This window comes from Erigeron canadensis, chromosome 1 (genome assembly GCF_010389155.1).
Source record: "Erigeron canadensis isolate Cc75 chromosome 1, C_canadensis_v1, whole genome shotgun sequence".
In the NCBI taxonomy this organism is placed as follows: Eukaryota; Viridiplantae; Streptophyta; class Magnoliopsida; order Asterales; family Asteraceae; genus Erigeron; species Erigeron canadensis.
Window position 1 is genome coordinate 46,454,915 of NC_057761.1, and position 142,736 is coordinate 46,597,650.

Below are 142,736 nucleotides of genomic sequence, written 5' to 3' on the forward strand. Positions count from 1 at the left end.
TCTTGGGTTTTGTTTGCCTATTTGGGGATTGTGGATTGGATTTGTTTTTGGGAAGAGAAATAGGATCGGAGGCAAATCGAAAGAAGATTAATGATTAATAAGAAAGTGTCAGAGTGATACAAGATTTTTCAAGAATTTAACTTGAGTTAGGTTAGTATAAATTGGTAAATTAATTAAATGACATGAAAAGTCCACTTCTCCCTCCACGTAAGTTAGTATAAAAAACGTTTGTAATTAGTTAGTGTGTCTAACATTTCTCAATCATATAAACCCATAAGTAGAAAAATGTAAACTTATGGGCCGGTTTCGGTGTAAACACGGAAAGAAAAAACTAGTTATGCAATATTTAAAAAGGAAAATGATTATATGCCTAAATTATAAACCGAAAAAGACACCTAAAAGTATGATAATACCAATGACAAAATAAAAACAAAAACAAAAAAGAAAAGAAGAACGCATAACACATGTTAGATGATTAAGTGTATAGGTCCATATGTAGATGTAAAATCTAGGTCAATATATCATCACTCAATTACTAAAATACAAAAACTTTTGCTCTAACTTTTAGACATTTCACAAATTTAAATACAAATTTTTTTCTTCTCCGTTAAATAAGGACTGATCATGTGAATACATTAAACACTTCTAACCTCGTACGTATAGATTACTACAAGGTCACTACCAGTTACCATCGATGCTCATAGATGACTCAGACTTCAGACCAGCATAGGTTATATTTACGACATTTAGATGTGTAGTGTGACAATAGAGACATTTTTTGATCCATATAACTAGGTTAATGATTTTTAAAAAAAAATTTTTTTTCTTCTTCTTTTTTTGTATATCATTGGATTTGAACAATATAAAATAAAAATACAGATCGTTCACCAATTTTTTTTTTCGTTACTTCTCGCCATCGAATTTATAAAGTTGGGAGGAACGTAATGATTGTTTAATAGTACATTTACTTTTGGATTATAAACATCCTCAAAACCATATTCTGTGGTTGGTTATAACTTACAAGCAATAGTACCCGCGCAATGCGGCGATGAGATGGTAAATGTGATAGGTCATAGGAGGTGATAAGTCATAGAGTGTGATAGCCAATTGCCTTAGCCGTACGGCCTCCGTACTCGGATTTAAAAATTCGTCGAAAGTATATCGAATGACATCTCTGATGAAAAAACATGAAATTTTAAGAACATTCATATAATTTTTATAATTTATCGATATATGGTTTTTAAGATAAAAATTTTTGAATAAATTAGAGGAATAAAATGATTTATGAAGAAGAAAGAAAAAAATGAGTGGTTGAGATTTGATTAGAGAGAAAAAAATGAGTGGTTGAGATTTAAGGGTATTATAGGTATATTAGGTAGAGATGTTTAAATTAGTGAATAAAGAAAAAGGATAATTTAAGTTATTCAAATTATCTTTTAAAATTTTAAAAAAGAGCAAAATACTTTATAAGATACGGAGTAGCATAAATAAGTGTTTACCTACTCAACAAGTCAAAAAAGTCCTCAAATTATTCACGAATTTAAAGTTGAGTACTTAACTACTTATACTGGAAAAAAAAAGATATATTCTCAAAAAAATTAGCATAATAATTGTTCTAACAATTAGATCATAATAGTTGACAAGATCAAATAATGAAATTCAATGAGAAAATAAGTGTATTACGGTTAATTTTATAAAGATATATCATTCATTGAGAAATTATATACACACATTTAGATTCATGACACATAAGACAGAGTACATCTTTTTGCCGTTTATATGCCCCTGCAATGTAGTGACGATGTTGGTAATTAATGGCGCAAGGTGGTGGTAGTGGCGACAGATGGTGGCGGCAATAGTGGTGAATGTAAAGTAATTGTTGTTAAAGGAGGCGTGTAGTTATCTTAAGGATTTGAGGATTTATGTTGTAAATTATTTCATTAAGAGTATTGTAAATATATCTGATAGAGATGTTTTAAATTAATGAATAAAGGATAAGAGTATCTTATTAAAAGATATTAAAAAATGAGTTGCTCTATAGATATAGTTATATTTCATCCAAAAAGATATATTTGTCTATATATATATATATATATATATGGGGGATGGGAATATAAGGCTGTTAGGTAGTTAAATTTAGGTGTGGAACACTCACATATTGTTTTTTTAATCCATAAAAATCAGAGGGGCCATGTGATTTAATTAAAATTCAACAAATATTAAAAAATTAGTATGTGAGGGGTTTCACACCTAAGCTTAGATGCCGGACAGCCTTATATTCACTTTTCCCTGTATATATATAATTCTTTGAATGTGGCCTACCAAAAGCAACCCTGGAAATTTGACTAAGCGGGTATATAAATCCACGGGGAAAGCCTCGTCAGAGTTCAAAATAAACAGAGAAGTTAATTTAAGAGGAGGAGCAAAAAAGTGGTTGTACTTCAAGCAACATAAAAGGAGCCAAGCGTCGTCTAAATTACTTGTTAGAAGTAAGGTACGTTATAAAGAGCCTTGATTAATTGATTACTCAGTTGAAGATAATCTATACTATGTCACAAATTATTGAAAATCTCAAAAAGCTATGATTAAACATTTCATAAATTACGTTTGAACATCTGGGAATGTTATTAATAAACATTGACAAGAAGCTAATTAATGAAGAAAACAAGTTCAATGGTGGGGGATCAAGTAGGAAACAGGGTTGTTTTTCCAATGATCACAAATTAGTTTACAAAGTTTATGCTGTTAATCCAATTTAAAGATAAAACTATGACTTCATAATCATTTAATACCAGTAAGCATGAGTGGCTACTGCGTTAAGCCATAAAACCCAGAAATAGTAGCAAAATGTGTGGCGAGTAGGGTCCTTGAATCATGTTTCATTTGTATGGATCATACTTTTTCGGGCCGAGCAGTGATGATGATGAGCCCAATAAAATAATTAATTAGGCTACGTACTGATTTTGTTGTCATATACGAGGGTTTATTCCTCCTAAACAAAACATTGTTTAGTTTGTCACCAATTAAAAGAATCAGGCAAAATGGCTGAAAATTTTACTATTAGCGATAGAGATCAAAAGGTTTGTTAAATTAGTGGTTTTCGAGTGAGTTTTCGATAAGCTTTCAAACTTTGAGATCATGCTTTTAATAGTTGTTAGAAAGAATGTAAGGAATGGAAAGCTAACAAAGTTCATTTATATTATGTTTCAAATAAATGTTTAGGCCGAGTAATTAAAGTGCGTAGCCATAATTAGCTACGCCAAAGTTTTGAAATCTTGCTGCCTATTATACACATGTACCCGACGTTTTTATAATTATAGGGTCGGTCTATATGATACGGCTTGAAAATGTATATATAAAATTTTTGGAAAACATTTTATGTTACTCTTATGTTTAAATTATATGTTTGTTTTTTTTTTTATGGAAATCGAAACTTTGAGTTATATTATATTATTCGAAAGTGAGACTCCAATCCAGATGCATCTTTTCAAAATAAAAAACCAATAAAAAGATTACCTTATCTATACTATCTTATAATAATTATCACTTTCCCTCTCATAAAAGTGTTAGATGCAAAATTACCACTTTACCCTTGATTAATTAATTTACATCATCAATCCCTTATCTTTTAAAATATCTCCACTATATCTTTACATCAATTACTTACACCCACCACCAACAATAGTTCGTCACCACCACGACCGCCGTCACCACCACCACCAGTCGTCGTTATGATCAAACCGCCGCCGCATCGCGCGGGTACAATGCTAGTGTATATATATATATATGAGAGAGAATTAAATCACTTTTAAATCTTAACAATAAATTTTGATTTAATGGGCAAAGTGTTTTCAACTTTACCCCTCAAGTTAAAAAAAAAATTGATGGGATCCCTTCCCCTCCAAGACAAATATGAAGTCAAAGACCAATAAAAAGCTTATCTTATAAATTACATGTGTATTGTGATGGAAAAGAATAAATCCTTCTAAAAATTAATTTAAAAATCCTCCTAAAATTATTTAAATTTGTCACTTGTCTTCGTCTAATATTTAATTTTTTTAAAAAATCTCTTATTAATTCATTCATAAATATAAAAAGGAAAATGATTGATATGTCTAAAAGATCTAATATCTTGAATGTTTGATATATGTATTGTGAGTTTTTTTCCTCTTAACCTTTATTATTCATCATATTATGTGTCATTATCTTATTATTAAGTTTTTTTTTAAACATATTAAGTAGGCCTATTAATCATTATCCATATAAAAAACGAGACCGGAAACAAATGAATCTTTATAAAATCAAAAACTCAAATAAAAAACTTATCTTGTAAGCCGTACTAATCTATAGAGTCGAAACAAAAATTATTCTAGAGATTCTAATGTTATGAACAGTAATAAAAAATAAAAAATAAAGTTAAAAAAACTAATCCTAGACTCGTCCATTTAAAAGTGGGAATTTTTCTTTAAAGGTACAAATATGCCCTTTTAATTAGCATTAACTTCAATTATACTTGCACATCCGAACTCTTCTGACAAAATAAAAAAATGATCGACGAATAAATCATGTACAAAGAAATGAAATTTACATCGTATGCACTAATTAGTATGAACTATAATTTTTTGTAACTTATTTATGTGAACGATTTGTACGTGTTTATTAATATGATGAATAGATGGAAAAAAATTTACGTTTTTTCTAGCAAATTAAAATAACATGTATACAAATGGCAAATTTGTTGAAGTGTCATAATACAATCTCGAAAATACAAACACTAACGGAGCTTGGTCATATATCATAAATGCGTGGCCAGTGACGTATTGAAATACATCGATTGTGTATTGTACCATGTATAAATCACAATAACAAGTATTTCTAATTAAGAAACGTGCATCACTTTATACTATTATAATCATAAACATCGGATAAAAATAAAACTTTCATGCCATATGCCAAATATTTTAACTTGTATAATTCGATCTATTGTGTAGGTATTTGTTAAAGAAGAAGAAAGTTAAAAGAAATTAATGGAAGGATTGGATTACTTGAGTGATGAAAGGAAGAAGGCGGAGTTCGATGTGGAAGCCATGAAAGTAGCATGGGCTGGCTCTCGTCATGAATTTCAAGTTGCCGATCGCATGGCTAAACTTGTTGCTAATGATCCTGTATGTTTTTCCATCTCGATTTTCAAACTTGTTTATATCGTTCGCCAGAAAAATCTTTGTCACCACAGTTTTTAATGTGCAATTCGTAATCTATCCCAACATTATTATTGTGAAGAGGCGCACATTTTTGTGAGTGAATAGTTAATATGCAACTTTTTTGACTCCAGTATTTTTAACGATAAATTTAGATTCAGCGACACTATTCTTTATATCTTAAACTTTAGAAGAAATCTAATCATTTTCGGAAAAGGTCCTGTCTCTAATACAGTCCCATATTTGAACCTAAGGCTTAAAATCTCAAACAATTCTAAAAAAATTGCTTTTATATCATTAATTCCAAATTAACCATCAAACAAATACAACGAGATAGGGTGTAATTGTGTAAACCAAGACAATAAATTATCTCAAGAGCCATTCGAGACTGGATGTATCATATTTGATATCAACTTAATTTAAGTCAAGTCAAGCTCTAGTTAGTGAGTAATCAATGTTGTGATGTCCAATATCATTGCCCATTCTGCTCAACCCAAGACGGGCCCCTCCACACGAAATTATTATTAAACCCATTAACCAATGGCAATCATATAGTTCTGTTTTTCGATCCCAAAAAAAAAAAACCCCCACCTTTAATAGTGATTGGTTTGGCACACAATTAACACCACATATATACCTTGATATGATAGTTGGTTCATCCAATAATTGTACAAATGTTGCAAATTTTTAGTACAAATGATGGAGACAATACTAACAGACACATGACATGACTAATTTGTCACCCAACTTTGGTCTCATATAAATTGGTCCCGTCTTGTTTGGTCTCATATAATTTCGGTAAACGTATCTGCCTACATGCTTTAATTTTTCCCCCTTTATTTGGTTGCATAATCCAACTTTCACATATTTCCTTTCATCGTTATCTTTGATTTATCATTATCATTTGAAGATTAGTTTTTTTTTTTTTTTTACTTTTATCGATAGAGACTTTGCTTACTCAGTTGTATAAAATAACGATTTTATTATATACGTTATTTGCTACTTAGTTATTTTTAGCTTCATTCTTTTTTAATTATCTTCAGAAAAATAAAAAACTATATACATGAAAAAATTTCAAGAAATATCCTTTCTTCGAAAATTTCGAATGTAAAAGTTTGATCAATTCACATTTGACATGCATCAAAATTAGGTTGCGATTTCAAACCAAATAATTGTTTTGAACCAGATAATTGTTGGTTAATTGTGAGCCAAATAATTGTATACCATGAGAAATATTATTCATCATACTAGAAACGTATATGCATGATGTGAAGCAATGGATGAACTCTCAACATAAATTTAAATTCTGATATGAATTAAATCCTAAATTTTCATTGTAGTGTCCACAAAATGTGAATAGAGTAAATATCAAATAATATGGGAATTGAACAAATTATTATACAAAAAGTTAGTTATAGTGTATATTATTATATTAAATTTATTTGTTTTCTGTAAGACATGTTTGTGATTGTATTAAGAAAATAAGTTATTATATTAAAATAAATGAGTTACTTAAATAGATGAAAAGTTTATGTATTAATTGAAATATAAGCTATAAATATTAAATCTTTTGCAATTAAATTAACTTTTTCTCTAGAGATATCTCATGATATTTCATGATATTTGTAGGTCTTCGAGAAATTTAACAAGCCTATGCTTGGTCGGAAAGAATTGTTCAAGAATGCTCTTAGAAAAGTAGCTTATGCATGGAAGTTGATCAATGATCTTCGCCTATCTGGTAACCTTTATTCAAATGTACAAAAATGTATTAAAGTTGTTACATTATGTCATCTTGTGTATTATCTAACTTTCAAAGTGTCAAATATATGTATCGAACTTTCGATTTTTGCTATTGTAAGTATGGAACCTTTTTTTTTTTTAACTCAGACGAAGAGGTCAAATGGTTGCGAGAATATATCGACGAACATAATTACACTGATCTTCATTGGGTAATTTCTTATTCAATAATCAATCAAGGTAATTAAAAACTGTATCAGTAGATAAAAGCTCATATATAGCAACTATATATATATGATTTCTTAGGAAATGTTCGTCCCATCCCTGGAGGGGCAGGGCACATTGGAACAAAAAAATAAATGGTTGCCACTAGCCAAAACAATGCAAATCATTGGCACTTATGTTCAAACAGAACTTGGTCATGGTTCCAATGTTCAAGGACTTGAGACAACTGCAACATTTGATCCCCAAACCGACGAGTTTGTAATTCATAGTCCTACATTAACTTCAAGCAAAGTAAGTTACATATATGTTTATCAAGGATATCTATTTTTTCTATATACGTTGTTTGATATTCGTTATAAATGTGAAAGAATGGTGATCTTCACTGATTTTCTTTCACTCAAGTTTCTTTTGTGTTTCTTGATGTTTAATAGTGGTGGCCTGGTGGAATGGCTAAAGTGGCCACACATGGTATTGTTTATGCACGCCTCATAATCGACGGTCAATATTATGGAGTTCATGGTTAGTACTACATACGTGATACAAACTTTGTGGAGATTTTTTTTTTTTTTTTGGTTAAGTTATCCATATTTTTTTTTACCATAGTCATTTCTTTGAAGGTTTTATCGTCCAACTAAGGAGCTTGGAGGATCACTTGCCTCTTCCTGGCATTACTGTCGGTGATATCGGGCTGAAATTTGGACACGTGGCATATAACACCATGGACAATGGCGTGTTAAGATTTGATCACGTACGTATTCCAAGAAACCAAATGTTGATGAGGTACTGTTAGAGTTATATACATTGTGTTCAAGTGATTATAGTAGGCTTTAGTTTGGCTAATTACATAAAATGTAACCAAATTTGGTCCAATTATTTACATAATCGATCGACTTTAGAGTTTTTCTCTATTACATACTTAAACTATTAAAATTCTTAGTAATCGTTATTCAACTTACTATGCAAAATGATAATGTAAGACTTGTTTCTATGTTTGATCATTTGAGATTGCGTAAAGGGAGCGGTCACCTGCTTTTAAGGTTGAAGATTACCTTATCAATTTTTTAGAAGTTTACAAGCTAGAAGAAACTTGGTTAAATTTTTATAGAATTAATGTCGAAGTATTATTGGACGTTGGTCTGAATTTCCTTCGTTCATTTATACAGGGTGTCACAGGTTACAAAGGAAGGAAAATACATGAAATCTAACGTTCCTCGACAACTCAGTTACGGAACTATGGTTGGTGTTAGGCAAAAGATTGTTTTTGATGCTTCCACGGCATTGTCTCGTGCAGTTTGTATTTCTACAAGATATAGTGTTATCCGTAGACAATTTGGGTCACATAATGGCGGACCCGAAACCCAGGTTATTTACAAACAAGACATTTATTTTTATTTGTTTATATATGTATATATAGACGATTCTTATTCAAGATTGTTTTTCTTCTTCTGTTAGGTGATTGATTATAAAACTCAGCAAAATAGACTCTTTCCTTTGCTGGCTTCCGCTTATGCCTTTAGATTTGTTGGTCAATGGTTGAAATCGTTGTATATCGATGTGAAGCAAAGATTAGATGCTAATGATTTCACGACTTTACCTGAAGCCCATGCATGTACTGCAGGTTTGAAATCGTTGACGACTGCTGCAACAGCTGTGAGTGTTTAATTAATCACACACTAACACAAATTAATACATTATATGTATATAACATAAGAAAACACACAGACATGCATATATGTGTATAATACCATTTGTGTTGTATATTTTCCTTCAGGATGGAATTGAGGAATGTCGAAAACTATGTGGTGGTCATGGCTACCTTCTTAGTAGTGGGCTTCCTGATTTATATGCAGTTAACGTTCCCGCTTGTACATATGAAGGGGAAAATGTTGTCCTCCTGCTGCAGGTATGTATAATCTGATACTGTATTTTTTCTGTCAACAGAAGACGTACTAATAACTTATATTATTTGTTGGTTCAAAAATGTTAGGTTTCAAGGTTTCTAGTGAAGACAGTCTCAGAGTTGAAGTATAAACAGCCAGTTGGGACAACAGCTTACCTGGGACGTGCGACAGTTTTGATGCAAAAGAATTGTGTCGTTCAAACTTGTACGTTTAATTGTTTAAGAATAACTCAAACTTGTTGTCAAACATTTTAATTGGAAAATTTCTAATGAATAAATACTACGTATATTATGACCTTTGATGGCTTTATTATTTGTACTGAGATGCAGCTGAGGACTGGCTAAACTTTGATGAAATATTGAAAGCGTTTGAAGCAAGGGCTGCTAGAATGATTTTTGATTGTTGTCAAAGGTTAGCCAAGTTTGAAAAATCGGAAGAAGGTATGTTTCTCTAGCAGTTAATGTTTATCTAAAGAATGTTATCATAAGATATATAAATGTTGTATTTTTTTGTCAACCGACTGCAGGTTTTGCTGAACTATCACCTGATTTAGTTGAGGCATCACTTTCTCACTGCCAAGTAATTGTGGTGTCCAAGTAAGTCTGTCCATTATATTGATTGTATACATGTATACGTCATAAATAATGATGTTTAAGGAAGAGATTTCTATGGACACGACTTTTTAGTACTCGTATATTGTAATTAGTAGACCTACAAGGCTAGAAGGGCTTGTTGCTTGCGGGTGGGAGACAACATGGAAATGGTCTAAAATGAGTCAAACTGGTTGAAGGTCATCCGAAGTGTATGTTCATTGCATATAGGATTACAATCAATCATTTTGTTTTACTAAGTTTGAATACTAACGTAGTTTTTGTAATCATATTTAACTCCTTCACTACCAATTTTAAATTGGAGAAAATCCAGCCTAGACTAAAAACAATAAGATTCAGCTCGAACAATTTTTGCATTTTATCTGACGTGCTTGACCCACCCATGTTGTCACCTTCACTCTGCGACATACCATAAACACTACCTTTTTCTTTGAAGAAAAATTGTCTTGCTTGTATTTTGTCTTACATTGAGCTAATATGCAAAACATGTGTATTTTTTTGAAGGTTCATCGAGAAATTGCAACAAGATATTCCTGGAAAAGGAGTCAAACACATGTTAGAGTTGTTGTTTTACGTGTATGCATTGTTTCTTCTTCACAAGCATCGAGGAGACTTTTTGGCCACGAGGTATCTTACGCCCAAACAAGTCTCGCTTGCTAATGATCAACTTAAAGCTTTGTACTCTAAGGTGAGTAGTCAATAATCTATTCTCTTTTGTAGTACTTTGTATTTTCAAATTAAGATATTCTTTAATCTTTAATAAAAGAAAAATGATAGAATTACATAGTTATTTACTCTTAATAATACTTAATATGGGCTGATCCTGTTAATATTTGTCTTTAACGGGTTCCACTTGTAACAAGAACAAAAATAATGGGTCAATAGACATCCAAAATTTTTTTACAGAATAAAACGTTGAAATGAAAGTCATTTTCTCAAAAAATATATCTCTTTAAGTAACACATTTTATAATCATATTTGAAACACTCAATATAAAAGCGTGGGACAAAAGCGTTAAAAAAAAGTAACCAATATAATTTTAATTAGTCTCATTACCCAACCAACCTGACGCGATATTATTATATTAACTATATGATCTGTTTTTTCCTATGAAAATTGCTACATATGTATCTCATTCCGGTATGTTACATAAAATTGTCACACCAATTTTTGCTAAATCTTCTTTTTGGTTGATGTTATTCAAGGGTAATATAGATTTAATTATTTATACAGTTGATATTATTCTTTGAAGAATTTTCTCACTTGCCCGAAAAACTATAACCTTAATTAGGTACGTCCAAATGCAATAGCATTGGTGGATTCATTTAACCACTCGGATCACTACCTCAGTTCGGTTCTTGGACGTTATGATGGGAATGTGTATTCAAAACTATATGAGACCGCTATGAAAGATCCTTTTAATGACTCAGTAGTAGCTGATGGCATCCATGAATATGTCCAGCCAATTTTGAAGCAAACGCTACACTCTGCTAAGCTATAAAATGTTATTATTATGGTAAGAATAAAGTCAAGATTTGGTTTAAGGTAATCCAATAACATTTGAGTTCAAGTTGGAAGAGCACGTCGTCTTTTAACCTTTTGTAACCATTATACGAATATATGCTAAAATGCTAATGCGCGCATATATGCTGATCTCGTAATGAAACAATGGTATCATAGATTGTAAACTATAAGATTTGCTTGCATAATAGCTATGACGTTTTGATTGTTGCGTTCCTAAATGAAGTAATTGATATAACTCTGCACATTTTGAAGCAAAATGTGCCATCCTTTGTATACTTATATCTAAAAAGAATTGTGGATCTTATCTTGACAACAAGCTGCCTAATCCTTAGGGAGAGGGTGTCATTGATACACCAACGTACCTACATTAATCCATACCACCCATCAATAATAGTATGTTGCCAAGTCATTTCAATCTATCAACCCAAAAACTCATCATTTTTTATAAGATGTCATGATACAATTCATCATTTAATTTAAATTTTTCTTACATTTGTTAATAAACAATTATATAAAAAACACAACACTTCATATTAATTACGAGTATAAAAAAACAATTATAAAAAAACATAACATTTAATAATAAATAAATTAACAGAATTGTTCAACCATTAATTAAGTATTTAATCGGTGGCGGTTGAGCCGCTACGTCATCGAGGTACGACAAGTCTTGAGCCGCTCCGTGCTTCGTAAGATCATATCGGAGACGTTGAAGAATTTCTTCATCTAATAACTCTGGCAGTGCGTGTGGGTTATAAACTACCGCGACTGGCCCATCCATTATATGAACCGGTGATATTGTCCTCCCGTCATCTTTTACAATCATGTTGTGCAATATACAACATGCATAAATATACAACATGCATAAACGAGTTTGCCAATCTTTTTGACGGTATTAGGCTGGAGTGGACATTCCAAAATCTTCCATTTCCCCTTAAGAATACCAAAGGCTCGTTCGATACCATTTCTTGCCGACTCTTGTAGTTTTTTGAACTTTTTTTCCTTTGGATCAGCTGGATATGGATATGCTTGAACAAACGTTGAATACCTAGGATAGATTCCGTCGGTAAGATAGTATCTGCGTTTGTAAAATCGGCCATTGACTGTAAATGAACTGTTTGGCGCCGTTCCATTTCACTCAGTAAGATACAATGGAGACTGATTCAAAACATTAATATCGTTGTTTGAACTGGGAGGACCAAAGAACGCATGCCAAATCCACAAGTCATATGAAGCGACAACTTCAAGCATAATAGTTGGATATTGATGATCACCTCTCTTTTATTGGTCTTTCAACTCTTTTGGACAATTTTGCCAAACAAAATGTGTACAATCAATGTGTACCGTCAAGGTATTCACGTGACGTTCTTGCAGACATCAATAAATAGTCATCAAAATTATCAGGAGGTTCACCCGTTGCAAGGTGTCGAATTGCCGAAGTACATTTTTGTAGAGTCGTGAAGCTTTTTTTTTCCGTCCGTCTTCTCCCTCTTGAAACCATTCGAATGTCTCTTCAATGTCACCAAACAAGTTTTAAAAACAGAGCGCCTACTCATAATTGGCTAGGATTAAGACAATCGTAATTGGCTACGATTACCAACAAGATATTTTAGGGGTCTATGGAATTGCCTTTTAGGGTGATTATTTGATTACTGTGTTTGTAAAATATAAATAATTAAAATTACTGTTTGGCTAAAAAAATGATTATATGCGTTTAGCGAAAACAAAGTTCTAATAAAAGCATGTAAAAAATTGCTTTTTCAAAACACAATTTTTAAAATGTAAAATTTATTTTGACAACGCAACCTCAAACACCCACTTGTTAAATTTCGGGGTTCCCAAAAAGATAAATGCCTTATGCGGTTGCAACAATTGCACGCCCTCGAAGATGCCAATCCGCTTCATTTTATCTTTGAACATCTAACCACCATATTTTTTTTAGCGTCAAGTATTCAGTTTTCCATTATACAACTTTCTACTAACATCTGTCACAACTTATGAGTGAATTCATAACTAGTTGATTGATCGGAACAGTGCGCCACCGCATATTCTTTGTTAAAAATTTATTGGAAATTTATGATAGTGTTGATATTGTAAGTTAATAGTAAACGATATATTGATCCTATAAATTTATGTTATCTAACCTTAGAAACAAAAAAGTTAGATCACTCACATTAGGTCTTTCTTGTGAAAATTACAATTAATTTTGTTGATATTTTTGTGTATAAGTCTAAATTTACTACGTATTTCGACTTGATGCAAATTTATTTACAAGGTTATAAACATAAAGTGGATAATGTTTAAAAAATAAAAAATTAAAACAACATAAAGTGGACAATTGCAAAGGGCCCATAGTTATATACGGCTACAAGCCTTCAACAATTCTATTCAGTACTAAATCAACCCAATTTTAAAGCCCAATGCAAAGTTTTTCTTTTTTAAACATTTTTAAACTAGAAAGTAGAAACTCACATAAAAAATCAAAATAACTTTTAGAATGAAAAAGAAAAACTTCCTATTATAAAAAGTGTGCTGGCATACCTTGATATATTATTTTTACAATTAATGTATTACAGTAATACCTTTCTATGAAATAAAATGTAATACTTTCAATGAAATAAAATGTAAAAATTTTGTGTAAAATTTGCCTGAGTCCATCTGACGCCATTAACCCCTTGCGCATGGATCACAATGCAATGGGGTGCTTTGTGTACTGACTACCTAACTGCTTGGGATGCTCCAATGACATATCTATAAAACAAATGAGCTAACTTGAACTATGTTATCCAACATGTACATAAGAAGCTAAAAATGACAACTAAGATGGGATATTCATCATCATTGATGAAACGATGGTGCCGATTGAGATAACTTTCCACTATTGGATTGTCGATGAAGAATCTCCGACGTGATAATCAATACATGTAATATGTATGATGGTAAGCATGAAGTAAGTATTTGATTAATCATATCAAGTATTAGGTGATCTTCAATCTCTCTCGAACCTAAATGATGATCTTTTATTTCCATTATAACAATGCATTGGAGAGGGGTTTGAAGAACATTGTGGACTTGCCATTTAAGCATGGATTAAGATGACACTAAAACTTATTTTGGCCCTCAATGTTTTCGACCTTAGGGATCCACTTGGGTTCAAGTCTCACTTCTCACATTTATGGGGTGAATTAATAAGGGTTTTTCGAGAGTTGTGGGTTTCATCTCAGACATGCGTGTAATATAAAAGTAAGAATAGGAGTAGATTGATTACTCCAATTACATCTTGATATCAATTGACATAATTGTTGAGAATAGCTACATTTTTCCATTGGGGAGTTCTTGTTTCAATATCTCGATAGATGAAAGTGTTAGTCTTACGTTCATCACTAATAAATATTCAAATTTCACATTAGAGACATCCATTGAAAGGAAAAGTCTGCCGATATTTAATATTGATAATGATCATCCTTTTTACTTATAAAATAAATAAAAAAATAAAATAAAAGATAAAATTGTTGAAAAGGAAGTAATCTATCTATTATATAAATAAAGTAAAATTGTGATGACATAGGATTTTTAAAAACACATCATTTAAATTTAATTATGACATCATCATATTTTATTAATTTTAAAATCTAAAATATGTTTCCTTTTCTAATTATATATCATTAATATAAATTTTTATTAAATGTCTACTGTAAGATTTTAATCACCTTAACTATGATGTATTTTCGTGTAACGGTTTTACTTTTTTACTTTTACAAAACCGTATGTGTTTCACCGTGTGTCCACAACTATATGGTTTTACTTTTTTACCTTTACAACCGTATGTGTTTCAACGTGTGTCCACGATTACACAACTTTTGTTTCCGTTTACTTTCATTTTTTACATAAATTATCACAACTTTTCAACTTATTTAACGCTATTATAATACATTTTAATATGACAACATATTTTAAAGTTACCTATTATTCGGTTTATTAGTAAAGCGTTTATAAGTTAACACGGGTTGAACTTGAGTTGATTAATTAGTAAACTAATAATTTTCAACTAGAAAATGATAAATCATCATAACCAAATAACATAACAATCATCCTAATACATTAAAAATGTGACATGTGGTATTCACTAATTATCTTTTCTAAATACGCCCTCAATTTTTTCATGTGTCATTATTAAGAAAATTATTAGGTTATTTGGTTAGGAGGAATAATTATTTTTTTTTTCTACTTAAACCGTTTTTCACAACCTTTTCTATAATCCAATCAACACATGTTGACCTTTTTGACTTTTCTTCATTTGTGTGCTCGTGCTTGTATGTGTGGGTGTAAGTGTGAACACATAGCCCACACCGGCCACTAGTTTACAAAACGAACATGACTATTTAAAACTCGTCATCTATTCAATCATCACATTACCATTACAACCACCGATCCGCAATAAAAACAATAGATACACAAACAAATATATATTTTTTGATATAAATCAATTCAGGTAAATCACACTATATTGGTGTGAATCCCAATAATATAATATCCGATAGAAAGACTTTTATTCGGGTATATCCAGTTTTTTGTCTTTCTATATCTATCTATTTACTTTTGGTAATAATATTAATATTAATAAATTCAATAAAAACCGACCTAATTTGGATCATACATTTTTCTTCCTTCCTTATATAATACGAGTACAAGTTAACATTTTGATTATAGGAAAAAGATATAAACAAAAAAAGAGAGAAAGAAATGGATTACTTGAGTGATGAAAGGAAGAAAGCTGAATTCGATGTAGAATCAATGAAAATAGCATGGGCTGGTTCTCGTCAAGATTTTGAAGTTTCTGATCGCATGGCTAAACTTGTTGCTAATGATCCTGTATCTATCTCTCCATTTTTACATATATATCATTTTTTTTGGTTAATGTTATTATTTAACTGAAATGTTAGGGTTTTATATAATGTTTCTGTTTTTAGGAACTTTTATTTATTTATCTTGTTACTGTTGTTATATGATCCTGTATGATTTTCTAATTTTTCCTTTTAATCATTGCTAAATGTATGTTTCAATTCTTTTATTTATTGAATGAATGAAATTTAGGCTGACTTTAGCTACGGATTTTTATTATAATTTTTTTTTTATGTCATTGCTAAATTTATATATCATGAATTTTCTTATACAATTGAAGTGTGGACTTTTATTTTTCTACAAATTTGAATGCTTTTTCTGTTTTTCAAATCTTTTTTGGAAAAGTGTCCCCCCCTCCCCCTTAATGACTAGTTTCTGTTTTTTTCCCACCAATTGTAGTATGTTTACGGTTTATTATATATTGCATATTGTTGTTTGCAGGCCTTTGAGAAGTTTACGAGGCCTATGCTACCTAGGAAAGAGTTGTTGAAGAACACTCTTAGGAAATCAGCATATGCCTGGAAGCTCATCGTTGATCTTCGTCTGTCTGGTAATCTTTTAAGTTAAATCTGCACGATTACGAACCTGTTTTGACTTAGAGTCTGGTTTTTTTAGCTGTATGGTTTCATTGTTTTTAGTTGATTATGTACTTCCTTATTATTGTATTTCAGAGGAAGAGGCCAAATGGTTACGACTTTATATTGATGAACCTGCTTACACTGATCTTCATTGGGTAAGTTCATCATTTCAAAATTGTAGCCGTGTTGGCAGAACTGAATTTCCAATGACAAGTGTACTGCTTTTGTATTTCTGTTAGAGGGTGACTTTCATGTTCAGTAGTAAAAAAATTGTGTAATGAGGTGTATCATTGTTGTTCACGGACTGTTGTCTTGTGATTCCTCAGGGAATGTTCATCCCGGCTATTGAAGGACAAGGCACTGAGGAACAGCAAAAGAAATGGCTGCCATTGGCCAAAAAGATGCAAATAATTGGCTGTTATGCACAAACAGAACTTGGTCATGGTTCCAATGTGCAGGGTCTTGAAACAACTGCAACGTTTGATCCCCAAACGGATGAGTTTGTCGTGCACAGTCCTACTTTAACATCAAGCAAGGTGAGTAATTTTCTTAGTGCTAGAGTAGAAAATGCAAATGCTAGCATTAGAGGTAGCAAAAATGGGCGGGCAAAGTGGTTGAGTAGCAGGTTTGTGTCAAAATGTGTGTTTTTGGCTATGGGTCTGGTCAGTGACCGTAGAAAGATATTTTGATCTAAAGCTCTAATAAGATCTCTAAATTATTGGTTTGTCATACATGAATATACAGTATTTGCTATATTATTCCAAAAAATATTTATATTTTTTAGTGAAGCTATTTCATAGATTTAATCAATAAAAAATGCTATGTGGGTGACGGTCGACCCATTCGATCATTTCCTTATGAGTTATTGTATTATATGCTTTTGACCCGTTGGAGAATTCAGATATATCTTGAATTGGTCAATGTATAAGTAAGTAGGTCAAAATGGCCAACTCTTTTGCTATTCTGACATGTATTTGGACTTATTTTCTTAACTCAATTTCTGCTTTTGTTCTCATTGTCTTTTTGATGTTTACAGTGGTGGCCTGGTGGATTGGGTAAACTGTCAACACATGCTGTTGTCTATGCTCGCCTCATAGTAGGTGGTCAATTCCATGGAGTTCATGGTTTGTACGGAATACCATTTTATATCCTCATATTAGTTCTGTGATTTTAAAAATTTCATCATTTTCTGATAAAAGACTAAGTTATCCGTTACAACTGTAATAATTTCTTGAAGGTTTTATTGTCCAATTACGGAGCTTGGAGGATCACTCACCTCTTCCTGGTATCACTGTTGGCGATATTGGGTTGAAGTTTGGAAATGGCGCGTATAACACCATGGACAATGGTGTTTTAAGATTTAATTATGTGCGTATCCCCAGGGATCAGATGCTGATGAGGTGACATTATACTAATATATGTTATATGTTTTTTGGTTATTTATGAATCAATTTCCTCCAGTTAGAATTTCTCAAATAGTAGCACTGTAGAAGTACAGTCAAAGAGTGCCTTTCACGGCCTTTCTATTACCTGTATCTCATCTTATCATGATTGTTTTATTTCACATAATTGGCGCTGGTTATCTTATTCTTGAATTCACCCAGGGTGTCGCAAGTTACAAGGGATGGAAAGATCATGCAATCTGATGTTCCTCGACAACTCATATATGGAACCATGGTGTATGTTAGGCAGACAATTGTGGCTGATGCTTCCAAGGCTTTATCTCGTGCAGTTTGTATTGCTACAAGATACAGTGCTGTTCGCAGACAGTTTGGGTCACGTAATGGTGGACCTGAGACCCAGGTTATTTAAAAGCATGAGTTTTTTCCTTAGTGTTATATCGGTCTGTAGATCCGTTTATAGAATCATTAAATAATCATTTTGTTTCCTCTTTAGGTGATTGACTATAGAACTCAGCAAAGTCGACTCTTTCCTCTGCTGGCTTCTGCTTATGCCTTCAGGTTTGTAGGCGAATGGTTGAAATGGTTGTACATGGATGTGAAGCAAAGATTAGCAGCTAATGACTTCTCAACTTTGCCTGAGGCTCATGCATGTACTGCAGGATTGAAGTCCTTGACAACTACCGCAACAGCTGTGAGTTCTGTTTGCCGGCAAACACTAATATATAAGATGTATTTGCTAGGGTAGTGTGTTTACGTCTTTATGTATTGTAAGGTGTGTTTGGTACTTTGGTTTCAAAGTAAAAAATCTCATCTGGTTGATAGTTTTTTGGTCATACAGTTAGTAACTAGGCCTCCTTCAAGTGCCTACTCCAGTTACTGCCTGTTACTGGGCATGCTTTACCCCTTTGAATGTGATTTTGTCGTTCATTAAAAAGATGATACTTCGTACTGTTGAGAGAGGCGGTGTATGCCTGTCTATGCTATGGGTCTTTTAAAAATAAGCAGCAACATGGCATTTGATAACTGTTTAATCTTCTTTATTTGTCACTCACCTCTTAGCTTAATTTGTTTTGTGCATTTTTTTTTTTACCAGGATGGAATTGAAGAATGTCGAAAACTATGTGGTGGTCATGGCTACCTTGTTAGTAGTGGGCTTCCTGAACTCTTTGCAGTTTACATTCCTGCTTGTACATATGAAGGGGACAATGTTGTCCTGATGCTACAGGTATTTGATTTGTGTTGTGTCAAATGTGGGTCTCTACGATTCAAAGAAAGTATAAAGTGTTAGAAGGGGTAGAATCAACATAGTTTCTGATAAGGTGGGCGATCATGGAATTTTCATATATTTACCACAACCTGGTCAAATTAAAGTTTTAGCTAGAAGGGGGTTGGTTCAATTGAGCCGAGCTAGTCGAAAGCTATACTAAAAATGACTTGTTATAACCTGAATCTGTTTTGATTCATTATCTTACCCACCCATCTTGCTACTTACAGATAATGCTCTTATCAGAACCGATTTATCCATGTTATGACTCCATGCTCTTTTGAAACTTTATAGGTAGCAAGGTTTCTTGTGAAGACAGTCTCAGAATTGGGACACAAAAAACCAGTTGGTACAACAGCTTATATGGGGCGAGTGGCAGCTCTGATGCAAAATAGTTGCAGCGTTCAAACTGGTTAGTGTTCTTCTTGAAATAACTCTGAGACCTGTTTTTGACATATACATAAACCAAATAAAACGAGTATATATTAGTTGGTCGTTATTCAAACTGGTTAGTCGTCTTCTTGAAATAACTCTGTAACTTGTTTTTGATTAGTTGACACATTCATAAACTAAATAATACATATTAGTTGGTACTTATCTTCTAATTGTTGGATAATAGAGTTATGATATCTAATGGCTTAATTAATCACAATGGTGCAGCTAAGGAGTGGCTAAACCCCGATGCAATAGTGGAAGCATTTGAGGCAAGGGCTGCTAGAATGTCTGTTCGGTGCGCTCAGCAGATAGCCAAGTTTGAAAATCCAGAAGAAGGTACTTTTGACTTCGATAATTATTGTTTGCCAGAAAACTTTTTTTTTTTTTTTTGTCATACAAGTTAAGGTCTAGCTATAATGACTATAAATTCATGTCTACATGCTACTACAGGTTTTGCAGAACTAGCAGCTGATTTAGTTGAGGCAGCAGTTGCTCACTGCCAATTAATTGTTGTGTCCAAGTAAGGTTATTAAAAAATAATGATGGGGTTTGACATGGATGATGGATGTGGGTAGTTTTTGTTTGAATGGGTTTGGGATGGGTTGACCTAAAACGCTTTCTTATTCAAATACTGCGAAATTCTTGTTCAATAATCCTTTAATCTTTAACGTAAATAGATGGCTCTATATTGCCACCTCTAGTTGATGATTTGATGGTATTTGACATCAGCCATGCTTCCATTTTTGCTTTCATTTGATCAATGTGCTAAGCTTTTTTTATGTTGCAGGTTTTTTGAGAAATTGAAACAAGAGATCCATGGAAAGGGAGTCAAACAATCATTAGAGGTGCTGTGCTATGTGTATGCCTTGCATCTTCTTCACAAGCACCAGGGTGATTTCTTGTCCACCGGCTATCTTTCACCTAAACAGGCCTCTCTTGCTAATGAGCAACTCAGAACTTTGTACTCTAAGGTTAGTCATCGAAGTTCTATATTTTCTTCCCTAATATACTTGCAGTGTAAAAGTATCTTTTTACTATCTGTCTGATGATTTCATAGTGCATTTCCTTCTCGGGGAATCTTAAATTAGTTATTTATTATTTATTATTTATTAATTATTTATATATATATATATGTTAATAGTTATTCAGATAAACAAATTTTGTTTATGATTATTAAAGTCAAATCAAACATATTTGAATAGTATGTCTACTAATTTTTTCTAACGGCAAATAGTTTATCTGCTAGTTGCACAAGATTGGTTATCGGAGATGAAGTAAAGTTACATATTTGGTTATCTCATCTAACAAAATGTTTCTTTACTTTTTCTTCTTATAAATGTTGTTTTACCCCATTCTATTTATAAGTTTTTTATTTAATCAGTTACCAAGCTCTCATATCAAATATTTGATTACTTGATTATTACAACTTGAAACAACAGTAACACCTCCAAAAATTAATCTACGTTCTGTTTATCACAGTTGATTACCCAATTCTGTTTATCTGGTATCACATAATCACTTTCAAAATGCAAATTTGAAGATCCCTGTAGCAATTTCAATCTCTTTTAAGTAGGTAGACTCCTTGTTGGGATGTTTTGAAATTGTGATGTGCCTCTTTGACCAGTTACTTAGTCAAACTTGTTGGCATGTTTTATCACGTAGGTATGACAGCCAGTGTATCCATAAGGTCATTTTTACCGTCTTTACTGAAATGTATCTTAGATGTCAAACGTGGCAATTTTAAATGTGTCAAAGGAACCTCTTACTAAATATGTGGTAATATGCAATGCATTGGTTTTTTAGATCCATAATCATTGTATTTAAGATGTCTTCTTATGTTTCGCTGACTATGAAAATTACAATCCCCATTAGGTCCGTCCAAATGCCATTGCATTGGTTGATTCATTCAGCTACACGGATCATTACCTTGGTTCAATTCTTGGTCGTTATGATGGGAACGTGTATCCAAAACTCTATGAAGCTGCTTGGAAAGATCCGCTTAATGATTCAGATGTGATTGATGGCTTTCACCAGTATGTTCAACCAATGCTGAAGCAGAAGTTACACTCTGCTAAGCTATAGAAGAGCAATGGCTGAACCGCTCAGCAAGTGTTAAAAAAAGTTACAGCTTTAGGTATTAAACCGCTCTCAGCAAGTGTTAAAAAAAGTTACAGCTTTAGGTATTTTAAAAAAGGTCGCTATTATTCGGCAAGAGTAATATCGGGTGTAACCCTTATATCTATACGTGGTGAGCAATGTTGCATAATTGATCATGTATCAAAATGTCGAACGAGTAGAAACAATGGTGTTGTGGTTTATATATTATATGTTACTATTCTTAATGAATATTATTATATTTTTCCCTTAAAAGAGACCGTCTAATAATATTAATATGGGCTTTCATTTTGGATTTTATTTCCCATTGTCATTTTTATTAATGTTGGTGGTGTTGATATGTTATAGTACTGATTTTGAGCATGATTGCTAAGATAATGTCCTTGTTTTTTTTTTATTTAAAGATCTTGCGGCCGATTGATCTATACTAATGATGTCTTTTAACATGTAACATCTAATATGTAAACGACCAGAAGTCCAAATTTAGGATGTTTTACATATATTGTTATCATCTTTTGATGTTAAAAGTTCTCATGAAATTGTGTTTTTGTTATCAATTAAAACACACGTGAGACTGCGAGAGAGATTTAATCTGAGTAATTGGATTTGACCATTCCGTCCTGTTTTGACATCACCTAATTCTTGTTTAGATCCTGATTTCAACAATTTGTGTTTAGGATCCGATTTTTAAGATGTTCGGCTTTAAGGGTTCTTACATGAGGCATGCCAATATGACCAACTAAACATAAACATTGTAATCAGCATTTTAGCTGCTACTGTAATGTGCATGTTTGTGCCCAGATGAATACTATGGTCATATGGTTTGTGCCCAGATGAGTACTATGGTCATATGGTTAATTAGCAAGTTAACTACTCAAACGCTTATTGTTGCCAACTATGTAGCACCGAAACAGGTACGTCAAAGTGGTACGGGAACGATACGGGAACTAGGGAACGGCAAAACTAAAAATTTCAGGATACAGGTACGGCAATACAAAAATATAGAAATAAAAATTATATCGATTTTTTTTATAGAGAAAGACTTGAGAATTGAGAGATTATGTGTAATTGTATATATATAACTGTATAATATATGTTTGATTAGTGAGTACTCATTGAATGTTTAGTGTTTAATAATTGGTTTTGGAATAGAAGAAATTTAATGTTAATCAAATTGTATATAATATAGCCTGTTTGGGTTTGGGGAATAGAAAAAACCCATTAAAACCTTGATATTAGTTAAAAACGGTATGGAAACTTCAAAGAAACGTTTCAGTATCTATAGAAAATTCAAGGAGACGTTTCATACGTGTTTCGTATGCGGAAACGTTTCCATGGAGTTTCGGAAACAGGTACGCCTACCTGTTTGGAGTTTCGGTGAATCATAGGTTGCCAACATGCATAAATTATCTTATATTACTAAAATAACAACAATTAGAAAACATACAAAATAATAATTTACATAGGGGATGGTAATATAAGGCTGTCGAGTATCTAAGTTTCGGTGTGGAACACTCACATATTAATTTTTTTAAACCATAAAAATCAAGGGGTTTCAGACATTTATTTATTAAACAAGATATAACAAAATATTAGTATATGAGGGGTTCTACACCTAAGCTTAGGTATAGGACAACCTTATATTTCCTTTTCTCATATCTATAACTCTTATAAAACAATAGTTAACCAAACATTTTAAAGTCATCTTGCAATCTAAAACTAATTTGAAAAATTGCTACATAAGATTTTATCCTATGTGTTAACTCCATATTTTTCTTTAAATAAACTATATATTTAATTAGAAAACAAATGAACGTATATATGTTAAAATAAATATATATATATATATTGTAAGAATCTAAGATCTTCTCATTAAATAAAATGATATCTTCTCTTTAGTTTAAAAAATCACGTCTATAGCTAATGATATTTCATTATCTTTTTTATTCAACATTTATATGAGAATCTTTTCGTTTTTTTATAGTGATTATATGAAAGTTTGTTCAAGTCGTTGGTTAGTTGGAACTCTCATCGCATTAATCATTAGTGGCAATATTTAAAGTTTATAAGCTTTTTTATCACCACTAAATTATATTCATCTTATATGAGTTAAGAGCTTTGTATAATATCATAACTTTCTGAAAGAGTTATGTTAATTCTTTCGTTTATATCACTATGGAAATTATGTACAATTTTTGGTTTAATTCTTTAATCTTTTTTTGAATTTTATGATAATGGTTAATATAATCTCTTTTTTCTTTTGTTTTTTAACAATACAATTTTTCATTGTGATGATGAGAAAAATATTATGATGGTAGACGAAGATTTAGTTCAAAACAAGTGTATATAACAATTAGTTTAATGATTGGATGATGAATACGTTATTGCTAATTTAATTAAGTGAAACTAAATAGATTGTTCGTTCATATGTTTTTTATGATCATTATTGATCCATTTCATTAACTCATTTGTTTACATATTAAGTGTTTCATTAAATGTTTTTTTAAGCAAGTTTAACTCAAATCTCACTTTATTGAGCATATTTTTAAAGCACCGTACATCGTGCGGGTAAAAAAATCCTATATATATTTATGTATATATATATGTTAAATTTTAAAAAAGTAACGCAACTTAGTTTATCAATATAAAAATGTCTAATATTCTCTTTACTTTCACTATTATTATATCGTCATTATTATTTGTCAAACGTTACCAACCATCAATAGATCTTGAAACTAACACAACTTCATTTTTAATTTTCTTAGAAAATAGAAGGAGTTTTTCACTTTTTCATCTTTAAGAAATAAAAATAAAAATTTTAAAAACGCATTCAAAACTTAAAAATACTATTATGTATTTTACATACTAACAAATATATTCTAATATACTTAATTAAATATAAGTTGGGGCGAGGTGGAGATGGAGATGGCAGGGACAAGAACAAGGGCATAAGGGAAAAGTTAATATAAATTGATGTTTTTTAAAATTTAATGAAAAATGAAACAATAAAAAAAAAAAAAAGTGTTTTTTAACTTCTCGGTGAAAAATAATGTTTTTTATTTTTATTTTATTTTTATGAAAACTATGATTAGATTTTTTTTTTTCATGTTTTTTTTTTTAAAATCAATAATAAAAATCAAAGGGTGGTTTTCTTCATTAAACGTTCGAAAGTTTTTGGTTTGAATTTTGTTGTGATTAATTGAAATACTAACAAAACAGAGTTTTTTTTGAAAAAAATGGATTTCTTCTAAATCATTGGAATTAAATATGTAAAAGGAATCAAATTATTTAATGTTAAAAAATATAATATATATTTGACAAATGTTATAATAACCGAAATAAAACAACAAATTAAACCTCAAATCGATTTACACGAAGTTTTCTTCAACATATTCACACATACATACAAGTCCAAAATATTGTTCATTGTCACGTACAAAAAAAATTTATAAAAAAGAAAAATTTCTTGCCACATAGCATGGTTTTTCCATATATTTTATCCCATCCAAATATTATGAGTCGGTTACGTTAAAAATACGAATATTTTATGGAACCACACTCATCACAATCACAAGATCCACGGTTATAACAACACGTACTGACTACACACACACACTTCTTCAATCTTCTTTCATCCCCGTCCCCGCCATTTAAATCTTCAAAATCCCCCCTTCACTCTTTCTCTCCTCTTTTTCTCCCCTAAATAACTGGAATCCTCCACCAACATATACATACACACTTTCTATCTCTATAATTTCTTCTACTACTATACTTCACAAAAAATGATTTCTCATACTTACGCAACAGACGCGCAATCAAAATCCGCCGACCTCGCCGCCACCATCGCCGCCGCTTCAACGCCGGAACTAATCGCCGCCGCGTGCGACGATATCGAATCCTTCCTTCTCAAACACTCGCCCGACCAGTCCCGATGGTTCTTCTCCGTCACGTTTCCAACCCTAATTTGTAAAATATTCGGTTTCGATGAACAAAAACCTCAATTTCAAAACCCTAACGGTAACGGTAACGGCTGGATTGATATTGTAGCTTCCGTCAACGGTTCTGATATCTCTAGTAAGATTTTCAAACTTTTAGCTCCTGATAGTGTGTTAATGAATTCTATTACTGCTGTTGATAGGTTATCTCTTGTTAAATATGTTTTTCCGAGTGAACGCTTACCGGAATGGTTTCGGATTACGTTACAGAATAGTAGACAGTGTGTTGTGTTGTCTGATTTATGTCCTTTGTTTAAAGGTAGATTAAGTGATGAAGTTCCCTACCAAATTCAGTTAAATATATTGGAATATTATTTATTTTGGTTTGCTTATTATCCGGTTTCCAAAAGTCGTTATGATAGTAATGTCGCGGATAGTAACAATGTTAGTGTTAGTAAACGTTTTAGGTTGGAAAGTTGGGCTTATAAGTCGATTCCTGTGTTTGGTAGTGCTGGTAAAAGAGGTGGAAATGAGCGCAAGGATGGTGAGGCTGGTGGTTTGTATGTTAGGCTATTGCGTGCTTACCTTGTTTTTTTTGTGCCGTTGAGTGACTTGAATGCTCAGTCGCCTTACAGGAGTTCGTTGTTGCATTACTCTTCCAGTTATGATAGTTTGGTTCTTGAGAATGCAGAGTTTTTTGTTAACACGCTTATACATTTTTGGATAGTGGAAAATGATTTCTCCCCTTTACCTGTTAAGTTGTGTAAGTCGTTTGGTGTTGTGCTTCCTCTAAGATCGGTTTTAGCTGAAGTGCCACCGGCGGCAGGGTTGGGTGAGTTTGTCAATGTGTTTGTGAAGTATTTCCATTCATGTTTGGTTCCGAGTAGTGTTGAGGGGAGTGATCAGGTGGAACTTGGTAAAGCTACTATGTGGAGGGGGACGGGTTCTGTTGATATGAAGTATAGGGATATGTTTTCTGGTTTGGGATCGATTGCCTATTGGAACTCTTGTATCCAGAGGCCACTTTATAGATATATCTTGAGAGCGTTTTTGTTTTGCCCAGTGGAAGCTTCTGTGAAGAATGTTTCTCAGGTGTTCTCCCTTTGGGTTAACTATATGGAACCATGGGTTAATAGTTTGGATGGGTTTTCAGAGCTTGATACGAACACAAATAGTTTGAAGAGAGATTCTATGAAGGCGGTTGAGACATCTCAACCGCGGGAATATTCATCCTCTTGGTCAGGCTTTGTGTTATCAAACTACCTTTTCTACAGTTCTTTGGTTATGCACTTTATCGGGTTTGCTCATAAATTCATTCACACTGATCCAGAAGTTATAGTGCAGATGGTATCCAAGGTTTGTCGACTTCTCATTATTCTGCCATTATAATTATTGCATGTTGTTTTGTGAAACTGCTGAATTCTTGTGAATTTATTAATAAACTAGTTTAGCTATTTGTTATCTTTTGAATTAATTTCCTTATATGGATGAAATGAAGTTCCTGTTTGGCTGTTTGTTACTTTGTTTAAGGCTCGAAATAATACTTTTGATTTATGATATTTAGGTTCTATTTATTTGAAGATTTATATCGACAAAATACATGTTCAGTGGTAACTTAGTACTTTTGATCTGGTTTGAAGAAAGAGTTCTTTAATTACATATTGCCTGGTCAGTTTTTGATTAGTCTATATCGTAGCATGACTTTCCAATTAGTAGTAGCTACAACCTTGAGTAAAAATTGACGAAGTTGAACTATTCGTGGCAAATGCATAAGCCATGGTTTTGTCAATGAACTGATGAAGAAGGTTAAAACTTCATGGAGTAATATGTTTTAGGGTAATAATTCTATATAAACATATGCAATAAGTATGACGGCGATAAGTTCTTTATTCCAAACTATATGTTAAATCAACATTTTTATACTTTTTGAAGTACTCAATTTGTAACCTTGGTCTCTTTGTGCATTCTATTGAGTTCGCCGTTACGGGATGGAAGTTATATGAAAATATTATGCATGATTAGGAAATGTATGGTAACTGATATGCACAGCTAAGATTCAAAGTTAAACATAATTTTAATTTCAGCAAATATCTGTTTTGGGCTGCCCTCTGCAGGTAGTAAACGTATTAACATCGTCCAAGGAACTTGTGGACCTGATAAGAAACGTAGACACTGTATTTCATTCCACTCCAGCAGGGTCATCCAAGTCAACCCTCAATTCATTATACAGATTTGTACCTTCTATTCGTGAACAGTTGCAGGTAAATTTATATTACAAATTCACTTGTTCAAAAAGCTATTGAGTAGACTTGCTGAATTAAAGCTAGCTTTATGCAATTCTAGTTACTTAGCGATTCGTGCTTAACAACTATATAAATTTAGTTTAATATAATTTGTGTGTATATGTATATATATTCTCTTATCAGTTTAAAGTGTTCCACCAACCTATAATTTGTGGCTTCAAGTTCTATTTGGTGGATTTCTTTTTTTCTAATTGTCAGTCGTTTATTCGTTTTAGCACATGAAGTTTTGTGTAGAATCATACGGGCTTTTTTTTTTGGTACAGTAGATGGCTTATAAGGCTCTTGACTTCATGTAGTATCATTTATTTAAGTGACCTTGACTTTTTGATGTGCTACTAGGACTGGGAGGATGGCTTATCTGAAACCAATGCTGATGGATCATTCTTGCAAGAGAACTGGAATAAAGATTTGAAACTATTCAGCACAAGTGAAGATGGTGGGCAGCAACTTCTTCAGGTATTTTGACTTTCCCCTGTTCTTGCTACATTGTTCATATAATACATTAATAATGGGTATCAACACAATAACACCTAATGTGTTTTGCTTGAGAATTGAGATGGGATTGTAACTTTTGAAAAGAAAGAAATGGGGAAAAGGTCTTGTTAAGTTCAGTTTTTAGGTCTTCATTTTTGTTGCATTTACACTGCAGCTTCTTGCTCTGCGTGCCGAGTCTGAGCTTCAAGTTATCTCACATGACAACCTTACTAACAACCTAATACTTTTAAGTTCCCTAAAGGCCCAGATGGGATGTTTATTTGGCGGCAGTTTCATAAGATCTTCAAGCATTTCAGAGGGAAGCAAACAATTCGGAATATCACATCATGATGTATTCAGTCCTAGAACTGCTGCGAACCGCCCTAGAAGAGACATAAGGTACAAGGGTGATTGGATGAAGAGACCAATTTCGCATGATGAGGTGGCTTGGCTGGCCAATCTACTTGTAAAATTATCTGGGTGGCTAAATGATATTCTCGGGCTGAATCCACGGGAAAATGGTCATGTGGGTCCCACTACATGGTCCTATGTAGAGGTTTCTGGTGATGCAGATACCAGTGTTGATGGACCTAAGGATACCTTGAGGTTGGTATTGGGTGCTCTTCGCTCGTGTCTGATCACATTTTGGTCATGGCTGATCTCATTGTGTAGGGAGTGTCTGAAGTTCATGCGAGAACATGGTATGAGGGTGAATTTGAGAGCGTTGGCTTCGAAGAAAATATTGACGGTGGTACTTATTGCCATTGCATTTAGTGCGCTCAAGAGAATGTTTTCCAAGTTCCATTTGGTCTGACTGAGGGATGGTCTCACCTTTTCAGGTTGTCTAACTCAAAATGTTATTTCGGTGCGAAAGTCACATAGTTCATTTGTTTTTTTCAAGAATAGAAATGTGCAGTTTGTTTTTCAAGTCTTTGAATCTGATACGTGTTTGAAAGGGGAGATTTTCGGGTTTAGCATCCTCTGTAAATTTCTACTTTGTCGTTAAATATTTTTATATATTTGAGATACGATATTTCTAATCAAGAATAATCAAACTATGATATGGCTCGACTGGATTCTTTTCATTCACTGTGAAGGAAGTGCAAACTAGACTAGATTAGTTAACAATCCTGCCGTTTCCAGAAAAATGAGATTAGCTAACAATAAATGCTATATGTTCCCAAGTGTTCAGGTAGAAAACTGTAATGGGTATTTGAAATAGACATTTTAAATTCGAGGGAGCTCTCTAGCGCGAACCCGGTTAAGACAACGTATGCTAGACTTTTTGCTGTCGAATCGCGACACGAAGTTTCAAGCGAAATTCACTTTTCAAAAAAAGAAAACTGTAATGGGCCTGGGCTAGTGCTGTCCTAAGTCCTAACCATTTTTATCACTGATCAGGTTTAGCCAATTCTGTCTAGATTTCCTCAGCATGTACAACCTTGTCATAAGTAAATGCACCAGCAGCTCAGCTGGTCTCGCTGCCCAGCTTGCATTGATCACAGTCTCATTTCATCACCTTTTACTCTTTTAGCTTTGTTTTTATAGTTATAGTTCTACCAGATAAATACTCCGTAACTTGTTTGATCCGAACTAGAATATACCTTTTTTTTTTGTTGAAGACTCCTATTTCTAAATTACGAGAATAATTGGAAATGGAACTTAGGTGTCTCGAGATACCTCCCCAATAATTTCATTAATCGTGGGGAAAATGAATTTAATTTCTTCTTGGTGTTTATGTTGGACGGAGTGTTCGTGAAATAAAGGGTGTTGCTGTCAGGTGACATACTTCTTTAAAAAACTTTAGTTTGAATTCTCTTTTACTAAAGACGAAAGATAAAAATGGAAGGCACAAGGTAACACCATCAGACAAAAGTCAACTCGACCAAGGTATTTGCGGCGACGTCGCCGCTAATACTCTGACACTGACAGGGCCCCCGCTTTTTTCTCTGCCAGATTTACCATTAAGGACATGGGGGCCCGCAGTATTAGCGGCGACATCGCCGCTAATACTACCTGGTTGAGGTTTGACTTTTTTTAGCCTGGTGAGCTTACGCTCCTCGTAAAAATGTTGATGTCGATTTAACTTTATTAAAATTAATAAATAAAAAGTATATGCTAAATTACATGACATTACAACATACATCAATATTAAGGCATACTATAGTAGATCATGATCATTCAAACTTGGTTGTGGAAATTGCCTTTGACTAGTCTTAGGGTCTATTTGGCAAGAGAATTTTATAGGTTTTTAAAGGCTTAAAAGTTCTTAGCTTTTAAAAATAAGCTATTTTGAAAATTATAGCCCTGTTTGGTAATACATAATAATTTAAAAACCCAACATCGAAAAATTCCTAAAAGCCTCAAAAAGTCTTTAAAGTAAAAGCTCGTAGGAAAAAAGTTGAAAAAAAAGCCCCAGCCCCTATATTCAACCAATATGTTTAGACAATAATATAAAGGGGGAAGTGAAGGTGAAACTGTTATGCACTTAACTTGAGTGAAATCACTATCACATGTTGTTGGTTAATTTTTTGGCTGCAATCAATCATTCCATTAGGGATAAGGGTGCAGAGCCAAACATTGACAAATTGGCTTGTTTTTGGCTCTTTTCTAGCCAATCGTATATCGCCACGTATATTTGCCAAAAGCTAGTCAATTCTTGCCAAAAAGTAGTTAAAAGTGGTGGTGTAGTGCAACAAAACTAGCCAAAACTTACCAAAATGCCAATGCCGGAAAATATATAAAAGTGACCGGACAATATATAAAAGTGACAAGGTTAACGGAAAATGTATAAAAGTGACCGGTTTTTTTTTTATATAAAATATAGACTTGGGCTCAGAGTTTGGGGGTCAGGAATTCGGAAGTCGAAGACGTCATGGCTGCCAACCCAAAGGTTTACCCCACCAAGATATTCCCTGGATCATCCGAGTCTCATTTTTTACGAGCATTTTGTATCATCATCACCCATCTAACGTAACACCGACAACCTAACTGTTCAACGATATCATCATCGGCATAATACTACTTTTCTGGCTATCTATTGATTTAATGGAACAAAAGATGGTAACACTACTAAGGAAAAATCCGGCAATGTTGCCGCTAAATTAACACTACCAAGCTAATCACAAACATGCAATTAACGGCAATGTAAATAAGATAAATATACATATAAGCAAGCATAAGCAGTAGTAGTTAACTGGAAAACCCAAAAAAGGTCTCGCCGGAATACCGTACAAACCGGAAACCCCAAAAAGGAGTCACGGGAAAACCGAAATAACACCGCCAGAAACCCCAAAAAGGAGCCACCGGATCACATGCAACAAACGATTAAACCAAAAACCTCAAAAATTAATCACCAGAAAACCGATTAAACCAGAATCCTCAAAAAAGGAGTCACCGGAAAACCGATTAAACCAAAACCCCCAAAAAAAGGGTCACCGAAAAAGTAGCCAAAAAGCCAATGGAATTTGTCAAGTGCACCCTTGCCAAATCCAAACAACTTTTTGGCCGGCTGTAACATCTCAAACTTTTTATTTAACGGTTGACTTGAGTCGCTAACTCAACGTATCCGTTACGTCCATGTTAAATTTAAAGCTTATATGTAGTTAATGTGTTGTGCGTGTGAGACTTGAATGTCTTATTGATTGACGTAGTAATGTGTTTAAGATGTAGTTATATGCCTTTAGAGGTGTTCAAAGTGTTTATTGAGTTGTATATAGTTCATATAGGTGTTTAGGGCTAATAATGTGACGTTTGGAAGCTTAGGGACGAGTTTTGACATAGGGTGAAAGTCAAATACGGGATTAGGGTCAAAGAGCAAGTCTTTAGCTTCTAATCATTCATAATATCCTTTTCTCTTTGAGCCCTAACCATTCCCCATTGCCATAATCAATTCCTTGTTCGATTTCATTTTCGTTTGGTTGATTCGAGAGTGTTTTGATCAAGTTTTTGAATTCTCTTTGTAATCTCCAGGTATCCCAGGTATAATAACATTGATTTTATGTTATTTCAATCATATAATCAGATCCATAACTGATTTAGGTCATTAGATGATCAATTGATGTCTTAAACGTTGATTCGTTGACCTAAAGCGTTTAATTATGTGATGCAAATCAAGTAAGAATTAATCAATGATTTCATTGCATCATTATGGTCTTAAAATGGTGAATTTTGAGGTACAAAAGTCGTTCATAAGGTTATGGGTCGTTTGGGGTGTGTTTGGTTAAGTTTTGGAGGTTAAACAATAAGGTTTGTGCAGATTCGGGGATAGCTGCACCGCAACTACTAAGCTGCTGCGCAACTAGAAAACAGTGACCTTTAGTTGCGACGCAACTTGGTGGTTGCGACGCTGTTAAGTTGCGTCGCAACAGCGATAGAATTTTCAAATGGCCATAACTTTTGAACCGTAACTCCGTTTTTAACAAATAAGCTATCCACGGAATCGTAAGAGAGTCTACTTTCTAATGGTTATGTTTTTAAAAGATGATTGTGATGTCAAGTTTCCAGAAAGGTTAATTTAGTGAGTGAATGTCGAGTTTCGTCGAGTTATGTAAGCTTTAAAGTATTAATCGAATGTCCGATGCATCAAGCCTTGTCATGAGTCATGTTTATAGATACTTAGGCTTGATTCATGAACAAAAGTAAGTAGGTACTTGTTTAGCTTATTATATCGTTTAATGATTATAGGTAGTCGGGAATATTTGCAAAGCTCGGTAACTTACGTTATCTTTTTGTGCTCTTCTACGAGGTAAGATACACTACTTTGACACGCTGAGGGTTCAACAAAAACATAGTTTTCATATAATAACTTCCCCAAATGGTATCTTGTTTGCTTATGTGTACTCGGGATTATACGGGAGGTGATATGGGCTATGTAGATGCATATTGAAGCCTGAAATGCTACCCCAATGATATGTACTAATATGAGATGCTATGTATGCTTAATAGATGAAGTGAAATATGATATGAGATAATAGGTGTTTTGCAACGATATATGACATGAGATGATAGATGATATGAAATGATGTACGATCTATGATGATAAATGATATGCAATGTTGTAATGATATACGATATGCATGATGTACGTTATGTAACAATGCATGCGATATAATGATATGCTATGAAATGCTATGAAATGCTATGTAATGTCTTGAGATGAAGTGAAATGTGTTATATGTTGATGATATGTAAAGTGTGCATGACTACATGGCTTATTCATCTAGTTCACTAGACTTGTTAAGTTGCCATGACATGTGCACGTTTAAGGGCCCAAACATAAAAAGATGATATGTGATGATGTTTAGGTAACGTGGACACCTAAACTATATGTGATGTAAACCGAGCTCGTATATGATATGAAAGTGTTAAGCTTAACCCGTACTTGCCCTTGCCCGGCGGGTGCGTATATGGTTGCTTGGGTGGCTCCTTGCAACATAATTACGTGGTTTGAGTATCTCCAGGTGGCGTGATTAACCACCAATGTCTTTGAACATACGGACTACTCCTGGATTGGCTTGCCATTCCTTAACGACATTGATGGACCGCCGTAAGGCTTATCCATCTAGTCGGGTGTGAGGTTCCCTGTTAGGTCTTATGACCGCCTACACACAAATTTACACCTTATATGTGATGAGTGACTTATGTCACGCCTAATGTAAGTGACTTATGTCACACTATGCGATGATGCTTATATGTTATATGTAAAGTAAAAGATGATTAGGCACAATTAGGTGATTCAACCTATGATGATGATGTTTGATGCGATGATATGTTATGGATGATGTGATGCATCGATGTGATATGTGACTTGACGATGTAATTATGACTTTTATATAATGTTTTAAATGGACAAACGTTTTATAAACTATGTGTTATCTTACTTAGCTAATTCGTTAGCTAACACTTGCTCTTTTAAAATGTGTTGTGCCTTCAGGTCCAACAATAGTGAGCAGGTAGATGTGAGAAGATGTGAGGCATGGGTAGATGATCTTGAAGTTGGTTGTAGTTTACCCATAGTGGCTGCTCGCATTAGACATTCATTTATGTTTAGATATTTATGATTTGTAATTACTATAATGTCGGTTGTTTAATGTTGGGCAACCAATGGATTTCCATTTAAACTTGTTTTGATGATATGGCTAATAACACCATTTTATGAATAAACTAAACAGATTTTGTTGGTTTGGACTTTTAAGGTTTAATTCCGCTTTCTTTTAACGCCATTAGGCGAAAGTTTTTGGAAATCCATATTTTTAAACGACGGGTGTTACACCGGCGACCATTGAAAACCCCAAACATGGGTTTCAGATCTTACTGGAATAAGGGTACTATACGTTAGGAGCATCGACAAGTTTTTTCCAACATGGATTCTAGCAATAGAAGCCAAGAAAACCATATGATTAGCCTCAAAATCGAAAACCCCTAAATTAATTTTTTAGGTTTCCGGTGGAAATAATTTTGGCACAGGAACAAAAAAAGGTCATATAGCACGCTCCCAACGTTCACAAGGATCGGCCAAATATGGCCGATTTATATAGCTGATCAAACTTACCAATGTTTGCCGATACACATGCTACAAGGAAGAAAAGAACCAATCCTTGCATAATAAATTTGTCGAATGCACCCTTGCCCCTTACAATGCTAAATCTCAATATTGCATTTGGTTAGCCATTATGAATTATGAATGGAATAACTCATTTAATGAGAATGAGTAATAGTGTTCCATTGGTAAACATCTTTTTAATTCTTAGGGGAGGGACATTATTTTCTTCAATTCATTCTTTCTATTAGAGGGGAGAGAGTGGTCGCGGGGTAGGTGTTTGCCGCTAGCGGGCCTGCGCGGGTGTATCGCCGCCGACCATTCCCAGCATGAGAGAGAAGGAGAGATTCGGTGTAAGTCCCCAATGGGGGGAAGAAGGAGAGAGAAAATGGAGGAAGAGAGAGAGTGAGATTGAGATTGATTGGCTGGTCTTTTTTTTTCTTTTTTGATTAAAAATGGTGCAAATATATATATATATATGTATATATATCTATACATTGATGAAGAAGAAGATAGAAGCACACAACAGATCTCGATCTGTTCTTTTTTTAATTATTTTTATTTATTGTTAATTACATTTTGGTCCCTGTAACTATTTATCTATTTACATATCAACCCTCATAAACTATTTATTTATTTATGTTAATTACATATCAGTCCCTGTATTTTATTTTTTTATATTATTTATTGTATATATATATATGTTTTAGTTTATATAGTTTGGAAAATAGTATTAAAAATAAATGAAAAAGAAATGATGAGGTGGAAATTGGGGGAAGATGGAGGAAAGTGACGCAAGTGATTTGGGGAAGATGGGGGAAGATTGGAGAAAAATGAGGTGGAAAGTTTTGATTGGTTAGTGTTGATGGAAGATTGGTGACCATTCTCTTCCCCATTACCAAATGGAATTTAGAAAACCATTTTAAGCTTATAAAAAAATCACGATCATGAAAAAATATTTATTAACTATATCTTCATATCACATATATGAAAATTAGCTTTAATTGAAAAGACACCCGAATGCTATTTATTGTTTTGCAAATTTTGATGTCTTTTTTTTTTCTTTTGAAAGGTGAATTTTACTGAAAACTTCGTGTCGGGATTCAACAAGGGGACGTCTAGTATACGTTGCCTTAACCGGGTCCGCGCTAGAGATCCCCTTTGAAGTAGAAATGCTTATTTCAAATACCCGATGGGGGAAAAACCCCTACTAATTCGCCCGAATATACGACGATTAATAGGGGTAAACCATGCCCTCTCAGACTTAAATCTGAGTATACTCAAGTCAAGCCCTCATAGAAGGACTATATATATTTCAAAGTTGGTAGAATGAGGATTCGAACCTGCGACCTATAAATCACCAGAGGAAGTTCAAACCACTACACCAACTCATCATCGATAAATTTTAATCTACTTAATTAACAAATTGTTGTATCTCATCGTAATCTTCTAAATCTCCAAAAATAGTTGATGGTAACAGAAAGTTTGAGAAAAGTTGTAACTAGAATCGGGCTTCATTCTCATCAGAGGAATTGGACGAATGGAACAGTCTTGTTTGTCTCATGTCGCCTATTATTTTGGGCAGTAACCGAGACAAGTGGAGGTAGGTAGGGGCAACTGATGGATTGTTTACGGTTAAAAGTGCCAAAGCATTCTTGAGGAGTGGTGTCGACTACAGTGAAAGGTTTATGTTCAAGTGGTCAAAATGGGTAGCTAAGAAATGTAATGTGTTTATGTGGAGAGCCTCCATGGATCGTTTGCCTACTATGGTAAGGCTAGGAATGTAGTGTTTGAGAGCATAACTTGTGTTTTATGTGGTGAAGCTGATGAAACCATCGAGCATGTTCTTTGTTGCTGCAGCTGGGCGATTTCAATATGGTATAGAATTACTATCTGGTGCAAGGCCAGTCCCATCTTCGTCTTTTCGGTTAAGGACCTATTTGAAGTTGACAAACACGTGGGACTCGATAAGAGAGGTAGGAAGATCTTTAAAGGAATTGTATTTGTGACATGTTGGTGTTTATGGAAGGCTAAAAACGAGAAGAAGTTTGAAAGGGAGACGATTGGAGTTGAGAAGGTGTTTCAAGATATTAAAGCTTTTAGCTTTCTTTGGTATAAGAATAGATTGAGGAATTGCTCATTTAGTTGGCATGATTGGAACTCATTTAATGTAGTGTAAATCTCTGTAAATTCTTATATTTATTGTTGGTCTTTCTCTAATTTAAAGAGTCGGTGATGTGTTAATAAAAAGTTACTTTTCAAAAAAATAAAATAAATGAGGTTATTGTGCAAAATAGACTTTTTCGCTCATGCGATATAATCGGATCGAGCATGCTTTCATTAAAGGAAAAAGGGTTTTTCTTTTTTCAAATTAAATTGAATACTTTATAACAAATATTGGTAACTCCCTATCAATAAACAAATATTCAAGGGACTAAATATCAAAATAATTTTGTTGTAACCGACCTACGCGTCACACGCTATATAAACAAACCTCCCCTTCTCCACACGCATCATATCAAAATCAAAACCTAAATAATATTCTCTGATTTTCAATTCCCATTGTATTTTTTTTTCTAGGGTTTCCTCAATCGGCGGAATATCTCCGGCATCAATTCTTCGTGTGAAATCAATTTTCCGGCAAGTCTCTCTCCAAACTTCAAACCCTAATTCGTCAGCGATATCGATTGATCAAGAACATCTTCCAGAACGATATATTATAATTATATATATATAATGGCGTTGGTGTATTATAAGTTTAATCTGGGAAACCATATCAGATCGATCCCGATCGAAGGAAATTACATAACGCTTGGTGAATTTAAAGATGAATTAGAAAAACGTCAACATTATTTAAGGCGGAGAGATAATTTAGCCATCTGTAATGCAGATAATGAAGGTTAGGTTAGATTAGGGTTTTCAATTGTATCGTTTCGCCCGATTTTCCTATGTATAGATTCGGGCTCTAGGTTTCAATACATATATATATGTATAATTTTATTGTAATTGTATTGATGTATTCCTGTAAATTATAAAAGAATTATACAGTAGTTTGTTTTGTTTTTTTTTTATCAATAAATATTGTTATTGTTAGTATAGTATGCTATTTTACAGTGTTATCAGCTATTATTTATTTTATTGTTTCTTTCTATATATATTGTTTTGTTAATGGTGTATTCAAAGGAGGACAAGGAAGAGCTATGTTATGTTATTTATTATTATGGTGCTAACATTCAAGTTTGCAATTGCAGAGTATGTTGGTGAAAAAACATTAATTCCAAAAGATACATCTGTTGTTATCCATAGGGGTCCACGAGTTCGATACAATACCATAGTTGTTGCTAATAAACAAGAGTATATTCTCGAAACCTTTATTTCTTAATCTTTTTAATCAATATAGAATTTTGCTTTTACTAGTATGAGATATTGTGCAAAGATGGCTTTTTCTTGTTTTACTTGCATTCTTTTAGAACCCACAAAAGCTTTGTTATTGTTTGTGTTTAAGAGTCACAGAGACTACTGAAAATATAAGAATTTTGCTTTGAGCTGACTAAGATTTGTTTTCTATTGTTTAGTCAAGTGGAGAAAATTGATTCTGAGACCAGTTTAGCTGAGCAGTCTGCCATGGATAGTGTAAGTTTTCGCCAAGTGTTTTTTTTCATGAAACTTGTAGGGGGTAGTCTGGCTTCACCTGTGGAACGTTTTACTACATTGGAGTAATTACGCATGTGATCGGTTTTGCAGGTTGATGAAATTGATATTTTTGATTTTGGAGACGACGTGTATGCTATTCCTGAAGGTATACCATCAAGCAATCCAGTCAACATAAGTAAAGCTGATGAGGACAGCAAAATTCTAACTTTAGTTAATACCTCAGCATTGGATGATAGGAAGTAATAGACGTTCCTAACCTTCTCATCTATTTTGTTGTTGTGATGATTAGTTAGCGAGGATTTACGTTGGTTTTTCTAATTGCAGAAACTTTGATGGCATTGGCAGTGGCTTTGGACGTGGACGTGGTAGAGGCAGCCATGAGCAACTTAAACCACCTCAGGGCTATGTATGTCATAGATGCGGTACTCCTGGTAGGTTAATTACCTTAAAATTTGCCACATTGTTGTGAATTAACATGTCATGGGATCCTGTTTTCAGGTCATTTCATCCAGCACTGTCCCACAAATGGAAATCCTGATATCGACAAACTTAAACCACCTCAAGGCTATGTATGTCATAGATGCAATACTCCTGGTATGTTAATTACCTTAAAATTTGCCCCATTGTTGTCAATTAACATGTCATGCTAATGGTATCCTGTTTTCAGGTCATTTCATCCACCACTGCCCCACAAATGTGTAAGTTGATTATTCTATAATTGATGTCATATCTCAAGATTTTAACAGGGTGGTGCGTATTTTTTTGACTATTATTTTCTATTTATTTGTAACAGTTCTACATTTCGAAACAAGGTTAGGGGGTTTCCTGACTCTAGAAGCATGAGTAATCTGCCACCAGAACTTTATTGCCTCTTGTGTGAACGAGTAATGAAGGATGCTGTTTTCAGCAAGTGCTGTTTCCAGAGTTTCTGTGAAAATTGTAAGATCAGTGTTATTTTGCTGGTGGAAAATATATGAAGTTCTTTTTCTTTGCACTTGCGTTTGTTTAACTGTACATTATGTGCTTTGTCAACCAATTTTCTAAAATCTTCGTTTATCGGTCAGGTATAAGGGACCAAGTTATATCAAAATCAAATTGTGTTTGTGGAGCTAAAGGCAGACCTGAAAATGACTTTGTCCCCAACAATGCAGTTAGAGATACAATAAAGAGAATATTAGAGACGAATTATAGTGGTGCTTGCAATCATGATCATGGTATGTGCAACTAGCGCATCAAATTATCTTTGAAAGTTTAAGTGTTTAACCATTTTACTGTGTTCTTTTTTTTTTTTTTAATTTTATATATTATTTTGGTATCAGGTAAGCAATTTGCACTGCCTACGGCCTTAAAAGGGATCAAAGTTCCAATGCAGAATGTAGAGGCTACAATGATACAAGGCTCTAAAAAAGAGGAAGAACCCCTAATATCGGAACAGAAAATCTCAGTTATCACAGAAGAACCAGCATTACAGGGAAGTGCATGTGCAATACCAGCTGACAGAGAAGTGCAGCATAAGGAAGTTACTGTTGATGCAGGTAAGTATTTGTCGATGTAAACTTATTTCGAGTTTGGTGAACACCAGAACTTTCCATTATGTGAAATTTAAAATTAAACGTTCAATATGAATATGATGCATCAAACAGATAACATTCACAAAAGTAGTGATTATAATTAATCATAGCCAAATAAGTAATTTGAATGGATATCTTGTATGATTCTACATCCAAACATAACTTCATAACGTATGATTTAGAAATTATACTCACCTCAGTTAATGTATATTGTGTACATATTGTGATAGGTGTGAATCCAAATTATCTTTATGAAATCAACTGTTTTACCGAGTTTTATATCTCTGTTTCAGGCAAGGAGTTTGCTGTTCCTGCAGCCTCAGTCGGGGGTCAAGCTCCATTACAGAATGTGGAGGCTACAAACATACAAGAGGATAGAAATTTGGAAGAATCCCTAATATCTCAACCCGGAGTCTCAGATACTACAAAAGAGCCATTATTACAGGAAAGTGCACCACCAGTTGACAAAGAGTTACAGCGTAAGGAATTTGCAAATATTGGAGAGAGGAAGTTGGAAGACGAATCCTCAATATTTCGACCGGAAGCGTCGGGTATAACAAAAGAATCGGCATCACAAGGAAGTGCCCTAGAGACTGACAAGGTTCAGAGCAAGAAAGTTACAAAGATTCAAGACAGTAATTTAGAAGAAGAATCCCCCATAGTTCAACCAGAAGCCTCGGGTATAATAAAAGAACAAGCATTACAAGGTAGTGCCCTATCGGCTAACAACGCGCAGCGGAAGGAAGTTACCGTTTATATGGGTAAGTAAATGTTGATGTCAAAGTTTTTATTATCTCAGGACCATGCAATATTCATCCCATGAATCTAAAACTGTTAAACAAGATGCATGATCATATTATGTAATCATATAACTTAGTATACTCTTAATAGTAATGTATAGTGAAGCTACTTAAAAAAAGAAGTAATGTATAGTGCATACATTTAAAATAGTGTGTAATTTTAAACGTATTTTTTTAATGTTTCGTCAAGTAAGAAGTATCAACATCCAGATTATTTTTGGTTAAAATTAAACACAAAAAACCTGCTCAAGTTTATTGTTATTAACCAAATTTTATCTTGTTTCAGAAAAGAAGAAAAGCAAGAAGAAATCCAATTTGCCCATCAATGGTATGTTTCTGCTTTTGTGTTTATGAGCATTGTGAAATAGCAATTTCATGTTTAAAATTCTGATACGAAGATTAAATGTGCCAATTCAAAGAAGGTGCTTATCCATCATATGTCTTACCAATTTTCTTTATCCCTTCTGTTTGTAGCTGGAGAAATTCAGTGGACTGCTCAACAGTATCATGCCGCTCAGAGTTATATGCAGTCTATATACCCTTTCTCATATAATCCTTACTTGAATAGCATGTATCCTGGAATGGAAGCATACATGAAACAATGTGGAATAATACCCCCACATATGGAGTATAATATCATACCTTCTAATGTACCTTTGGGGGTACCAGGAATGACGTCTTCTCAAATTTCACCTCATAGGTAATGTTTTCACTTCAGGACTTGACATACCTTGTCTTTTTTTCCCTTTTTTTTTTATACTTGTCTACAATCTAGAGTTGTCAGTTTTGACCCATTTACTCAGTTACTTGTATATTGGTTGATTTTCTGGTGATATATGATCTGTAAGGGTCAAACAGCTTAGGTTAAAATGATTAGCCTAAAAGGAAACAGGTCAAAAGTCTCTCAAAGTCAAAGTGTATCTTAAAAAGTTTTTACTGAATTAATCATATCTTTGGACACAATATTTCGATTATATATTTTTCGGAAACAGGTCAAAAGTGTATCCTAAACCAACCTGTTTTCACCTGTAAATAAAAAGCCTGTTTTGAGACACTGGTGCATACGCATCATGTGAACAAAACTTGAAATCTGATTTCTTGTTTCTGCAGCAGGGAATCATCCAAAGATCGGGAATGTAATAGGGAAATTCGCAAGAGTGTGGATGCTACTTCAGTGAAGTTGAAACGTGCAAGTAATATGGTAATTTACATCTTATTTATAAATTTTGCTTTTTGTATTTATTTATGTAATTTCATTTATTCGTGCTACCTTTTTACTTACTACATTTGTTTAATCCATGATTGTTTTGGAAACTATTTTTTAGTTATGCTTTTTGTTTTCCTTAAATGATTTATTTGTGTGGTGTTCATCAGTTGATGCATCATGGAGATTTTTTTAAATATCTTGTTTACTAATGAGTGCTTGGATGTTGCTGTGGGTCATCACCTTATTAGAAAATTGTTAATGATGATTTAACAATAAGCACATGATTACGCTATTTTTCTTTCTGATTTCGATTGATGTGATAAGGTCTTGTCTGAGTTGGTAACATAAACTACATCAAAACTTAGTGGAGAAATCACTTGTTTATGCAATGCAGTTACTAAGAGCAGCATGTTGTTTTTTCATTTCACGGAACTGATAGGTGACCCCCCTGAACAATGTTACCTTGATGTGTATCATGTGCATGCTTTGATGCACCACTCGTAATCAGTGGTCACGTTTCACTTTTTTCAAGATTCGTTTAGCTTTGGTAGAGTAGTAAATTTATGGGTTGGATGTTATAAATTTATGGGATGGAGCGGTATTATCTTGCAGTATAAAGTATAAACATCTGATGCAGGGTTCGACGCTCTATATTGTCTGCTTAGTTCATTTTACACTGTTTGAAGAGTTATATCATTTTGGTTAACGACATGAGTGGAGCCATCTTTTTACACTGCTTAGTTCATTTTGGCCCCCTTTTGGAAGCTTTTTCTAAGCTTTGAGCCATTTGATCATTGTTACTGATTTTGCTTTATGGTAACTGATTTACTATTTGGTCCTCTTTGCAACGTCGGAACAAATCTTTCATAACTGGTGACACATAAATGCTGCAATTAACGAGCGGACCAGACCGTGAATCATGCCTTTGGCCCTTTAGTTATCACCCCTTGATCTGTGAACTTTGTCAATATATGATGACCAAGTTGTCATTTCGACAAAGGTAGCTTACCATTGTCATGACATTGGTCTTTTTTCTTTTTTTTTTCCTTGTGATACTGGGAACTTGTCAATTCAAAATGCAAATGTTCTATAGTTTGTTTTTTTTTCCCCTTATGATACCGAGTACCTGTCGATTCAAAATGCAAATGTTCTGTGTTTCAATGTTCTTAAACGTCAATAATGACCACACATCTTACATGGATTTTAAAGATAGTAGATTGGTTACCTTCACAAAAACTTCTATTTTTTTCTAGGAACAATCAACTCAAGAAGTGATATCTGCTTTATACGTTCACTTCATCCTTTCACTTGTAATCCATACAAAATACCCATGTAACTTAAGATATAACAACAAATTGTCATTTGTACCATATGCATAATCTTACAATCGGTGCTGTTTTGTTGTGGCCAGATTTTAACTCCACCACCACCATCATCAAAGGTTCAACGCGACATTAACCAACCAAGGCGAGAGCAACGCCACAATGAGCGAAAGGGACAATCACCACAATGGACTTCTTCAATGACAGCTTCAAAAAGGAAATCATCTCGACACATAGATGATCACAAGGAGTATGACGATTCTTACCACCATAAGCATCACAAGGAACTACGCCACCATCATGGGACACCATCAGTGGCACGCCGATCAGTGATCCATGAGCATGATTCAAGTGACGACAAAGAGAGGCACTTTAAACGAAGACGGTCGAGATATTAATAAGAAGAACCGTGGACATCATAGAGGATGATCGTTGTTATATAGAGGCTAGTTGATGGAACCTTATTAATGGCATAGTGTTCTAGTTTGATGCTCTTTTAGGGGACGTTAATGTACGTCCATTTTTCTAATAAACGTTTTCCCCGTTGGTATTTAAAACAATGGTTCGCATTTTGCAAAACTTAAATAAAAAAAACTATTTGGTTTGTTATGTTTTCAAGATTTTATAGTATAATGGAATATTGGAATTCAATTCTTGTTTGTAAGACTCTTCATTTCTAATGTTTGATACATCGTCTATTGAAGATATTGATCCTGTTAATAAGAATTCAAGAATTTATCCAAATTGTTTCAGCATATTTCATTTAACTGAGATTAACAAAACATCATTATTGTTCCGGGTGAATATTCGCAAATCAAATATATATATATATATATATTATATATATAAGGATTTTTACCCCGCACGATGCGCGGCTCTTGGATTATATTTTCAAAACTTTTAGTATTGAATCAATAAAATCTCTAATAAGCAACGTTTTAATAAAAAATTATATAAAATAATTGAAAATATTTAAAAATCAAATATTCAAAATTTTCTTAATAGTCAAATCCACTACATAAATGAGTGGACAAACAAAATATTAGAATACATACAAACAATTAGCAATAACAATTTTGTGAAATAAACTTATTATATTGATTTAGTATAAAACACATATTGTTATAGACGCTTATATATGTTAGTAATTAACAAACTTATATATTGGAAAAAAGGTGTTAGCAATTATTTATTTGGAAACAAATTAAAAGTTGATTATTTTATTCATAATATGTTGTGATTTTATTAACAAAAAAAAGAATGTAGTATATATTAAATGGGAAAAATTCATAAAGATGACACATAGGAAATATCTTATGTGGCAAAATCTAAAGATAGTTTTAAGTTAAGTTGGATGACTTTAAAAAGCTAAAATAACTATTGTTTTATTAGATATATAGATATATTATTACTATTATTATATTATAATAATAATCATATATACAAAATCATAAATGAATAATCATAAATGAATTATTTAATTCTACACTTCTTGTGTGTATAAAAAAGTAAATTTACAAAATGAGTCATCATATTACTAATAGATGTACAATTATTTTCAATCGACTAAAATTGATATTATTTTGTGGAAAAACATTTAGTGCATAAATTCACACACAATATTAAATCAAGTTCTTCCTTTCTAATTCATATACAATTGCTGTTCCAAAATCCAAAATAAAAAAAATTTTAAAAAATCGTATACAATTATGTCTATGCTTATAAGGATGGAAGTCCTCCAGCTTCTGACTGCCACATCAGCACCACATTACTCATGACTTTCCTTGTTTATACAGAAAAGCTTCTTAGAACTTCTTTCCACATCATCAATTATTGTATAGTTTATCTCATACATACAGATACACATATATATACATCACAAACACACACACACACAAACATATATATATATATAAACTATTGCATACCTCACCTCTTTGCGTCTTTCAACTTCTTGGTGAAAACTTTTGGGTAACGACTCCTACTGTCTATAATGTTCGGTGTCTAAATGCCTAAGGACGCACCACTTTGGACGCTATAAGCATAGGCCTTACACCATTTAGACTTATAGTTTGTTATAAGTTTCAAATACAATTAATTACCTTGTTATTAATCTTTCTTAATCGAATCTACTTGTCAATAATATAAACACATATTAGGGTTATTCAAATGACTCTACTATATCTAGTTGCCATTTTGTTAAAACCATTTAGATGGCATACTAGTAAGATTAGACATTTTCTTAAAACCATTTAGATGGCATACTAGTAAGAATTTACCAATCAAAATGTACGATCAAAAATTCATCTTGTGCTCTTAAATTATCCATCAATATATGTATATATACGATACAAAGGTTTGCTATTAACATTTATGGCTTGTTAATAGTAAATTAATAATAGATATTTGCATTAATTGTATTTAGACTTTATTTTCATATGAGATACTCCAATGAACACATTGTAGATCAAAGTTCCAATGATCAGACTGGTACAGTTTTATTAAGATTTTAAGTTAATTCTCAGAGATAATAAGCCTTGGGGTATTTTTATCTGAATAATTATAACGGCTCATGGTCAATATTTCATTGTCTAAAATACGTGCAAAATTTCATCATTATACGATGAGATTTCCCTGATGTTGTATCCTGATTGAATGTTCAAAGGAAAAAAAAATGTAGATAAAAGAAAATTTTGACTTTATTAAATGCACAAATCATCTATATTATCTTATAAAAAAGCAACCCTCTATTGAAAGTTACATAAGTGCATTGTCTAAATATTCTAATGATTAAATTACATTATTAGACATTCATCTTTTAAAATATCCCCATTAACCATTTACATCAATTATCAACACCACTCGACGTCGCCTCCAGCAATAAGAATCGCCTCCAGCAATAAGAATCGCCTCCATCACCACACCGTCACTCTCATGGCCAACACGCAGATATCGTATACATATTAGTTAAAATCTTGTATTTAAAAAAAAATAAAAATAATTAATCTAACTCCAATGCATGGTATAAGGGATTTCCTCAATGGTATAAGTTAGGAAAATCAAGGGATATTTTGTCCTTTGATACATCAAAAGTTAAAATTACCTTGACATGATTACCTCAACTGGAGTAACTTGAGGGGTATTAAAATTGTCAATTGTTGTCTTGTTGATTAAGCCACATTGTTAAAATAACCCCCTCCCCGAGCCATTCCTGTTTCTTTCTGGACACTCCCCAGTCCCCCCCTTTTTTTTCTCTTTTAATTACACAAATTATTAATCATCGAAAAAATTAATTAAAAAGAATGAAGTTTAGGTTTTTACACAGAGTACCAGTTTTTGGGTTTAGAACAAAATTCAATTATACCCACCGCCCCTTTAATTTAATGTCTATTCGTAAGCTGAATACTGCCGCCAATGGCACCACCACTAATAGCGGCGGCGGCGGCGGCGGCGCTAAAGGTAACCCTAACTTTCTTATTTACAATATCAATACTTAAATTCTGTTTATTTATATACTAATAAATATTAATTATTGAACGACTCCTGTAATACGTGTTTGAGAATGTATGTATTTAACTTTATTTAATAATTGTATTTTTATAAGTTTGTGACATTATATGAGCTGCTACAGTCAACAAAAATGCTGACTGATTATAGTTTATTTTTATAGCATTAAACCTTTTTTATATGGATGACAATGTCACCATAAATACAACTGGAATACATACAGTGACAAAGTTGGGTACATACTATAAAACTCAGGTTATAGTTGGATACTAGTCCAACCACTTAACCGTAAACGATAAGTTTGAAACCTTGCATATATGTTAATAGGCTTTTATGTTACTGTTTAATATGTCCAAATGAGTTCTTATATGTTATGCTTTGTTGGATATATTGGAGAGTGCGTTATGTTGTATGTTTTTGTTACTCTAATCTATTTTTTTAATGTAGCCATGCGATATCTGGTCGTTAGGTATGGTTACTTACCTCTTACACTTTACTATTATCTCCCCGTTTGGCCGGTGGTCCTTATGGAAATAGTCTCGTTATCTCCCCCATACCCTGCTTTGGCAAAGATTGGGTACTGTTGTTGTTGCATATATGTTTATATGTATATACATATAGTGTGAGGTTTATTGGAAAACCTTTTTTTTTGCTTTTGCAAGAACTAAGAGAACTTTGTAGTTTTGTGTTAATCACGGGTATTTTAAGTTCATTTACATGTGAAATGTCATAAAAATTCATAAGATAACATATAAAAAAAACTAAAACTATAAAATTTGACTTTGATGCATATGTAATATTCAGATGTGAATATATGAAATTATATGTATTTTTCAATCTGTTTAACGAATATTTTTGTTCTCATATGAACGGTTGTCATGTTTTACATGTGAATGAACTCAATCATAATGTGATCTAACACGTAACTTAAGAGTTCTCTCCGTTCCTATTAAAAAAAAAAGGTTCTGTAATGAACCTATATACATATACACACCCATACACTGTAGTAAGCTAAGTTATATCTTGATTCATATCACATCTAGGAATTTGTAGCAAGATTTCACCGTCTATTCTAGTAGTTGGGTTATTAAATGGTAAAAAAATGGAAAACAATTTATTTGTATAATGGTTTCCTATATCTTAAGACAAAAAAGTAAAGTGGTAAGCTAAGGGTAATGACAAATTGGAAAGTACATTGTTATTCTGTAGCGTAATCCCTGTTTTTGGTTTTATGCGGGAGTTGTATTGGTTTAGAGCGAAATATTGAGACTTGAAAATGTATGCAGGTCATCGTTTTTTGGTGCCTGGTGCAACTTTAGCAACAATTTTTATGCTTGGAACTCTTCATGCTAGACGTATGTATAGTGACAAGAAAGTAAGGCCCTTTTTTTCTATTTCTAATTACTAATGCTGGATTTTCTGTTCTAAAAAAAATAATGTTGTCATTTTGTGTTTGGGATCGGATGGAATGCATGTCATATCATTAATGTTAATGTCACTTGAATACTTGATTGAACTGTTGGAAATTGTGAAGATGTGTTAAAACGTTTGTTAACTGGTGTGTTATTGTTGATATTTAGATTGAAGAGGCTAGAGCAAGTGGAATTGAATTTGAGTTCCAGCCAGATGTCAAAGTATTGTTTCTACATTTAGCTTTGTTATATAATTGAAGTACATAACAGTTAATCAATATTCTCTAAATCACTTTTGTTTACTAACTCTAGGCTAAGTTTCTGAACATGTTACCTCTACGCTCCATATCAAGGTTTTGGGGATATGTGTCCAGCATGGTGAGTATCACTTTCCTTTTGTCATCATAAATTTTTAGTATTCAAATGAGTTGTGTCCGGCATATTAATTTTCACAACGGTGTTTCATATTGAAATAATTTGTTCTTTCAAGACATGTTCATAGATGCTACATCAACAAATGGTGGTGAGGTGGTCATTATTGGAACTATACGAGATATTGTAAAACTTTTATCATGTTGAGCAAAGTGGATGTATATTTTAAGCTAGTATACTTTTATTTAGCAAGACACATTCTATTTCAAAAGAAAGCTAATGTTAAGGTAATGCCATATGACATGTTGTGATACCGGTCAAAATCAGTAAACATTTTGATATTCTTTTCAGGAACTTCCTGTTTGGCTGCGTCCACATGCTCATAGAGCTTGGGCTCGTGCATTTCATTCGAGTATGTTATTGAATACATTAGCTGTTTAAAATAGTGATTGTTCAACATAGAAGGATTTCTGGAACGTTGTGTTAGAAGTAATAAATTATGTACTAAATTTGTTTTCTAATCGTAGATTTGGAAGAGGTGGCCTTGCCTTTGGATCAGTATGCATCACTAAAAGATTTCTTTGGTCGCACCCTGAAAGAAGGTTGCAGACCAATCGATTCTGACCTGCATAGTCTGGTAACTGGTAACCAGCTGCTGTGTATTTTAAATCATTTACTCTTGTGTTGTTTGTAAGGAACAAACGGGTAGGTCATAGACATTGGGTAATGGGTCAAACATGTTTGTGTTGAAACTGGTAATTTAAGGTTAAGTTACCCACAAACTCATTCTTCCTCATTATAATATAAAATTGTAGATGTTAATGAGTTATTATTTCAATAACTTTCTTACATAATTACTTAAATCTTTGAACAAAGTTATTTCAGAGGTTGTATGCATTAAAAAGACATTGGGCAACTCTCCATTGATTCAAGCATTCAACCAATTAACTTGTTCCCTACTTATCAATATATATTTTTGGGATTAGTATTTCAGAATGCAAACAACTTTACACGAATTGTCATTGTGTGTATCAAACTTCAATCATGTGCATTATGGAATGAACTTTCAAATTCTGTGCATTGTAAGTATCCGACCAATAAGTTGCCACATATACGCGAGTACATACAATGCTCACATGATTTGAAAGTTCATTACATACAATGCACATGATTGAAGTTCGATACATACTACTCGTATGACAATTCGTATAAAGTTGCTTACATTCTAATGTACTAATCCCTATATTTTTAGCTGACCCGCTCGAGATAAAACATGACCCAATCATAGGTACCTATTGATAGTGTAAAATTTACGAATGCAGGTCAGTCCTGTTGACGGTACCGTCGTAAGGGTTGGAGAGCTTAAGGAAGGAGGTATGATTGAGCAAGTTAAAGGGTTCTCCTATTCTGTATCATCCCTTTTAGGCGTTGGCTCGTTCCTCCCTCTTATGACTGCCCAAGATACACCACATGAAGATATCAAGTTACAAAAAAACAATGCCAGGAATGAAAACTCCAAATCATGGTGGAGAATTTCATTGGCTTCACCAAAACTTAGGGAGCCTTCTTTATCACGGTAAAATATATTTTATAGTGTCTCATGATATGACAATATCGGTATTCTTTCTAAATATTGCATTATGGTTGTGACCTGCTAACTGGCAGCTACGTATTACAACACACAAATTACAACTGTTCACTATGTGTTCTGCTAACAACTGCGAATAATTAATAGCTTTATGTTTGTTACAGGCCAGTGAAAGGTCTATATTACTGTGTTATATACCTGGGGCTTGGAGACTACCATAGAATCCACTCCCCTGTTGACTGGAATGTACTTCTTCGACGCCATTTTTCTGGTAATCATTATGGTCATTTGCTACGTTGCTCTTACTAGCATTGTTATTTTCATGTTTGGTTCTAGTCTTCTAGATTTTAATTCATAGTTGACTTCAGGATACATTTAGTATTACTCTGATGATTATAATAGATTATGCATATCGATACCTTACATGCATTATCTGTGTTTTGTGAATTGTATACCATGATACCATTGAGGTAAAAGAAGAACACTCAAGTGTTTTAGTTTTCTCTTGCCATTTCTGGCTTCTGTAGATATAATATATTTTTTTGTTGTATCGCGTTGCAAGATAGAAGGAAAAGATACTTTTAGATAATGATCAATCTAATCTGTGTAACCCAAGGATGCTACCTTCTTTTTCAGGTCGACTCTACCCTGTAAATGAGCGTGCTACCAGGACAATAAAAAATCTCTATGTTGAGAATGAAAGGGTAACTCTAAACTTCCTTTCTCTAATTCTACGATGGCTGGTTTGTAGGCTAGCTGAGCCATTTCTTGTTCATGCTTTGTGGATTGGTTTAGCTTAATTCGTGGACCTAATTGAGCTTAGGTGGATACTATATTATATTAGGATTAACGAATTGAAAATTGACTTATTCTTTATAGCTCCTCAAATCATGATCTGCACAGTAGATACAGCGCCTACTTTCTCCAGTTTCAAATCTTTGCCACAATGTTATTGTTTATATACGAGGATTTTCATTTAATAAATCTAGAAAACATGTGGTTTCTTTGATTCCCAGTGACATGTTATATATTGAACACAAGTTTCTATTGACGCGGTATATATTATACTCTGCGTGCCACCAATTTGCATTTTACGTGATCTTTTAGTATCAAATTCCTGTCTGTGATATGTAAGAATGCAGTAATTATCATATAATCAGGTGCATGTAGCATTGTTTAGGCTAAGGTCGAATGCTCTAAATATTAATTCAATGAACTGAAGACGCATATTCACTTCAGAAGATGTGATACTCCCTTTGAGACTGATCATAAACCTTTTATTGTCTGCACCAACAGTTACTAGAATATGATTACTTAAATTACTTGAATTTAGAGAACTAGTTTTTCTGAGGCAGGATTCTAATTCTCGATGTTGCCAGGTTGTGCTTGAAGGTAGATGGCAAGAAGGTTATATCGCAATGGCTGCAGTAGGTGCAACAAATATTGGCTCTATTGAGCTTTCCATTGAACCTGCTTTAAGAACAAACCGTCCCAGAAAGAAATTGCTCCAATCAGAACCCCCTGAGGAGCAGGTCTATCAACCTGAAGGCACAGGAGTGTCACTCAAGAAAGGGGACGAGGTTAGATTCTATTACCAATGCAAAGCTATTTGAATGTAAATGTCATTCATATGAATACCAGGAAATCAACATGTGAAGTTAATCTAATTCTCTGTCGAAATAACTTTCACAATTTTGAAATTATATAGGTGTTTTCAGTCTCAAGATTTGATAATTTTATGCAACCATTTTGAACATTCAAGATTAAATTTTTCAGGTAGGTGCCTTTAACATGGGATCAACAGTGGTGCTTGTTTTCCAAGCTCCGGCATTGAATAGACAGGAAGATCAAGCGTCATCATCAGAATTCAGGTTCTGTGTTGAAAAGGGTGATAAAATTCGAATGGGGGAAGCTCTAGGGCGGTGGCATGATATGTAATGGTACACACGATCTGTTAATTTTTGAGACCGTAAAGTTATTGATTGCTAGAACACAATTGGAGTAATTTACCGGAAATTAGCCTAGAGTGGTTTAATACGTTACAGGCGCTACCATTTTGACATGTTCAATCAAAAGATTTTGTTACTAACTTTAACAGGGTAGAAGTTCTATTGTTGAAGTAATATCCAACAAATGTTTTGTATGATGTTGATCTCCAAAATGAAGTGATCAATTATATAGATATCCTTTCACAAAAGCAGCCTCATCTTAGCTTCCAAACATTTGACATTATCTTGTCAAAATCTTGATCACATGCTGTAACAAAATTTGGATGATGCTTTTTGAAATTATGCGATCAAAAACCTATGGGCCCAAAATTGCACAAAGCTGTTAAAAAACTGGATTATCTGTTTTGAGGTTATGTTATCAATAGCGTGCCCTCATACATTTTCAATGATCTATTCACATAATAATTTGTAAAAGTCTTAAGGATTTAGTTCATGGTTCAGTATAAGAAAATAGTTGTGATCCTTTCTTATTCAGTTCTATTTTAAAAACTGAATGCTAGAGTAAATATTGTTTGGAATGTCATTTAAATTTGTTAATTTTGTTGGACTCTTCCAAAATATATGAGAATTTGGTGGAAGAAAATTTAGTTATGTTGATTTGAACATAGATCATATATCACAATTTTAATATTTCTTTGTGTTCTAAAACAAGGATCACGTGAATACGTTTGTTTCAATTGGTTTAATTCATTTCATTTTTAAGTTTAATAGGTTTAAGCAAAAGGGGCAGATTTTAGGAATTTCATATCTAGGTTATAACTTATAAGTGTGACATCCTCGAATTTACTTTCTGTTTTCAAAAAACAATTTTTTGTATTGTTATCAAGCCATTTCACTAAACTTGCACTACAAGTAGGCATTGGTTAAAGATAAGAATATTACACGTTAACTATCAATTTTGATGAAGTTATAAAAAAGATTACGGTTTTGCAAAACGAAACCGTTAAGGTGAATTAAATAGTTGCACACTTACTATAAAAATCAGGGGTGGGCTTTTGATATGAAAATATACAACCTTTTATTGCACGTTAAGTGAAGCCATAAAGGCTTCATTTAGCATTTTCCAAAAGATTATTGTCACATAAAAACATTTATAATGCTTTACACTCATAACTTTTTCTTCTTTTTTGTTTATACACGGGACTAAAATCTAGTAGAGAGAAATTAAACCTTAAAACCTTGAAGCATAAAGAAAATTGAAGTATCAGTATACGATTAATTAACTTAAGTACGTAACTAAGTGCAATCAACAGAAGTCTAGCAAAGAAAGTCATAAAGAGGACCGGTATTTCCATAAAGAAAAAGGGAATATAATTTGGATTTTCATGTTCTTATAAAGTCAAATTTAGAGCTCGAACAACACCCGATATAAGACCATTTCTAAGATTGAACTCAATTTCTGAGAATCAAAGATCAGAGTGAGCGTAAGCAATTACATTCACTGTGTGTGCATACTCGCTATTACCTCAAAGTCTACTCTTCAATGCCTCAAACTACAAAGCAAATATGTTTTCACGCCTTTGCCACTCTATATCATAACTTTGCTCCTGAAACAAAAACCATAATCACATCTCAGTATTCCCCCTCATTTGACATAATGGCTTTAGATTCAACATTTACCTTCAAATAGTCAAAAACAACAATATGTACAAGAAGAAGAAAAGCCTAAACTGTGTACCATTGACCCTCTCGCGACTTGGAAAGATCATGTTCAAATCTTTCACTTCTATTACTTATGTCAATAACCGCCAACAAAGAAAAAAGGAAATGAAAGGTTCTGAATAATGTGTCATTTCATATAAATAGAACAAGGTCATAAAAGTTTATCGCTCAAAGTCACTTGCAACCTCAAACTTGCCAGTTGCCAGCCACTACTCGAGAAGAATCGCATGCAATCTAAGTATCTAACGGCATGTTGCATTACCTTATAGTTCAAGCTTTCAATGTGTATTGCTTATGTCAATATAAGAAGAGGAATATGGGAAATACTACCCCACTTCTTGGGTTGGCCATATCAAAACTTGAAATCATAAAAACAGGAAATTTGAAAAATGCCCATTCAAACACTCCCAGAAGCAGCCACTAACACATCTCATATGTTAAAAGGTATACAATTGAGCGACTGCAATATGTGGGGCCGTGGGGGTGGCTCATAACCTCACATATTACATTATTACTCTTTCACTTTCTCTGAACTGCCCACATCCACAATAACTGGAAGTACCAACTCAAGAACTCAAAAGCACTGACAGTTAATGGTTCATCTCATTATACAGTAGGTCCAGGAAATAGCTGACTAACTGCTGACATGGCTCATCTTATCTGTAGAAATCACAGATTATATCCTCTCGTGTATCTAAAGATAAACGTACCATCATTGAGCATATGAAGCTAACCAGTAAGACTGGAAGCTTATAGCACTAATGAACATTCCAAAGTTCTAACCTGGACATCACATGACAACTTATTGGTGTATTTAAGTTCTTCTAAGTGTGATTCCTACAAACAAAAAGTGTTTTCAAAATCGATTCTGTCGATATTGCATATCCTTTGCCACATAACTATTATTACAGGGAGCCTTAACTATGAAGCCATGAGATGAGCCTTATTTTCTTGCCTATTTATTTAATACTCTCCTTGCTTTTCAACAAAAAGCTAGATTTGCAGCCCTTTCACAGCTCTGTTTCCATGACGGAATGACTGTCTACATATTCTCGGGCCAAATTCTTTATACTGTTTTTCTATATCAGATTACCAGCTACTGGAAAAACGCATTTATTGGCCCTCAGAATGCAACTAAATGCCTACCTCTATTTCTCATATCAAATCGCTTTTGGGTTCCTAAAGTTGCTGATTTATTCAAAGTACTGGACATCATTATTATTATCATGCCCATGACATCCAGTATTTGCTTTATGATTGTAAGACAATCTTCTATAGTTACTTATTCTACTTCATGCCATGTCTGATGGTAAATTAGCGGTGATTTTAGGCTTCTCCTTATATTTCCAATTTATAATGTAACAAAGTCACTTACTTGGTTTAAAATAGCGTGCAACAGGCGTTGCATTGCGTGTTGCGACCAGGTTACATGTTGCGAGCACAACATGCCAGTAGCGAGCCGTTGCGAGCTTTGCGTCGCAACATGTACAAAGTTATGTTTTCACTTTTTTGGGCCAACTGTTTTGATTTCAACTTTCAAATTCAAGTCTATTAGTCTACTTTTATGGTTTGTTTTCTACTTATTATACATTTGGTGTCGTAGAATCGCAACCTATTATGATTTGGTGCTTTGAAATCACAAATTATTGTCTTTTCTTATGATATGTAATGTTATCTTTTGGTATTCACTTGTTACATGTAGAGTATTAGCATATTTGTAGAAACTGTCGCCGCGAATACGTGTTGCCCTCACCGCGCTCGCAACGCCACGCTTGTTGCCTCAGGGACCTTATCGCCACAAGCGTGGCGTTGCGAGCGCGGTGAGGGTAACTTATCGCCACACGCTATTTCAAACCAAGGTCACTTATATTTCCGACACATTGAACCAAAAGTAACTTATCGAACCTACGTAAAATCATAACCTTGGGCAATTTCCATCTACCAAAATCAGCTAAAACCGTAGGTTACACGAGTTTCAATTGCATTTCCAGAACATAATATGAATAAATAACACAAATGAGATCATTAATTACTAGCAATGCTTATACAGTAATAATCTAGTTAATATAAAATTTAACTAATTAATAATAATAAGGAGGAGGCAGAGGGTAAGCAGAACTTACTTACGTCTGTTTAGCGAAAGGCGAAGAAGACGGAACGCGTTTGTTGCGAAACATCATATAACCAAGGGGCAATACAACTCCGATCATCATAATCGCTGATCCGATCAAGTATCTTATTGGACTCGGTGGTTCCACCTCCATAAACACCAACCTCTTTATCTGTGTGTAACCATTTCTCAATTATATTTTCTTACAAATTAAATCTAACCTAATTTTGGATAATAAAACTGGAAGTGTTAGATGTATGTATTGTACACGGGTGTGTGTAAACCCTAATCCTAGATCTAATTAGAGTGAGAAATCCAGAGAGAGAGAGAAGACTTACAGGCATTGATTGAGATTCAGATATTATTTGATGTTGATAGAAGAATTCACCAATTATATGATATGATCTCACTTTTTCAATGCGATATATCAGAGATTCTTGATTTAAATTATTTTATTAAATTCAGGTTAAATTCAACTAAAAGCTTTAATGATACAAAATGAAATGATAGGTTTATCAGACTGCCCAGTGAACCATCCCATCCGAGAAATAAAAGTAAGTAACACCCAACGCCGTCTTTCACGGGTTTTGGTATCTAATACTTTGACGTCGTATGACGGAGGTTAAGATGTAGATAGTCTTACCCCTACCACGACGGTGTAGAGAAGCTGCTTCCAGGTTCTATCTAAAGATAGAAAAGGACATCCGACCTTGCAAGGGATGAGGATATAACCCATGACCTCTGTCTCCAGAGGCAAACTCAAAATAATTTACCATCAATACAATCCAACCAAACTCAAAATTTCACTCACACTCACAACCCAACCCAAACTATTTTTTTATTATATTTATATAAGTTATAACTATATTTACCATATTAAAAATAAATACTTTACTTTTAATAAGTTGAATAATTTTTACAATAATCTTATAAATATTAAAATAACAAAAACAAAATAAAAAAATTATTAGTAAAATAAAAAAATTTAATGTTTTGAAATAATTCCGTTTTTAATAAAATTTATGTCAAAATGTTCATATAAAAAAAGGAAATACCATGTGTTTATATTTATGTGAAAAAGTATGCTTAGTAAGAAATTAAAGAAAAACCTAACAAAGGCTATAATTAATTATGTGTAATATTTATTTAAAAATGTTACCAATAGAATGGTGACATGTGGCTTGTTTTTGGAAGACAGTCTAATATTGGTTTTGGAGCACAGATCGTGAGGAATCGTTGGCTTCTGTAGGCTTCTATACTTTTATTTCAATATAATATTAGTCAATCTGTATAAAGGATCACCGATGTGGGTGGTCTCAATAGTTTTTTTTTTAAATAGCAATATATTATTTTTATAGCATATTCTACAAATAAATAATGCATGCATTATATATATATGATGTATGATTGATTATCGTTAAACAAGTAAGTAAAAAAGTAAAATAAAATCTTAATTATTGGATCCGACAAAATTGATGCATTAGAATTCATTAAAATTAAATTCACCTCCCTAACAATAATGGTATTTTGATATTATTTACGATATTTTAATATAATAATATTTATCGTTTAAAAAGATGTCTTCGGACGGTTCTATATATATAGGATATAATGATAGAAATATCATTTTCCATTCACAATATAATACTTTCGCACGTCATTTCTAACCGACCACGCAAGTATCTCAATGCGACTGCCATTGTTTATATTGTGATTTTGTACTCGTTGAGGATAGCTCTAAAATAAAATAGCATAATTCGTGAAGGTAATGTTATTTACTAATATACTAAAACAGAATTTATGTATTTTTAATTGGCACTTGGCTCATTCTTTAAACGACATGTGTAAATTTTAAAATTTTAATTTGAAGTTATCTTATAACTATCAAATATTATTATTATTGTTGTTGTTGTTGTTGTTGTTGTTGTTGTTGTTATTAAGTATATATATCTATCCATATTTCGTAAAGGTGGGTTACGGAACTCGGGAATCGAGATCGGATCGGGGAGGCGGGAGGCGGGATTTTTTAAAAATCGGATCGGTGAATAGTGAGTTTTTTATGTATAAAATAATAGTTTTTGAAATTATATATAACAAAAAATAAAAAATCTATATAAAACTTCAAACTTAAACATAACATGATTTTTCAACTTAAACATAATTGTTTAGAAACAATAAGATAGTTAATAAAAGTTTTAAAAAAAATGGTTTGACTTTGGTTGACCGATCTGATCCAGCCGAGTCTTGACCAAGTTGACCCGAGTCTTACACCTTGGCCGATTTTCAGACCGAGTCTCACAAACTCGTATCGCTAAAGGGCCGATGCACGAGCCGATTCTCAAGACTCGGCTTTATCAGCCGAGTTTTACAACCATGAATATACATCGACATATTTGAAATCAATCAAAGTATTTGTTATATATCCATTTATCTATATTTACTACTAATATTTATTAGGGTTATTTACTGAAATGGTTATTTACTGAAATGGTACATGGACTATCCACCATATTACTGATTTCATACCTATAACTTTAAAATTACTCTCATCATACCCCAACTTATCAATTCTCCACACGGACGATACCTGACCTGACAGACGTCAGTTTGGCCGTTAAGTTGGGGTATGACTACGGTAAATTTTAAAGTTTTAGGTATGAAACCAGTAATATAGTGGATAGTCCAGATGTCATTTATGTAATTAACCATTATTATTATTATTATATTATTACTATAATTTCTTGTAAATCCTATTAATTTCTAATGGAAGTGATGTTTTTACTATTATTATTATTATTGGAAAATGATAAACATAGCCCCCGGGGCTATGTATAATACGCTATTACATGCATCAAAGGTTGTACAATAAGTATAAATCCGTAAATATAGGAGGTAGTTATGTTCAATGTGCATCAATGCATGTAATAACATGTTAAACATAGCCCCGGGGGCTGTGTTCATCAATTCCCTTATTATTATTATTATTATTATTATTATTATTATTATTATTATTATTATTATTATTATTATTATTATGGTTGTTGTTGTTGTTATTGTTGTTTTAATTACACAAAGTATTATTTAGGAATAAATAATTTTAAAAAGTACATTGATATTTTTTATAAATATTTACTTTTATTTTATAAAAGAATACTTTATTTTTATAAAAAAATTATAAATATTTAGTTTTTTTTTATTAAAAACTATTAATCAATCAAATTATAGATCCATGATGATTTTATTTATTTCATGTTTATTTATATTTTATTTTAAAAAATAAGTAAATCGGAAGCAGTACATTAATTTCATGTAAAGCATTGATAAATGAATGTGAAGTCTTGAATGGATATCACCACATGGAGTTGATTAAATTTGTTTTGAGCTGATTCAAACGTTACATAGTAGTTGTACAGGTACTAATGCAATACAAGAAATTATGATATTTTTTCCGGTTCACCCCTTTAAAAAAGAAGATTGAAAAATATTTTTTATAAAAATAAAAACTTTGTACTAAAAATGATCTTTTATAAAAGAAAATATTATTATATTAAAAAATAAATTTTATAAATAATAGTTTTTGAAATATTAATAGTTTTTAATAAAAAGTTAAATATTTACAATAATTTTTTTATAAAAAAAAGTATTCTTTTATAAAATAAAAATAAATATTTACAAAAAAAAATATCAATGTACTTTGTGTAATTAAAAAAAACAACAAGAACAACAACCATAATAATAATAATAATAATAATAATAATAATAATAATAATAATAATAATAATAATAATAATAATAATTACATAAATGATATCTGGACTATCCACCATATTACTGGTTTCATACCTAAAACTTTAAAATTTACGGTAGTCATACCCCAACTTAACGGCCAAACTGACGTCCGTCAAGTCAAGTATCGTCCGAGTGAAAAATTGATAAGTTGGGGTATGATGAGAGTAATTTTAAAATTATAGGTATAAAACCAATAATATGGTGTATAGTCCAGGTACCATTTCAGTAAATAACCCTTTTTATTATGAACTGACATTTTAGTTTTTTAGTTTTTTTTCAAGATCTAATTACATTAATGAAGATCTATAATTTAAATTATACTCATAATCAATAATAAGACAAAAACCTTTAATCTATATTATCTAATAAAACAAACCATCTTAATTTTCATTAAATTTTTTGCCTTTGAAAAAAAAACCCTCTCTGTTATACACTAATTTAAATATTCCCATCTAATATACTATTGATGAAATAATTTATACTCGTAATATAGATCTCTCAACATTTAAAATAACTACACGGTCACTTTTAACATCAATAGCTTTTACATCCACCACCATCACCGCCTCCACTGCCTTCTTCACCGTCGTCCCCGCTACCGCCCCCACCACCATCACCACCACCTCCGCCATCTCTACCCTTACTATCGCCGCATTGTGCGGGCATAAGCCTAATGTTAACTAAGTAGTGTATTTGCATCCGTACATGATCGCTAATAAGATGACTTTTTTGTATTGATCATACAATATTTTTAATGGTCGTAGCTCACGGCATCACATGATGCTTTAGAAACGTCTGGGGCAAAAACATGATAAGTCGAAGTTAAAGGACATGGACTAAAAAACACTCGAAAAAGTATTCATTCATAAATCAAATATTACAAAAAGGAAAAAAAAAAATAGAAAAAGAAAACGCATTTTCAAACTGGATCAAGTGGATGGAACAAAAGGGCAGTGAGATATGGTTTTAGTGACAGAAATGATAGATACAGATATTATAAAATATAGAATCAAACAATGAATGTTGTTAGGAGAAGAATATCATCAAGCGTAAGAAGGGCTTATCAATCTTCTTCTGATAATCGGTTATTCAATACTCTCTCCGCTCAACAACCTCTCTCTCACGGCATTCATGTTTTATATTGCCCTGTATGTTACTTTAATCTTTTTTCTTCTTTCTGTCATATTTTTGCAGAATTAATTGTGTCTTATATAGATTGATAATGATAGTTTTGGATATAAACTGGCTGTAATTAATTAGTTGGGAATTATATTGATAGGATAGTGTTGGAATAGTGGCCAAGATATCCGAGTGTATCGCGTCAAGAGGTGGAAATATATTGGAAGCTGATGTTTTTGTCCCTCAAAATAAAAATGTCTTCTACTCCAGAAGGTAAATATCTATAGTCTATACACACATAAACACATGAGTGTGTGTTTATATTTCATATATGTGAGTATTTTTATCGCCGTGTTTGTATATTCGTGTTGAATTCGGATATAAGATGGTTAAAAAGGGACAAGTTTTTAAAATTCTATTTGTTAAATGAGACAAAAAAAATAAAATAAAAGGTGTTTTGTAGAGTAGGTTGTACCGTTGTAGTTTTGGATTTTTAGTTTGTAATGTTGATTACACTTCAGGAGTTTCCATTTCCATTTAGTAAAATGTTTGGTTTTTGTATTCCAAAACTTGAAGAGGAAACCTTTTTTCAACCTACAGTGAATTCGTGTTCGATCTGAATAAATGGCCACGGGCACAAATGGATGAGGACATTCTTAACTTATCCAAAATATTCAAGGCACACAAATCTGTTGTTCGAGTTCCTTCTGTTGACCCCAAATATAAAATCGCAGTTCTTGCCTCTAAGCAGGTTTGCACAAGTCATGTTTTATATTGTTTATAATGTAGACTAGAGGTCACCATTTCGACCTACTGACTTGTTAATGGGTCAACCATCACCAAGTGGTCTAGTGGCAAGAAGTCTTGTTTCCTCACAAGAGGTCTCAAGTTCGAATCTTTCCTAGGCAGATAACTTGAGGGTGGCCAAGGAAATGGCTGTAACCGGCCACGGGCAAAAAAAACTCTCTTTAGGCCGCCACATCTGAGTCAAAAAAGGGATCTCCATCCCCGGGTAACCCGAACTGGGAAAACCTTTGACGTTTACCCGTTTAACTTGTTAAAGGGTTGATATGTGCTGTGTTTTAATCTCAGCTGGATCAAATCATACAACTGAGTTGGACGGGGAACAAGTCAAACGGGTTGAAAGTCCCTTGAAGTCTATATTATATGCATACGACTCATTAATTTTTATAGTAAATTTCTTTGAATTGCTATTGTAATAATTTCACCTCTATAAATAAGACATTAATTATTTATCAATCCTTTTACAAAATAGAAAGAAAAAAAAAAGGTGTGTACAGTTCAATCAGACCCAGCGGGTTCCGACACATGCTAAAAGAACACCCATTTAAGTCATACACTTTAAAACCGTTACCCGATCTATTTACCCTTCCCTCCTCTTGCCAATTCTACCGCTGGCAGTATGTGTTAATCTTTTTGTTAATTATTCATTTCTTTGCTGTAGGACCACTGTCTTGTTGATTTGTTGCTTGCATGGCAAGATGGGAAACTTCCAATTGATATAAGTGCAATCATCAGGTGATTATGGGAGTTTGTTCTCTGTTATCTGCATATTGACTGTGTTTATTTCAATAACAAAGAGTTTGTTTGAACAGTAATCATGATCGGCTTCCTAACTCCCACGTGGCTCGGCTCCTAGAAAGGCATGAGATTCCATATCACTATCTGTCGACAACGAAAGAAAATAGAAGAGAAGAGGAGATACTGGACTTGGTTCAAGATACAGACTTTCTAGTCCTTGCTAGATATATGCAGGTAACTCTATTCTTGAGGTAGAAATTTCGACCTTTACAAGATTGAATGGGTCGATTTGGGTTGTGTTATCTCTAACGGGTCAAATAAGTACAATAAAAGTAGCTTAAACGGGTCATATGGGTCAAAACTTGCCCAAAGTGTATACTCGATGCATGAACTTCTAATTCATTTTTGTTAAATTTAATCTCTTTTTTTTTCAATCTTAATCGACACACTAATTATCTAATATAAGATTCAAGACTTTTTGGAAATATAATGTTTCAAATGAAATTGACCCCTCTCAAAGAATTAACTTAGACCCAATGCCAAGCCTGCTCGCCCACCTATTTTGGTACCTCACTTGGTTCCAATTAGACCATAGTTACAGATATAGGTAGACTTTCAGGGTTTTATACCATGTATAATTTCTCGTTTGATTTTCACATTGAATTTCTACTCTTTTCAAATTGGTGCATGGAAGAACAATGTAGAAAGATATTTGTATTTAATTGGATTCAATCATTTTAATTTATCAATGATTGTAACAAGCTCTGTATAAATTACGCAGGTCTTATCTAAAAGCTTTTTGAATAGATATGCGAAAGACATAATCAATATTCATCATGGCTTATTGCCATCATTCAAGGGTGGGAATCCTTCTAGGCAGGTATTGTCTTTCATATATTCCATCCTTTCCCATTTTCTTCCTTCTCACAATCCTACAAGGCTGATAGAAAAGATAAAATATAATAATGCGATTCTTTTACCTGGTGTATGGCAGGCCTTTAATGCTGGTGTGAAATTGATTGGTGCCACAAGCCACTTTGTGACAGAAGAACTTGATGAAGGGCCAATCATTGAACAGATGGTACATATTCTGGTCTTGACTACTTTGCTCTATTTGAACCTTCAATATTCACCTGTACCGTTATTGTGATCCTATTATGAGAAATTGACAAAATAAGATAGTGTTGCGTTGCTGGCAAAATGGGAGGGTTGTGTCATGTGTCCAAACCTGACCCACATTCCCATTTTTTAATGTTTTGAAACCTGGAGCGGACCGGCTGGTTGGACCAGTGAGACTGGGGATCTGTGCCTCAAGCTGTTCAACTACACCAAGTATAATTACCAAGTCATTCAGATATAACCAAAACTTTTATATAAAAGATGTAGATTTGAATACATTCCGGATGACTTTTAGTCAATTCTAACTTTTTATAACGGCAATTGTCGATTGGAACATGCTCTTCACTGTCCAAAGGTGAGGGTCCACTCAAACCAGGGTCGTCGGTTGTCTTAAACAAGCCCTGCTACATCCAACGCTAAGTAGGCGTCCAAGGGAAAACTCCACAGGCCCCCCTTTGTATGGGGTTAACAAGCATCAAACCCTCGCCTTCTTGGTATACATATTGGAATTCGGATGACTTTAGTCAATTCTACCTCTGACAACCATTTACGATTTTGTTAAATCCTTGAGCTTAATCCTTTTAACCTATGATAGAGCAATTTCTAGCCTTCAATTAGAGAATTTTTTTTTCCATTGGTATCTCTAAAATGAAATCTACTCTAGTATAATGCACGTTAAATATGTACTAATAAAAACTAAGAGAACGCCAGACGTTCTTCCATCACAATCTGAGAGAATTGATGAAGACAATAGAGATTCATGTTAGAAGTCTTAGGATAGCGACCTATATCCTGTTTGGGGCTAAAGTTTTTCCTGAGACTAAGGTAGTAGAGTGTTGTGGTTGTATTGTAGAACAGCTATTTATGGGCTGAACAAGATATTTTGATTGTTTATGTTGCCCTGTTATCATTGTGGAATTTGGATTACAAATTAATTTCTCATGATGATGTATGATAAAAGCTGACAGGAACTATTGTATGAAAAAAGATAAGTAGAGGAGACAAATGGCCTCGATTACATGAGTTGGTTAATGGGGCAAAATAGTTGTTCATATAGGAAATGTTATGTGTGTCACAACAGGCTGAGTGAGAGTGGGTTGACCCAAGATACTTTTTCCATTAAAAGAAAACTATTCGTATGTAAATACTATGTTAAACATGATTACAAGAACTATTTTATTATAGTACAGGTATTTTATTTTTGAGTAAACCAGTGTCTTAAAAGTACATTTCTGAGGACTTATAACTTGTCCAACCCGTATCGATTGTTTTCTAATAGGGGAGTGATATTCATACAACAAGTTTTATCCATCTACAACAATCGTACAAAACTTATTGCGCAGTGTACAACTGTACCATGCAGCATTTGTTGTAGATGGTTAAAAGTTGTTGTAGAAATATCATTTCCCTTTCTAATAACGTATTTTTTGTTTTTATTTCTATAATTTGATTCTTTAGAGATAAACAGAACTGATTTGACTGGGTTACAAGTGTATTTCTGAACAGCTACCCATTCACAAGTTGGCGGGTTGTAATTGCCTCTTTTGACGTCAAAATGTAGCCCCCGGGAAAGGGACAGTTACTTCAGTTAATAAATTTTAGTGGCTACTGGCCACATTTCTTTTTATGACTCTGCTTTATTATCTGAACTCCAAAATTTTGAGAAACAATAATTACTCTTTTCTTTTTCAGGTTGAGAGAGTTTCACACAAGGATAATATGCTAAGCTTCGTGCAGAAATCGGAGAATCTTGAGAAACAATGCCTTTTAAAAGCTATAAAATCTTACTGTGAATTACGTGTCTTACCATATGAAGAGAACAGGACCGTTGTCTTTTGAGACCACAAAACAGTGAGGGTTGAAATTATGTATGAGCTAGTTACCTCATTTTTTAAAATTCTTTATCATTTGATGCTACAGCTGGAAACATTATTGTATTACAATCCCCATATACAAGCATTGAAATTTTCATTACACTAACTCTGCATCAATGGTTAAAACTTAGTGTCATGAATGTGTCAGTGAAGAATTCTGGTATGCGTGTGAGGAAACTTTCTTTCAGACAAATGGAGGGTCATTGCGGTGTACTGGTGCAGTGGTGCAGTGCACAGGTATCCTTTGCTACAGTGCTCATGGACATTGGTAAGTTCTTGTTCTCAGTCGAGTAGTCGATCCTTTTGCAGGCAAATATGCTCAAAGTTGAGCCAAGTAATGTAAGATATGGTCAGGTTTTGATTCGTTATTAAGTAAACAGTCGAACGGGTAAAATAGTTTGAAAGCTTCTCCAAAGGTTATCCCAAATTGTTCTCAGTCGGCCCTTTTTCATGTGTTCCAAGTTGACCCCGGAGGCATAAGAATAAGGTTGGGAATCTGAAGCTTATGTTAATGGGTGGATTTGGGTTATACCTACTGGTCAATTCGTCTAATGTATCAAAAGTTTCTCGAAAGATGTTCCTAATGCATAAATTCATCTAAATAGCTTTAAATTTGATATAATTAGATAATCTTTTTTTTTTTAATCGTAATAATAATATAATTTCTGTAATCATATTTAGCACACTAGCTATTTCTAAAAGTTAAAAGAACACAGAGAAGTGGCAGTTTGGGCCCTGTACATAAACGTATCTGTCATATAGGTTTGACTGGCAATTTGGTGATACAAGTCATAAACCTAGAAGTAAAATGTTACAAAGTTTGATAGTCTGACAAAGAATATACTGTTACATAATTTTTGTTATTTGGCTGTTGTATTGATTCAGTATTTCATGACTTATCAGTTTCTTTAGTCATCTCTATTAATGTGATGTAAAGTTGATATTTAATGCAGACAACTGAAGGTTCAAAAGGAGATATAAACACTTTTATTCACATCTCTAAGATTACAAGCTTAGAATTTACCAAAGGAAACATAACACAAACTTGAGATTATGGGGTTGTCAAATATGAATGAGGTATCTCATCTAAAATGACCCTTTACCTTCCACAATTCTCAAAATTATCCTCAAACAAAAAGGATAATACAAATCACTCTTGAAAGAAACATGAAATATGACGATCGAAGCTATTCAAACATCTTAAGCATAATCTTCAGAGGCGGGAAGTGGAGCGTATGATCCGATGAATACATCACCATAAATAAGTCCGGCTAGACCACCGCCAATAAGTGGTCCAACCCAGTAAATCCAGTTTTGGGAGAAATCTCCACTAGCCACTGCAGGTCCGAAGGATCGGGCAGGGTTCATGGAACCACCGCTGAATGGGCCAGCAGCCAAGATGTTAGCTCCAACAATAAAACCAATTGCAATTGGTGCAATGGTTCCAAGTGAGCCCTTTTTGGGGTCAGCTGCAGTTGCGTAAACTGTGTAGACCAAGGCAAAGGTGATGATAATTTCAAACACTACTCCTTGAATAGCATTCATGCCATCAGCAACTCCGTGTGTTGGAACGGCCTATTAAAAAACCAAAACAATAGACTATTAGTTTTGTACTAAAATTGGTTCAAGTTGTACTTGACATGTTCAAAAAGGAGTAAAAGAGTCGTACCAAACCACCAGTGACAAACCCGAGAAGTAATGAAGCAACAGTAGCACCAAGCAATTGAGCGATCCAATAGAATAGGCCGGTCAAGATGGTGATATTTCCGCCAATAGCCAACCCAAAGGTGACAGCGGGATTCAAATGACCTCCTGAGATGTTGGCTGCCATGGAGACTCCAACAAATAGTGCAAAAGCATGAGCAACTGCAACAGCTACCAGACCAGCAGGGTCTAATGGTGCATCTGATGTCAATTTACCTACAAGATTCCAACCAAATTTTTTTTTTGTTACATTACTTACATTTGTTGCATAAAAGATTACGTTAGAATATCTACACTTTTAGTGAAACGGGTATACGAATACGCCAAATTCAACTATTGTAGTTAAACAGATCATTTTATATTTTAAGCACGTAAGTTTACTGTGTATGAAATTTCTAACTCTTTCGCATGAAAATGACTCACCGAAAGCAATTGCTGACCCGACACCAGCAAACACAAAAAGAAGTGTAGCGATGAACTCAGCCAAGTAAGCCTTGAGTGAGCCAGCGCTAAATGAATCCCCAAAATCACCAAAAGCCAACTTCACCATTTTTAGAGTAACAAAATTAACAATATGAACTTAGAAAGTCAAAGAATGTGATGGTTGACTTGCTTAAAACTTGTGAGTTCAGTGCTCTATCATCGAATGTTTATATAGTGCCAATTTGAAATGTCTCATGTTTTTAAAAATATAAGAAGAAATATATTTATGTCTGTAAATTACTTTCAAAACCAAATTAAATATACTCCACTTGAATTTTGTGTATAGAGAATGTTTTTGGAGGCACCGACCATGGGCCCAAATGGGTTAACCATGACCGATGATTGGTGCCAGCCCACCGGCCTAAGATATGAAATATTTTCTTGATTATGAGTGGAGACAAAAAGAAAAACAATATTAATGATTAAAATTGGTTAATTAATGATTAAATTAAATAAAAAAAAATTAAAGAACATTATGAAGATAAGGTTAAGAATGCGTTATGGAATAATTAATTGGAGTGAGCTCCAAATGATTGAAGGGCTGAGTCATCCTCATTTAAAAATTTATAATAAAGTAAATGCGACGGCTAGAAAAGTAATTATATTAAGAAAACTAATAATAAATGAATGTAATATTAAATTGGGTTAAAGATTAGAATGATACGTATTAAAAATGGATTAGGTATGAGGGATTAGTTGTCATGTCTTAATATTCATATACGAGTAGTTTTCTGTATACATAGAATATTTGGAACATGGGAGTAGGTATTCAAAACACATATTTTGTGTATGAACATAAAATTTTCAAATGCATCATTTTGTTTTGTGCATTTGGTGAAAAAGTTTCCTTTGTATAAATACTAGATTGGTTCTCGCGCGTTGCCGCGGCGACGGTTTATAGCGCGTTAGATGGCATAACGATTTATAGCGTTCAAGTTACTTTCATGAGATGTATCAATGTAACATTTAACCGTATCTATCATTCTAAAAATAAGTCACAGATTAGGTGCAAGAAATAATGAAGTGCAAAAACTAATCATGAAAAATAACCACTGACATATATTTGTAGCCTTGTAGGGGATGAGGCCATGACAATTAAAAATATATATAGTAAAAGATTAAAATTTAGTACGAATATAAAAAAAAAATAATTGGTTAGTAATTTTGTGAGTTATAAAAAGGTAATTATTGTTTAAACATTTCGTGATATAATCTATGTCAATTAAGATGTTTTTCCTTAACCGTAGCAATAGATTCAACAATAATTTTCGAGTTGAATGCGGTTTTTATCACAATGGGGGGTTTTTAAGTAATTGTGGGGTTATTTTTTAGGGTAATTTATGAATTTCAAGGATAAGTTATGTGAAGGTAGTGCATATTAGAAGGATAAGTTAGACAATTAAAAGATAGATAGTTGAATGGAAAAGGAAATAGTTTGCTTTAATATGAAAGTATAAATATCAAGAGAAAAGTGAATATATGAATCAATGAATGTCATGTATTTTAAGTTTAGGTATAAATATAATATTTCATAAATTAATATTATAATATTTATTGTATAATAAATAAATAAATAATTAAGTCTCATGTTTTTTAGGATCAAAAGGATGGGAAAGATTTATACATATATCAAATGGTAAACAAAAGAATTTTAAATCAAGAACAAAAGTTCGCATGATGTGAGTTTCCTGTTTTTTTGTTTTTTCAGGAGAACAGGAGATATTAATTAGCTTTTTTCTTTGTGTAATAAGATGGTATTAAAAATGGGTAAATGGTATCAAATGAGCTCGAGTTCTATTAAATTAAAATGAGACAAACTTGAAGTCTCTCGAATAAATAGATCGAGCTTGCAGTAGTAACTCAAATCACTCGTTTGCTAACTGTATGACTTCAAAAACATGTTTAAATATGAGTTTACTTCATGTTCATACAGAATTTAATAATGGCTGCGTTGAAAGTAAAAGCATTTTCAATGGATAATGAACTTATATAAAAAACAAAAGTATATGTATTTTTGACTTTTGAGTACGACAGCTTTTACATATTATGGCAAAGTGGCAATTAACTTTTAAGATTGAAAAAGGTCACATTTTATTTTGAGTTTAAAACGAAGTTTTATGGGACACGAGTATGTGAATGAGATTTTTTTGGTGTAGAAAGTCTCAAATTCCGGATTTTTCATTGCACAAATTTTGTGAGGAATGAAGTCATAGGCATATAACTGTTCTAATACTTTCCGTTGTATTGTGAAAGGAGGAAGGAAGTGAGGAACACATGAATTAGCAAAAAGGAAAGGGGGAGGGTCATGGAATTTGAAGATTTTTTATTTTTTTAATGTATTTTTTTTAAAATTTTGAACCATTTTGATTTTTCTAACATTGCCCCTCTTAATTTTTTTTTCCTAATGCCATCTCGGATTAATATTAACTAGCAAAATGTCTACGTTATGTAACTATTACCAAAAAAAAAAAAACGAGGGTGAACCGATGCCTCCCACCAATATACAACGTTAACAATGTTAGGAGTGTTTTCATCGAGTTGGTTTTGTGAAACTACATATAAAAAGTGACGATAGATTTTTTAAATTTCTGTTAAAAAGTTACATGAGTTAATATGAGAAAACTTCCTTCCATTGATCCCCTTCTTCGTGTTTTTTCATTTCGTAGAAGTTAATTCTTTAAAAAGAACATTAAAGACACGGTCTTAATAGAAGTTTTTCATTTGAGTAATATACCATAGATTCATAGTGAACGAAGGAGTAGAAAATGAGTTAATATAACTAAATGTATGCATTGAGTTGATTATTTTTCATAAAGACATATGTATCATATAAAAAAAGGTAGCATAATGCAAGCATGTATCACATTATTTTGTATTTTTGTTATGTATACTACGAATAACAATTTTGCATTGGTTTGATTGTACAGTATGTTATTTGTCACACCCCGACTAAGGCGGAAAACTCGGGATGCAAGATAAAGCATACGCGCACATGGATGTTACATAGGAATAGCTATATGTGTGCATAAATTAAGCATGGATAGTCAATTTCATAATTCAAACATGCAAAACACCGTTCACTACCAAGCATTCAAATAAAGCATGAGATAAATTCCCACGCAGGGGAAGAGATTAGGCCTAATGCCATCAAGCACAAAAGAAGGTATGCAAAACTCCAAATCCTATGCCTGAGGTCTGCTACAAGTCCCAAGTTCCAATTCTAGCCACGATTAGCTTGAACACCTGAAAGGAATACTCAAAAGTGTCAACACAAAGGTTGGTGAGTTCGTAGGTTTTGTAAACAAGTATCAAGAATGGTGTCAGGTCGAAATATCATCAAGATCCACACAACAATATGGCTAACAACTTACTTATGATAGCAAGAATCAAGTATCTCTATGCAACCAGCACTTACGGTATACCAGGTCTAACGGTGCAAGTATCAAGTATCAGGTATCTCAACTGGTGCCTCCAACTCCACCATAAGTATCAAGTATCAAGTATCTCAAACTCCAACATAAGTATCAAGTATCAAGTATCAAGCATCAAGTATCAAGTATCATAGTGCACATCATACAGTACAGTCAAATAGCTATAAATGATGATAAACACAAAGGCACGAGTATCCTTTCACCCCAAAGTATTTATATAAGTAAAAAGGGGCTACGAAACTCACAGTGATCTGGTACAAGCACGGTTTATAAGCACAGAGAACAAGCACCAAGATAGATAGGTTATATCTATCAAAATCCAAGTACACCTTGATGGAAACCTATATATAGATCATTGATCATAAATGAACATACGTATTAATTTATGTGATTAATTAATCATTGAAATGTCCTTGATGAACTGATGATTTGGTCCTTAAAGATCCTTGAACGTTTTGACTCAAAAGGAGTTTGAATGATCACACACACATATGTAGTTATAATGGCAATGTGTTGAACATGTCGTTACTAATGATTTTCTTGTCTTAAGAACTTAGTTTGATCGACCATAGAACTTGTGCTTTAAATGATTTAGATGAATTATGAGTTTTAATGGGTAGAATAGTATTTGGTCGTACCATGAGATCGGAGATGCCAAACAAGTATTTTAATTTAATTACTGATATTTGCTTTTTCAAACTCTTTTCCGACATAAGTGGTTGCGATTTCTATTTACTTTTCAGTATTTTAATTAGTTTAATAGGAAATCGTGACAACCTCACAACCGCTAGAATTACACATATTATTAGATTAGGTAGTGCAAGCGTCCCTGCGAACGATCTTGTAACTTATTACTTAAACTATACTACACTGACCGGGTTCTCTGCTCGTAAGTGTGTATGTTTTCAGAGAATTACTTGTATAACATTTTATAAATTTAAAATCAGAAATAAAAACCACCGTTACATACCTTGTGCCTCCTATTTGCAATGTAAAATTTTAGCTTTCTTGGGTCTTAGTAGTAAAGTTTCTTAATAGTGCATACCCAATAATTAAATAGTGAACACCTTGCAATATTCAGAGGTAAAATAAAAAAGAAAAAAGATAAATTTAGATCGATATGTACTGGTGAAAGTTTGAGAAAAATTGGTGTTTTAATGGGAAAAAGCAAAGAAGCGGAAAAAAAAAGTTAAAGAAAAATAGAAGACATTTATTTATTTTCTTTCTTTTTTTAGACCTTGTAGTTTTAATAAAATTAGATCTGGTTCATATACTTTTAGTTTATTTAAAGGGAAAATTACGTTAAGAGGGTGTGTAATGGTGCATGGTGTAGACAAGGTGTTAATTTCCACCTTGACAACATGGTGTGGAGCTACTACATCTTCAACGTCCTTATGGTGTGGAATTTCCAAGGTCTTCATTTCCACCTTGACAATCAAGCCGTGTCCTTTCTTGCTTTTCTTTTTTAAAACATCTTTATGCTTTGAAGTTATAAAGATTGGTAGATAGGTGATGTAAATTTTATTTAATGAGTTGTTTTTTTCTATATATATATAGTATGTATCTACATATTTTGTATATGGTGAATCATGCAATGGAGTTGTATGAAGTTCAAATTAACGGGATAAAATTATAAGTGGCTCGATATTTTCAGGTTGGTGAAAGACAAACCAAAATGGAAGAATCCCGATCCTTGCGTCTTTGGACGAAGGAACCGTTCAAGGGATGGAGGTGGTTCGGTCGACCAACCAGTAGATCTTGCCAAAGATGAACACGATGGTGATGAGGACCCTTTTCATGCTGACCAAGATAAACTTAAACGCCCACCCGACAAGCCAAGACCAACTAAAAGCCAACGCACTTCGAGTACAGGGGCTTCGAGTTCGTCTTCAATAGGTAATGTCTGTCAAACACTTGTCGAGCGGGTGAACCATTTAAGGGTGGCAAGAGAGGCTCGTAATACCTCTAATCTAAGAGAAGATATGGAATTTTGACGTAGGTGTATTGTAATAGTACTTTATTAATCGTAGTTTGCTGTTAATCTAATTTATATTTTATGTTTTTAAGATAATTTGTTTTAGTTTCAAAGTATTGTAACTTTTATCACCATTTCACTGAAGTTTTATTTTAGTTATTATTTAAATTTGTTAGTTTTTATTAGTAAATGAAAAGTGTTATATTTTAATATAAAAATATGGTGTGGTATGCTTATTGTTACGGATGTGGTGTGGTTACTGGGTGGTATTGTGTGGTGCTGATGTGTCATACTACCCGGTGTGGTGGTGTGAACCACCACAAACACTCTAAGACCATTTGTAAAGGCATGGTGAAAGGAGGTTAAAGCAAGATGACATGGCAAGGTAATGAAGGTGAAAGCTTTGATGTTACTGAGTGAAATATGTAGATGAATGTGGAGAGGGTGAAACCTTTAGCCGAGTAAATACATAAATGATAGTACTATGTTTTTGTTTTTTTCCTCAAATATTAGCAAATTGTAGTAGTACTTTGTTGGTCCTCCTCATATGTAGTATTATACTTTTATTTTTCAAAACAGATTCCATTTGTGTTTTTCAAATATGAATTATGTTATCTTTTATAAAAATAAATGTATTGTGTTTTTAAGAGGTGAGTAAATGATATGTGAATGGTTAAAAGGAAAAGAAAAGGTGAAAAAGTTAATCTATTTTTAATTTTGGCTTTCAATAAAAGTAAAAAGTTTATATATTATTGACCCATTTAGTTTATAAATTGTTAGGCCATTCAAATAATTTAATATAATTTTATTTTATATATAAATGAAATATGTTATTTTTAGTTTATATGTATTGTGTTTTTAATTAAATAAAATGGGGCCCAAATGTTAGGTGAATGGTTAAGGGTAATGGAGAATGTGAAAGGGATGAGAAGGTAATACTGATGTAGCAACAAAAAATGTAAGTGAAAAAGGTGAACGGTTACGAATGGTCTAATGGACAAAATTGAGGGTGTAGGTTTAAGTTTGGACTACTTTTATTAAAATTCTCAATTTAGACAATTTTACTTTGATACACAGTAGAAAACAACACGGAATCCGAGCAACCAATGGCAAAAAAACACCTGGCTCTCCCTCATTCTCTTTGTGCTTCTTCACCTATCCCATTTTTTCTCCCTTTGTTTTGCCCTGTGTAAGATAAGATTCCTTACCCTTTTTTCTTTATTCTTTCACCCTTTCTTCTTCCCTGTACCTAGCCATAGCCATGTCCCACCATATTTTTCTTCTTTCTTTCCCCCAAAACTAACAACTCCGTTTTATCATAGTGGTACTAACCAATCTGAAATCCCCTATGGCTGCTAGAATATAAAGATTGTCTATTTTAAGTTTGTTTTTTTCCTTCTCTGTAAATGTTAATAATACATGATCTATATATATGATTGGAGTAGTGAATTCTTATCTCAAACAAATGAGGGACATATATCTTTTAGTTATGAATAAGCTACTGCGATTGTAAATTCACATCTCATCTCAACATCAAGTCACAGTTATGGAGCCACTTCAATTTTTTCTTCGTAATTCCTGCTAATAAAGTCAATAAAAAACAAAGACGACCAAGTGTACTTGAAGTATTTCTTACTTTCACCAATACAATAGCATGTAAAGTTAGTTGGCGGGCTCATTTTGTGCAGGAGTTTGTTGAAGTAAGATGGAACTGCTGCTGTTATTATGACTTATGAGAAGTGTTTGTGATACTAGTTAATACATCAAGGACAGTAGTTCGCACCATTCATCAACGGAACAACCAAGCATTGTAGCTCTAAAAGATTGTTTGATTAGAATCTTAATATAATATATACCGCAAGACAGTTGAACTAATGATTTATTAACATATCAAATTGTTCGATTTTATCAAATTGACTTTTGCTTATGTCATCATGTAAATAAACTATAAATTAAAAATTCTAATAATCATTATCAAAATATATTATTATATTATTATTTATATTAACTTGTAGAAAAAGTCTCATTAATTTACACCTTTTTGTTTTTCATCAATAATTTACACTTTTTAACCCTGAATATTTAATTTATATTTATTTTTAGCCATCAACTTAAGAGAATTATTTAAAATTTAAATCATTTAATTAATAATTAATTAAAAAAATTTCAACATAATCTCTCAATAAAAGAAGGTACATAATTTTATCCTTTTTTTTATATATATTAGCTTTATGTATTAATGTTTAAAGTTACAATTGTTACTCAAATCAAGAGTCCTAAGTGTTATTAAAAATTATGAAAACAATCATAATTGTAATCTAATTATCATAAAACAGATGATTAGAAATAAACCTATTCGTGTTATAAACTCGCATCATGATCAAATACATATACTTAAATGTCAACTACAGGATCACAAGTATGTTTATATTTTAATTTTTAATTATCTTTCATAATAATATCACATTATGAGTAAAACTGGTTTCAAAAAATTCGATGAGAGAGAAATAATTATAGCATGTGCCTTGTGGAATAACTACGACAAACAATTACATCAATATGTCTCAGCTAATAATGAAAGTGATCAACATGTGATAATGGTACTACAACATGCAAAATATAACACTTGAAACCGTATATTTTCAAAATTATAAGGTTTTATGACTTAAATATATGAAAACCTAATATTGACACTGGACATGGGTCTAAATCAAATTGACTTTCGCTTATGTTATCATTTAGATTAACCATAAATTAAAAATCCTAATAATCATTATCCAAATATATTATTATATTAGTATTTATAATCATTTGTAGAAAAATTCTCATTAATTTATACTTTTTTGTTTTCCATCAATAATTTATAAATTTTAGCCCTGAATACTTAATTTATATATTTTTTAGCCATCAACTTGAGAGATTTTTTAAAATTTACAATCATTTAATTAATTAAAATAATTTCAACTACAACATAGGGTTATTTGAATACTAAATCCAAATCAATATGAACTTCATTCAAGATATCTTCTATATCTTAATAAAAAAAAGTACATAATTTTCTTTTTTTATATATTAGTTTTTAAGTTACAATTGTCACTCAAATCAAGAGTTCTAATTGTTATCAAAGAATATGAAAAACAATCATAATTATTATCTAACTATCATAGGACAGGTGATTAAAAACAAACTTATTCGTGTTATGAGTCCGCTTCATGATCAAATACATATACTTGAATATCAAGTACATTATCACAAGTATATTTATGTTTTAGTTATTAATTATCTATCATGGTAATATCACATTATGAGTACAACTGGTTTCAAAAAATTATATAATTGAGAAATTATTATGGCATGTGCCATGTGGAATGACTACGACAAACAATTTCATCAATATGTTTCAGCTAATAATGACAGTGACGAACGTGTGATTATTGTACTACAACTCGCAAAGTATAACACTTAGAACCATTTAACGTCAAAATTATAAGCTTTTATGACTTAAATGTATAAAGATCTAATATTGATAATATCGTAAACCCCGTGTCCAGTGTTGCACACGAGTCTAAAATCTAATCATTATCTATATTTCGTAATCAATTCGGTTAAGTTGTTACGCACATAATTACGTTTATGTAATGTAGCGAAAGAAATCACGGCATTTTACAATTAATTGCTTATTTGTGTATCATAGTCTTTTGCAGACTATATGTCAATCCTTACAATAAAAAAAGCCAAACTAAAATAATACTCCGTAACTAAACAAAATAGAAAAATACCAACACTATTTCTTTCCAAAGTCAATACTACACAATATGGGTTGTAATACTGAGCAGGACTTACTCATACCAAAACAATAATTTACTAGAGAAAAAGGGTTTACAATGTTTTAAAACTATTATAAGTTGCAAAACATTAATTGAGATTACAAATGCAAGTGAGTCAAGTCTCAGTCAACTAATCCTGCAATTTGTGACCCAATTATAAGATTACAGCTAGCTTGTTTCGTCCGTGAGCGATTTCTCGTTTATATTGAAAGTTGTCGTCGAAGCAATGCGAGATTTGGTTTTTTCACAAGTACCAGAGTGTAGTTTGGATTATTGTAACACCAATGCACACAACCATCTTGGTGTACTTTTGATTTGAACATCTGATAACACTTTTAATCTTGCTTTCCAAAAAACTTGACACGAGTATGAGATCTGGGAGACACGAGATGAGAAGAAAAGAGGTGCTGATTGAAAATGAAACCCTCAACACACTCACGACTCACCCACAAGTCTTATGATTATTCACTCACTTGTTGCTGTCGTGGTGCAAATTGGAAAAATAAGAGAACAAAAACCTGGCATTTTGGGGGAAAAGAGAAGAGAGAGGTAACTTTTTTTCCTGGTATTCGATAGATCACATGCGAAATGAAAGAGAAAGAGAACAAGGTTGAAAGAGCTAGGTGTCTTTTTGTTATTGGTTGCACAAGATCCGTGTGTTTTTCTAATGTGTATCACGGTAAAATTGTCTAAATTGAGGATTTTTATAAAAGTAGTCCAAACTAAGACCTACACCCTTAATTTTGTCTATCCAAAGGAATTTTCCCTTAATTAAATTAGTCTATTTTAATATTCTTATGAAAAACAAGGCCATTCTTTTAAAATAACTATTTTGAGTTTAATACAAAGATTATTTTGTATTTTAGACACTTAATATTTGGTTCAAACATATATGTAGTAAATATATATAATTAGGTTTTCATAGTATTTACATGTTTTTGTAAAAATAATACTTTGAATTTAGTAATCTTGTAACTCAACATTCTAAAGATGCTTTCAAGTCAAAATATAAGAATATCACAACTATAATATCCCATATGTCAAAATTGCACGATAAAATCAAAATTAGTTAACGGTAAAAACTTATCCATTTATGGTTTAATACCAACACTAAAATCATTCTCTCTATAAACATATCTTTGATATTATCTACATGCTTGTTTAAAGCCGGTTGATAAATTAATTAGTATTTTTACTTCATGAAAAATATTTTTAAAAAACTTTCTAAGAAGCTTGTCAAATCCAACAAACACAAAACATTTGATCTTTTCTAGCTGCTTATATATATATATCCCTTTTATTCAAAAAAAGAAATTTGTATCTCTTTTACCAAAAATTTTTTTTTATCGAAAAGTGCATACCCAATGACGGATTCCTAGATCCGTCACTGATTATAAAAGATATAACATGTAACTTAGAAGTATCATTGTCATGGAAGAAGATTATCTAAAGTTATCCACTTGGATGAAAATCAAGGGTCAAAATTTAAAGTTTATCTTTAAATTTTGACCCTTAATTTTCATCCAAGGGTCTATTGGAAATCAGACCCTAATTAAGGACTCAAACTCTCGGTATGTATATTTATATATAAAGAAGAAAGATATTTATGTTGAATAATAGAAAGATAATGAAGAAAAGTGAAAAGCTGCATTGTTTCATTCCATAGTTGGCTATATATATAGCCTTACATCTAACGTACACATGCTGAAAATAAGGAACAAATGCTACCAGCCAGTGACCAGTTCTACCTACATATTAGGACTACTATGACCACGTTTTTCAACCACTTTCCAACGTGAAGTTGCTTAAAAACCGGTCAAACCTATGCCAATTCAAACTAGTAACCCATGACTAAAACACAAAATATAAACTACCAATATTCCAAGTTTCATATGCAAACTGATCAAAACTTGGACTTTATTTATTTCATGCATAACTAGATAATAAAAATAAGAAGATCTTCTCAACTTGACTAGTAAAATTGGGATAACTTTAAGGAATATTTTCCCCATTGTTATATGTTGGTACAATAAAATTTCACTTACGTTAATAACTGGATTGAGATTCCCTAAAGTTATCAAACTTTATATGTAAAGTTGAATTAACTTTAACTATTAGTTCAAATCCAATGGTCATGATGTAAGCATCATGCTTTAATTTTGACCATTGGATTTAATCCAATGACTAACGTTGATCAAACTTTACTTATAAAGTCAGATCAACTTCAGAGAAGCATAATCCTTAATAACTAGCCCTAAATCATCATCCGCTAATAAACCTACCCTTATTTATTCGTTCCTTTATAATATAATGGATTGTTGCGTCACACTGTATTATCCTATAAATGACATGATGTTGTAAATTCATTAATGAAGTAATTATATTGGTGTAAATTGTGTAAATATCAATTATCTTATGGTAACGATGGTACTCCATCTCCATGTGGTACAATGTAATTTTTCTATGGTACAACGAGTTTTTGTATGGACTTGTATAAAAGGCCATGCGTATTAAATGATTTAAAGCATTCAATGCTTTCAACAACGCAATCGTGACAAAATTTAATTCGGTTTCTGTATCATCAACCACATACTGCTAAAAATATCAAATGTATAAGGGTTAACACTTAACACTACTACTACTACTACTAACTACTAGAATACGAGTAGTATGTAGGATGAAATTTTTTTAAAATAAAGGAAAATAAAAATTATAGTGTAAATAAAATTTACAAACGATCGACGTTTATCATAGGAGTACAACTAAAAGTGATGATAGCTTTTTTTTCTCTCTCTATTAAAGACAAACACCCATCATTATGTTAGTGGGAAAATCGAATATGCAGTTGATTGCAAAGTTTTTAAATGCAGTCACATACACATATCACATAGATGATTGATATATTACAGAAATGTCCCCTTGATTTTCATGATAACTGCATCAAAAAATGATGCAGTTAACTGCATCCAAGCTAAGCCCTATGTAAATTGCATGAAAGATATTATACTTTATATTTTATATCCCGACCTTATATCTCTAATAACTTTAATTCAACAAAAATACTAAATTTGAGTTTTAATGTTTTTCAAAACTCCATAAACCTCATAACCAAAGATAGTAATTATACGGAAAAAAGAAATGAAGTTATAAATGAAAAAACTTAAGGATTGTCTATATCTTTTATAGAAAATAAAAAAAAAATCTTACTTATGTATATTTAGATATTTTGGTAATGTAATGTTTTTTTTTTATACGACAATATATATTAAAAAAAACTATTAGCGAAATGCTAAGAGTTAATGAGAATAGTCACGGAAGCAATACACTTTCAATTATAAGGCAAGAATCAAGATAAAACAAACGACATGATTCTAAAGACACCAATTTCTACGACACGAGAAGATGGCAGTTCATTCATTCCAACCAAGAAATCTTCCTCTTTTGCATCTACGACACATGATTCTAATGTAATGTTTTTGATGCCTTTATTTGATTGTGTTAAAGATGTATCAACTAAATCTAGGCTTTAAGTTTGTTTACCTTATTGAATTTTATTTTTGATATGTAGTAATGATGATGCATAACAATATTAATATATCGTTGTCTCAACATTTTATACATGTATAACAAAGTTTTATATGAGTAATTTACTTCGAATAAGTATATATATATATATTAATATCTACGATATAAAAATGGTTGAATGTTATATGTTTTAGAGACGATGTTAACTATATATCGGGATGCTATAACGTCATTTATGTGTATTTGTTTTTCTTATCTAATCACTTGTCAAATATAATACAACTTTACCTTGTGATGTTCATTTATTTAACACGGGACTAAATCTAGTTCGTTAAAAAAAACACGTAGTTATATTTGAAGGGAAATGATAAACATAGCCCCCAATATGTTATTACATGCATCAAAAGTTGTACAATAGATATCAATAGGAGATGGTTATGTTCAATGTGTAAGTCATTTATGCATATAATAACTTGTTAAACATAGCCCCGGGGCTGTGTTTAACATTTCTCATATTTGAATTATACGAGGGAAAGTACTCGCGCATTGCAGCGGTGAGATGGTAAGGGTGATAGGTCATATGAGGTGATAACTGATAAGTCATAGAGTGTGATAGCCAAATGTTTTATCCATACGGGCTCCGCCCTCGCAAAAAAAAATTCATCGAAAGTATATCGAATGACATCTCTAATGAAAGAGCATGAAATTTTAAGAACACCCATACAATTTTTATAATTTATCGATATACGGTTTTGAGATAAAAGATTTTGAATGAATTAAATGATTAAAATGATTTATAGAGGAGAGAAAAAATGAGTGGTTGAGATTTGAGAAGAGATGAGAAAATGAGTGGTTGAGATTTAAGGTTATTATAGGTATATTAAGTAGAGATGTTTAGGGGGGGGGGATTCCATCAAGTTACCATAACATGACTAGTCATGTTAGGGTAATCTTGATCCTTGGATGAAAATCAAGGGTCAAGATTCAAAGGTGATCTTTAAATTTTAGCCCTTGATTTTTATTCAAACGTCTAGATTTTCCCAACTTGACTCAAGTTGGGAAATCAACTTGAGGGAATCCTCACCCGATGTTTAAATTAGTGAATAAAGAATAGAGGTATTTTGGGTAGTTTCGATCATGAATTAAGATTTTCAAAAAAGGCAAAATGTTTTATAAGATATTATAGATTATAGATATGTTTTTTGCATGTGTTAGTGGATATCTATACTTCTATACTACTATATAAAGATTATACACCCTTGTTGAAAAGAAGAATTACGAAATGACCATTTTACCCTTAATGAATTAATTTACATCATGGGTCTTTTATCTTCAAAATATTTCCACCAGCACCATTACATTTACATCTACCTGCACCATTCGACATTGTCACCACCACCAATGGTTGTCACCATCACTACCCGTCGCCGACACCACCAACCATCATCACGGTCACCGCCGCATTGCGCGGGTACCGTGCTATATAAAGATAAAAATAACTAATGACAAGGAAGCATTTTTTCTTCACATGAGGTTAGGGGTTCGAGTCCTACTCTAGTCATATTTGAGGTGGTCGCAAGTGGGCTTGAGTGAGTTGAGGTGATCACATTTTTTTTTTTAATTTTTTTTTAATTTTTAATCTATGATAGGCCTTAGTGATTTTGTATTTCAAATCTTTGGATGATAAGGGGTTCCGAGGTTTATTCGCCAATAATTCAAACCTTAAAAAACCTAATTAAATTAATTCACATTCACAATTGTTAGGGAGGATAGTATAACACTATCGCAGTTCTTAGCCGCTCATATAGTCTCCTTCAAATGTCTTTATAATGTGGTAGAAATCATTTTTATTGCAAATTAATACAGCCTCTTCAAATGTTGAACTTTTGTAAACAACCATGCATATGATATCCTAATTATATATGGTATTTTGAGGAAAAAGTAGATCGACATCGACATATTATACATTACTGTATTAATTACTGTGTATGTTTACGTTGAATTTATTGCGTGCGTTCTATCATCTTACATTTTCTGTGGTCCTATTCAATCAGTTTTTGTTGTTTTGTGAAACCAGAACCCTCAATAGTAAATCAGTCAATATCATCTTTTATCATCATCATCTATATATCAACTATGTACTCATTTTTTTTATTAGTTGTTGCATGAATTATTGCATGATATGAGATTATGAGAGTATGACCGTAAAAATCAATATATGTATGTTAGTAGGTAGGAGTATACAAGATTTTAGACCCATGTCTAACACTGGAAACAGGGTTTACGATATTATCAGTATTAGATTTTCATATATTTAAGTCATAAAAACTTATAATTATGAAAATATATGGTTCCAAGTGTTATACATTGCAAATTGTAGTACCATAATCACATGTTCGTCACTTTCATTATTAGCTGAGACATATTGATGAAATTGTTTGCCGTAATCATTCCACAAGACACATGCTATAATAATTTCTCTATCATAGAATATTTTGAAACCAGTTTTACTCATAATGTGATATTATTATGAAAAATAATTAATATGTAAAATATAAACATACTTGTGATCCTGTAATTGACATTCAAGTATGTGTGTTTGATGATGACGCGAGTCTATAATACGAATAGGTTTATTTTCAATCATCTGTTCTATGATAATTAGAAAACAATTACGATTGTTCATATTCGTTTATAACAATTAGGACTCTTCATTTGAGTGACAATTGTAACTTTAAACATTAATACACAAAGCTAATATATAAAAAAGGATAAAATTATGTACCTTTTTTATTGAGAGATTATGTTAAATTTTTTTCAATTAATTAAATGATTGTAAATTTTAAAAATTCTCTCAAGTTGATGGCTAAAAATAAATATAACTTAAATATTCATGGTTAAAAAGTGCAAATTATTGATGGAAAACAAAAAAAGTGTAAACTAATGAGACTTTTTCTATAAATACTAATATAATGATATATTTACATAATGATTATTAGAATTTTTAATTTATAGTTTATCTACATGATGACATAAGGGAGATTCAATTTAACAAAATCAAACGATTTGATTGGTTAATAAGTCATTAATTCAACTGTCTTATAGTATATATTAAGATAAGATACTTCTTTTATAATTTATAAATTGGATTAATTGCGGGTTTTTGGAAATGCTAATATTCGTGTAATTTAGGAGTATGTTTTGAATAGTACATATATGACGTTAAAAAAAAGTAACTTCTATGGTGTTACCAAATTATATAAAACCATCCATAAAAAGGATGTCCATAGGAAATTTGTGGTGACATGAAGGGTGTTTGTAGAAAGACTATTGATGTGGGTGGTGACATGAAGGATGTCCATCCATGGTTGTTTGTAGAGAAGGATAAAGAAGAATGAGAAGAGATAAAGGTAAAAGACAAAAGTTACTTTGGAATTTATTTGGTTGTTTGTAAGAAGGATGAATATATTATTGTTGTGGGTAAAAAATGTTTGCGGGAAGGATGGATGAAAAGCTGACGTAGCATGTTGATTAGGATGTTTGTTAGAAGGATATCATGAACTGATGTGGATAGTCTAAGGTACTGTTTGGCATGGTAAATGGTGGCATTTTACCAGTTTTTGATGATGTAATTGTATTGTGGAATTTTACTCATAGGCGGAACTATACCTAGACGAGCTGAGGAGTAGCCCGAGTTATGGGTTCGTTAAATTTTTGTAGTATAGTTTTTTTTTTAAAATGAAGTATTTTTTTTTGGTGTTACGGGTCAAATAAATATGGGATACCGGTCAATGTAACTAATTTTAAACTTTCAAAAGATTTCCTATCAGTATAACTTATAATATAAAGATGTATTTGTGCTAATGAACATGAAACTAATGCTCCAAAAATGCCAAAAACTCTTAAAAACCTACCAAAAATAAACAAAAATCCTTAATAAAGTGCTAAATATTGTAATAGTTTAAACATTATCGTGACTTTACGGCGATACGAGGCTAACAAAAAAAACAGTGCTATGGATTACATTTGATCCCGGTTCCGTCATTGGTTTTACTAGGTAGTTTTTGTTGATGTGAGAACTTTTAATGTTCAAATTCTAACTTGAGGTAGTTTTTGTTGATGTGAGAACTTCTAATGTTCAAATTTTAACTTGCTATAGATAGAAGGAAACTTAATACTTACAACATTAGTAATGAAAAAAACACGTTTTTTTTACCACAAAAGATAAAAACACAAAAGTTAAATAGACAGTAACAACTTGATTAAAGTTTATTGACTTCATTTTCCCCACATATGTTGTTAAACTGGCCTGTTTCTACAAATTTGGCCTCTTATAAACTAGTGTCAAAATGGTGCCATTTTAACATGTATAGAATCTTGCTAATTAACTAAAAATGGATAAGGATTTTCTTATTTAATTAGGCTTATTCACAGATGATCAACAGAGTCTTTTGACTGACTCCGATACGCACTTAACCCAGATATCTTGTGGTCGTTTTCAAATATTATTCTGACCACCTCGATCCAAGATTGTACTGTACCTAGTAGGTTTCGAACCTGAATGTTTTTTGTAAGGATCTTTAGATATTAACCACTAGACCATCTTAGAGGTTTTAGAAGGAGATATCACATTACAAAGTATTATTTTCTTTAGAAACAGAAGTTTTAGTCAAACAGTCACAAACTTATAATCACGTTATTATTAACTGTACAGATAATAAGAGCTAGCCAGGAAATGAAATAAATGCACGTACTGTAGTATTTTGCTAGCTTGTACAAAAAAGGTGGTCTACATGGCCTGGTTGGTATACGTTGCTGCACCTCATCATGAATATATATATACAACTAGCTCCTTCAGATACATGGGCTAGCAGCTAGCTATTAATTGCACCAAAAAGGAATCCAACATATATATATATATATTTATATGCTTTTAAGTTTTTGTTGTTAGAAAGAAATAAACATAAAAATGGATTATGTTTGTAATGATGAACATACACATGTTCATGGACAGCACAAGCGCTCTAAGAGGTACATTTAGGTGGTCTACAATTTCTGTTTTAATCTTGTTCTGTTATATATCATCTGTAGTTAGCTTCATAAGTTTGGAGTGCATTTTATTAGAGTAAGATTTTAATTTGTTTGTAAGAAGCCATTTATATGGCTGGCTAATATAATGTGCTTCATTTTGTTGATTTATTACAGTGCTTCTGGGACTAATTATGTTTTGAGAGATGGAAGATCTTATCATCCTAAAGAAGAGTGGAATAAATATACTGTAAGAAGGCCTTACTTTTACTTTCCTTTAGTAATAATCAAATTCATGATACTATTTCTGTATTTTGAGTTCGGAAATGTACATGGGATAGCCCAGTTAGAGTGCGTACATCTGAGTCACCATTTAATCACCCGTTTACTTTTCGCATTTTGCAGCTACAATGAACATGGTAATGGTTAAGTAGTTTACTATCTTTGGCTTTATTTTTGAAACAGGGTTTGTGTTATGAAGCAAAGAGAACCACCCCACAGTCTCCTCTTCATAAATCTTCTGGTAACAAGGACCCAGATGTCGAACCGAAACAAAGGGATTCCTTGGAAAAGGATGTAAGAATGCTTATGTTATTTTAAGTTTTTGTCATATTAATGTTAAAGTAAAGATGTCAATAACTTGTGGCAAAATATGTATGTCTTTTATGTCTAGCTTAAATTGAGATCCTGCCATGTTAGAAGCAACATGATATACGTCTTTTATCCAATTAGAAAGTGTGAATGAAAATAGGACCTGCTACTAACAAAATTTCAGGGCTTAAGAGGATCTAAACCAGTTTGTTTTTTTAACTTAATATTTTATGAACAAAGCTCAATGAAGTTACACACACAAGAGTATCATTAGTACAACATTTGTATTACAAGTGCATTATAGAAAGGTATGTGATTGCAGATCGAGCAACTACAAATGCGGTTGCAACAAGAGAAATCAGTACGGATGCTACTTGAGAGAGCTTTGGGCCGAACTTCTAGCTCTTTATCCCCTGGGCACAGGCATTCCGCGAATCAGGTGGCTATTGTATATACTTAGAAATTTTCACATAACATGTTCTTCAATACTGACACCTATGTGTTTGGTTTATATAGACAAAAGATTTGATTGCTGAGATTGAATTACTTGAAGAAGAGGTTGTGAACCGGGAGCAGCATGTTCTGTCTCTATACAGGACCATTTTTGAACAATGTGTTAGTCGACCGTGTTCTGAACAAAGTTCAGTGCCGACTTCACCTGCACATGTAAAGAAGGAACCAAGGAAGCATCCCACTATTATTTCGAGCACTTTTTGCTCTTCAAAGAGTTTTCCTTTTCGGAACTTTCATGCTCTTTCTACCAAGAATGCCTCTGGGAAAGGAAACTTATTGCAGTCTAAAACAAAGCATGCTTCACTATTTCGTAGAAAAGCTAACACTTGTTTCGAAACTACATGTTCAGATAATCTTAAGGTATGAATGGAGATTCGGTTAGAAGGCATTTTGGCATAGTCCCCCCATAGTTATAACCCATAATGTTTATTTTCTTTACTGCACACCATAATATATAACTACTAACTTATGTATATAATAGCAGAATGGAAATCCCTTGTCAATGGAGAAACCTTCTATACAGTTAACTTTAAAAGAGCACCTTTACCAGTGCCCCAGTAAATTGTCAGAAGAGATGGTAAAATGTATGGCTGCGGCATACAGCTGGCTCCGTAGTTCATCATCCACAAACTTGGAACCGCATAAGAAATCGTCTTCGTTGCCTAAACAATCCACCAAGTTGGTGCTTCCTCGACGTGCTAGTGGAGAGGATAGCAAATCAACGGTCGAAATATGCTGGATATCAACTGACAAGAACAACTTTTCTCGTGCATCTAATGCTATAAACAACTATAAGTGAGTCCATAGTCTTAAAATACCAGAATCTAGGAATAACTTGAGACACAAAACCTTTGTCATTTCCAGCAGGTATATGGCAAAGGTGGAAAGATGGATGGGCCACCTGGGTTGGGTTCAGGGTGTAATGGGTCAGCTTTAACACGGGTCATAAAACGTGAGGGCAGTTTGGGTTGACCTGCAAACATTTGTCAGTTTTGTTATTTATATATAAATAATTATCATGCTACATATGATTCCAGAAAAACAATGTATGCAATAGAATAAATAGACTATGAGGTCCTTTAAACCAGTTGAACACACATAGTATGCTCCTCTTTTAGCTTTTAAATTTGACCCGTCGAGATAAACCACAGCTTAAATCGACTCATTCATAAAAGATGGGTTGAATTTGTCACGTATATTGGTAGGAATAAGAATTTATTACCTTGGAGTGCTGATATGTTTTCCTGTGATCATGTGCCAACATTTTTCTAATCCAGACTTTTAGTGGAGCAACTAGAGAAGTTGAATTTGAGCCAAATGGATACAAACGCCCAGACTGCATTCTGGATCAATATCTATAATTCCATGATTATGCATGTAAGATCACGTGTCACTGATTACATATGGTTTTTTCTGACTTATACACACATGATTACCATGAATTTAACTTTGGTAATGCAGGCATATCTGGCTTATGGAATCCCCCACAGCTCTCTGAGAAGGATAGCCTTATTTCACAAGGTAGTGCACTTCCTCAATGAAAACATATCGTATTGTATGTATTCTGTGAGGCATACAAGTTGAGTTGAATCTGCTCAAAGTTCTATCTCTTGTTAAAGCAAGTTCTAAAGCTTTATCACTTGGATTCACTTTTCATTTTTCAATAATGTGTGTATCTCAACATGTAGTGCAGGCTGCTTACAAAATCGGTGGACATGTAATAAGTGCAAATGCTATTGAGCAAGCTATATTTAAGTTCCGCACCCCCAGGGTTGGAAAGGTACCACATCCTTTTCCATCAGTTCATGCATACTCAACTGAATTGTTTAATTACCTACTTTGTTCTCCGGGTATGATAGAACCATGGCTTTTATACTAGAAATTAATGTCTTGTGGGATCAACTTTAAATCCATTAGCAATATATGTGCTGTTTTATTCCGAGAGCAAGTTCAAACATTTTTCTGGTAAAAGAGCCCAGTTCTCCCTCCGTCTCATTTTAAGTGTCCTAGTTTGACTTTCAAAGTCTTTTTCTTTGAACTTTGACCATAGTTATTTTTTGTCATATTATATAACACTTGATATAAAATATATGAATAGATTGAGTTTTTTATGTATTTTTCAATGATACAAGTTTCATCAACTATTATAAAATAGGACATATAAAAATATTTACGGTCAAAGTTAAAAGATAAAGACTTTTAAAGTCAAACAATGATACTTAAAATGGGACGGAGGACTCAATTTTTGGCACGTTAGAAGAAGCCTGTAAGTTATTTTACAGAGTCATCCATAGACTTATATTTTGTTTTGCTTACTAGCTATGTTGGATAGATACCACCGTCTTACGTTCCATGTGGCATCAGTGCATCACTACTAAATCGGAATTAAATCATTCCTAAATATGACTAAATGACTCATGTAATGAGATATCGATAGTAATACCCATTTTTTCATGATTTCTTCTAAGGATAATGAGTTAAGTAAGTCAGTTTTAACTTTTAACTGTCACTATCTTCATGGATGTCCAAAGGAATCTGTTACAACATTTCATTATACTTGATGATTTTTAACATTATCTGGGTCCATGTGAAATAATATCAGTGGCTGGAAACCATCCTTTCAACTGCATTGTGGAAAAAATCTGGAGAAGAAAGACAACGCATTGGTACAAAATTCGGTCTAGAGTATCGTTACCAACCTCTGTTGTGCTTTGCCCTTTGCACAGGAACTTCATCTGATCCTGAGGTTAGTTCTGTATCCGTATTCTTTTATATCTTCCCTCTATTTCTATCATCTGGTAATCTTGATCCATTGCCCTCAACAACTTAAAGGATAATAGGTCCACATATTTTTAAGTATCCGAGTAGTGGTTTTAACTTTCTTACCTGATGATGCCGTTATTGTTCACCGTTTTGGCAGCTAAAGGTCTACACACCATCAAACATTAAAGAAGAGCTAGAAGTAGCAAAGAGGGACTTTGTTCAATCCAACATAATCGTGAAGAAATCAAAGAAAGTTTATATCCCCAAGTTACTTGAAAGATTTGGGAAAGAAGCTAACATTGCCCCGGACAATCTTTTGAAATGGATAACTGAAAATGTTGATAAAAAGCTTCGTGATTCAATAGTAAAATGCATCGAGCATAAAAGCAACAAGAAAACATCCCAAATCATCGAATGGTTGCCTTATAATTCTAGATTCCGGTACGTGTTCACTAAAGAGTTAAGTGAAAAGCCGTGGTGGCTTTGAATCTATTCTATGATTTATTTTGTCATGTGGTTAGGATTCTGGAAGATTGAATTAATGTGTACATACTACATACTTGACAGTCTCCATCTTAATTAGTTTGTTCATTAGTCTTATAGTAACTTTCTGATCTTTGTAGACTTGTAGTGATCATAATTCATGGCCTGAGTGTTGGTTTGGTGGATTGTTTCAGACTTTCAGTCGTACTACTACTCATGAAAATCGCAAATAAAGGTCACTATGGGCTAAATGGACATATATAAGTACTATTTTTTACAACTAAGCAGTGTGCTATGGTTAGAAAAACAAATAGTTGAAATTATATGAAGCTTATATGCATTGACAATGTATTTTGAGTGACTTTCGACCTTATCATGACTTTGTTCCCTTTAATTCTCCTCAATATTTTTGATTTGATCAGTCAGAAATGAAAAGATAACGCAAAACTGACCTATACACCAACTATAAGTTAAGTAGACAAAATCTCTTTTTCTTTACTGCACCATTGTATTTATGCTAATTACCAATTTAACCGGTCACCAAACATGCTTTTAAGATATCTATCTATATATATATATATATAAATAAAGGAAGATTGTGATGACCTAAGATTTTCAAAAATTGTGTATTCTTGTGCATCCTTTCAATTAATTATGACATCATCATAATTTATTGATTTAAAATTTAAAATATCCTATTTTTTTAAAAATATATTTCATTAATATAGATTTTTATTAAATGTTCGCACTATTATGTAAGATTTTAATCACCTTAATTTCCGTTATAATAGGCCGAAACTATGGTGTCTTTTAGTATATGTTTTACTTTTTGTTTTTACCACCCGTATGTGTTTCAACATGTGTATACAGCTACACAAGTTTTGTTTCCGTTTAGTTACATTATTTACATAATAACTTATTACAACTTTTCAATTTATTTAACGTTGTTATCATACATTTTAACATGATAACATATTTTAAAGTTACCCGGGTAGAATTCAATTTATTTATTTATAAGTTAACCCGAGTTGAACCCGGGATGATTAGCTAGTTGTATTACATGTCGAAACACATTAATCATGCTAGTATATTTTTAATCTTTGAAGTGTCTCTATCAAATATATGGAAATGTTGAAACTTGTGTAATATTTACACATATAACACTCTTTAAAATAATTCAAACTATCTTTTAACGTTAATAATTAAATTACATTATTAATCAAAATATTTCTGTTAACCCTTTTACATTAATTATTTTTACATCAATAATTTACACTGTTTGACACCGCCTCTGCCACCAACAGTCGCCCCCACCGTCACACCGACGTCGCAATGACACAACTGTATTGTATGGGTAATGCCGTACTGGGCTAGTTGTGTTTAAATTCAATCACCCCATTTAAACATCAAGGGTGGTGATCTGTACACCACCAAGTTTTAGTCGTACACCACTAATTATGCTTTACAGTGTTGTACAATACAACACCCTTATGTATATTTAGTGATGTATAGCTAAAGGAAATAAGTAAGGTATGGATCATTACCCAAACATTAACCTATCGCAAAAAGTCCCTTTTTTATTACTAGTTTTATTTTATGGGTTTTGCTATACGCATAAAGGGTTGTAGTTAAGATCATTAAATAATTGTACACTTATCATAACATTCAAGGGTGGACTTTTAATGTAAAAAAGTACAAATTTTTTATGCAACTACCATTTTCCTTATCTATACTACTTATTAAAGAAAATTTCCCAATGTTGAAAGTTACATGGGGGAAAATGTCTAAAATGCCCTTCCATGTAATATTTTAATCTACTACCCTTAAAATATATAATATTTTCACTTAGCACTCAAATATTTTCAGTTACACTACCCTTAACATTAATAATTACGTTACATTATCAATCATTTATCTTTTAAAATATTTCCACTAACCATTTATATCAATAATTTACACCAATCGACGCTTCATCTGCCACTAACCGTCGCACCTGCCACCACATCATCGCCGCCACGATCACCGCCGCATTGCGCGGGTAACGTGCTAGTTTTATTTATTTATATTGCAAAAATTGTGAAAAAAGGAAAACAAATGTTTAACTCGTGTAGGCAGACAGACATCACTCTAAACATCTCGGCGGCCCCGCCGTACCATATTCCGGCGAATGAATCAAACTACTAATTCCTTCTCGTAAAACCCTAATTAATCAATTCATAAAAAATAATGTCGTTATTACTCCGTTACTCTAACAAATCATCTCGGAATCTCCTCCTTCAACCTCTCCTTCTTCATCATTATCTCTCCCTCACACCATCATCTCACCCAAGCCCTAATTCACCATTACCAAACCCTAATCCCAATCTTAATCACAATCAATATTTCACTCAAAACACATATAATCATCATCATCAAGACATATTATATATTCATAATTATTATATTAATGGTAGTTATAAGTATAGGTATTATGATAATTTGATTAAATTAGGTCATAACTGTGGGATTTCTACTTATTCTAGTACTTTAAAACATGATGATAAAAAAGATAGTGACTTGAATAATAATAATAATGAGAAAAATGATGATAAAAGTAATGAGAAAAAGAAGGGTGGTTATGTTTCGTGGATCGATTTATATTTGCCGGAAAGGATACGACCGTATGCGCATTTAGCTAGGTTGGATAAACCTATTGGGACTTGGTTACTTGCTTGGCCATGTATGTGGTAAGATTCAATAAATTTTTTAAATGTACGTAGCTAGTTTGATCCGGGTGCTATGCATTTTGTATGTTTTCCTCTGGTGATGATGCGTATAATAGGTTTTTGGGTATTGTTAGTCAATTAAAAGATAGTTGAGCCTTTTTTGGAAACTGTTATAATTTTGCAGAGCTCGCTTAATTTGTCGGTATGTTTGCTATAAGGGTAAACTTGTAATTATGAACCTGCCTAGAAGTGAAAACATAAGCACTTTTCTTCTTTGTCTGGATACTATAATGGGTTTATCTGTTTCTGAAAATGAAATAAGCTGATAAGTAGTTTTAAAGTGATTACATGATGGATTATATTCTGATGTTTATAAGCTGTAGCCTGTAGGAAAGTAATTATCACTTATTATGAATGGGATTATTAAGGCATGTTGTGTTATTATTGTGAGACGGAGATAGCAGATTCAACCGGGTCTACTTATGAATGGGTTGATCCGCGTTATATGTTGTGTCTGATGGTAAAGGACAAAAAATAGCTGAAAAGGAAACGAGTTAAAGTTGTTAACCTGATTTGAAAGTTGCCCCCCCTATTATGCATGAAGGCTCTGTAATCATTTTATTTAGAATGCAAGTTATCAAAATACTATTATATCTGTAACCTAATACTCCACATTACCCTGTTTGTTATTATTGTTACTGTAATGTGGTGATACCATTATTTGAGTTACAACTTGAGAAGTATTGGTCTGCATAGAGTGCAATAGGTAAGCTGGAATAGGAATTGCAATTTGTGTTTTTAGGTTGACTTGGTTGCCAGTTTCAGAAGCTGGTGGTTAATGTATATAGGTATTGACATCTTTATTTTAAAAACTCGATAATCTAGGTCAATCACATTAGCAGCATCCGCTGGACAGCTTCCTGATCTGAAGATGATGACACTATTTGGCTGTGGAGCCTTTTTGTTAAGGGGTGCGGGATGTACTATTAATGATTTGCTTGATCGTGATATTGATACAAAGGTTTAGAAACTTCTTTTGTCAGTTTTGGTAGAAATAAGCTATGTTGCCATGCGGCTTAGTGACTTTGGTTGTCTAGATCGACTAAAGCTTGCCCCTAATCATATAGATGTGCTTTGTTTGAGGGAGAAACAAATTGGTTTTGTAATGAACCTCAATAGCCTGGATTTTTTACTTTTGATGCGACCTTTTCATTTGAAAAAAAATTCATACAAGAATTACATTCTTAGTATCATGGGAACTAAAATGCTTAATTTCCTTCTTTTAAAAAATCGTGATAACCCTTTTGTAAAAATCTTTTTTTCTCGAAATATAGCTATTAACTATTCATCATTTGGGTATTTTGAATATTTGACATTAAGATATTTAGTTCTATGGCAGGTGGAACGGACAAAGTCAAGACCCATCGCAAGTGGTGCCTTAACACCATTTCAGGGGGTTTCCTTTCTTGGTTTGCAATTGCTCTTGGGTCTTGGTATCCTTCTCCAGCTTAATCACTTTAGGTCTGATTCCACTTGGTTATTATCGAATTCAGTATATTGACATCAAAAATTCATATTGATATCTAATAGTTCTGCTTCTTCATAAATAGGAAGTTGTATGTGCTTAAAAGTTAAAACATGACCCAAAAGTTGTGTATGACTTCGGTCCTGCTTTACTTCTTCAAACCATGTTACCTTTTTTGTATCACCTGATTTGGGTATTCGATCCATATGAGATGAAAACACACATTGGCACGTTCATAAGTAAATGGTCGAAATTGCTATAGCTTGTGCACTTAAGTGTGCACCTGCATCTTCTGGCATAGCACTTTTTTTACTCTTTTAAATATTGACCGAATTTCATCTTTATTGATTATGAAACTGATATGTTACAGCATCGTATTGGGGGCTTCATCGTTGCTACTTGTCTTTTCATATCCCCTTATGAAAAGGATTACCTTTTGGGTAAAAACATCTACTTTTGTTTCACAGATATTTTTCTTCTCTTTTTCGTTTAATTGTTTTGATCACCTGATTGATTGCAATATTGAAACTTATTACAGCCTCAAGCCTTTCTTGGTTTAACATTCAATTGGGGAGCCTTACTCGGATGGTCTGCTGTTAGAGGAAGCCTCGATCCTGCAATTGTGTTGCCCCTATACCTTTCTGGAGTATTTTGGACCCTTGTCTATGATACAATATATGCCCATCAGGTAGGCATCTATTTAATTCAGTATAACGTATGTAGTTAAGTGGGAGGGTTGGGTAACAGTAACAGCCTAACAGGTCTAGACGAGTTTGGGTCAAAACGGGTTATCTTCGGTTACGGTTGGGTTGAAAATTTATTTTCTACAAAAATTTACCGTGTCAATAATCTAATATATTGAATATCATGTTCAGGATGTTTTATATATTATAAAATGCATTTTGACTTTTGACCTGTTTGCTTTGTGGATACTTTCTATTTTTGTTTTTATTATATCTGTTAGGTGTTGACATTATTAATATATATTGGATGATGCTCTTCTTCTTGGAAGTTTCCTATTGTATATCTGGCCCTCCCTTGTTTTGGGGTGGGTGGACTTCGACTGAATGAGTTAAAAGCTTGGCCTTGCATAAAGAACCTTTTTTTTTGCCTTGCGCGTTTGACCCATTAGGTATAAAATATGACCTGAATATACTCATTCATAACTAAATGGGTCCAAATTGGCACCTTCGTAATATAGCAACACTTGTTTATTATATGTATCTACTATCTAATTTACTTTAAAGCATATTATCAATTACAAAACTTCAGGATACTGATGGACTGACATCATTTAATAGGTAAATGTTCAACAAACGCCACACATAATATAAAGTGTCAATGAAGAGTCTAGAACACACCTTATGTGCATCATGCTATCAATTTACATTTCGTAGCAATCAAAATGGTGGGACAAATTTTGGCTTGATAGTTCTGTCACTTCTGTGTTCCACCCTAGGCATTCGGGTAGTTTAGGAGGAGTAGGATAGTTTGCCATTCAAAAAAAATAATCAAATTGGCTGGTCAGGTACTCAGGTATGACTTGAAATGGACATTTTTATAAGTTGTGGTAAAAACAGATGGGTTGAGCCACGGCTAATTTTTTGTCCATTTAATTTTTGAATGAGCAAACATGTTTATATATTATAACTACAAATATATCTAATACTATCTTACAAAGCATTTAGAAAAGATGATTGAACTACCCAAAATACCCCTATTCTTTATTCACTAATTTAAACATCTCTACCTAATATATCTATAATAACCTTAAATGTCAACCACTCATTTTTTTCTCTTTCCTCAAATTTCGACCACTCATTTTTTTCTCTCTCATCCATAAATCATTTTATTCCTCTAATTCATTCAAAATCTTTTATCTCAAAAACCGTATATTGATAAATTATAAAAATTGTATGGGTGTTTTTAAAATTTTATGCTCTTTCATTAGAGATGTCATTCTATATACTTTCGACGAATTTTTAAATCCAAGGACGAAGCCCGTACGGCTAAGGCATTTGGCTATCATACTCTATGACTTGACCTATCACCCCCATCATCTCACGCGCGGGCACTATCTCTCGTACTTAATAAAACACTTTAGGAGGTTTTAAGCATTTGAATACACCTTAGGCTCCTTTCAACCCATTTGATCCGTTTCTGCTACGTATAATTTTACCACCTTTATGAACTATTATTAATAGAATACAATCCAAATTGGCGCGACTCATTTGAATATAAATGGGACAAACTGCAGTTTGGTGTAGCGGTTAGATTTCACTACTAAAATAAATTAGAATATAGGTTATGTACTGGTTTATGGTACTGAAATCTCGGATAGTGTTAACATTAACTAACGTTAACTAAGTGTCTAAACCATCAAAACTTCGAAACTAAGTGTCTAAATTTGAAAAAGTAGCCAGTTGGGGGTTTTAGAAGTTCTACACTTTCTTAAAGAACATTAAGGCACTCCAAAGTCCAAAAACAAACAATCCAAGCATTACCAAATGATCCCTGAATATTGTTGATTTTGGATTGGAGACTAAGTTAAAGCACATGTGCTATATTAGTCCTTTGACTTTTGTGTATGTTGATTACATGAATCCAGGATAAAGAAGACGATGAGATAGTGGGAGTTAAGTCCACTGCCTTGAGATTTGGAGATTCCACAAAGGAGTGGATCAGTGGATTTGGAGTTGCTTGCATTAGTAGTCTAGCACTTAGTGGGTTCAATGCAAATCTTGGTAATACATCACTCCCAATTTTAATTTACCAGCTCTAATCAACTTGGTGTCACTATTTTGGGCTTGTGGTACCAATTTCGAACCAAAGATGTCAGATAAAATCTAAGAAAATAGCTAAAAGGAAATGGGTCAAAGTTGTAAAACAGGTAAAAAGTAGCCAAGTGGTTATTCAAGGGAAAAGTCAAAGAAAGTTATATGTTGGACTCTAATTTGGGTATAGCTACCAGATACAACGGGTAACTTTCAAAACTTAATGCTTGTTAACCGGTGCTCTTAAGTTTATACCTATGTGGACCTAAAAGAGTTACAATTACCTAGGTGGACATACTTTCAAAGAAAGTTTTTGTTCTTTACATTTTCCCCTTATTTAAAGCATAAAACCTCCTAAAACCTGTTAGTCAAAAAGGTTATATTACTTTGATCTAATATAAGTTTTGTAATAATATTTGACATACTATTATTTGTAATTAAATTTTAGGGGTTACTACAATTACGTATATTTGAAATGTTACCCATTCATTGTGTCACCTCTATTCCGGCCCATCAAATTTACAAAGTTTGAGTTAACATCAAGTCTAAGTGCAATGTTTGACTTTTTTCCAGTATCGAACTTATCCTTTATTCGAAGTCATTATTTTATTGGTAATGATGATAATGAGCAATAGATTCTTTAAACTTGCAATATGTCAAAAAAGTGAACGTTGCATCTTTCATTGATATACCAAACAAGAAATTTGTAGAATTTTTCATAGGAATATAGGTCATGTATTGATATGAAACCTCTCTTGCTTCTCTCCAAGCAGGATTGCCATATTATGTGTTTTTGGCAGCAGCTTCCGGGCAGTTAGCATGGCAAATTTGGACGGTAGACATTTCTTCCGGACCTGATTGCAGTAGAAAGTAAGTGATATCTTGACCTTAATTTTTCATATGCTGGTTTCAACCTGAAAAGCTGGTTGTTGATACTTCAATTAGCAACAGTGTTTGGTTTACAGTTTCTGTAATTTTTTTACTTTTTTTATTTTTTTGAAACAGCAATTTACAGATTCTTCAATAATCAGTTTCAAATCAATAGTTTCATATTAACTTGTGACAAAACTGATTATCCTCATAGGGTAATAATAGAGTTACCCGTTTACTCATAACCTACTTTGAGACTGTTTACTTTCATGTCATCAGAAATAGTCCCCCTTTCTTCCACGAGATTTTCTGTTTCAGTTACTTCACTACTAATTATTACAGCTTTAAACAACAAAGCGCATACACATGCTAGTTTCTACAACCAGACAATCGGTTCTATTACAACTGCTTATTATTAGGCATCACATTCTCATTTTTAAGACAAACATCCAAACTTCCTCTTAGTGCGTAATGGTATGGTTTTTCTTACCACACCTGAAAAGCTGGTTTGTTTATGTTCTTTTTTCATGTGCTGAATGTTAATTAAAGAATACCTGAGATCTGTACATATGCACTCCGCTAATTGTTTATGCTCTTTTCATGTGCTAAATGTTAATAAGAGAATACAATGTACATACGTACTCCGCTGATTTGGGTGTTTATGTTTTGTTATAGATTTGTATCAAACAAATGGTTTGGAGCTTTAGTGTTCAGTGGCATTCTTTTAGGCAGATTATCGTCATAATGGTGAGTTGATTCAAGCTTATCATGTTGTTGGTTTCTTTTGTGGATAAGATGCTTAAAGCTTGCGTACTTCTGGAGGTCTTGGAATACTTGGCAAGCAACCATGCAGTGGTGGAACTGAGAAGGATGGGAGTAAAATTTTGTAATATGCAATTTCGGAAGAATATTATTAGTTATATTTATGTGTAAAAACACGCACATGAATTAATTCAAGGGATGTAGTATTCAAACGACATGTATAGTCAAGTTAGTTTGGAAGAACATATAGATGTTGATAAAACACACACATGAATCTATATATTCAAATTTACAATTACTTTTTCCTCTGCATCCATTTGTTTTTGTAAATATATTTGTATCTATATATTCTATTTTTTCAGTACTTTATTACTTCATGCATTCCTCGGCTACTTTGTATTATTTTACTTTTTAAAAACGACAATCTATTCTAATCATAAATTACATGAATGTTTGTGACAAGCTTTGAGATTAATGTATATATACCAATGGGTTGGTGGTCCATTGGTAAGATTTTAGACTTTCTGGAAATTCATCAAAGTTTGAATGCTAGCTACGAACTACTAACTCACTGTTCAAAGTATATACTATTCCTAATACTCGTACGATATACGTAACTATATAAAATATTAAAATTAAAAGTTAACATAAATTATACTGAAAAGTACATATTTTATTTGATGTGTGTATACTAATATTACCAATGAAAACAACATTACATTACATATAAATAATAAAATGAAATAAAAACTATATACTAGAAATATCATATTAAAAAGAAAAATATAACATGAATACTTAAAAATTCATAAACAATTAAGTTTTTAAAAATTTCACATAATACCCAACAAAATCATAATATAAAAAAGAAAATTACAATGAGATTCAAAAGTCGCAATGACATTCTATAAGATCACATTTTGTAGAATAGTTTTTGATTTTTTTATCGTAAGTTTGACTTTTCATTGTGGTTATCGTTGCGATTCTCATTGCAGTTACCAAATTTTAGAATCTTATTGTGATTTTGCGATATTGTTTTTGTGATTTTTACTATCGCATTGCGCTTTTGTTAAAAAACTTAGCTAAATTGATATATTTTCATCAAAAATTAAGTAGTCTTGTTATTTTCGTTGTTAAAAACATACAATACGAAAATACGATACATCAGATCAAAGTTTTACGGTTCATGCCTTCTCCCGTTCATCCAAACAAAATACAAAATTAAATAAGGGTGTGTTGCTCACCTTTTTTTTGATGCGAATGTTTTGAGTAGCTTGCAACTCGTAATCGGATCATTTAAGTAAGGAGTCAAGAGTTTTTAGTAATTCATGAAATACTCGCATCTAGATTTTTATGTATAAAAATAATATTTAATAAAATTAGAATGAGACTATAAACTTCAAACTTAAGTATAATTAAACAAGACATAATATTTCAAGTTTCAAACTTAATTGTTTTGAAACATACACATAATGTTTCAAACAAAAAAATAAATAAACAAACAAAATTTGACCAATTCTGACTTGAGTTTGACCCGATATTGACCGAGTTGAACAAATTCTAACCAAATTTGACCCGAGTCGTATTCACCAAGCCATAGCGATTTGTACAACACCAGGTCTAATGTATTGGAATGGTGATATTCGTTTAAATCGAAACGAATCGGAATTAGACGTAAAATAAATTCATATGAGTTTAATTATTTAGGGGGTGTATGGTATTGCGATTACAAAACAAAATCCGCGTTTTCAAAATTGATTATGCGTTTTCAAAAGCATGTAGGTACATGCTTCTCCAAAATAGCGTTTTCATAGCCAAAAATCACTTTTTCATACAAACATTTTTTTTAGATTATTTACGTTTTACAAACGTAATAATCAAATAATCACTTTATAACACAATCCCAAACACCCTCTTAATAAGTTTTAGTGGGCATTTTTGCATTTTTTGAAATTCATTTTCATGTGGTTGTTTTTATGTATTTTTTGTTTATTATTTTTTGTTATATTTATTTTTAATTTATAAAAGAAATAAACTATCAAATTATAATATTTTTTTCTTGTTTCTTATTTCTTATTTTAAATCTATAACTATTTTGAAAATGTTAAATAAATCAAACACATCTTAAACCAAATTTCTATTGGCTTTGGTTTGACCTAGGACTTTCAAACCTAGGCAACAAATTTTATTTTATTAAAAATCTAACTAAAAAAAAAAAAAAAAGTAGCTTTTGGCATCCCATACTTTTCACAAACACCACTCTACTCACGCCACATACGTGCGGCCTAACCTAATTAGACCCCTTCTCCACTCTACTCCTATCCATTCCAAATAAGCATCCATTCTTTTGTCATCTTTCTTCTTTTCTATCTTTTTATTATTCTTTTTATTTATCTCTTAACTCCCCACTGTCTTTACTCTCTCTCACTTCAAACTCTCTCTCTCTCTAAAAATAAACTACTTCATATATATCACTTTCACTCAAAGCCGTCTGCTTTTCCATTTTCTTGTTCTAATCACGTCATTTTCAAACTCTCTTCTACTTCTGTCAGGTTATTTTATCTATCAGCCTCAAAATTAGGGTTTTTTTTATTTTTTTATTATCTATATCTATTTATGAAAGGAAGATTGTAGTTGAGCTGATCAAACGGTCAGGATTTCTTCACCGAATGGAGCGTGGTATACCTTCTTCTTCTTCTTCTTCTTTACTTACTTCTCTTAAAATATACATATATATATATTTGTATGTATCTATGTCTGTATGTATTGTATATAGGAATTAGCTTTGACTTAGGGTTTAGCTTTGAAATTTGTCATAAAAAAGCTGGCTTTAATTGTTAGTTGTTCATAACGTTAAATTTTGCATATTTTATTCAGTTACTTGTATCTATTTTGTGTTTTTGTTTAGGTATCATTCATAAATATTTTTCTTGGTAGTGAACTGTAATATCTTTAAATTAAAATTATATATTCCTTACTACTACAATTTAAATATCATTTCATTTTTATGATTTTGTTTGTTGCGAATTAAATGTCTACTTTGAAAAGTAGTTTGGTAATTACCCGATTTTACCTTAATTATCATTTAACGTAATTAAATAATGTAATTTTCTAGACAAGTGAAAAATGTTGCATTTAGGGTAGAATCATCATTTTCTCAACTGAAAAAGTAAATTGGCGTGATCCCCATGATGGTGACTTCAGTCACATTCGGGCCCCATGTCCTTTTATGTTATGTGATTTACCCAGCTACCATATCCTTCATGTGACCGGTCGGTGGGTGATTGATGATGGGTCGGTTATCCATTTAAGTTGGTACGGAAATAGTACCGTAGCACTATACTTCGGATTATTTGATAAGTATATATGCCGGGAGCTACTATGGATTATACTTTTGAGACCTAACATGCTCAAAATTTTACTAGTATAGCTATTGGTTCATCTATGTGTATTGCAAGTAAATATAAATTGTTACTCTTTTGTTAAGTTTTTTGGTTTCAAAACATTTTTCAAGATTTTAACTTCAGAAGTAAAAGGAGAAAAATTCTAGGTTTAAAACTTCATCCTTATTAGTGTAGCATTCTTTTTATTTGGTTCTTACAGTATTGGTTCTTACAGAATTGGTTCTTACAGAATTAATTTAATGCTTGTTGAGTTTCTATTAACTGCAGGGATATACCAATGGACTATGATGATAATGAATTTCAAGGACAAAATCGCCAATTAGCATCAGAAGGGTGCTCAAAAGCTTTCCCTGTTTTGAATCCGTATGCTCTTCCCAAGTTTGATTTTGACGATAGCCTCAACGGGCATTTAACTTTTAACAGCTTGGGTGAAAACGACACTTTCCTTGGTATCACTAATCAAGAGGACAATCAGTGGATCGAGCAATATTCACGTGGAAGTAGTGGAATAGATTTCAATTCAAGTACTGTGGAATCAAGACGTGGCAATGTATGGTCTGAAGCAACATCTTCAGAATCTGTTGAGATGCTTCTAAAATCAGTTGGACAGGAAGAAAAAGCTGTGCAAGAAACAATAATTGAAAATTTGGATGCATGTAATGAGCCAAGAAACTTAACTGAAGTTATGGATCCCAATTTGAATCAAGAATCTCAAAAAAATCAAATATCTAGCACAGAGTCGTATTCTGTAGTTCCTAGTGAGAAGCCTAATCTATGTGTTTCAGAGGAAAAAGTGGAAAAAACATTTGATGATGTAATTCAAAAGGAAGGCGAGCATTTGGTGAATGAGGCCTTGGTAGACAACCCGGGCCCTGCAGAGAATGTTGGTGCAAGTATTGAGACGGTAAATAATCAAGAAAGCCTGCAGCTGGTTTCTGCTGATGCCAGTGGTTTGTCAAAAGACGTGTCTCTTGGTTCTGCAGAACAAAGCGTTCTACGTAAAGAAAATAGTGTGAGTGTTGAAAGTCATACAAATAACACAGAAGTGTCTCTTTCTGTGGAGAACCTGTCAGCTGAAACTAGCAGCCCGCTCAATGAAATCCCAGCCCCAATTTCAGAAACAGATGATCATGAATCTCCAAGGTCTATTACAGGTTCTTTGACTAAGATATCTTCTGTCAATTGTTCCTCTGTTGAAAATATCGAAATTGGCACTGGAAAGGATGTCCAAGATGTATGTTTAACTGAAAAGGCCGACGCAAGCTTGCCCATGAGAAGTGGTGATTTGGACATTGAGGCTGTTCATGCTCTTGATAATCAAAAGAATGTTGAACAATCTTTATGTGTGGAAAAAGAGAATACAGTAATAGCTTATAATTTCGAATCTAGCGTGCCTGCTCAAATTGAACAAGGTATATTATTATATGATCATAGGCTATGTAGGCTTATTTGATACATGTATATATAGGAGGGGCAAGATGGCCTGTATGTGTAACAGGTCAAAACATCTTATTTAGCAAGGGCCGGAGTGGGCTAGGTTGATGTGTAACGCTTTTGTTCCAATTTTTCTAACAAATGATAAATGCATTAATTATCATTGTATTGGACTATACAGTATTATTACAATAGCCATGCAAAACTGAATTTTCTTGACAGGAGGTTTTATATTTTTAAGAATTGGCTTTGAACAATCGTTTATTCGTTTGACCTGTTTAAATTACCGAGTACATTTTTATACTGACCTATTTCGGGTTAAAAATTGACCAGATCAGCCCATTTATAAATGGGTTGAAACTGCCACGTTTACATGTTTATTACATTTTAGTCGCATAAACTTCTTCTTTTTCTTTTCATTGTCAGTTGCCGTTACAGAATCTGATAAAAGGTCATCTCATGACACGTCTGATGTTCATGTTAATCCTGATGCCGATGACCAACCAAAATCACCTATTTTTGGGGTGAGTTTAGTGCACCAGGATAACAAAGGAAATGTGGATGGATTCCCGTGTGAGGGAAATCCCCAAAACGAAATTCCACAGGATGAAAGTGTGGTTGCTTCTGGTGTAGAGAATCCAATATCTTTAGTTGAAAAAGAAGCATCTCCTATTCTTGATGAAAAAGCTGTATCTGGGATGGATTTTCACTGTGCAACACCGGTTGAAAGCTGTAGTGCAAGCCAGATTGAACAAAAACCCGGGAGTAATAATGCCGATCAAGAAACGGGGAATAGTTCTCAGTTAGATAGTTTACAGGGCCAGGAGGAGTCAATTATAATTATAAAAGGTAAGCAAACATACCGATGATATACTATGACCTTCCTTATACTGCTTTCCAGTGCGTGCTGAGAATCATCAGATATATCACCTGGAAGTGATTACATTTATGGGTCATTAGTGAAGGGGACAAAATGAGTGGGTTGTGTAATGGTAGTTCAAAGTATGCGTTCTTTCGGGTTTGGCTGACACTCTGTTTTATTTTTCAAATAGTTATCTTTTTCTTGAGTTACGAGAGATAGTGTCCGCGCGTTGCGGCGGTGAGATGGTGGGGGTGATAGGTCAAGTCATAGAGTATGATAGCCAAATGCCTTGGCCGTACGGGCTCCGCCCTCTGATTTAAAAATTCGGCGAAAGTATATCGAATGACATCCCTAATGAAAGAGCATGAAATTTTAAGAACACCCATGCAATTTTTATAATTTATTGATATACGGTTTTTGAGATAAAAGATTTTGAATAAATTAAAGGAATAAAATGATTTATGGAGGAGAGAGAAAAAAAGAGTGGTTGAGATTGGAGGAGAGAGAGAAAAATGAATGATTGAGATTTAAGGGTATTATAGGTATATTAGGTAGCGATGTTTACATTAGTGAATAAAGAAGAGGGGTAGTTTAGGTAGTTCAATTACTTAATTGAGATTTGAAAAAAGGGCAAAATGCTTTATAAGATAGTATTAGACTAGTTTATCAATCTGACTACTAAAGTTAAGATCATATTAGTGATCATCTATTAGACGGAATTACAGAAAAGGCATGCTGTAGCGAATTAAATAGACTTGGTTGAAAAATAGTATTGGTTGAATAAATAATTTAGCAGGTTTTAGGGCCCCGTTTAACCCAATTCGCTCATTATTTAAATTTCTTCTTTTGTTGAATCCATTTGAACTGTTAGAAATTAAACATAACTGGGATCAAATCATTTAGAGATAGAAGGGTCAAAATGGCCACCTCTACTCATTGGTGCGTGGTTGCTGATTCTGTTGGCGTGGTCATTGTTTCTGTTGGTCTTTTCTTCTATAAATATTGTTTTTCTTGCTTATAATGTTATGCAACCAAGTAGGGGACATGTTCAGATCATGTGTAGGCAAACATATATACTGCTATATATTTGTGGATATTTAGAAGAGTATATAGTGGTCACTGGTCAGTGTTTGGGAAAACTTGTTTTTACTTTAGTTCAATGTTCGGTGCATCTGTGTCTGGGATTGTATATCTGACCGGATCATATGAACATGGAGAAGGTTAAATGCTAGAAAGGGGTGAAATTAGATCTTTCTTGTGCCTTGGCAATCAGATTATCAGAGAGGTGTATGAGACACTAGTGTGTGTCTGGGATTGTGTTTCCAACCGGATCATATGATTATTGTGGCTTGCAGTTTTAGTTCACGATTTTAAATGTCTGGATAAAGAAATTTCGCTTTTGGTATTATGATTTCATGGGGTCAACTTTTTAGTTTCTTACTAATTGCAACAAAATAGTAATCTAGAGTAAGACAAAATTACCTTATTAGCCCTTTTATATATCTTATTCGAGAGACATTCACTTTCATCTCACGTAGTATCCAAGTTATTCACTTTATTGAGAGTAAATTGTCCTTTTTGTTCATCTTATTTATTGATTTTACTTATAAATCAGAATTTGCCAATCACCCAAGCATGTGATTATCTGATTATTGTGAATTACACATTCTAGCTCCTTGATTTTCTGATGCAATGTTGAATATTTGAATATCATTTATGCCTATGGATTTTGCAGCCAATGAGTCAAATGAGCATCAAACTTTTGTTGATGCAGATCGTCCATCTGAAATCAATGATAAAGGCAAATTCGAGGCTGCCAAGGAAGTCAGTCATGATAGTTCTATGCCTTCTAAGATCATTGATGATGTGGGAAAAGAAGTTCAGTCAGTGTCTCCAGATAAAGCCATGCAAGAAGAGAAACACTTTACTTTTGAGGTCAACAAAAGTGCCGTTCTTGGACAAGATGGCGGTAGTTTTTCGTCATATCCTACATTTCAAGTTTCTAATTTGCCAAAGGTATTTACATCTATTATTTAATTCTTGTATAAAATAGCCGCTAAACATATCCAGAGTTACCAATTTTGACCCGTTTACTTATGGATGGGTCTGTGTGGGTTTTGTTTTATCTCAAATGGGTCTAAAAGTAGAATGGTCAAATGGGTTCAACAGACTGGGAGTTGTTCAAAAGTCTATTTGTGATCCATGTAATCTCTTGTTAAATTGCTTCATATAATGATAAATATAATTGTTTGTAATGATATTGTTTTTATAATCATGATTAACCCAGACCCATGCTGACCCCAGTCCCCAACCTGCCTGCCACCACTAATCAGATTCTTCTACAGGTTATTGATGGGCAAACCAAAGATTCTAGTAGCGGCAAATCGGATGGCAAGAAATTGCATGAAGTTTCTGGTAGTTCACAGAAGCCAGGTGTTTTGACCTCTCAAATAGGTGTTAAGGGGAAATCTGAGCGTAAACCTAGGCGAAAATCAGCTGGGAAGGAAGTTACTAAGAAAAGTAACCACCCGAAGGAAATAACTCCTGCAAGGAGTTTAGTACGAGGAGAAATATCAGCCGTGTCACTAACCCCTCTTGCAACGGGACAAGTTACTCATTTTGAAGCGGTCAAGTCCCAAGAGAATATTACAAAACCTGGGGTTGCTTTTTCATCACCAAAGCTTCCAGATTTGAACAATTCAACGTCTATGTTTCAGCAGCCATTTACTGATAATCAACAAGTGCAATTGCGTGCACAGATATTAGTCTATGGATCTTTGATGTAAGTACTATGTTGTTTCTTATATGGGTACAACACTCTTTTGGCCACATGTACTCTTTGCAAAAAATAAAATATAATCATATACTTGTATTAATTTGTTTTATTTTTGTAAATTTGATACTTTTTGCACACAGCCACATGTACCATAGTTTAAAAATAATTCATGCGACTGCCTACATTTTTCACAGTTTTTTCTTCCAGAATTAGGAGTCCTAGTATCAAGAAAATGGGATTTGGGACCAAAATTTAATGGAAACGTTCTTTTTGAAAAAGGTAATGGGGGGAACCCTAGCCCCGGTACCACAATTGGATACCCATCGACCCACCCCATGAGCCATATAATGCCGGTAAAATACCTCCATCCTAATCCCCACATGATTTGGGCCCCCCCAAGGATCGAACCCGCGAATTTAAACTTCACTTATGGGTCTAGGCTTTATTGGTAATGGGTACCTTAAAGGAATTATTTTTTGTGCTCAGTGGGGATCGAACCTGAGACCTTAAGGTCACAAAGCGTTTGCCTTACGCCCTTACCACTAGGCTAATTCCTTGTTGGTGAAACGTTCTTTTTGAAGCAAAGGAAAAAGAGTATCTAATTCTCATGGTTCAAAAGGATGCTATCATGAAGTGACCCATTGATAAAATAATGCTAGCATAAAGTAATAGTTTCAACATGCGTACTAGGTGGCTGATTTCTATGGGGGTGCTAATGATATATTGGCCGTTTTGGTTGCAGATCAGGGTCTCCGCCTGAAGAGTCTCATATGATTGCTGCATTTGGGCAATCTGGTTAGTGCAGTAAAATGTTGATTCCATTACAAATTTATTTATAAGCCTAGTATCAATGTCTTGATGTGTTCTGAATAGATGGCGGACGGACTTGGGAGGGTGTTTGGCGCACTTGTATAGAAAGGCTTCGTGGACAGAAGTCCCAGCCCATACACAATACCCCTACACAACCACGATCAGGTACATCATGATATATGGTAGAGGTAGGGATTTTGACCCATTTGCTTATGAACAGGTTTATTCGAGTTATGTTTTTAATAATGGGTGAGTCAGATAAGGTAAAAAGAAAATCAGTTAAAAAGTAACAAATGGGCTGAAGGGTCGGAAATGGTCAACGTGTATCTGTTATATATAGAAACTCCTAAAATCCTTGATTTAAAACATATAATTTTTTAAAGTTAAATACTGTTGAATAATGTAGCTTTGATAATTGTACATGGCACCAAGTATATTGAAGATAATTATAATTAAAAAAAAAATAGGACAACTGGTTTTTCTGGTTAACCCTAATCGACCAATGCCAAATTCCTGTATTAAGCTGTGTGGAATATTATAGAGTTTGTAGTGTCTTATTTTTTTCTTTTTATTTTCTGAACAGCTTTTGTAGCGTCTACTAATGTACCGACTCTATTTCAGACTTGACAAATGCAGGTAGCAGAACTGAACAAGGAATTAAACAACCTTCTCTGCATACTAAGATTCCATCTTCACCTATTGTAGCAGCAGCCAACCAGGGTACACAACCAAATATTGCCTCCATGATTCCTCTTTCATCACCTTTATGGAATATCCCTGCCCCTTCTAACAGTTTGCTGTCTACTGGCATGCCAAAACCTGCCCGTCTTGATTATCATCAACCACTTTCTCCTCTACATCCTTACCAAACTACACCAGTTCAGAATTTTAGTGCGCTTAACCCTTCTTGGTTATCTCAGGGACCCTTTGCTGGTCAATGGGTAACTGCTTCTCCAATTCCCACTTTTAATCCGACCCCTCGTTTCCCCTCATTGCCTATAAATGAGCCAGTGAAATTGACCCCGGTCAAAGAATTGGCTATGAAGCATACATCTAATCCAATGACTCAAAGTTCCGTTCCTACCACATTTTCTGAGCCTTCCGGTGATCCCAAAAGCAGAAAGAGGAAAAAGGTTACTTCTTCCGTATTGCCTACTTCTCAACCTGCTCAAAATGTCGAGAAAGTTGTAATACCTGAGGAGACTTTGACCAAAGTTGAGGAGTCAAAGATACAAGCCGAGGAGGCCAATAAGCATGCTGTTAATGCAGCGAGTCAATGCCATGGTGTCTGGAGCCAACTAGAAAGACAATACAATTGTGGTTTGAATTCTGATGATGAAGCAAAACTGGTATCTTCAGCTGTTTCAATAGCAGCTGCTGCTTCTGTTGCTAAGGTGGCTGCAGCTGCTGCCAAAATTGCGTCAGATCTCGCGGATCAGGCAAGGTCGATGGCCACCGTTTTTTTATCAAATAAAAGCCAAACTGCAGATCAAAGCGGCCATGTCAACAGATTTGATAAAGCTACTACTGATGCAATTTTAAAAGCTGCCGAGATGGCAGCTGAAGCAGTATCTCAAGCTGGAAAAATTGTTGCAATGAGTGAACCGGTGCCCTTAAGAGATTTGATTGAAGCAGGTCCTGAGGGTTACTGGAAGACTCCCCAGTCAGCATCCAAGCAGCAAGCTTTAGTTGCAGGAAATTTGAAGGGTACTGAGAAGAGAGTTGAATCTACCCCTGAAGTATCTAATAAAGGAAACTTGATTTCAGAATCTGGTTTATCAGGAAAAAAGAATTCTGAGAATTTGGCAGAGAATCAGACAATGGATGTTGATGATGTCTCGGTTCCCTTTACAAGGCATGCAAAGGACAAGAGAAAGCCAAGGGTTCGTAAAGGTCTTGAAATGCCAAAATCTGTCGGGGATGTACCTGAACCAGAGATTGGATCTATTACGGAAGGATGTCTAGTGGAGGTAAGCCTCATGGTGCAAGTGAAAGCTCAAACCATGTTTGATGCTTTTCTGTCAGTTTCCTTCTGTCTTTCATTAGAGGTTGCTAAATGGGTTGGTCTAGGGATCAGGTTGACTTGATATCTTTTTCTTTGGACGACTTTTCAAATTGTTTAAAGCATTGGCTTGTTTCCGTGTTGGCTAAAGTTATTTATTTGACGTATTTTACCCTCTATGGGTAGAACATGACCCAAGATCAGCCTAAAAAAAGAAGATAAATGGGTGGTAACCCTTTGGTCCCATTTAGGGGGCGGTACCACTAAATGGGTTAAAATTGCTACTTCTAGTTTTTCTGCTTGGTAGTTTCCTTTTTGTTTTGCATGCATCTTCTTCACAACTTAATTGTGTTTTAGGTGTACAAAAATGACGATAAAGGTAATGGGGACTGGTTTGGAGCTAATGTATCGAGCTTGAAGGATGGAAAAGCCCTTGTATCTTACACGGAAATCCAATCGGATGAAGGTGATATGTGTTATACTTTGTTAGTGCCTCTGCTTTGGATTTTTGTTACATATTTGTGCTTATAAAAATGGGTGATGATACATAAAAGTAGTTCTGTGATGGTATTATTATTTTACTAAATGTATGGTGATACCTTGATATTCACTGCTCACATTATATTTATGTTCAGGGCAATTAAAAGAATGGGTCCCATTTGTGTTTGAGGACACCGAGGTACCCAAGATACGAGTAGCCCATCCTGTGACTACCATGCGTCTCGAAGGGAATAGAAAAAGGCGTAGGACAGCTTCGACAGATTTTGTGTGGTCCAGTGGAGATCGCGTGGATGTGTGGATACAGGATCGGTATGTTTTTTTGAAGAAACAAAAAATAGTCAATGTGACAGTTTCAGATTGCTTAATGGGTCAAATACTTTTTGTACGGGTTGGGGTGCTGACCTGACACACCCATTGTTTAAGGGAAGTGATATGCGTACCACAAAAGTTGATAAATCTACCACTGTTATGCATTGCATACTTGTACGGTATGTTATGATATATGTACAGTGTGGTAGATGTATGAAATTTTGTGGTACAATTATCACTTCCAATTGTTAAATATCTGAAAATTCTATATTTTGAATTACCCAAAAAAATAATTCCAGTAGTCATCTACGTTTTTTGAATAAATAATCTAGGAAGTTTTTTCCATTTAAAGTATGCTTTGGGAGTTTTGGATCGCATACAAGGAATAGTATACCTGGAAGCGTGCCTTTTTAGTACGAAAGGGCCTTAATGGTTCCCACACAAAGATTTAGCTTCCCATGTAAACCATATCTTGTAATGGATTCATAGTCAGAAAATTCTTTAATAATGTCCTAAATAGAAAAGTTACATCTAGTACTCTGGTGCTACAACTTAATATTCTGTCTACATGATACAGTTCTTTTCAAAACATATATTTTCCTCCAAAACCATTATTTCATGTTTTATACACTTTAAGCTCGAGTATAAAATGTCTTATTTACTGCAGTTGGCGTGAGGGGGTTGTCATCGAGACAAACAAGATTGATGTTACTTCTCTGACCGTTAAATTCCCAGGTATATTGGATGTTTGGTTTTTACAGTGGTGGTTACTGAATCGAAGCTGGAAAATCGCTGTTGATTTTTTAGCATTTGCTTAGTAATAGGACTTTGTAGCTTAAAAGAACCTCTGGGAGATTGAGGTCAAAATTGGTAGGGTCAGACCACAAACACCTGTCTTTTCTTCTCTCCACATTTAACAAAAGTTCAAAGAAGAAAATTTTAAAATTAGGATTTGCAAAGTTTGATATAAAAAATATAGGAGCTTTTTGTATGTTGAATACATTTCAGATGAGTTTCAATCCCTTCGAACAGATTAACTCAGTGAAGCCATTTCACCTCTTCTTTTAAGAGAATTCCCTCACTGGACCCGTTATAGGCTACATATAACCCAAACCAACTTGTTTACCCATAAATGGGTTGCACCATCTCTAGCGCTGAAATAACTTCTCTGTACTGAATATAAAATGAATATGTTTTATCCCTCTTAATTTCCATATATTGAAGCTCAAGGAGAGACATCAGTCGTTAGATCATGGTTTGTTCGGCCTACTCTTGTCTGGAAGGATGGCAAATGGCTTGAGTGCGATCCATCTGATAAACTCCTTTCAGCTCAGGTCAATTTTTATCTTTTAAATGTTTAATGTTGATGGAAATATATTAAATTTAGCTCTTTACTCTCAAGTTATATTTTGTCTGTAACAGTTCAAATGGGCAAAACTAATAGAACAAATGGTTCAGAAGTATAAGTGTTTCTAATGTTACAATATCTTAGATTGTGGAATGCAAAGTAAGATGAATACTGTGATGCTATAGATGGGGTGCTGCAGTAAATTTTAACATATACTTCTTTTCAGATAAGTAAATATATATGTCAAAAAGTTTGACAGGTCAACCTAAGCTGATAATTTAAAAACATACCAAATTTAGCCGGTTTGACCTGTTATCCCACCCGACCATATCCTTTTCTGGCAACCTTCATACTTATAGATTTGTTAAAAAAAGTTATTCCATATGCTGTCTAATTTATACCGTATTTTGTTATAGGGGGACTCACGACAGGAAAAGCGATTAAAACTGGGAAGTCCTGTTGTGGAGAATAAAAGGGACGATGGGTCATCAGAGAATGTTGACCATGTTGACCTGGGAAAACAAGATGAGTCAAGAACTCTACCTTTGTCTACCCAAGAAAGTGTATTTACTGTTGGTAGCAGTAGAGACAATAAGAGGCTTGCTACTCATAGAACAATGAAGGATGGCTTGCAAAAGGAAGGCCCACGAGTAGTTTTTGGTGTTCCTAAACCCGGAAAAAAGCAGAAATTTATGGAAGTAAGCAAACATTATGTTGCTGATGTCACCAACAAGAATAAAATTCCACATGATTCTGTCAAGTTTACCAAATATTTGATCCCTCAAGCACCGGGATCACGTGGTTTAAAAAACAATTCTAGAAGTGACGCAAAGGAGAAAGAAGCTGTTGAAACCAGAACAAGAATCATCAGAAAGCCTCCAATTCCTACTGTCAGATCATTAAATTTTCCTAAATCCACAACCCGTGAAAATAATCAAATAAGTCAAACGAGAGCGGATTCTGGCACTGATAGTGAGAACCAATTGGATCAACAAAACCAGATGGAGATCGGGTCCTCTTCCAACATTGAGGATGTACCAAGATATTCAGAATCAAATTCTGCGGAGCCTCAAAAGGGATTTTCTACCAAGTCTGAGCGCTCTAACAAACGGAAGTTTGTACCTACAGGCCGAAAGGCAGCTCAAGTTGAAAAATCACTTCCAGAAGTTGTGGAGACCCGGAGATCAAATCGTAAAATTCAGCCTACCTCAAGGGTGAGCTAGTGTTTTTTGGCTATTAAAATGTTGAAGGTAGCAAGATGGTCGGGCGACCTGTTAATAGGTGGGGTCTGGAGGACCCCATAACACTTCCCATCCATTTTTAATAAAAAGTCGGTCCATTTACTAGAAAGTTATTTTTGAGCAATAATAATTGTTTGTTTCTAAATAAATCTAATCTGGAGGGTGTACCATTAAAATTAATATACTTAATGGGACATGTAATTTGTATGATCTATTTGACCTTTTTGAATTGAAAAAGATAGCCATATTGACTCGCTTTGAAATGGGCCAAACTTGCCGCTTCTAGTAATCCTTATTTGAGTTTCTCTTACTCTTTAAATGACTTGCAGTTATTAGAAGGTTTGCAAAGTTCTATTACTACTTCAAAGACACCTGCTGCTTCGCATTCTACTTACAGAAGCCCCAAGGTTACCCCAAGAGGTAATGATAAATAAAAGTTTAGAGTATATGCTAATGTTTTTTTTTACGTAAATGATTGATTGTTAGAAACATAACTAAAATGTTTTAGATTAGCATAGTTTACAGACATTTGAATTGTATTTTTTTTAAATATATAGATATGACACCTATTGTGGGGTCAAATCAGGATCTTCGACTGTATGTTAGTAAAAAATGTAGGCATAGCACGTGATTTGACACTTTGACTCCTCATTAGAAGTGTTGCATTATTCACAGGGTTGATTAGAAGCTGTCTATATACATGCCTTGTTCTATGAATATAGAAACTAGATAATACAAGGGAAATATTTGTCTACTGTATTCAAATAAGATGCTATACCCTCTTTCGTTAAATAACTGATTGAAACTTTCCTAAGGTTTTATCCAGAATAACTCTTTTGTTTGTTAGTAAGGGTTACTACTTATGATAGAAGCAACTTCAGCTCTTAAGACTTAAGAGTACATGCTAAAAGCCAATTGTCTTTTCGAAGCTATCCCTAACATCCTTTGAATATTTGTCCACAAAACTATATGATAAATTATAATTTTGGTAGTTGACTTTTAACAAGGGAATTTGTCCCTATATATATATATATATATAAGGCTATTAGGTACCTAAGCTTAGATGTCGGACACTCACATATTAATTTTTTAAACCATAATAATCATGGGGGCCCAGGCATTTATTCATTAAACAATAAATAATAAAATATTAGGATGTGAGGGATTCTACACCTAAGCTTAAGTGTCTGACAGCCTTATATTCCCTTTTCCCATATATATATATAGGGGATGGTAATATAAGGTTGTTGGGTATCTAAGCTTAGGTGTGGAACACTCACATATTAATTTTTTAAATCATAAAAATCATGGGGGCCCAGACATTTATTCATTAAACAAGATATAATAAAATATTAGTATGTAAGGGGTTCCACACCTAAGCTTAGGTGTGGGATAGCCTTATATTCCCTTTTCCCATATATATATATATAGGGACAATCAAATGAGAACAATCTTAAAATAAGAACACGGTGAGAACAACTAAAAACTACATTTTGATGATTAAAAGTCCATAAAACTGACATAGTGCATAACTAATTATCATTATTTAAGTGTTTAACAACACATTGATCCATCAAAATCAAAAAAATCACGTTTTTTGTTGGAGTTGCTGGATTTGGCACGTTTGTTTAGCAAAATTTAGCTTGATTTACTTGATTTGTCAACAGGAAACACGAAAAATGCTTGAAAGGAACTTCTATGCATATGGGATATGCTTATGCAAGCAGTGTTTGATTGTGTGAGCATCCAAGGATAGTATATGTGTGTATAACTAAGTAGGAGAAAGATGAAACTAGGAAAGGCTAATCTCATCCTTTCTGGTGCCTTATTAAGCATGTAGAATAATCTAGTAGCTGTTGTAGAAGATGTTCATAATTATTTTTGTTTTCTGTTACTTGTAAATCTTAAATCAGGCTCAGCCTGTTAAGATTTTGTATATGGATGTTTCTCTGGTTAATGGATGCACATGAAGTCGTTTGATGTTAACTATTACCATTTATATTTTAGAGCAGTCTTATAATTTCATTGTCATTGACACTGTTTTCTTATGAGTTGGTGATTGTAACAGTTCTTACATGAGGAGCCTTATGTTTAATTTAGCATATTTTTTTGTAAATGAAGCTTGATGTATTTTGACTCGAGTTGTTGTTGCTGTTGGGGTATATTTGCTTTGTTACAATCAGAGGTTACAATGTTGTTAGTTACAATGTTCTCCAACGGGTCAGGGGGTATTCTTCCACTATAAATTCACATTTAAAGAATCCAAATTAGTGTATTTATATCAACAATTAACAAAGGAAGTCAGATTGTTACTGCATCTTCTTTAACATGTCATCAAATCTAGTAGATTTATTTTTTATCACAAACAAGAGAAAAGGATGAAACATCTGTAAGTATGTTGGCTGTTGCATTTTTTTGATGAGAACTAATAGTCAGACTCCACAGAAATCTATGAAATACTCCTGAAAATATCAAGTAATTTAGATAAATCAAGCTTCTGCTGCTTCTTGCAATGTCTCGTCAAAACAGCAAAAGACCAATAAGTTTTAGGGGTTGGTGCTTCTTCTTATAAATAGATGAGGTTTTACTTGTTCAAACACTTCAACTGGAAAGAGAGGGTGAGTATTTGACTTGGATGTAAGCGTTCTTACTTCTTACTAAAAGTTTCAAACCCTCACCCGGCTGTAAGATATTTACGTAGGACATTTTGAAAGAGAACGGATTTCCTTCACATTCAGATGGACACTACACGGCTTAACTCGGTGGCTCAACATGTTATGTTTGAGTTACAGTGTGACAGTTCAATGGCTCATTAATGCTATTTGATGCTTATCCAAGAAAGTCGATCTAGTCACTGCACGTTTTAGGATATTTTACTAAATCTTTACATCTACTTTGAAGTCTTTCAAGATGTTAAAATATTTACAAGAGCTCCACAGTCCACACATGTTTTGACAGATTGGCTGTTTCTTGAAGGTCTACAAAAGTCATTGATAATTTGATAGAAACTGACCATTCTTAAATTAAGTAGTGTTGTAATAAGCATAATCATTGGCTATTCATCTTGGTGTCTTAGCAACAACATAAACATAATGAATCTACATAGTATTGCATATAGTAGTACGAACAAAATGAATGAAGGGATAGAAACTAAACTACCTTAAGCACGATTTGTTTAAGTCTATCACCTACCAAGAAGCATGATTTTCTGCTTCCTGGTGACATTTGTAGAATGAGATATTGTATTAAAGATCGAGGGCATCAGGAATCCCTTTGTCCATCGACACTTCCCATCCTCGTTGGTATCCGTATCCCACTCAGGGATTAGAGATAAAATGTGTAAATGAACCAGGGCCGGGATCTTAGACAGGATTCAGGGATTTTCTGCCGGCTAGTACTTCATATACATAATCCTATAAATCGTAACATTTTCTGCAAAGCTGGAAACTTGAATTAACACAACATTTAAGTCGTTACACGATAGTAACATAAAATCACTTAAAACATAATCAACCTTGATTTTTCATAGTAAAAACCCTGCACAAGAAGGTCCATAAGATGCCTCTCAATCTTGCATTTAATAATATGTTTAGTAAAAACCCCAACATAAGTACATAACCAAACATAATATGTCCTGAGCCAGTGGATTTGATGCATCAACAAAAAAAAGTTACAATTTCTTCAGTTATGCACTCGAATCTACACATACTAAGCTGTTTAATCAATCATCTCAACTTTGCCTTCAAGAACTTTTGCTTGTTCGTGCAGATCTTAGTTGATATTGATTAAGCGGGCTCGTTGGATTTCGCTTATGTCCTGACACTCTGGTTGTGTTCCTTTCATTCGCTCGAGCTATTTTAGTGAGTTTGGGGGTTTCATTTAATGTATAATCATCCTCCTTTTGTTTATACTCACTTTCAGTTTCCTTAGAATTTTCCAAGCCGTCTTCACCATCTGGATTATGATCAAGTTCAGCTTCCTTTGAGTTCATGGAGATTTCCTTGTCAGATCTGACTGAAGAAGCACTTTGATTAAAAGAGTCTTGAGTACATTGTTTCAAGATATTCCTATATATGCATGTAAAAACAGAAGATTCGGATTCCTCAGTAGTTAACAATAAATCCTGTACTCGAGTGACTGGGAGATCATCAAACGATTCAGGGAAAGATCTTTCTTTTGTTTTAGCACATTTTTCCCAAAGCTTTTTTGGGAGATTAGCACATTTCTCTTGGGAAGATTTAGCAGTACACTCTTTCCAATTAGATGGAAATCCAAAACGGAAATGATCACAAACCTGTCCAACAGTCGAAACTAAGTATGAGACCCAGCTGTAGCTACATGGAGTTATGTACAATTATACTGTATCATTAGAGTAGGAATGGCAATAAAACCTGAACTCAATGGAGAAATCCGAAACCTGAAAATTTTGGGGTGGGTCAGGGGATAGCTTTATGAGTATGGGGTGCATTTTGGGGTACTAAATGCAAACTTTATTTTGGGTACGAGGCTTGTGGTCCCCAACCCGCCCCGCTCCTGAAATATCTAGTATACTTAAAATTCTTATATATATTATTTACTAATGATTTACAATGCATATTTACATGTTAATTTTTTTTTTCTTTTTATTATTTGTGTTATCTCAAGCCAAGTGTGCACTATTAAAGTCAATTTCTTGTGTTGTATTATTGAGGCAAGCTAGGTATAAAGAAAGTCGTGATCCATATAAGATAACCCGATAAGATACCCAATAAAAATGCCTAACGGGGAATAGGGTAGGTTTGGGGAAATTTTGTTTTCAGGTTTGGTTGGTACTTCCCATATTGAACCGGCCCCATTGCCATTTCTACTTTAGAGGTGACAAACTTGAATCTAGGTATATAAGAACAGTCATAAGAGTTGCTAGGTCGACCCAAATGTGTATTTTATACGTTGGGCACCTGGGCCGACCCAAAACAAGGACTTCCTCTGTGCCAGTAAAAAGGAGCATTAAAGTTTTCAGGTTGGCCTAACCCGACTCACAACTTTTTTGGCACATTCGAAACACCTATTTGACTTTTAAACAACCACCACTTGTGCCTCTAATTTTCATCCCATGGCTACTTTGTTGGGAATGATTGCTACAATATGATAATAAATTCAAGAACAAAGGGGTTGAACATACTTCAGGAGAGAAGCCAAAAGATAGTGTGCGCGACCTATTTATGCAACCACTAATCATGACTATGACACCATTTTCAGCTTCAAGTGTGATGTAATCCAGCCTCTTGGCAATCGGTAAAGAACAAACAGCTTGAATTCCCGTTTCGAGAGTATTGTGGTTTTGATTCTTACCGGCAGACACAGATCCAGAAACTCGCCGTCCTCGTGACCATACTTTCCTGTGGTAATACAACTTTTAATAAAGAAAGCTTAGAGCATTCACATTAATCTTTGTAATCACTAGCAGAGAACATTATTTTGACAAAACTAATTTAAAAGTGCATATCGATAATTTCATCTTAAAAACAAGCATTTATCAAAAGATAGCCACATTAACAAAGCATATCACCATTCTTATCATCTTATAAATCACAATATGCGCACAGACGTATACATCTAGAGTTAGCAAAACGGGCAGGGTCGGTGAGTTTGATAGCAGGTCGGATTAAAGCGGGTGTTTTCAAGACAGGTCAGGCTGACTGTAAGCACTTTTTGCCCAATTTTCATACAGACCTGATGTGTCAAACTTGATATCTAACTTACTATTTTTAGAAGTACAAACCCTAAATATAGAGAAATGTGAAAAAGAAAGAATAGATATATATATTTTACTCTTTGTTTGCAAAACCTCCAACGCCTAACTTGGAACCCGGTTGGACCTTTATTAGCCACCAATCTTGTAAGAAAAGCTACAAACAAAAAATAAATAAAATAAAGCTCGTTATTAATTGAAAACAGAGAATCTGATTTAAAAAAAAAAAAATTGATGGAGGGGGAGAGTGTAAACTGTAAACTTACTGATTTACGGTTTAATGAAGAAATATAAGAAGATTTGGATTCACTTGAAAAATATGCCATTCAGTGCTGGGCTCTCAGGCAGCACAATCACCAAACTTACTAGAAGATGTTTTGTGTTTAACACAATTATACTCCCTCGTATTTTCAATTTTTAAAACATCTGAAATATTTTTCGTGCTGTCTCAAGCGAACTTAAATTAGTACCATCGTTTTTTACCATTATAGACAAACCATATAATTAACTTTACAAGTCAATAATACCCAATTGTGATACATACATCAAAATACATTATACGAATACCACTTCCCATATCATCATATACTTTACGAAAATTGTAAAAATCCATTAAGTATTAAATGTATTTTTATTGGTAATATATAAGACAATAAATATTAAGGTCAAACACTGACTTTGAAAGTTAAAATGACACTTTTGAATATTCATAACAAAAACCCAATAAAATCCAGACCGGTTTTGAATTGTCTACAAGGAAAAACCTAATATGTAGTGCTAACATTCCCCTATAAGATCACTTTTCACTTGTAAATGTCACAAATGGTCCTTGTGGTTTGTCATATTCACATTTTGCCCCCTGTGTTTTTTTTCATTGCAAACGGTCCCTCGATTTTCCATTCTCATTGCTTATAGTCCCTGTCACTAACTTCTGTTAATTTTGTGAAACGGGCAACTTTTTTTTTTTTTTTTTTTTCATTATAAAAACATTGTTTAACAACATAAACATATATGTTCTTATGAATACATGTGTGTACAATAGGTCCCAGACTCTTGAACAAACTAAAAACAGTCAATCTACCCTAGCTGCAGTCTTTCAACAACTTATAAGTTATATATAAATCGGATATAGACTTTAAAACAAGGACCTTTAGAAGGTAGACTTCTTCCCCTTTCCGTAGACAGCTCATTCGTCAAAAACCGAGTTACCGTTTGAAAGTTGTGACCATTTTAAGTTCAATTAAAATACTAGCAAACTGTTCCAACGGGCTGTTTTGTGACTCAGTTTTGACTCGCTTAAACACATCCGTATTCCGCAAATACTATACCATTTGAAAGAGCTATAACCGTACTTTAAAGACCCGTTTTTAGTTTTACTCAAAACAAAACACACACAAAGTTACAGCCCTTCAAAAACTGCCCAAAATCATTTGTGGTTGCTGAAAATTCAGCACTATTGTTGCTGTTAGAAATTCAGCATCAACTAGCTGTTTTACGACCCACTTTAAACCACTTTTCCTTGGCCAAACCTAGACATATCTTATACAGTTTTGAAGCCCTCGTAGTCTACTTTCCAACCCACTAAGCCGTTTTCCCCAGAACTGAATCATTGCAGAATTACAGGCCTCCAAAGTTGACCCAAAAGTCATTTTTTTCCATTTTTTTCCAAATTGGGCAACGACCCCAAAAATGACCAAAACTCAACTTTAAAATACCAAAACTTCCAGAATATAATAAAATGTTATATGTGACGTGATTGAGCCTTTTGTTCCACAATTCGGACTCAAATGGGCTAAACGGGTCAACTACACATTATATGACATAACAATACTTTGACTAACTAGTTTTTATTTAACGACCACCACTTTTGCCACAAATATGCAGATCATGTTTACTATATATTTAGGACATGCTCGACTTAAAATTAACCTTTAAGCCCATGAGACGACCCGAATGGGTCATTTACCCAACTAGGGTACAAAACGGGTAAAAGACAACACATTCTTCTAACAAACTAGAAGTGCACAATCTTGACCATAATCATACATATTCTTTTGTAGAAATGACATAACAACTTAAGCCCATATGTCGGTACAAAACATGGTTGTAACCCAATCGTTTCTTATAAACCACAAAATGACTCCACGATGCATTACTAGTTAATCTTTTCTTTTATGAGCGATTTACTTCAAGTGATGCATCAACTGTGCAATTTAAGAAACTTACAATATGTACGATCCAAGTAAATCCACACTAAGCTTTCTTGCCTCTTTTTCCTTTTCTTTGATCTTTCTTAACACCCAATCGTTTGCATCTATTAAAATAAAACAACTAAAGGAATAAACACAAAGCTTAGTGAGTAATATAAGCATCAAACAAACAACTTAACATCTTAACCATGGCAAACATAGGGATTTACAACTCTTATCTTGCAACGGATCCGTGCATATGCAACACATAACAACTTAGCACATAACAACTGGAATCTAGCGATAAAGCTAGATTATCCCTATGATGCAAACAACTCTTATCAAATATAACTATCCAATTACTATATGACACCTCGGGGTCATATAGTCTAGCTGTAACTATCACACTACTACATGACACCTCGGGGTCATATGGTCATGTGACCCGTCTAATCCCCATATTACTCACTGTTAACGAACAATAGCAATCATCACCAAAAATGCTTCCAACTTGTCACCTATACACATTAGCACATAGAATTATCAATATACACACATCAAAAACTTTTCTTAATCAATTTAACACATATAACTCAACAAGACCAGTTTGACTTTTATAGTCAAACGGTCACATATTACTACTAGTTTATATATCGTCCATTTTATCAATTCATTGACCACCACCCTACTTTATTTATGTTAATAACATCATAATCAACTTCCTAACACCACTTTATCCATGTTGGACTCATTTGATCAGTTTGACTTTTCAGGTCAAACTTCACCATTTAGCTACTAACAATAATCATAATTCAACTTATGAAATTTCTATCAAAACTAATCTTCAATTTAGGATTAATACATCTAAATGAACTTGTTCAACCCACTAAAACCATGGATTAACAACCTTTTATTCAATTTCATCTTTTACATAATCATAATCACTAACTAAAATCATCCTTTTTGAAAAATCTTCTTTAAAATCAAAAGTAATGGTACCTTCATGTTTAACAACATCATAATAGCACAACCCCTGAACTAATTTGATTATTCCATCACTTAAATCAAAAATCACTAAAAACCCTAACTTTTAATTTAATAATTCAAGAACACATACTAACCTTTGATTATAGATTCAATTAACACTTGAAATAGAATTAAAGAGATTGATTGAGACTTGAAATCAGCCGTGTTCCTGCTATTCTTTCTTCCTTTCCCTCCTGCTCGTTCTCTCTCTCTTTCTAGAAGTTCCAGGAGGTGTTTTTTTTTTATTAATATATCTTGAGTTATATGCGTGTGTATGGGATATATACATATCCATAAGTCGGTTTTCTATTAAATTAGTCGGGTATTTACACCCCTAGTTCCTCTAATCTCAATAATTTAAATACCCGTCACTTTCAAAATAGGTCTCGGTACTTAAAATATCCGACTTTTACATAATAAGGTATCTAGCATATAAACAGTCACCTACCATTTCGAAAATAATAACATAATCATTTTATAATAGTAAGAGTAGTATTATAACCATTATTATAATACCATCTCTCATGTGCATTGCACATGAGGGTATATTGGTCCTTTTAAAGTATTTCCTTTCCCACATTTCTATCAATCATCATCATCTTCATGATCATCAACCCAGATCACTTTCTTTTTTGTTTTTCTCTTTTTCAGAAAACAAAAATACAACCAAAATAAAAAATAAATAAACAAGCATAAAATGTCTTCACTCTGACTTGTTTTATCAGTTTCACATATTATACCTTAATGAGCTTATAATTAAACGGATAACCAGTAACAAAACTCACCATACTTGATACTCAAGTAAATCTATACAGTGAACAAATTCAATCCATTCATGTATTACTGCTAGTATACTTCTAAAATGATAGTAAGAATAATCCTAATAATAATATAATATAGTATTAATATAGTTAAAGAATTAGATATCAGAAATAAAAATAATAAATAAATGAATAAATAACATTCAAATGTAAATAGACCAAACAAACGCTTGAATTAACCACAAGAATTCACCTGTTGTTCATGTTTAAATCAGTAGAAATAAGTAATTATATGTGATGGCCATTACTTCAAATGGCAACCCATAAAGAGCACAAATTTAGATTCACTTTGTGTATATATATATTCATTATACATATACACTCTCAGTAAATTGGAGATTGTTGTTTGGTTTGATTTGTTGACCACGAGGACCAATAACCCCCAATCCTAACCTGCCGGCTGCCACGCATTCGTCCTTATTTGATTCAGTTTTTATTGGACACACATCTCCACATTTGTTGACTTACAAAGACCAACATCAATTTTTATATTATAGTTTTGTTTTGTTTTATTGCTGGGAACGAAAAAGAAAAGCAAAAGAAAAGTCCAGCACACCTAATATTATTTAGTATTGTTTGTTATAAACAGGAAAATTCTTATAAAAGAGAAGGTAAATGAGGAATTTGATGGGTTTCGATGGTTTTGTTATTTTTCAAGATCTCGTTTTGATGGAATTTGTTTATTTCATGACCCATTTAATATTTTGTATTCTACAAATAGATATAGATATAGATGAGTGGTTGAATATGTATATATATTGTTAATCTATATATACAGATATACGTATATGTATTGTTAATTAAAAGTTTACTTTATCACATATAGTCCCTATGGATATTAAAAGGACAATTATACCCTCATGTGCATTGCACATGAGGGATTTAACGGCCAAATTTAACAGAAGTTAGTGTCAGTGACTGCTAGCAACGATAATAAAAAACTCAGGGACCATTTGCAATGAAAAAAAAGTATAGGGGACAAAATGCGAATATGACAAATCACGGAGACTATTTGTGACATTTTCTCTTTATCTTATTTTACCGGGTTTTATATTTTGGCTTTATGTAGTCAACTACATCTAAGTGAGCGAAAGCTTAGAGCGTGGAAAGGTGATGGCTACAATTTTATGATCACAATTTATCTTATGAAAGTAAAATAACTCTGGATCCTAACCTAGCCCACTGGGTTCAACAATGAACCAAACACTGTTTTGACATATTCATTCACCGTTGAACTTGGTATTGAAGGACAAATGATACAACTCTTTCTGGTTATCTTTTTTACAGCGGCACAAATCCTTCAAGATACAGAAAAGCCTCTCGAGTACAAGGGCCCGAGTACAATAGTAAAAGGCAGTGGATGCTTGCCAAAGATGGTGTTTACTAAACCTTGCAAAATCATATAATGAACATATGCAACAGAAGAGTTGCAGATTTTCATAATAGAGAGTAAAAAGTAAACTCAAGCCACTTCTTAAGTTGTAAGGCTTGAAATCTAATGCTCACCACAGGGTAGAAATCTGCACCTCGAAACCAAACTCTGCACACACCATATACAAAAGTAAAGCCAATTTAGGTCAATATGGTCTAGGAATTGAATTCAAGACTGAATTTGACTTTCTAAACAAATTGTACTCATGTTATTACTACACTATCGTTCTTGATAAAATACGTGAAAGGGGAATAAGTTATTTTATAACCAGACGTATAACTGCCAGGTCTTTTGGTTCCTTTTTACATTTACATCTTCAAAAATTGTCCAACATCGATCATTCTTGCATGTACTAGAGCGTCCTGTTTTTGACTTTTCAAAGAATCATAATAGTCTCCGATGAAAATTCAGTCCTTTGAATAAGATACCATTATCGTGTTTCTTTGTTGCACCTAGTCGACTAAAAAGTTATCATCTTCCTTCTCCTCTAGCGACGATGATGCATCATTATCTTTAGTCAGGACACCTTCATATTTTATATTTACTATTCCACGTGTATTATTGACACCTGGATCTTCTTCATTATGCCCGTATTCAGATTCTGCTTCATGGTCTGTAGTATTTTCTGTTGATATTTGGGTTCTGTTGATATCAGGGTCAGAAAGTTGGAAAGGGTTCTTGCAGATGCATGAAGAAGGGTATTCTAGGAAATCAGCATTTCCAGGTTTCTTCTCATCAGGTTCGCCCATAAATCCCCTTTGGGCTGATTTCACTTTGCTAGAAAAATCGATCCATGACATCTTCTCTCGTTGCGAGAATAAAGCATTGAGCTTTTTGGCATTTGGTCGAATGGTCCTTTTATGCCCCATGTACCTCCTTATAAACACACATTGCAATTAGTGAGATTTAGTAATTCAGTTCAATATAATTTAAAGGAAAATTGCAATCTAAGAGGCGCATACACCAAGGTCCGAAAAAAAAGTTAAGGTGTTTCTCAAATAAATTTAATAAAGATAAACTCAAAGGTTATTACTATAGGGTCTAAGGTTTTCTGGAGCATTCTCTCTACCATTAGGCAGGGGTATGACGGTCCATATCAAACCTCCAACATACACCACAAACACCAGTGAGATTGGGTAATTTTATTGTGTAAGATGGCAAAAGTAGCAGGTTGGATGACTGGTTAACACGGGTAGCTTATGTGAAGGTCAAAATAAATTAAGGTAAGATCGAGACAACTATATCACTTTAAAAAGAATTTGGGTGTTACAAGCATTTGACTACTGAACAGTTTAGGAGGTTCAACATTTCATTTATGGCTACTAAAGGTTGCAATTTCATAAAAATCACAATAACCAAGTATCAGAACTACCGCAAAGTTCGACTCATTTTACATGCATAATTAGCGATTTCTTGTCACCAGTATTGATCTAGGCTCATAGATTAAAAAAATAAATATAAAAAATATCTGCCCTTATATCAAACCATCTAATTATGTTCAATACAGAGTATGGACACAATACTGGGTGCCCCTATCGAATTTCCATCAAATTAGTTATGTTGATATCTGAAGCAGGTCAGATGAGTCAAGTTAAATGAAATCACTCAGTGTATTCTTAATAGATACAACCTCCTAAACCGTTTTATGTTACAATATTGTTCATTTTAAAATAAGCAACATATTCATAATTTATTATATTTTCAAAGAGATGAACAAAAAAAGTGTTTGCAGGGTAGATGAAGTGAATGATTAATCCATATTTTCTACTAACCACGTATCAGCTGAACCAACCCTTCATCTTGAGAGGAATCATATAATGCACGTTTTATGATTCACCAATTAATGATAAAGAAGATTTTTAGTTAGAAAGATTACAGCATACATACCTTCGGCCGGCAAGAAGTTTTGCCATGTTTCCTTTGTTGTTTGTCACGAAGACATCACTCTCATCACAAACAATGTAGTCTATGGCAGCAAGACGAGATGAAAAAGGAAGAAAAGGCTTGAGCTCTTCACCGGCCAGCATCTCCTTTGTGTAAAAGTTTGGAAAAAGTTCCTGAAGAGGCTGCAAAGTAGCTTCGCCGCCATAAATTTCACCAGATGCAATGTAGATGTGTGTGTCATTATCAAAACCAAGTGCACGCAGCATCAGCCCCACCTCGTGAGGCGTAAGAAGACATTTCCCTCGTTTCTGATCTCCATCAGGAGTTGCTTCCTAGATAAACACAATTGTCAACAAATCACATATGAGTCGATTCGGTTTATAATATCTCAAACGTGGTCAAACTGGTTTAATGGGTCAAACGCAGAGCCCCCTGTTTTTTTCAATGCAGTAACCTCCGAAATATACTCTTTCCAAATGATATATTAATATCGAAATAAAATATAAATTGATTTCAGATAATAACCATTTTGGGCTAAAAAGTGATTTAGGTCAACCGGAGTACCCAACTGAATTTTACTTAACCATTTTGACCCATTACCCACCTTCCAGATCTACTCATCTCACTACCTCCAGTTCCAACTATTGAGGTTGCAGATGTAACAGGTGAAAAATCCTCTCAAGCATCTGAATACTGTGGACTTCAGAATTACACATATAACGTGATCATATGTGTTCAAGAAATTATAGTTTTTAACTTCCATCATGCTCTATCCGTCGAATATAACACGAATATCCTTCAGGTGAGACCCAGAATATGCGAAGTTGTTTTTGGGTAAAGTTTCAATCAAAATGTATATCCTTGATCCTTTAAATAACATTAAAAGTTAGTCTAAAAGTTGTCATTTTTAATGGGCACTTCAAAAATTTTACTAGCAGTCGAACAAATACATATGTGCAAAGATTCTATCTTTCTTAGATAAAGCAAGAAACAACAAAATCAACCCCCGCCCCTCTTTGTTTTCACCTTCCCACTATCCTCTCTCTCTACAATCCTCTTTCACCACAAAATCTCTTTCTTTCACTCACTACAATTCAGATCACTGCCTTGGAGCACAGCCTAGTACCACCGTTCCACCACCTCCGACCACAGCATATTCACAATCGCCGCAAACCGCCGGTACTTCTAGTTTAACCCTAGTGGGCCAATTGGTTAAACTAGATATATTAACTTAACAGGAAACTGATCAAATAGGTAGAACGAGTAAAAGTCATTGGAAGAGTATACGAATGCACAGTGCACACAAAACTCCAATCACTTTAATAAAGGGAATTTGATCAGTTTTTTTCTTTAAAAAAAAAAAAGTTTTATGTAATATTGTGATCATATATAACATGTGATATTATTAAAGTAGAAAAGATGAATAATGTGCTTCTGGGCCATCCCAATAAACCCCGTTTTGACCTCTTAGTCTGTTACCATACCCGCCCATTTCACATCCTCCAACGTAAGTAGTGTGTGACATATAGAGCAACAAGTCAATAACATATTGAAAGATAGAAATCTTACAGCCAAATTTGTCCATCTTTTTCTGATTTCACCGAGCTCATATCTCTCTTTATCACCACCACCGTAGTAACAGCCAGAAAATGCAAGCATATCAGCCTCAAACCTATCATAAACAGAGCGGTAGATCATCAAATTACATGACTATAAAGAAATTTTCAAGTTCGTGACAGTTGATACATAAATGATATAAAAAATGAGCAACAAAGAGACAAACTCACAAACCTTAAGTGAACAGCAATATAGCGGTTCGCCATATTCCTCATTTTCATCACTAGCTTGTTACCAAGATTCTGCAACGGTTGTGTGAAGCGTAAAGCATGATAATTGACCCGGCACCGTAACCTTTGCAGCTCTTCGTTAAGGTCAGAGGCAAGCCTATAATCAAACTTTGTCAACTGAACAACCTGTAATTTCATCATCACAAATCAAAAACTACAACATGTTGCTTAACCGCACAACGAAAGAAATTTGTGGTATAAAATGTTTGACACTACAGAATTTTAAAACGAGCACAGTTCATATTTTTATATGGATAATAAAAAGTTCAATTGGAGGTGGCAATCTTGATCTATATTCTTAAAAAAGGTTGTTTGGGTTATGCCTTCCAAAAGATGAAAAAATAGTGAATAAGGTCAACCCACCTCACACATTGCAAACCAAAAAAAGAATTACCATTTTGACATATTACCCAACCAGCTCAACCCACACATTTCACCACCTCTCTAAATGATAGGTTTGTCATCAAAAAATATTAATCTTAAGTAATGTGGCATAGCCTTCTCACATGTCGTCTCAAGAGTATGGGCAGAACTTCATCAAGGTAATATTGAGGTTCTGATTTCCGTGGGACTCGCGTGGTATATGGGAGTTTCTCAAGCGATCTCATATATTCGTCTGGGACCCTTTTGACAACAGTAATATCCTTCGCAAGGAAAGAGATAAACCAATCGACATCAAAAATGTGTGCAAAGTCACTGCAGAATTAAGAAAAGTTACTTGTCAATATGAACATCAACCAACTGTGATGACATCTTTTATTTAAAGAATTTTAATTCACCTCGCGTCCTTCCAAAATGAATAATGATCCAACTCAGGAACAACCAAAGTCGCATTTAAAATTCGTGCAACAACTACAGCATCAGTTATCTATGTGGAGAAGATAGCAAAGAAATAGAAAGATTAAATAATCAAATGCAAAATAAACAAACGGAATTACAAAAAATAAAAGGAGAAAAGATGCAAGGCTTACTCCGGTACGTTGCTGGTTCAGCCCTCCACTGGCAGCAATAAGTAGGTAGCCATTTGACTGTTGCTCATGAACAGGAGCTGTGTGATGCAACCATAGAAGCAAAGATGATGAATTTATCATTAGATTAAGGATCTTCGAATGTTTGAAGCACAACAGTGACCCAAGGTAATAAATGATACATACAAAACATAAGTTCTTGACAAGAACTTCCAAAATAAAGAAAGCTATAGAGCTAAACACAAACTAAATTGATTAAACGTTAATGCTTCATATCATAAAGAGGATATATTTATGCTGTACACCTACCACCAGATAATTACCACATTCTAAAATCCAACAGATGTTCTATCATCTATGGCCATTATAGAGCAAATTTTAAATTGGAAATACACTTTAGTTGATAGTCAGCATGTGGTGAGTAAGAACAAAAGTTGATGAAATAAGCAACTTACATGCATAATGAGGGCCTCTTTCACTGCATCCATTATAGAACTTTGAGAACTCAGATTTCCAGATGTCAATTGGTCTACGACCAAATCCAACCTAAGTTTTTGAAGTTGTCATAAATCATAAATTTCTAAAGTTTAATAAGCACAAAAGCATAGAGGAATGCCCTATTTGTTATTGATGCTACAGAGAGAAAAAAGTAAGCATGGGCAAACATTTGTTACTATTGAAAACACATAATTTGGCATCATATAAACTCATAGCTAGCATAACAGAACAGCTTAGATGGTAGCATTAATAATACAGCCATATTAGGAGTCTCCTAAGAAGAAAGGTTACTTGTGTCCAGATTCATCGACACTCTTTAGTTCATAAGACTGGCTGCTTGATATTTTAGTTTAACTTGGTCTTCCAAAATGAAGACACGACAAGACAACCACAACACATAAACAAAATATTAGAAAGAAAAAGAAAAATTATGAAAGACGATCTGTGACTAAGTGCGTAGCTTTCATCAAAAAATATTGTCACCTAGAAAGTTAGCCAATACACGAAAAACCTATCCCCAAAGAATGATCAAGTGAAATCAAGCCTAAAGCTATTTAACACCAATACGGATCAACCCGACATTATATAAAAGGGCAACAATCATAAAAAAAAATAATAATAATAATAATTAAAAAAAAAACACAAGAAATGTGAGAAACTCGTCTAAAAGCATCATCAAAACTTCAAATGAATAGCAATTCAAACAATGCAATACAACAAAGTTTCGGTAACAAACGATTTTACCATAAATTCTGCAAAAGTAAACAACTTTCAACTTCCTAAATACCAAAAGGTTTAGTCTTTCACCCTACATTACAACTATCTTCCCAAAAGTCAGAGCACTAAATCAACGTCGATATAAAGGCACACATCAAACAGTAATGCAGAGCAACCAAAATCTCACAAACAAACAATAACAAGCAGCATTATTACATAAGCACAAAGATACATATATGCATACTATATTACTATTATTCGAATCTAAACAAGGAAATATACCATATTGTTTTTCCAAAACCCATGTTTAGCTAGTTTCTGAGAATACCACTCGAGATTCGTAGCAACGTGACCAGTGAACAAGGAAATCAAACCTAAAACAAACAACATCACTCCACAAAACATGGGCCATGTGATCCGCCTTCGATGTCCTTTGCCCCCGGTCCCGGCCGAATCCCCACATAACCAACAACAAAAACAAAAATAATAATGCTTGTTTTGATTCTGATTATACTTCACTTTTTTCCTATAATAATTATTATTATTATTTGATAAAACTAACACACCACCACCATTATACCTCCAAGCTTTTGACTCCCCCATTTTCACAGTGATTATTATTGTAATGAATATATACAATAATATATTCCCTCAATTTCATATTACATTCAACTGATTGTGTGAGTATGTGATTTAGGGGTTGTTGGATTATATTGTGTTACTTGTGTCTGTATATATATATATCTATATATGTATATGAGATACAAATCAAAGAGAGAATGTGAGTGGAAAAAAGTATGATTCCAGAAATAAAGACAAATTCAGTGTTACATTTCTTTTCAATTCATTTCTTAATAATATATATATATTATAACAATAATTGTGACAAGACACGGAGTAGTAGTTAAATTGTTTTAATGATCCCGGCAGGCGGAAATCGAGTGATTTTCTTTTTACCGATTTACCACTGTATTTTTGGGTGGTGGTCGGCGTTCATTTATTATTTTTGGGTTTTGTTGGTGACGGTCCGCCTTAGGGTTGCAACGTACAAGTTTTTAAGCATGTAATAGGTTGTTAGTGACAACCCTTAGGGCTATCATTATAATTTTCTATTATTTTTATTTTACTCGTATTTTTTATGCATAGATTTACGAGGATCCGGAAGAACGTTGTCTTGTCTGTCGGTGGTGAAATATGGCACAGGAGACAGAGATTGTGAACTTGTGATGTTTCTGGTTTTGGTTTAAAAAAATGCATGATATATATATGATTAAAAAGTTTACATAAATTTTAAGGATAAAAGATAAAAATATATTAACATCTAGACTTCAAAGAACATTACTAGAATTTTGATTAAAAATTAATCATTAGCATATATATATATATATATATATATATATATATATATATAGGATGTTCATCCAATAAGAACAAAATAAAAATAAAAACAATTTTAAATACTAAAGCACAGTTGCTCTAATAACTTATCGACCAATCATAGCTCTCGATTTCTTAATGTTGACTTTTGTTTTCAATTTTGACTTTAATTTACACTTTTTTGTTTTCCATCATAAATTTATACTTTTTACCCAATAGTTTTAATATAATAAATAAATAATAATAGCTTATATATATCCAATAGAATAATAGCTAATATATATCCAATAACATAATAACTAATATATATCCAATAATATATTCTATCATATATATAACTTTTTACCCAATAATTTTAATAAAATAAATAAATAATAATAGCTTATATATATCCAATAGAATAATACCTAATATTTATCCAACAAATAATAACCAATATATATCCAAAAATATGTTCTATCATATATATATAATTAATTATATAACATAAATTAAATTTAATGTAAATATGTTAAGATTTTAGTAGTAATCGTACTATTTTAATATATATTAAAAGACAATTGAACTAATGACTTATTAACCAATCATATCGCTCGATTTCATTAAATTGACTCTCGCTGATGTCATCATTTAGTTTTTTACATAATTTTATTTAATTAATAAAAAACAAATAACTAAAATAATTATTTTTACAATGTTATTAAAATTGGTTTCTATCTACGAAGTCCAGTTTTCACACACGAACAATTATACATTGTAGTATCTCGAATTAAGTCAAGAAGGGGCTTTCAGGTGTTAATATGTGACAAAGATGAGAAGACAAAAAACACTACAACAAATTTCGTCTATAAATAAGTCTTTCAAATGATGAAGGAGGGTATATACTTCCAGTATTCTTTTATTACATTAGTTTTTTTTCTATTAGTTTAACATTCTTGGCATTTGAATTGAACACTCAATATCTACTTATATCTTTAACTTTCACTTTATAAGCTTTTATGAGTTACATGTATTAATATCTAATATTAATAATGTTGTAAGTCTCGTGTCCAGTGTTGGACACGGGTCTAAAATCTAGTTATGATCTATGGATATTATGATCTATGGTTGAAATTAATTGATTGATATTTTAACTAGTGCTTAGACCCCGTGCGATGCACGGATAACCCTAAATAATTTTTCTTAAACTTTATTTTAAGATTGTATCAATGAATAAATATAACTGAGTTGGACATAATAAAAATATTCTTATGAGTTGATTAATTTAAAGAAGAAGAATGCTAGATATACCTTAAGATTTATTAATGATACACGAGGGCTTAAAACGCGTACATTGCACGCCGGAGAGAAATTATAAAATGGTTTGCCTGTAGTAGGCGCATATAAAAAGGATTATGTTGGTTACCTGGATGTGATAGGTATTATGAATTTTCCCCCACTTTGATATATAGACCCACGTGGATGCGCTATAACCTTAAATAATTTCTTTAACACTAGTTCAAGCATACATGTAGCGAAGTAAATGTACTCCTATTACAACTAATGACCATTTTTTAAAAAATTAATGACTTAAAATGCATAGAAAAGTCTTATTTAGCACTAAAATAAACCAAATATACCTCATAAGTTTCATCACAAATTTGATAGGCTGTTCTTTGTATAAGATTTGAAATTTGTTGATTATTCATTTTAACTCCAATAGCACCAGTGACATCTACAATCCTAACTTGCACATTAAACCTACCAAAAAAAAACAGAGATACAATTTTACCACACAACTTAATAATTATAGAGTTTTAATATGAAATATAAATATATACCTAGGGTTGATGAGAACTTCATCCTTGTTACATGAACAACAAATCCACATTTCACAAACAATGAATACTTACATGTTCGTCCATCCGGATCATCTCAATACTACCTATGTTATTAGCATTTCCATATAGAGGTTGCTTCCATAGCCGCAAATTCTAACCGTTATCGTACATGCTTATTATTTGGACACAAATTTCTAATTGAAACATGGTTTAGTGAAGCCATGTTAAAATTGATCTGTTATGTGTTTACGTTTTGAAATGCCTTAAAACTGAATGGAAGTGGCCTTATATAGACATAGAAATGCAAGGAAGTAACCGCCACAAGCAATACACGAACGGTTACATATTCAAATTTTTGAAAATTTGAACTTCTTGAAAGCATAACTAATCCGTTTTCAAAAATTTGAACTTCTTATAAAAGTAACTAATCCGTAGACCTTCCAAGGAGCAATATTGTAATGATTTTTGGGCTTTCTTGCATTTTTAAGCATGCCATATAGGCAATAACTAACAAATTTTGAAGCGAGATTTATATAATGTAGGGATTTAAAAAAATGATAAAAAGGGCATTATTGGAATACAAGAAGAAAAAAAACGTCTTACACTTCAAAAAAAAAAAAAAAGACTGTCATATGTGTATCCAACATCCATGTAATCATGTTCCATGTTGTTATCATATTGTAATTTTGCACTTAATTAACTATCAAGTTGTTTTACGGATTGATCATAGTCTTTTAATAATATTATATTTTTAAATTCTAAATTTTTTTGTTTTATGGATAGATACATGTTAGTTTGAATTGTATATCTGTTGTATTTTATGTGTATTCAAAATTTCGTGCATCCATATTTTGTATGAGATAATACGAGTATAAAATTTGGTGCATACAAGATTTATTACGAAAAATATTATATATGTAAAATTGTTAGCCTTAGGATTTTTATGTATATATATAATTTGGTGGCATCCACCATTATTTATGTGTATGTAAAACCTTTTGCATCCATTATTTATAATTATAATTGTGTGAATCCATAAATTTATAATTTGTGCATCCTTTATTTGGTGCATCCACCATTGTTTGTGTATGTAAAACTTTATGCATCCACCATTGTTTATGTATGTAAAATTTTATGCATCCATTATTTGTAGTTTATAATCTTATGCATCCATTATTTATAATTTATAATTTTGTGTATCTTTAAATTTATTCTAGAAAATTAAAAAAGATGAAACAACTAATGATATAAATTTTGTTATTTAAAAAATTGATGTGTTTAATTGAATTGCAATCAAATAAATTGAAATGGAAGTTTTTTTTTTCATTAGTAAAAGGAACTACAAGAATAGGTGGTTACACTTTCAAATTAATTGAAAAATTAAAGTTAAAAAAAAAATTTCAGCCCATGTTAAAATTCCTCTTTTACACATCTGTTCTCACCGTTTTTATTTTAAAACTGTTCTGACTGGAAAATTACCCTAGGGGTGGGTTATATTAGGGACTTCTTATTTTAGGGACCATTAGGAACTCGTGTTTTTTGTAACTTACACACTACCACCACCATCTACTACGATATACAAGACTTTTTTGTAAAAACACTAAGACTTTCCGACGACGGACCCACCGGAAAATCATGTATAAGTTAACTTACACATGAAAATCATGGTGGTGGTCGTAGATGATCATGGTAGTGGTCGGAGATGATCATGGTGGTATGTAAGTCATTGTAAGGCAATTTATATATAATACGAGTAATAATAATAAATTAGCCATAAATTTGTAAAACTACCAACAGTCGTCTTAAGTTAATAGAAGGGTTTAATTCGTGAAGGAGTTGTGGTGGAATAAGGCCAAGGTACGTGCATGCTTCATAAGTTCATATCATAGATACAGGTTTAGGGTTTATATAACTTTATTATATACGCATTCACGTTTTTAGTTAAATTTTACACAATTTTTTTTAACAGTAATAAAGCAGTCTAGGTCAAAGTTTACAGTATTCCGGCCGCATAATGTTGAGCACGAACCCAGATGCTCAGCTTTCAGAGATAGAGCTTGAAAGGAAAAAGAGGAAAGCAGAGGAGGTAAAAGAATCATTCTGTTTTAGTTGCGGACTTGCGGTTAATTTATATACGAATATACTAATATGGCGATATAGGGTAACTTTCCAGTAAGAAAAGCTTTAAAATAAGAACGGTGAGAACATAGGGTAAAAGAGGAATTTTAACATGGGCTGAAATTTTTTACTCAATTGTACGTTATGTACCTCATAGTACTCAATTGCACGTAATGTACCTCACTGTACTCAATTGCACGTAATGTACCTCATTGTACTCAATTGCACGTAATGTACCTTATTGTGCTCAATTGCACGTAATGTACCTCATTGTGCTCAATTGCACGTAATGTACCTCATTATGCTCAATTGCACGTAACGTATCTCATTGTGCTCAATTGCACGTAACGTACCTCATTGTACTAAAATGCACGTAATGTACCTCATTGTACTAAATTGCACATAATGTACCTCATTGTACTAAAATGCACGTAATGTACCTCATTGTACTAAATTGCACGTAATGTTGTTCATCCATGACCCTCAATGTCCACAGAAACAAACACCATGTGTATATACCTCGTACGATACTACTTTTGAAAGGCCTTTGATCGACTTGCATACATGTGATCATAGCAATATTCGTGCACATGTGATCAAGAATCCAAATCTCCACATAATTGTATAACGGATGATAATCCATGCTCCACACAATTATAAACTTCAAAATTACACATAAGTTATTCAGAAAACAATCAAAAAACAATTTTCATGTAAAGAACAATCATCAGTTGGGCTTGATTTGAAAAGTTATCAAAGGTTCTCGCAAAAAAAAGGGTTCTCAAAATAAGTTTACCCTATATATATATATATATATATATTCATATACCGATGGCGGTGTAGTGGGTGTCAGCAATAGCGATGATGGTGGTGGCGACGACGGTAGCGGTGTAGTTATTAATCTAAAAATAGTTCGTGTAAAGGAAAGTGATATACTTATTTAAGAGTTAAAGATAGACATTAAATTGAGTTCATTAAAATTATGATAAGTATTTTAAATAATTATTATTAATATTTCAAGCAGAGTTAAAATAATAAATAAAAAGTGAAGAACATTTCACTACAAATAATATTATATTTGTCCACACTTTTAATGGAGTGTGAACAAATTAAAAATTTTGTCACGCTTTTTTGTATGTAAAACTATATAGAAATAAAAGTGTGTAGAATTAAAAGTTCACTCTTTTTAGTGTGGACTTTCATAACTATTTTGTAACAATGATAATAGTTGCAGAGAAATGTGAAAGAAGACATTTTTTAATTGTTTTCTTAAGGTTGATAAGACTATTTCCAATGAGGATGTTTTTGGGCTCCCTTGGGTGCCCTTGGATATCCTTTGCGGTTGAAGCTTGTTCAAAACAAAAAAAAAAATTTATGCATGCCCTTAGGTGCCCTTACTTATATTTTTTTTGTTTTTAGTGGAGTTAAAGGATATGTAAGGATGTTTGTATGGTTGGAGATAAAATTATAGGATTTTAAGGATTTATAAGGATGTGTAAGGATTTGTAAGGATATGATGTGGCAGCTCAAAAACGCCTAAGGGCGTTCTTAGCATTGGAGATAGCCTAATGAAATTGGAGGGAAACAAACAAACGTTTAACCAGTTGCTCCGGAAACGGTGGGCTCCACAACTGTTTTTGCTGTAATTTGTTCTTCCCATATAATAGTTTCAAATTGTGGTGATTCAAGGGCGGTTTTATGTCGTGGGAAAGAAGCTATGGCACTCTCTATGGATCATAAAGTAAGATAAAAATCTCCCTTATGTATCAAGTCTTGTACTTTGGATCTACATATTAGGACTGATTATGTGTGAAGGCACAAATGTTATTAATTTAGGACACATTGCATAATGTTTTTTATCATCTCGTAAAGTAGTCATTTTTGGATAATTAATTTTATGACAGCAGCGATAATACTGAAAATGTTCTTTTTTAATCTCATATATCATTTTATTACAACTATCTTAATTGCTAAGTGCTCAACATCTGATTATGTTGCTATTACATCTTTAAACATCAAAAAGAATATCCAAACACCATCGTTTATCATCCATTTTATTACAACTATCTTAATAGCTGCTTTTAACTGTTGAATATTTTATCCGCTTTTAGAACTCCCATCAAAACACCCTTTGAAGTATACCTTTGTACTATGTATGGCGTTTAGCTATATTGTTTTATAAAACATTACATGTCTTAGAAGAACCCTTTAGGTTTCATTTAATTGAAGTTTCATATATGTACATGTATAAATGGAATAGCCATTGTGATAGTCATGAAGAGAACTCACTTGCAATTCTTTTACATTTCTTGATGCTATATTTAGCATTCTTGTATATTTATATTGATATGCTTATTTTTATATACTGGAATGGCCAAATAGGGAAGATGAATATGCAAGAATTGAAGCGGCTGGAGGCAAGGTCATACAATGGAATGGCCATCGTGTCTTTGGAGTTCTAGCAATGTCAAGATCCATTGGTACGTGTTCATCATTCATTTGTCTTATTGGATAAAACTAACTTTTGGGTATTAGTTTATACGTTATAGCCGTGTTTTTACTTTTAACCAGATGTATAAAACACACTTCAACAATAACAATCCTCAAACGATCCATGGACAATAGGCATTTATGTGGAGTTTCCAATATGTGTGCGTTGGACAGGTAGTTTAGTGCGTCCAAACAGGCTCATCCTTACTACGGGTCATAAATAGAAACAGAATTGGAGATTATATACACTATTATTACATTTTGGGCGACTTTTACCCATTTGACCTATTACCTATTTAGATATTTTTTGTTCGACCTGTTTGAGATAAAGGTTAACTCATATCGGCTCACTCACTCCTATAGCAAGGAATACTACTATCATGAAAACTTTCAGGAAAAGAATCTCATTGTTATAAAATGAGAATTTATGTGGGATGCAGGTGATAGGTATCTGAAACCTTGGATCATCCCTGATCCAGAAGTGACATTCATTCCACGAACCAAAGAAGACGAATGTTTAATTTTTGTAAGTGACGGTTTATGGGATGTGATGAGCAATGAGGACGAAGGAATTGATATTGCAGCACAAGCAGCTACAGAAAGCCTATCAAACCCTGCTTTGCGAAAAGAAAGTAAAGATAACATTACAGTGATTGTTATAGACTTGAAAGCACAAAGGAAGTTTAAAACAAAAACATGATGATAGTAACATAAATTCATAAATGTACAATGTTATTGTTTAGTGTATTTAGAAAAACAAAAAAAACCCATTTGTTTTTGCATATGGGCATTATGTTTGTTTGTCAATATAAATGTTTAGGATGTTTTTTTAGCAAGGTTAGGTTTTATTTTATTTGTTCTGTTATTGTTCATCCTCCAAGTTTAAAAGGCTTTGTGAGGTATTGTAAATTTTATGGGAATAAAGTGTAACATCTTACATGTTTGACAACTACTCGTGTTATAGATATACAGTCATACAAATAGAGATGTGTGTATATGATATATTTGTTTGCTCTACTGAAATTTTTGTACTTATTGTATCAAATATATACCTGAGAACTCATTCGCAACATAGAAATTTTTATGATCATAAATGAAATAAATGTTATATGTAAGTTTACTATCCTTTGTGAATGTTTGGTGATACTATCATTGTTTTTATGCGAGGGCTTATAGCTTCTTTTAGGCCTATGTTTAGGCTTAAGAGAGCAAGTACCCGCGCGTTGCGACGGTGAGATGGTGGAGTGATACCTAGGTCATAGATTATGATAGGTTATAGGAGTTGATATGTCATAGAGTATGATAGTCAAATGCCTTAGCCGTACGGGCTCCGCCCTCGAATTTAAAAATTCGTCGAAAGTATATCGAATGACATCTCTAATGAAAGAGCATGAAATTTTAAGAACACCCATATGATTTTTATAATTTATCGACGTATGGTTTTTGAGATAAAAGATTTTGAATGAATAAATGATTTATGGAGGAGAGAGAAAAAAGATGATTGGTTGAGATTTGAGGAGAGAGAAAGGGTATTATGGTTATTTTAGATAAATATAGAATAGATGAGATGGGTATTTTGGGGATGTATTTAAAATCAATATTGAAAATTTCAATTCAATGTTGAAAATCTGGAAGGAATCTGTTTTATAATATAGTATAGATAAAAGCAATACAAAGTATTTTATTTTAAAATAACTTTTTTACATAAGCCAATAAACTAACCCAAAAACAATTTATAAACTTTATTTTATTATTACGAGCATAGTGCCCGCGTGTTGCGGCGGTTAGAAGGTGAGAAAGGCAGGCGGTGGTGGAGATTGAGGGAGGTTGTGGAGAAGGAGAGCGGCAACGGAGGGTGATAAAAAGTCGTTAGAGTGTATAATGATTAGAGAAAAAATTGGGGAAAAGGGGAATATATAAGGGTTTTATGTTTTAAGTAGGGGTATTTTGGGAAAAAAATTTTTGCTTAATTTCTTAATCTCAATCCTCTTTATAAGGGATTATAGATAAGATATATAAGCAAGAAAATACTGAGTTTTTATAGATGGCATAAATCAAAGAAAATAAAAAATAAAAGGGGGGAGCCCTTAATCCCGGCTTATACTACGACAAACAAAATACAAGAGTGTGCAATAATTTGGCCCCGTGCCTAAGAAGAAGAAAAGAGCTTATACAATCGGGGGCACCAACTAACAGAAACAAAATTGAAGAAAAAGCCGCACACATTCTTGTCGGTCTGCCTAAAAGGTTAGTGAAAGTAAAAACCCCCCTTTTTTTTAGCTTTGGTTTCATTCGTTATTATTAGTTTTGGTTTTAATTATGTATATATAAAATGTTATATGTATATATTGAATTAATAAATACAGTGTTGTGAAGTTAGGGAGGGGAATTGGTTTGTTGAGATGGGGTTTAATAGAGGAGGAGGAGGAGGAGGGGGACGTTACGGAGGTTATAGTGCTGGAAACCATGCTAAACAAGAACCATTTGAAGTCTTTCCTGTAAGCTCCTTTTTTTTTTTTTTTCTGCCTCTTTAGACATTATTTTCTTGTTTTTTGTTGATTTTTCATGTGTTGAATTTATGTTTGTTATGATTACTTTCTTGGTATAAAGTAATAATGAAAGAAAAGGCAGATGGGGGTGGTAACGATTTTAGTGTGGGTGCGTGGGTTCGAGATCCACATACTGCTCGTTTGGATGTCATTGTGGAATCTTGAGATATTTAACAACTAACTCGCGGTTAAAAAAGAAGAAAGGAGATTGATATGCATGTAAAGAGTCATCGTTTTTTAGGAGAAGGTATCCACCATTCAACCATTGACTATGTCAAAATTGACTTGTTGGGTCACGGGTCAAAACAGGTTTGGGTTCAAACAATCAAACGGGTTCGAGTCATAAAGTCTTGGGCTTTCTTTTATACCAGTTGATGTGTTAAATATGATTACAAAAACCATGTTATTACAACTTAGAAGCTTGGAAGGATGAACGACTCACTTTGGGAAATCTTTAAGTAGTTCGACGCATCTGGTCTTTTTCCATTATAGATTTATAGCTGCACTTTTGGTCTGGTGGAGAGAAATAAAATTTGACTTAGATTGATCCATTCGTAAGTAACTTCCCAAACATCCTGCATAGTCGAAAGTTCACGCAAGATTTTGCCCAGACTAATTTTGTCAATTTGTCAATTCCCACTCCAGTCTCCAGAGCATGTTCTTTGATTAATTCGTTGTGAAACTAATGGAACACCATAGTTGCAAAAAGCGCATTTTTAGGCCCACATGCCTACCAGACTCGAACCGTGAGAATTTTTTTCATGTTGAGCCGAATCACATTCAGAGGCCACCTATGCACATTGCCCCATTTGTGAGGCTCTTTACTGCATAGGCATGCTTGATTAGCATTTGTGCCTTTAGTCGTTTTTTGTGGACTAAATGTTGGCATTTGGATCTTATTATTGTTTTTAAGCTTGGCCATATTATTCTGATTCAAAAGAGAAAACACTGGAAACCATGACCTGATGTCTAAACAGATAATCACACTGTGCACAGACAACTGTGTGATCTAGATCGAAACCCGAAAATTAGGCAAGCAAACTGATTGATCAATATTGATAGGCCCAATTCGTGAAGGGGCATTTCTCCAGGACAAGCAACAAAAAGGAGTACAGTTTCCCAAATGGAAAAAAGAAAATGAAACTGGCTTGCCATATAATATTCTAACTTATTGACTGCTCCTGGAAACCAGGGAGTGGACTGCTTCCCACCATTTCATTATTTCAATGCTTTGTTGGCCCAATGGGTCAACCCAAAAACTAAACATAGCATTAAATTGATCAGGTTAATTGGGATCCGGATCGACCGTCTTGACCCGCTCATTTTCCCTCTTATATACTTGTACCTTCTTCATATCATTTACACAATTACACTGGAGTTGGCTTATTAGATAATCAGCTCCAAGGGTTGGGAATCCAAACACCAGAATTTCTTATCTTTATCATCTATGAACTGAGTTTATATTTAAGATATGTTATTAAGTTGCCCTTTTGTTTTAGAATGTTTGCTCTGCCTCTCAGCTAGTTTTTAACGCATTTAGTACCTGTAAATTTATTGATGATATTATTTATGTGATCATCTGGCATTTATAAAACATATATTTGTAATTGCAGGAAATCAAGGAAACCCCCGTTGTCAATCTTAAACAAATAGGAGAAAATTTCAGGAGTTTAGTTTCATGGGGTAATGAATTGCAGAAGTTTTGGATTTCCTCTCCTTATCATTTGGGGAATATGGGTGAAGATGCTAAAAGTAAGTATTTCAGTTTTTTGGGTACCGTTTTTCTATGCAAAGGACCAATTTAGAGTCAATGCGTCAAG

General features: G+C 33.1%; 15 protein-coding genes across 24 annotated transcripts in view; 11 read left to right on the forward strand and 4 right to left on the reverse strand.

Moving 5' to 3' along the window:
* The first annotated feature begins 2,388 nt into the window (after nt 1-2,388).
* LOC122604346 (peroxisomal acyl-coenzyme A oxidase 1-like) lies at nt 2,389-11,414 on the forward strand. Of its 2 annotated transcripts, none has more exons than XM_043777238.1 (15): nt 2,389-2,494; nt 4,992-5,165; nt 6,828-6,936; nt 7,086-7,147; nt 7,242-7,451; nt 7,592-7,679; nt 7,778-7,940; nt 8,324-8,522; nt 8,613-8,810; nt 8,932-9,063; nt 9,148-9,265; nt 9,391-9,501; nt 9,588-9,657; nt 10,177-10,360; nt 10,964-11,414. In XM_043777238.1, exons 2-15 carry the CDS (start codon nt 5,028-5,030, stop codon nt 11,171-11,173), a joined length of 1,992 nt encoding a protein of 663 aa, XP_043633173.1. In that variant the 5' UTR covers nt 2,389-2,494; nt 4,992-5,027; the 3' UTR covers nt 11,174-11,414. The 2 variants fall into 2 exon arrangements, with proteins under 2 accessions (XP_043633173.1, XP_043633175.1); XM_043777240.1 differs by having other exon boundaries at nt 2,399-2,489.
* Nucleotides 11,415-15,600: 4,186 nt separating this feature from the next.
* On the forward strand, nt 15,601-22,193 carry LOC122600649 (peroxisomal acyl-coenzyme A oxidase 1-like). Of its 3 annotated transcripts, XM_043773402.1 has the most exons (15): nt 15,614-15,753; nt 15,907-16,068; nt 16,540-16,648; nt 16,770-16,831; nt 17,003-17,212; nt 17,713-17,800; nt 17,914-18,076; nt 18,281-18,479; nt 18,573-18,770; nt 19,173-19,304; nt 19,638-19,755; nt 20,004-20,114; nt 20,229-20,298; nt 20,566-20,749; nt 21,651-22,193. In XM_043773402.1, the coding sequence occupies exons 2-15, from the start codon at nt 15,940-15,942 to the stop codon at nt 21,858-21,860; spliced, it is 1,983 nt and encodes a 660-aa protein (XP_043629337.1). In that variant the 5' UTR covers nt 15,614-15,753; nt 15,907-15,939; the 3' UTR covers nt 21,861-22,193. The 3 variants fall into 3 exon arrangements, with proteins under 3 accessions (XP_043629352.1, XP_043629337.1, XP_043629344.1); XM_043773417.1 differs by lacking the exon at nt 21,651-22,193 and having other exon boundaries at nt 15,601-15,753; nt 20,229-20,300; nt 20,567-20,659; XM_043773409.1 differs by lacking the exon at nt 15,614-15,753 and having other exon boundaries at nt 15,815-16,068.
* Nucleotides 22,194-25,525: 3,332 nt separating this feature from the next.
* Nucleotides 25,526-29,694, forward strand: LOC122579880. The gene is made up of 4 exons (XM_043752144.1): nt 25,526-27,184; nt 27,943-28,089; nt 28,471-28,587; nt 28,781-29,694. Exons 1-4 carry the CDS (start codon nt 25,676-25,678, stop codon nt 29,417-29,419), a joined length of 2,412 nt encoding a protein of 803 aa, XP_043608079.1. The 5' UTR covers nt 25,526-25,675; the 3' UTR covers nt 29,420-29,694.
* Nucleotides 29,695-39,124: 9,430 nt separating this feature from the next.
* On the forward strand, nt 39,125-44,304 carry LOC122585216. The gene is made up of 11 exons (XM_043757328.1): nt 39,125-39,206; nt 39,299-39,394; nt 39,468-39,498; nt 39,594-39,739; nt 39,865-40,014; nt 40,120-40,335; nt 40,665-41,132; nt 41,458-41,499; nt 41,646-41,871; nt 42,282-42,372; nt 43,790-44,304. The coding sequence occupies exons 4-11, from the start codon at nt 39,640-39,642 to the stop codon at nt 44,096-44,098; spliced, it is 1,602 nt and encodes a 533-aa protein (XP_043613263.1). The 5' UTR covers nt 39,125-39,206; nt 39,299-39,394; nt 39,468-39,498; nt 39,594-39,639; the 3' UTR covers nt 44,099-44,304.
* A 2,597-nt stretch (nt 44,305-46,901) lies between these two features.
* LOC122581275 (phosphatidylserine decarboxylase proenzyme 1, mitochondrial) lies at nt 46,902-52,681 on the forward strand. Its single transcript, XM_043753475.1, has 11 exons — nt 46,902-47,159; nt 48,494-48,582; nt 48,788-48,841; nt 48,932-48,997; nt 49,343-49,403; nt 49,519-49,628; nt 50,314-50,567; nt 50,744-50,850; nt 51,216-51,283; nt 51,959-52,159; nt 52,356-52,681. Exons 1-11 carry the CDS (start codon nt 47,003-47,005, stop codon nt 52,515-52,517), a joined length of 1,329 nt encoding a protein of 442 aa, XP_043609410.1. The 5' UTR covers nt 46,902-47,002; the 3' UTR covers nt 52,518-52,681.
* Nucleotides 52,682-53,876: 1,195 nt separating this feature from the next.
* LOC122584730 lies at nt 53,877-56,886 on the reverse strand. Of its 2 annotated transcripts, none has more exons than XM_043756781.1 (3): nt 56,699-56,886; nt 56,378-56,532; nt 53,877-54,135 (listed from the first exon to the last, which is right to left on the reverse strand). In XM_043756781.1, exons 1-3 carry the CDS (start codon nt 56,702-56,704, stop codon nt 54,117-54,119), a joined length of 180 nt encoding a protein of 59 aa, XP_043612716.1. In that variant the 5' UTR covers nt 56,705-56,886; the 3' UTR covers nt 53,877-54,116. The 2 variants fall into 2 exon arrangements, with proteins under 2 accessions (XP_043612716.1, XP_043612717.1); XM_043756782.1 differs by having other exon boundaries at nt 56,374-56,532.
* Nucleotides 56,887-61,048: 4,162 nt separating this feature from the next.
* LOC122610339 (formyltetrahydrofolate deformylase 1, mitochondrial-like) lies at nt 61,049-65,909 on the forward strand. 2 transcript variants are annotated; one of them, XM_043783335.1, is made up of 8 exons: nt 61,049-61,297; nt 61,429-61,541; nt 61,869-62,019; nt 62,734-62,807; nt 62,885-63,044; nt 63,592-63,690; nt 63,805-63,891; nt 65,622-65,909. In XM_043783335.1, the coding sequence occupies exons 1-8, from the start codon at nt 61,166-61,168 to the stop codon at nt 65,766-65,768; spliced, it is 963 nt and encodes a 320-aa protein (XP_043639270.1). In that variant the 5' UTR covers nt 61,049-61,165; the 3' UTR covers nt 65,769-65,909. The 2 variants fall into 2 exon arrangements, with proteins under 2 accessions (XP_043639270.1, XP_043639276.1); XM_043783341.1 differs by having other exon boundaries at nt 61,191-61,297; nt 61,434-61,541.
* Nucleotides 65,910-66,765: 856 nt separating this feature from the next.
* On the reverse strand, nt 66,766-68,178 carry LOC122609469 (probable aquaporin TIP-type). Its single transcript, XM_043782517.1, has 3 exons — nt 67,931-68,178; nt 67,473-67,723; nt 66,766-67,378 (listed from the first exon to the last, which is right to left on the reverse strand). The coding sequence occupies exons 1-3, from the start codon at nt 68,055-68,057 to the stop codon at nt 67,004-67,006; spliced, it is 753 nt and encodes a 250-aa protein (XP_043638452.1). The 5' UTR covers nt 68,058-68,178; the 3' UTR covers nt 66,766-67,003.
* Nucleotides 68,179-86,695: 18,517 nt separating this feature from the next.
* Nucleotides 86,696-90,209, forward strand: LOC122586001. The gene is made up of 8 exons (XM_043758117.1): nt 86,696-86,806; nt 86,884-87,240; nt 87,362-87,675; nt 88,158-88,257; nt 88,342-88,401; nt 88,574-88,660; nt 89,483-89,626; nt 89,801-90,209. Exons 1-8 carry the CDS (start codon nt 86,705-86,707, stop codon nt 90,128-90,130), a joined length of 1,494 nt encoding a protein of 497 aa, XP_043614052.1. The 5' UTR covers nt 86,696-86,704; the 3' UTR covers nt 90,131-90,209.
* A 2,021-nt stretch (nt 90,210-92,230) lies between these two features.
* On the forward strand, nt 92,231-99,074 carry LOC122585537 (4-hydroxybenzoate geranyltransferase 2). Of its 2 annotated transcripts, XM_043757665.1 has the most exons (9): nt 92,231-92,852; nt 93,717-93,852; nt 94,231-94,352; nt 94,727-94,796; nt 94,895-95,044; nt 96,965-97,100; nt 97,904-98,000; nt 98,676-98,747; nt 98,823-99,074. In XM_043757665.1, exons 1-8 carry the CDS (start codon nt 92,353-92,355, stop codon nt 98,743-98,745), a joined length of 1,281 nt encoding a protein of 426 aa, XP_043613600.1. In that variant the 5' UTR covers nt 92,231-92,352; the 3' UTR covers nt 98,746-98,747; nt 98,823-99,074. The 2 variants fall into 2 exon arrangements, with proteins under 2 accessions (XP_043613600.1, XP_043613599.1); XM_043757664.1 differs by having other exon boundaries at nt 98,676-99,074.
* A 2,172-nt stretch (nt 99,075-101,246) lies between these two features.
* On the forward strand, nt 101,247-115,435 carry LOC122584881. Of its 2 annotated transcripts, none has more exons than XM_043756953.1 (15): nt 101,247-101,441; nt 102,434-103,578; nt 104,027-104,449; nt 106,198-106,478; nt 106,808-107,244; nt 107,981-108,033; nt 108,112-108,213; nt 108,670-110,018; nt 110,408-110,516; nt 110,686-110,860; nt 111,528-111,595; nt 112,085-112,194; nt 112,625-113,422; nt 113,779-113,869; nt 115,117-115,435. In XM_043756953.1, exons 2-15 carry the CDS (start codon nt 102,444-102,446, stop codon nt 115,134-115,136), a joined length of 5,151 nt encoding a protein of 1,716 aa, XP_043612888.1. In that variant the 5' UTR covers nt 101,247-101,441; nt 102,434-102,443; the 3' UTR covers nt 115,137-115,435. The 2 variants fall into 2 exon arrangements, with proteins under 2 accessions (XP_043612888.1, XP_043612889.1); XM_043756954.1 differs by having other exon boundaries at nt 106,237-106,478.
* Nucleotides 115,436-116,999: 1,564 nt separating this feature from the next.
* LOC122599354 lies at nt 117,000-122,579 on the reverse strand. Its single transcript, XM_043771860.1, has 7 exons — nt 122,491-122,579; nt 121,839-121,887; nt 121,407-121,494; nt 119,447-119,623; nt 119,261-119,337; nt 118,611-118,827; nt 117,000-117,743 (listed from the first exon to the last, which is right to left on the reverse strand). Exons 4-7 carry the CDS (start codon nt 119,504-119,506, stop codon nt 117,192-117,194), a joined length of 906 nt encoding a protein of 301 aa, XP_043627795.1. The 5' UTR covers nt 119,507-119,623; nt 121,407-121,494; nt 121,839-121,887; nt 122,491-122,579; the 3' UTR covers nt 117,000-117,191.
* A 2,178-nt stretch (nt 122,580-124,757) lies between these two features.
* Nucleotides 124,758-131,380, reverse strand: LOC122584723 (O-fucosyltransferase 29). The gene is made up of 9 exons (XM_043756772.1): nt 130,845-131,380; nt 129,803-129,893; nt 129,351-129,427; nt 129,159-129,247; nt 128,886-129,075; nt 128,324-128,505; nt 128,102-128,204; nt 126,536-126,864; nt 124,758-125,524 (listed from the first exon to the last, which is right to left on the reverse strand). The coding sequence occupies exons 1-9, from the start codon at nt 131,163-131,165 to the stop codon at nt 125,101-125,103; spliced, it is 1,806 nt and encodes a 601-aa protein (XP_043612707.1). The 5' UTR covers nt 131,166-131,380; the 3' UTR covers nt 124,758-125,100.
* Nucleotides 131,381-135,445: 4,065 nt separating this feature from the next.
* Nucleotides 135,446-139,067, forward strand: LOC122593654 (probable protein phosphatase 2C 6). The gene is made up of 4 exons (XM_043766089.1): nt 135,446-135,473; nt 137,482-137,617; nt 138,251-138,357; nt 138,808-139,067. Exons 1-4 carry the CDS (start codon nt 135,446-135,448, stop codon nt 139,065-139,067), a joined length of 531 nt encoding a protein of 176 aa, XP_043622024.1.
* Nucleotides 139,068-140,426: 1,359 nt separating this feature from the next.
* Nucleotides 140,427-142,736, forward strand: part of LOC122585375 (MATH and LRR domain-containing protein PFE0570w-like) — a 5,359-nt gene continuing 3,049 nt past the window's right edge. Inside the window, exons 1-3 of one of the 3 annotated variants that reach the window (XM_043757507.1) lie at nt 140,427-140,614; nt 140,734-140,865; nt 142,530-142,668. In XM_043757507.1, coding sequence (XP_043613442.1) covers nt 140,770-140,865; nt 142,530-142,668 — 235 coding nt within the window. In that variant the 5' untranslated portion in view covers nt 140,427-140,614; nt 140,734-140,769. The remainder of the gene's footprint in view (nt 140,615-140,733; nt 140,866-142,529; nt 142,669-142,736) is intronic. The other 2 variants (XM_043757509.1, XM_043757508.1) reach the window with 2 other exon arrangements.

Coding starts and splice junctions, on each gene's coding strand:
- LOC122604346 (XM_043777238.1), top strand. CDS start 5,028: ATGGAAGGATTGGATTACTTGAGTGATGAAAGGAAGAAGGCGGAGTTC. Junction 6,937..7,085: donor CAATGATCTTCGCCTATCTG/GTAACCTTTATT, acceptor TTTTTAACTCAG/ACGAAGAGGTCAAATGGTTG. Junction 9,266..9,390: donor GAATTGTGTCGTTCAAACTT/GTACGTTTAATT, acceptor ACTGAGATGCAG/CTGAGGACTGGCTAAACTTT.
- LOC122600649 (XM_043773402.1), top strand. CDS start 15,940: ATGGATTACTTGAGTGATGAAAGGAAGAAAGCTGAATTCGATGTAGAA. Junction 16,649..16,769: donor CGTTGATCTTCGTCTGTCTG/GTAATCTTTTAA, acceptor ATTGTATTTCAG/AGGAAGAGGCCAAATGGTTA. Junction 18,480..18,572: donor ATGGTGGACCTGAGACCCAG/GTTATTTAAAAG, acceptor TTTCCTCTTTAG/GTGATTGACTATAGAACTCA.
- LOC122579880 (XM_043752144.1), top strand. CDS start 25,676: ATGATTTCTCATACTTACGCAACAGACGCGCAATCAAAATCCGCCGAC. Junction 28,090..28,470: donor CTATTCGTGAACAGTTGCAG/GTAAATTTATAT, acceptor ATGTGCTACTAG/GACTGGGAGGATGGCTTATC. Junction 28,588..28,780: donor GTGGGCAGCAACTTCTTCAG/GTATTTTGACTT, acceptor TTTACACTGCAG/CTTCTTGCTCTGCGTGCCGA.
- LOC122585216 (XM_043757328.1), top strand. CDS start 39,640: ATGAGTAATCTGCCACCAGAACTTTATTGCCTCTTGTGTGAACGAGTA. Junction 41,133..41,457: donor GGAAGTTACCGTTTATATGG/GTAAGTAAATGT, acceptor ATCTTGTTTCAG/AAAAGAAGAAAAGCAAGAAG. Junction 41,872..42,281: donor TCTCAAATTTCACCTCATAG/GTAATGTTTTCA, acceptor TTGTTTCTGCAG/CAGGGAATCATCCAAAGATC.
- LOC122581275 (XM_043753475.1), top strand. CDS start 47,003: ATGAAGTTTAGGTTTTTACACAGAGTACCAGTTTTTGGGTTTAGAACA. Junction 48,842..48,931: donor AGTTCCAGCCAGATGTCAAA/GTATTGTTTCTA, acceptor TACTAACTCTAG/GCTAAGTTTCTGAACATGTT. Junction 49,404..49,518: donor GGCTCGTGCATTTCATTCGA/GTATGTTATTGA, acceptor TTCTAATCGTAG/ATTTGGAAGAGGTGGCCTTG.
- LOC122610339 (XM_043783335.1), top strand. CDS start 61,166: ATGAATGTTGTTAGGAGAAGAATATCATCAAGCGTAAGAAGGGCTTAT. Junction 61,542..61,868: donor AATGTCTTCTACTCCAGAAG/GTAAATATCTAT, acceptor TTCAACCTACAG/TGAATTCGTGTTCGATCTGA. Junction 63,045..63,591: donor TCCTTGCTAGATATATGCAG/GTAACTCTATTC, acceptor TAAATTACGCAG/GTCTTATCTAAAAGCTTTTT.
- LOC122609469 (XM_043782517.1), bottom strand. CDS start 68,057: ATGGTGAAGTTGGCTTTTGGTGATTTTGGGGATTCATTTAGCGCTGGC. Junction 67,724..67,930: donor CGGGTCAGCAATTGCTTTCG/GTGAGTCATTTT, acceptor GGAATCTTGTAG/GTAAATTGACATCAGATGCA. Junction 67,379..67,472: donor GGTTTGTCACTGGTGGTTTG/GTACGACTCTTT, acceptor GTTTTTTAATAG/GCCGTTCCAACACACGGAGT.
- LOC122586001 (XM_043758117.1), top strand. CDS start 86,705: ATGCGGTTGCAACAAGAGAAATCAGTACGGATGCTACTTGAGAGAGCT. Junction 86,807..86,883: donor ACAGGCATTCCGCGAATCAG/GTGGCTATTGTA, acceptor TGGTTTATATAG/ACAAAAGATTTGATTGCTGA. Junction 87,676..88,157: donor AATGCTATAAACAACTATAA/GTGAGTCCATAG, acceptor TTTCTAATCCAG/ACTTTTAGTGGAGCAACTAG.
- LOC122585537 (XM_043757664.1), top strand. CDS start 92,353: ATGTCGTTATTACTCCGTTACTCTAACAAATCATCTCGGAATCTCCTC. Junction 93,853..94,230: donor ATCGTGATATTGATACAAAG/GTTTAGAAACTT, acceptor GTTCTATGGCAG/GTGGAACGGACAAAGTCAAG. Junction 95,045..96,964: donor ATACAATATATGCCCATCAG/GTAGGCATCTAT, acceptor ACATGAATCCAG/GATAAAGAAGACGATGAGAT.
- LOC122584881 (XM_043756953.1), top strand. CDS start 102,444: ATGGACTATGATGATAATGAATTTCAAGGACAAAATCGCCAATTAGCA. Junction 106,479..106,807: donor AAGTTTCTAATTTGCCAAAG/GTATTTACATCT, acceptor ATTCTTCTACAG/GTTATTGATGGGCAAACCAA. Junction 113,423..113,778: donor AAATTCAGCCTACCTCAAGG/GTGAGCTAGTGT, acceptor AATGACTTGCAG/TTATTAGAAGGTTTGCAAAG.
- LOC122599354 (XM_043771860.1), bottom strand. CDS start 119,506: ATGGCATATTTTTCAAGTGAATCCAAATCTTCTTATATTTCTTCATTA. Junction 118,828..119,260: donor GGAGGTTTTGCAAACAAAGA/GTAAAATATATA, acceptor GTATTACCACAG/GAAAGTATGGTCACGAGGAC. Junction 117,744..118,610: donor CTTTTGGCTTCTCTCCTGAA/GTATGTTCAACC, acceptor ACTGTTGGACAG/GTTTGTGATCATTTCCGTTT.
- LOC122584723 (XM_043756772.1), bottom strand. CDS start 131,165: ATGGGGGAGTCAAAAGCTTGGAGGTATAATGGTGGTGGTGTGTTAGTT. Junction 129,428..129,802: donor AAGAGGCCCTCATTATGCAT/GTAAGTTGCTTA, acceptor TGCATCACACAG/CTCCTGTTCATGAGCAACAG. Junction 129,248..129,350: donor TGAACCAGCAACGTACCGGA/GTAAGCCTTGCA, acceptor TTCTCCACATAG/ATAACTGATGCTGTAGTTGT.
- LOC122593654 (XM_043766089.1), top strand. CDS start 135,446: ATGGTAGTGGTCGGAGATGATCATGGTG. Junction 135,474..137,481: donor GGTCGGAGATGATCATGGTG/GTATGTAAGTCA, acceptor ACGTTTAACCAG/TTGCTCCGGAAACGGTGGGC. Junction 138,358..138,807: donor AGCAATGTCAAGATCCATTG/GTACGTGTTCAT, acceptor TGTGGGATGCAG/GTGATAGGTATCTGAAACCT.